This window comes from Ipomoea nil, unplaced genomic scaffold (genome assembly GCF_001879475.1).
Source record: "Ipomoea nil cultivar Tokyo-kokei standard unplaced genomic scaffold, Asagao_1.1 scaffold1421, whole genome shotgun sequence".
NCBI classification, from domain to species: Eukaryota; Viridiplantae; Streptophyta; class Magnoliopsida; order Solanales; family Convolvulaceae; genus Ipomoea; species Ipomoea nil.
Window position 1 is genome coordinate 837,824 of NW_017617849.1, and position 121,896 is coordinate 959,719.

The following is a 121,896-nucleotide window of genomic DNA, read 5'->3' on the forward strand; positions in this document are numbered from 1 at the left end:
CAAGGCATCAGTTTTCAAATCTTATCCGACCCCCCTGTAGAAGTCATTCCGGCAATAGAAGACGATGCTGCTGGTTACCCAGTTTGGCGCAACATGTGTAATTCCCCTTAGTGTTTCTTGTACGCTTTTGTGGGTTTCCCCCTTCCATTAAATACAAAAAAAAAATAATAATAACAAAATACAATTCTCACAACAAAACAAAAAAAAAAAAAAAAAAAACAAAAAAAAAAAACAAAAAAAGAAACAAAAAAAAACAAAAAAAACAAAACAAAACAAAACAAAATACCTAAAACGCAGAGTGGGGCGGGGCGGTGGCTTCATGCTCAAGTTTAGTATAGTAAACTCTCATAGCATAATTAATATATATATATATATATATATATATATATATATATATATATATATATAATGGAAATAAATGAAAAAAAAAACTTTCATTCACACTTATATTAATTATTATTATTATAAATTTAGAAAAAAAAATTAGTATCCTAAATTTAATGAATGATGCAATTATATCTTCTCCTAACTAAAAAAATTCTTATTGAACATCCTAAATTGACAAAATAGTGCGATTTTGTCATAATATTACCTATTCACGATGTTATCGCGCTGCCTAGATTAATACTTTACATTAACTAAGTTAACATGTGGCATTCTAAGGATTATTTTTCTCAAATTTTTAGTGTGTTTTGAGATTTTATTTAAAAAGTATAGCTTCTCATGTTGGCATTTTTCCCATTTGATTTGTCAAAATATACATTGGTCCTATTTGGTAAATGGTTGTTAACTTATAGTTGTTAACTGTTAGCTAATTATGTTAATTAGAGGGTATAACTAGTTGAAAATATTAGCTATTGTAGAAAAATATTTGATAAATTAGCTGTTAACTGATAGTTGTTTGGTATAATTTCTTTTCTCGAAAAGCTATTGAAAAAATTGTTATGAGTAGCTTTTTGAATTTTAGCATTTTAGAGTTGCAAAAAGTTAATTAACCAAACACATATTTTAACTAAACCAAATAATTAATATTTAATACTGATCAAATAAACCAAAATTGACCTATAAACCAATTTTTTTACCAAACAACCCTTATCTTCTTTTATTATTGCGCCCAACAACTTTTTTTTATAAGATAGAAGATATTTTTGAAGATATTTTCTTCTTCCTTGTACTTCTTCAATTCCTTATATCTCAGGTATTCTGATAATTAATGTGTAGCTAAATCTTTTACTTCGTTTCTTATGATTTTTTTTTTTTTTTTTTTTTTTTGGGTACTTGGAGCCTCCTCTCTTATGATAGATCAAGTCTTCCAATAACAGTACTATTTTATTTATAAACCTCTAATATTTTGTTAAGTCCTCAAATGGAACTAATTAACTCTTATGTTGAAAGAAGTTTTATATATGCTCAAACAACTATTTCCTTAGTCCATCTCTTCTAAAAGCTTGATTCTTTTATTAGAGTAAGCTAAGTCTACTTTCCTTCTCTTCTACTATGTACTTATGTAGTGTGATACATATCTGTTATCACTTTAAATAGATCCTGATGGTGGGATATTAATTCTTTGAACTGAAAAAGTTTGAGAAAGTATAGAACAAATATTACATGTTTCAAAAACAATTTAATAACTCTTCTATTTAAACACTTACTCTGATCAATAACCTTGCTCATAAAAGGTAAAATTTTCTCACTCCCAAGACCCAGCTCCCCACATTCTGACCAATAATCTCTTATGAGACTTTGCTAATATATATCTCATTTAAAAGTATATCTTTTAAAAATTCTAACGTGAATTCTTTTACCTTTTACGTAGACTTAGAGCGTAGAATTTAATTATAACTTTTTACCTTCATAATTTTACAGATTTTTCCTTTTACGTAGACTTAGAGCGTAGAATTTAATTATAACTTTTTACCTTCACAATTTTACAGATTTTTTTTAAAAAATCTTATAATTGACTAATTTTATAATACAATTACATAGTATGATCCAATGTTAAAAAAATCGCTAGGCGCCTGGAGACCGCCTAAGCGGGCGCCTAGGATGCCGACCGCCATCAGCGCTTAGGCGTGATTTTTGCAACACTAGCACGATCACAAGTTATTAATTATTGTTATAGTTAAAAGCATTGGTAGTTGATGGAATACGTTGTCGTCCCTCAAGGGCTATTCCCACAAAGACTTGGAATTCCTTTGTCAAAACAAAAATATTTGCCCATTTCTTATCCCAATTCCAGGTTAGGTGGGCATCATAAAATAATTGTCATGCCTTCCTTCACTGAAAATGATATTTTGATATTTTCATGATTTGATCTTAAACGTCGAATCTCATTTTTAAAAACAGGTCGGTCCATTTATGTCTTTTGCAATACAAAAATTAAAACAGCAAAAAAAAAAAAAAAAAAAAAAAGTTAGTCTGTCAATTTGTCACTTGTTACTTAAGAGATTAAATTCGTTATTTTAATAATTACTTAAAGATATAACTAATTTAATCGTATGTTCTAATTTTATTAGAGAGAAAAATTATGATGTATTTTTTAATAAATTTGAATTAATCAAAGTTAATTATGTCAGTATAAAATAAAAGTGAAAATATGTCAAAAATCAACTTCAATTTAGAGAATGGCGGTGGAGACCCCACAACTATTGTAGTGATTGCTTTTAGATTTGTTTGAAAATTGTTATCACTATATCTTCATTGTACAATACTAGACTTATTATTTGCATGTCACTCCACATGGTGCTTTCTTAATGGTGGTTGGGAGATGTAGAATTCAACCTTTTTAATTAATACGGACTATAATATTATTATTTACAAAAGCCACTACATTGGTAGACTTGTCTCTCATATTTCATTTTGTAATAATAATAATAATAATAATAATAATAATAATAATAATAATAAGGAATAAGGGTCAAATAGGTCATCCAACTCAAAAAAAACTACAATTAGGTCCTTGAACTACACAAATTCATACAATTTCATCAAAAATGACTTGTTTACCTATTGATACGCTGACGTGTCGATTTCTAAATTTAAAAATAATTTTTTACTTTTATTTTAATAATTTTAAATAAAAATTTATTTTAAACTTTAAAAAAAAAAAAAAAAAAGATAAACGGCCGGAGACGAAGGGATCCCCTTCATCTCTGTTGCTGGACGGAACCCCTTCGTTTCCGTCCAGCCACGGAGACGAAGGGGACCCCTTCGTCTCCGGCCAGCAAGGAGACGACGGGCTCCCTTCGTCTCCGGCCAGCCATGGAGACGAAGGGTTCTCCATGGCTGGCCGGAGACCCCTTCGTCTCCGGCAGTCAGTTTTTTTTTTTTTTTTTAAATAATTTATTATTTAAAATTATTAAAATAAAAATTTAAAAATTATTTTTAATTTTGTAACCCACACAACAGGTAAACAAGTCATTTTTGGTGAAATTGCATGAATTTGTGTAGTTCAGGGACCTAATTGTTGCTTTTTTGAGTTGAGTGGCCTAATTGCATTTTGGTGTGTAGTTGAATGGCCTATTTGACCCTTATTTCTAATAATAATAATAATAATAATGGACATATTAGAGATGGGTCCAGAACAAATCGACTCGGTGAAACGAACAAGACTGGTCCAGTTGGACCCAAGGCCCCAGGGTCGAGTCTCGTGCTCGGCCAATAGTTATGTTGTGCAACCGAATGCACCATGCGCATGGTGCATACGATGCAAAACGACGTCGTTTTGACTAAAAACGCGCGTCCCACTTAAAAAAAATCAGGTTCGATTCTCGACAATAGCATTATTGTGGATATATAGTTATGAATTTCTGGATATATAGTTATGAATTTATGGATATTTAGTTCATTCATTATGGATATTTAGTTCATTCATTGTAGATATTTACTTCATTCATTTAATGTGGAGATATAGTTATGAATTTATGGATATATAGTTATGAATTTATGGATATATAATTATGAATTTCTGGATATATAGTTCATGATATTTAGTTCAATCATTGTTTAGTTCATTCATTGTGGATATTTAGTTCATTTATTGTGGATTTTTACTTCATTCATTCACTGTGGATATATAGTTTTGAATTTGTGGATATAGTTATGAATTTATGGATATATAGTTATGAATTTATAGATATATAAAAATGCTATTGCCGGGAATCAAACCTGATTTCTTTTTTAATTGGGACGCGCGTTTTTTAACCAAAACGACGTCGTTTTGCATCGTATGCACCACGCGCATGGTGCATTCGGTTGCACAGCATAATTTGCGGTGCTTGGCCTCGGCTGCCAAAACCAAGCCCATGACTCAACCACAGGCCGCCTAGGTCGAGCCCGGTGCTCGGCCATGGGCACCAAGGGCTCGGCCTCAGTCAAGTAACCCGAACTTGGTCAAGTTTGTTATTATAACTAATTCTCCCTTTTTTGTGGGACGGTTAAGGGGCTTATTATAGTATATAAAGGAGGCTCGCATGGGCGTAGCTCTATTGGTCACAGGGGTAAAGTTTGATAATAATAATATATAAAGGGGTGTAATTGTCTTGTGAAGACATCATGAAATCTATTGTTATAGTATTACATCGCTCCTAAATACAATATCTTTGTCTGTCCAATATCATTCTTGTCTTTTACCATTATCTTTTATCGACATATTTATCCTTTAATCATCGAATTTATTAATTCGGACCACTCGGGTTAATTAAATTTATCAAATTATTATTATTATTATTATTATTATTTGACAAGAACGTTACAAAACATACCATCTGCATTAGCAGAGAAGTCAAAATGTATGATAGTATGAGAGATATCATATCCATTGGCTTCCACTAGCTTAGGAAGAAAATATCTCATACAAAAACGTTCATCGGAATTGGAATATATTTATAATTTATGCATAAGAAAAATTTCTATTTTTCCTTTTGATTTTATCTCATAAAATATAAAATTTATCTCGGAATGTAATTATGAAATTTTTTATATTTATTGATTGCTAATGAATTGACCAATTCTTTTATACGCACACTTATTAATCAAATAAAAAAAATATCACTCAAGATAAATATAGTTCTCCGTAAGTTATAAGGAGTTGTTTGCATAATTTTTTTTAGTGTGAGTTTTGTACTTTTTTATTTGCTAATATGTCAAATTAGTCTTCTTTTATTTATTTATTTAATTTATTATTATTTATTTGCTATACTAAGTACTCTACTTTTATAAATACAAACCAAGAAGCAAGAATTTTTTTCAATTCTAATTATCATTCAATTCGAACTTGTAATATTCTGATTATCAAAATAATAGTATGAACCTTTATACTACTTATTCCTTTACAATTCTAATATAAATCAAACATTATAATTGACATTCCTAATAATTTTATTATCATAAACCAAATAATTAAATTTGAATTCTTATTCCCCTCTTATTTCTTTCCCATGAAATTACAATTATCTTCCTCCTAATGCTCATATTGCAACCAAATGCACCATAAGGGCAAACGTTTTGGAAACGCTTCCTCCCTAAAACCTTATGAAATTACTTAACATGTTTCAAAAGTATTTTCATAATTAACAAAATAAATGCATTTCCCTTAAAAATTATTCTTTTAACATTTATGCATATTTACAAATATTTACAAATTCACATTTACATTTTACTCACATTTTATATCATGTATTTCTGTGTTGGTATTTTTGGTTTATCGTTTTCAAGCTACCCACACCTCATTTAATAGTGTTATACTATTATGCCCCACGACATTGGTCCAGCGAATGAGAAGTTTCAATTAAGACTTGCTTCCAACAGTAAGAAGGAGGTTCGATTACTGCAACAAAAATTAGGAGATTGGGTTTGGTATGCGTTCTTTGTCCACAAAAATATACAGTTTGGTGTTAAGTCTCGAAATTAGATTACCTTAATTTACCGCTTCTTAGGTCTAAGAGTAACTTTCATAGGGTTCATAAATTATCAGTCGTTATGCTGTGGACTCGTGCCCAGCGTGCATCATGGGCACTGGTAACGGTGCCGTCAGGCACCGTTATCTTCATTTTTTTTCTTTTTTTCTTTTTTTCTTTTTTCTTTTTTCTTTTTTTTTTTTTAAATTTCAGACCGCTTCGTTATAGGAGCATATATTCACAGCTTTGTATTCATAATTTCATAACTGTACATTCATAATTCCATAACTGTACATTCATAATTCCGTAACTGTACATTCATAATTCAATAACTGTAAATTCATAATTTTCGAAGCTCTATGTTCATAATTGAAAGTTCATAATGTTAGAGTTCTATGTTCATAATTTCATAACTGTACATTCATAATTCCATAACTGTACATTCATAATTCCATAACTGTACATTCATAATTCCATACTGTATATTCATAATTCCATACCGAACATTCATAATTTTCGAAGCTCTATGTTCATAATTGTAAGTTCATAATTCCATAACTGTACATTCATAATTCTATAACTGTACATTCATAATGTCATAACTGTATATTCATAATTTCATAACGAATATGCCGTTAACGGCCTTTCGAACAATTTTTTTTTTTTTTAGTTAAAACAGCGTCGTTTTCACTGAAAACGACGCCGTTTTATCGCCGTGCGCACCTTGCAAGGTGCGCATAGCATAATTTGCCATAAATTATAATATAATCCACCGAAGTTGAGAAATTTAAATTAAAAAAGGGTAATAGTGTTATACAAAATGATTCAAGAATAGGTATAGTATTATATAGTACTTTGTGGAGACTTGGGGTACAGTTACTTGTTGCTTTAAAAATTTAAGCCGTGTTTCCTGTGATGTCCCTCAGCATGTAATGTGTTGACAATTATGGTGTATCCCAAAATGTGTATTTTTTTTTAGTAAATAAGTCACTTCATTGTAATAAAATTAATAGTATTAAAAAAATAAAATCAATTCATTTTGAACAAATTTCATTTTTAGTTACGTAGTATTTATTATTATCACATTGTTACATTTACTTACATTATTACATCTGTGACTTTAATTTAGTTGTTACAATTAGCATTTTATTTAAATTTTTGGCATTTCACATTTAACAAAGAGAGATAAGTCAGATAACACATAGGAGAGTTTGTGGGTTTGAGTCTTAGTGGAAACGATATTAACTCTTTGTGTTTCATTTGATTGAGAAAGTAATTATGAACATATACTACATTGTAATCGAGTCGATAGTATTTTAAAAGAGTTAATACCATATGAGGTCCTCCGAGTATAGTGGTTTTGCCACGTTTAGTCCTAAACTTTCAAATTGACCATCTGTGGTCCTTCGACTTTCAAATTTAACCATTCGTGGTCCAAGTTAACCACTCATGGTCCTTAAACTATTAAATTTTAACCAACTATGGTCCTTTCAAGAGGACCATAGCTGGTTAAATTTCGAAACTTGAAGGACCATGGGTGGTTAACTTGGACCGCAAATGGTTAAATTTGAAAGTTGAAGGACTACAGATAGTCAATTTGAAAGTTTAGGACTAAACGTGACAAAACCACTATACTCGGAAGACCTCAAATGGTATTAACTCTATTTAAAAAAAAAAAAAAAAGAGATAACATATACTCCGTAATTGATTATTCAAGCACCTTGTAATGTCTCTCTCATAGAGTTTCCAGTTCCTAAAGCCTGATATTCATTCTATTGGATGATTAAAAAAAAAAAAAAAAAAAAAAACTCCTTACTTTTTTTTTTCCACAGTCGGACACAGTAACTAATCCCCTCGTTAAGACAACTAGCCTAGAGATTTAAGGCTACTCCATACCTAAAGCCAAGGATCAAACCCTTGACATTTGGTTAAAAATGAATAGTCCTTACTACTCAAAACACACCCCAGGTTAAAAAGCACTTCTTAATGTGGCAATACATTCATTCCATATTGTGCATTTACCATTGCAAATAGGATTGAAGATCAGGTTCACAAGCTTATTCCAACAACAAAAAGATTGGGTTCTCACCAGGGATATAATTCAATTCCTCTTCACAGCTGAACCTTCAATCCAAAGTGCATATATAACAGAGACAACTCTTTCAAGGTTCTTTTAAGGGCAAAGTTAAATACTAGTAAATGCATTCAAGTGTCACATGAGACATCAAATTCTGCATTCAAGTGTCACATGAGACATCAAATTCAGCATTCAACTAAGGACAAAACAGATCTTAGAAGACTTGAAAAATTAAGGATGACACAAAATTTAATTAAAACTTTAATTGTGACCCTCCTCAGCAGCAGCTTCAAAGGTTTCACCAGATACAAGTTCCGGCACATCATCGTCGTCCTCATCTTGTGCCAAAGCTGCACCTGCAGCTGAACCCGTGCCTGCAGCTCCGGGTGCCTGCTTCTGGAACTGTTCCGCCAACTTCTTCAAGTTCTCCAAGTTGTCGGGTCCTAAAACAAAGAAATTTTACCGTCATTGATATAATTGTAATATTGCATAGGCAGCACCTTTAGTGAAAATATGAATAATAGTTGCATACCCAATTGGTGAATAATTTGAGGCAGAATGTCTTGCAATTCTGTATAAAAATGAAAATATTAGTCATGTCAAGTCCTTAGCCAAAAAAGTATATATAGCCTCCAAATAAGATTGTGTGCTCAAAGCATGATAAGAACATCAACATAATTTTGCTATGAAAGCTGATAACAAGTATTTTCCAAACCGGATTATAAGAACTGAAGTGTAGAAATAACATACTCTTAGTCTGAGGAGAACCACTGACAACCCAGGTATTTGCAGCAATTGAGGCTTGAACTGGAAAAACAAGACAAATAAGTTAAGGCAAATGGGCAAGGCAAAATAACAGTAAATTACAGTTAATTGACAGCATAATTGTTACCTTTAGGGTTTAGGAACTGGATAACTATATCCTCCTTGAATATGTTCACCTCTTCGATTGCAGGAATTGCATTCACACCTATTCTCTTCAGTGTGCTCTGAAGCCTTTTGTCATCGGTTGTATTTGTCTTGTGAACAGCCTTCTTCTTTCTAATAGTGAGAAGAATAAGAACCATCAAACAACTAATTGCTAGTAACATAACTTTGAAGTTGTAACGACAATAAATAATACTCTACCAACAGTTACGTCAAAACAGCATCACTATAAAGTTAGACAGGTCTTCCCCAATAAACATAATAAACAATAAAATATAATGATTTCACAGCCTCTTAACATCAAGATAAATCAGAAAGTCAGTAGCATTTCTATGAAGCTAACAGTTCTTCCCTCTAAAATACAAGTGAGAAGGCAAACATCGGGATTAAAAGATTCAATCTTTAGCTTCCTTACATTATAAATGAGGAAAAAAAAGACCTTTAGCTATGACTTCAATAAATTTCACAAATAATCAAGTCATAGAACTGTTAAAGAATCAGTTTTAGCAGATGGTTATCACCCAACTTAACTTAACTTGGCCTTTATCTACACAATAAAAGCAAGCAAAGGAATAAAGGGACATTAACATAGTACAAAACACAAAAGCAACCTCCTCATGGTTCCCTTGCCACCGGTCCTGACTGACCCAGCCATCCTTTGAAGCTTTTCTACATTCATCTGTACCAAATATGCAGAAAATCTAAGTATGCCTACAAATATAATATCACAAGTGTATCATACCCTAAAAATTAATTAGAATAATAAGCATAGACAGAACTAAAAAAATAAGAATAACAGAAGCATAATAATAGTGCAATAGACTTAATAGTGTACAGATAGATAAAAGACATAGTTAAACTGCTATTGTTGTAGCTGTTATTAATCTATTCCTATCATTAATTAATTAATAATTTAACAATTACACTATTATTAGAAAAAATCCAATAAATATCTGTATCAAGTGAATGGAAATTTGCATCCAATAGAGCTAGCCCAAGAATAAGAAAGAAAAAAAACGATTCAAAGCACCAAATCTCAACTTTTGCACAAAAGAAAAACACTTTCCCCTTGATTCAATAGAAGTAGAACAGAAGATCTATTTGCAACAGGTGCAGATGCACACACAACAAAGAGGTATGTGTATAAGAATACATATTTACACAGATATTTACAGATACACCAAAAATAGTATGCAAATAGGGTGAGGAGAAGCTATGGCAAACCTTGAATCGAAGAGTAGTAAAAGCGGTAGCCGCAGAGAGAAGAGGAAAGAGAGAGGAGAGAGGGAGAAGGGTTATCTTCTCAACTGGAAGAAGAGTGACTGAGGGTTTCGTAGGGTGTAGAAACGCTGACAAGCAACCTAGTTGTACTCAACACCCCCAATTGATGGGCCTAAACGGCCCGACCCTATTTAATGGACCTCAATCTTGGCCCGCTACAAATACTGGTAGTTTGGTTTTTGTCTTTTTGAGGCCTGTTTACTTTTATTTCCCATCGTTATGCTGTGAGCACGTGCTCACCTTGCATGGTGCGCACGAATCTTTATCTATCATTTTTATATTGTAGATTCATAATTTCTAAACTCTCGGCGAGCTAAAATTTATACTTTAGATTCATAATTTTTAAAATCGTAGGATCAATAATTTAAATACAGTAGATCCATAATTTCTATACTGCACTCATTTGTGAAAACATGGTTCAACAATTGGAATCTAAAGTATAAATTTTAGCCCATCGATATTCTAGAAATTATGGATCTACAGTATAGAAATTATGAATATAGATTCGTGCGCACAATGTACATAGTGGACACGTGCTCACAGCATAATTTGCCATTTTATTTCTTAAATTTAAAATATCTGTTTGCCCATTACTCATTTTCCAAATTTAATGTTTTGGACTATAATGATAAATTTATAAAAACTATAGAAATGTGATGGTTTGAGTGAAATATGTATAGTTTTTAATGAGTTTAGTATAAGTTTTTAAATAGGCACAAGTGTCAAATAAGTTTATGTACTATTTCGAAGTGCTCAATTCCCCCTATCAACTAAAATATAATGTGATTAGATACACTTACCTCTAAAAATTTGTCAATTAGCTTTTTTTGCAGGTTACCTACGGATTGTCACTCCACACTACTGACATGTAATTACATTTAAATAAAAATGGTGATGATGTGGAATTCACTTCCAAATCTCCAGCCAGAAGCCGAGCCCTGTTCCAAGCCAAAAACATTCGTCGACATCTTCATATAGACACTGCTGACATCCGTTCATTCTTCATAGCTTATCACGGATGAAACAGAGTTAAAAATAAATTCCCACACTTGTGAGACATACAAGATCTAGCAGCTGCTTCGAGTTCAAGAAAGGATGTTGTTGCAACACTCCTTGATAAAATCAATATCATTTAGTAATTTTGTCATCCATTCTTCCAAAGAAGAACGTCTCTGCACAATGAAGCCATTGAAAGTGAAATCCACTTTGAAGGAATTATTGTCAGAGTAATTCCAACAATATGATAGAATTGAACAGATAATAGCAGTTATTTAATTAAAAAGAATGAAAGGAAACGTTATTGTTGTCGTTTCTTCCATTGTTGTCCGCAACAACATTATCCTCCCCATCAATTGGCAGTACGGGATGCTCCATTTTCTTCAAGGAAATTCGGAGAAGACCACCAACGGGAAAACAAATATATAAGGTTTTAAGACTGTTGGTACCGTTGGTAGAAAACAAATAATAATCAAATAAAAAAATTGACTATTATTTTCTGGAAAGAGGGGAAGAAAAATTGAAGAAATTGGCTAGTGTTTGGTGTTGGGTTTTTGCAAGAGTCGAGTGAGCACTCTCTCCTTAAAACCTTATTTGCCACCTCCCAAAGATGCTAGGAGCGTTGTGGCCTAGGCTTCCCAGGATAAAACTTGCTAATGATTCAATGTTTGAGCACTCAAACAAGGAATCCGGCGAGCAAGACAATGGATATGAACACAGTAGGCCAAGAAAGAGTAGAAGCACAGAGGTTTTGAGGTTGGAAAACAAAAGTTTCGTGCAGTGTTCTTGCTGTTCTCACAGTGTATAAAACTCTACTGCCTCTACCCTCTCTTATATAGGGTTGAAGGAATCAATAGCCTTTATTATGGCAATTAAAAATGACATTAAAGCTGCCTTCCAACAGCTATAACAGCAGGCCACTACCTGGGAATTGAATTCAGAATTCAAAATTGGAATTAATAGACAATTAATTCCGTAACAGATGAATTCAATCCCCTCAACAGTCAGAACTTTCGGGTTCCAGACCGTTAGTGTACAGGGTTCGGTCTCAACTTTCGACCTCATCCAGTTTCGGCCCTTGCACCTTTCGTGGACTCTGTTGCACGAGAGTTGTGCTCTCGGTGCACCACAACCTCTCGTGCTCTCTTGTAGCACGAGAGTAGGTGCTCTCCAAGTGGAAAATGATACCGAAGTTTGACATAACTTAGCCCAAAAAAAATCTGCTAGTTGGAATTTGATTTGCGCCCCCCCCCCCCGCGCGAGAGAGCCTCTATGCTATACAATTCTACAAGCTTCAAAAGAGCTCTTGTATATAAGGGGGGAAAATCTTCATTCCAAAGCAATGTGGGACAAAAACACACTTTTTCCCTTCATTTTCCAACTCAAATGGGTCTACTTTAAGAATCAATATCTCATTCACCCATTATCCGTTTTGAGCATACAATATATCGATCTCTTCGTCTCACTACGAAGAATCCGAATCCACTTTTACCCGACCCAAATCGGAAGTGGACCCCATTGATAATTGTACCACAAAATAGCCACTTAACATGCCATTTTATGTCATTTTAAGCTATTTTTTCCAACAACTATTAACTTATTAAGTTCATTTAAATTTTGAAAGTCTATTTAGATTTCAATTTTATACTTATATTTTTTTGTTACTATTTGCCTTTGAAAAATGGCATCCCTCATCAACATAAGTATTGATCTCAAATCTTACAACTGTGAAATTTGGTGATGAGGGCATTAACCAAACTAAATATAATCCAACTTTACATAACATTCATAGATTGGAGGGATGGTTTTCTCTTGGATTGAGAGATTTATTATGAGAAATCCAAACGAAAAGAAAAACCCTATAAATTCCAAACATAAATGAAGAGTCATGTGTGTTACAGACTTGTTCTCATTAACGACGTCTTGTGTGGCCTTAGCTACTTTTTTCTCGCAATAGCTAAGTCATCTCGCTCAACTCTCGGAAGTGGTGCTAAGTAAATGATGCGATGGCTAAGAAAGTGAATAAGGTAGGAATCTCGCAAAAGCACTTAAAAAGCTTTGTAAGGAACTTAGATTACTTGAACTCTTAGATGGTTAGAAATGAGGCCCTTGGGGGTATTTATACACATTCCACCTCCTCAATAGATGGCTGAGATCTAATTAATTCTACGGCTAAGATTTACTCTATATAATCTTCCCAAAATCTTTACACAAGCTTGAGGATTTGTAAGGTTACGTTCTAGAATGTTCTAAGCATATCTACAACCTCTAGTGGCTATATACATGCCTCTAGATTATTATACAAACTATGAGATTCTATGTACACGTGCTAGAAAGCTCTAAAGCGATATAGCAAACCTCATAAATGCATAGCAAACTTCCATGGGCGTTACATCCTCCCCCACCTAATTCGGTGACGCCCTCGTCGCCTTGTATGCCTCCAATTGGTCTTGGAACTTCACCAAGTCCTCCTCGAGCTCCCATGTTGTTTTAGACTCAGGTAGCCCTTTCCTTTTGATAATGTAGTACATTTGAGGTGGAACTCCCTTTTGCGAACTACTTTTGATGTAAGCACCTTGTATATTCATTGGTTGAAGGACTTAGTTACCACGGGTGGTGTTCTTCGTGATAACCCACGGCTTCGATTTCCCACGGTTTCATGATGTGGCTTATACTCTTGTGGCCTCCACTTTTTGTTCGCCCATTTCTTCCTACACTTGCATGTTCCACCCAATCATTGGTCACAACGTTAGCTTTACCTTTATTGGCTCCTTCCACAACTTGCATGTTCGATAGTTGTTGTGACCCTTTCACACGCCTCTCGGGAGCTTCGAAGTTTGGGATCATGCACGAGGACCCTTTTTCCAAAATGCATATTGTGTTAAAGGATGACATGGGGATGGTTGTGGCTTGACGGAGAAAGTCCATCCCAAGCATGACTTTTTAATCATCCATTGAGCAGTTGGGCTCTCGCATTGGCGGCCTTAAGCCAACCTTCCCCTTCGTCCAACGAAGACCGAGTTTTCTAGCCTCATCCTCGATCACGAAATTGTGTGTATGTGGCACCAATATCTACTAAAGCTTGTGTCGGCTTACCGTTCACCAATGCTTCGATGTACATCAACCCTTTGTTTGACGTTGTTGGCATAACTTTGGCGGCGTTGAAGGAATTGAGAATTTGGAGTGACCCCATCTTGTTCGCCTCTTCTTCCTCCTGAGCATTGGCCACATGCTGCTCCACTATCGTCAAAAGAGAATCGAGCGCCTCTTCTTCCTCCTGAGCATTATCACCAAAAGAGAATTGAGCTTCGGACAATCCCTCATGGGATGCGAGGCATTCTTCTTGTCAGTAGAATAATAAATCTTCCTTGAAGTTATAACACTAATAATGAAATAAAAATAACAATGTTGCTAATAGGAATCAAACCTCGATGTGCTAGTAAAAGGGATGAGACTCAAGCCAATGGATCAGAAAGAGTTTAGTGAGCAAAATGATGGTTTTTAAGGGGAGTGAAGGCACCCTATTTATATTGTTGAAGGATTCACGGATGGTTGACAAATGGACGGTATCGGGCAACCTTCATTCTTGGCCACAACTTTGCTTCCAGTGCACTCTCATGCATAAGTGGAGCTTATTGCCCTTTAATACACAAGATTTTGAGTGGCTTGGGTAGTTAGTGCTTGTGTTGTTAAATGGGAGGTTGTGGGTTTAACACCCCTTGGTAACGCATCTTATATTATTTTGCTCCATGCTTCTTTCTTCACCTCATTGGCCCAAGACTTATCTAATAAAATGGGTCCTAGGAAAAATAACACGATCGTTAGATACGTCATTTCGCACTAGTAATATACTAATATGAATAATGTTAGCCTTAATTGTAGGTAAGTAAGTTATCTTAGTATAAATAGATGTTAATAGAAATGATATAACTTGGTGGTGATGATTGACATAAATACATAATATGTAAGAGCATCTCCATTAGTTCAAAATGTTGAGTTTTTCCTCACTTTTTTTAGATTAAGAAGATGATAGGTCGAAGATATGAGAGGATAGATTAAAAAAAAAAATCAAATTTGAGTGCCAAAACCTTATCTTTTCCCTCTACTTTTGGAAAGACTTGGAAAAAAAAAAAGATGAGTTGGTGCGCGTTGTGTGCATTAGTGTTGCCTAGTGGGTGCATTATGGTGACTGTCTGTGGATGTATTATGGTGACTGTCAATTGGCGATTCTATAGGTCACTTTGTAATTTTTGTTTTCAAACTGTTTCCCTCTATCCCATTGTTATCTTGACTTACTCCACAAAAAAATTCAAATTTGAATTCAACCAATGAATTTGCTCTTAGAGCATCCCCAAAGGAATTTTTGAGAAAGTTTTTTCAGAGCTAAAAATTTAAGATTTATTATTATTTTTTTATGGAAGGGTGGGGTTTTAAGAAAATTTTTATCTTGCAAATGTTACAAAATATATTTATTATGGACATTATGTCCCTTTATTATGATTAATTTGTCATTATGTAGTGATTTGTAACCTACATCTCTTTGTACTATAAAAGGTTGTTTTCTTGATAATGCAAGGACAATCTTTTCCTGGTGTTCTCATACTCTCTCTACTTCATATCATAGTCTATTTACATTTTGCATTGTCCCTGCAAATCCACCGGCTAAGAGCTAACGGGCATCAAACATTTAACACGTTATCAGCACGATCCCAATTTTCTCCGGTGAACGGTATTGCTTTTCCCATAGTTGCTATAAACTATCTCATCCGTTGTGCTTTTGTGCTTTGCTTAAGTACCTGTATATGAATTTTTTTACTGCTTATTTCTCACTATGTTTGTCATTACTATGTGAGGATTTCATATGGAAGAAAAATTCAAAACATGTATGTCTCTATTTGTTTTATGCATCTGTTCAAACATATAATTTACATAATTTGTTTTGTTTTGTTTTGCTACGTAGATCAATTGCATGATCAATTCAAAATAAATTGGTACTCCGTAGTTTAGTTTTGTTAACAATTACATGGTGTTGTTAAATAAACTTTGAGATATGATTATCCTTTTATTCATATATGTGAAATTTGGGCATAAGATTATTGTTTTACTGGAAATACACATATATGCATAAATAGTATATTTTAATACTGTGATCCTATCTGATATATATATATATATATATATATATATATATATATGCAGTGATTTGTAAAGAGTGATTTGTTTACTGCTTATGCTGTGATCCTATCTTAAATATCCTGATTTCAGTATATATGCTGTGATCCTATCTGATTTCAAATGATTCCCTTTGAGTTTTGTTTACTGCTTTTTTCAAAATCAAATTAAAAAAAAAAAAAATCAAAACTATATACGAACCGTATAATATAGAGTTCCTTTCAATAATAGAGTTTTGTTCTCTCCCTTGAATCTTTGAACCGTATAAAATCAAAATATATATACGAACCAAAATCTTGTGATGGTGTGATCTGCGATCGGCGTCCGAAAGTGTGTCGGTGGCGACGATCGGTGCATGGCGGCGAGGTGGTACGCTGGACGGCACCTGTGCTGCTGATCGATGGAAACCGTTGGCCTATTTATCAGTTTTTTTTCTCTTTATGGCCTAGGGTTTTCTATTAAAGCCCTCCTTTTCTTGCATATTTCTATTTGGACCAATGTTTTCATTTTTGGACCACCATCATTCATGGGCTATTTTTTTTCTCATTCAAGCCCCTAATTTTTTTTGGACCATTTTTTTGGGGCATGATATATAATATTTTCTTTGGGCCTTTCGTTTATGGAAATAAACTAGGCCACACATTCCATTTTTTATGGTCCTCATTCAAATATTTTCTGTAGAAATGGCTGCTCTCGCAAAACGAGAATTCGCTGAACTCGCCCTCGATGGAAGCAATTTCCTCACTTGGGCACTTGATGTTGAGATATATCTCCAATCTACAGAACTGCTGGACACCATTGAAGAGACATCTACGAGCACTGCAGCCCAGAAGGCAAAAGCGCTCATTTTTCCTCCGCCACCATCTCAACCACGACCTCAAGAATGAATACTTAACAGAAAAAGACCCCTATGTCCTCTGGAAATCTCTTAATGCACGCTTTGACCAACAGACGTCATTGGTCCACCCCCAGGCCCAACATGATTGGCTTAACCTCCGATTTCAAGACTTTAAGTCTGTGACTGAATACAACTCCGCCCTACACAAAATTGTGTCACAATTGAAGCTCTGTAAGCAAACAATTACGGATGAGGATCTGATTGAAAAAACTCTATCCACGTTCCATCCAAATGACCTTGTGTTCCAGAAGCAGTACAGGAATACAAAATATGATACGCATCCAGAGCTCATTACGGATTTACTAGTGGCGGAAAAGCATAGCCAGTTATTGATGCAAAATCACAATGCGCGTCCAACTGGCTCTGCTCCTGTGCCTGAAGCACACACTGTTGCCCAGCAGAGCGACAATCGGCGGGGTCGAGGCCGGGGAAGGGGGAGAGGTCGTGGCAGGGGCCCAAAGCGAGGTGGCAGAGGGGGAGCTAGCGGTAGTAACTCCCGTCCTCAGAACAAGCAAACTCAAAGAAATGGACCAAACAAGTCACAACAGAACTCCGGTCAGTCGCAGCCATGTTATAAATGTGGTTGCAAAGGACATTGGTCTAGGACATGCAGGACTCCTAAGCATCTGGTCGAGGCTTACCAAAAGATGCTCCAGCAGGAAGGAGGACAAAAGAAGAAAGATTCTGGGCAATCATCTTTGCCTGAAGCAAATGCCCTCATCTTAGGGAATGATGACCTGCTAGGCGATGAACTAGCTAATTATGGAGATCAGGAGTGATACTCCTATTTTTTTTTTTTCTCTCTCTCTCTTTCCCTTATGGACATCCATTTTACTTCATGCCTGCGTGCATGTTTATATTTGAACTCTTTTGTCCTATATGAATAACGGATCCTTTATCTTTGAACACTTCTGTTTGAATAAATACAATGGATCATTCTTAGACATTATCTTGATACCCATTCCTTTTCTTTAGAGATATGGGAGATGAATCAACCCTATGCTTGGTTGATTGTGCGACTACGCACACTATTCTAACAGACCGGAGATTTTTCCAAACGTTCAAGGAACATAAAGGCAACCTTTCAACCATAGCGAATGATGACATCCCTATTGTGGGCTCCGGCAGAGCGTCACTTATTCTTCCTAAAGGAACAAAGTTGATCATTGATTCAGCCCTCCTATATCCTCAATCAAAAAGAACTTTGCTCAGTTTCAGGGATATTCGGTCCAACGGTTTCCACATAGAAACTAAAACTAAAAACAATACCGAATTCCTTGTTTTGACCAAAACGGTCAATAACCAGAAAAAGGAAATTGAAGAACTTCCTTCCTTTTCTTCTGGCCTGTATTATTCATATATCAGGCCCCAGCACTCCTACGTTGCACTCGCAGTAAAGTTTAAAGATACACATTCTTTCAGTCTATGGCATGACCGCTTAGGTCACCCTGGGCAAACAATGATAGGCCGGATTCTTTCAAATTCAACTGGACATAACCTTCTTAGGACAAACATTCTTTCTACAAAAGATTACACATGTGTTCCATGTGCACAGGGAAAACTTATTGTTCGTCCCTCGCGTCCTAAGATTGGTTTTGAGTCACCTGTCTTCCTGCAGAGGCTACAGGGTGATATTTGTGGACCAATTAATCCTTCATCCGGACCATTTCGATATTTTATGGTCCTTATTGATGCTTCCACCCGATGGACACATGTGTGTTTGTTGTCCACTCGAAATATGGCATTCGCAAAATTCATAAGCCAAATCATTAGGTTGAATGCCCAATTTCCCGATTATCCTATTAAGAACATAAGAATGGATAATGCTGGTGAATTCACTTCGTCAGCTTTTGACGATTATTGTATGGCCATGGGGATTAAGGTGGAACATCCTGTACCATACGTCCACACCCAGAATGGTTTAGCTGAATCTCTTATCAAAAGAATTAAACTAATAGCTAGACCATTACTACAACGGTCCAGTCTACCAGTAAATTGTTGGGGACACGCAGTGTTGCATGCTGCAAACCTAATTCAACTCCGGCCAACTGCATATCACGATTATTCCCCTCTACAACTTGTACGTGGTAATGAGCCAGACATTTCCCATTTGCGTGTCATTGGCTGTGCGGTTTACGTACCTATACCACCTCCGCATCGTTCTTCAATGGGCTCGCAACGTCGATTAGGTATTTATGTTGGGTATGAATCCCCTTCTATCATTAAATACCTTGAGCCTATGACAGCAGATCAGTTTACTGCACGGTTTGCTGACTGCATTTTTTATGAAGATCATTTCCCGGCATTAGGGGGAGAGAAAAGCCCAGCTTTGAAAAAATGCCACGAAATTTCATGGGATGAAAAAGATCTTCAATATCTTGACCCACGTACTAGTCAAACTGAACTTGAAGTTCAGAAAATAATAAATTTGCAAAAACTAGCAAATAATCTGCCAGATGCGTTTAATGATTATAAAAGAGTAACTAAGTCCTATATTCCTGCAGAAAATGCTCCATCAAGGATAATTGTCCCCAAAGGACCAAATACTAACGCCGACATTGTCCGACGCCAGAAGCGTGGAAGACCAGTTGGTGCAAAAGATGTAAATCCGCGGAAAATTAAAAACAATAAACAATCACAGTTACTCCAAAATCGTCCTGAAGACGAAATACCCAGTGTAAATGCACGTGCTACAAATAAATCTAACACTGGGAATACGGAACACCTTCACCAAGATATAATAGCAAATGAGAAAGACTTGGTTGAAGTAAATATAGAATCTGCCATAAACTTTTTCGAAACAGGAGAAAATCTTAATAGAAATGTAACAGTCGTCGACGACCAATTCGCCTCTACAATTGCTCTTCACATTTCTTTCAATAATCTGGATCCAGAACCAAAAACTATAATGGAGTGCCGGAAGCGCTCCGATTGGTTGAAATGGAAAGAAGCAATTGAGGCTGAGCTCAACTCGCTAAATAAAAGAAAAGTGTTTAGTCCTCCTGTACTTACCCCTAAAGGCGTGATCCCAGTAGGATCCAAATGGGTATTTGTACGAAAGAGGAATGAACAAAATGAGGTGGTCAGATACAAAGCGAGACTGGTAGCTCAAGGGTTCTCACAGAGACCCGGAATAGATTTTGAACAAACTTACTCTCCTGTCTTAGATGGCACATCGTTCCGTTATCTAATATCGCTGGCAGTAAAAATGAATTTAAAAATGCAGTTAATGGATGTTGTGACCGCATATTTATATGGGTCACTAGACGCTGACATATATATGAAAGTACCTGAGGGCATCCAAAATCCTTTATGTAAAGGAAATACAAATAAAAATATGTTCAGCGTAAAGCTACAAAAGTCATTGTATGGCTTAAAACAATCAGGAAGAATGTGGTATTGTCGATTGAGTGAATTCCTCTTAAAACAAGGATATGAAAATAAAGATATTAGTCCTTGCATCTTTACAAAGAAATCAACTGATGGTTTCTGTATCATATCAATCTATGTAGATGATATAAACATCATAGGGACAAGCAAGGATGTCAAGAGGGCATGCTTGTGCTTAAAAGAGGAATTCGAAATGAAAGACTTGGGAAAAACCAAGTTCTGTCTCGGCCTGCAGATCGAGCACCTCCCTGAAGGGATATTCATACACCAATCCAAATACACAAACAAGTTATTGGAGAAATTCTACATGGATAAGTCCCATCCACTTAGTACTCCAATGGTAGTCCGATCACTTGAAATTGAGAAGGACCCGTACAGACCTAAAGAAGATAATGAGGATATTCTGGGACCAGAAGTTCCTTACTTAAGTGCCATTGGAGCACTTCTATACCTTGCCAACTGCACTAGACCTGATATTGCATTTTCAGTAAACATGCTAGCTCGTTTTAGTGCTGCTCCAACCAGAAGGCATTGGAATGGCATAAAACATATCCTCAGATATTTGCAAGGTACAAAGGATCTTGGCCTTCTATTTAAAAGAAACCAAGACACCACATTAGTGGGATACGCGGATGCTGGCTTTATGTCTGATCCGCATAATGCTAGATCTCAGACTGGATATGTGTTTCTTTCTGGAGGTACTGCTATTTCATGGAAATCAGTTAAACAAACATTAGTAGCTACCTCCTCAAACCATTCTGAGATTATTGCCTTATACGAGACCTCCAAAGAATGTGTATGGTTGAGGTCATTAATACACAATATTCAAGACTCGTGTGGAATAATGAATAATGGAAAGATCCCCACTGTCCTGTACGAGGACAATGCAGCATGTGTTGCACAAATGAGTAATGGATATGTTAAAGGTAATCTCACCAAACATATTACACCAAAATTCTTTTATCCACATGAACTCCAGAAGAGTGGTGAAATACGAGTCCAAAAGATCCAGTCAAGTGAGAATCTGGCAGATTTATTTACTAAGTCCTTACCTACATCTATTTTTGAAAAGTATGTATACAAAATTGGTATGCGTAGATTAGGAAGGCTGTTGTCTTCAGGGGGAGCAACAACATCTTGAATGTAACAAAATTATTAATCTAGAAGATCAATTTATTTACTTTGATCCAGAAGATCAAGACTTATCCTTATGTTTTATACCTAAACCCAGAAGGTTTACAGTTGTACTCTTTTTCCCTTTGCTGAGTTTTTTTTCCCACAGGGTTTTCTCAGTGTAAGGTTTTTTAATGAGGCAACCAAAGCAACACATGCATTATCCATATATCATGTACTCTTTTCTCGACTAGGTTTTTTCCACAGGGTTTTTCTAGCGAGTTTTTAACGAGGCATGATTATGGCAAAATAATGTCCAAGGGGGAGTGTTACAAAATATATTTATTATGGACATTATGTCCCTTTATTATGATTAATTTGTCATTATGTAGTGATTTGTAACCTACATCTCTTTGTACTATAAAAGGTTGTTTTCTTGATAATGCAAGGACAATCTTTTCCTGGTGTTCTCATACTCTCTCTACTTCATATCATAGTCTATTTACATTTTGCATTGTCCCTGCAAATCCACCGGCTAAGAGCTAACGGGCATCAAACATTTAACAGCAAATACCAATTTTTTGTGCGATGAATTAAATTTGAAAATGAGAAAAAATTGTCACGCCCAGTAGACGCATGTACTAATTGGCGCGTAAATGCACTTTTAAATCTTTTTCTCTTTTTTTTCCCACTCCCTCTTCCTATCTTTGTTTTTATCCTCTCTCTCTTTTCTACTTGTCATGCAAAAATCACAAAAAGTATTGCATTGTTGATGTTGCTATAAACATATAAAGATATTAGCACATAGTAAAATAAATCAATAAAATAAATACTCCGTATTCTATAGGCCTAGGAACAAATTTATACGATTCATGATATAGTTTGATGAAGTCGAAAAATTTGGGTTATATATATATATATATATATATATATATATATATATATATATATATATATATATATAGTGAAAAGTTCCCGTGTGGTTGAATGTTTTCCGTGCTGATGTGCTGTGGATTAATGTGAGTGAGATTTGTACTCAATGTGCGTGAGTGTTGTGCTTAATATGCCTGAGATTTGTACTTAATGTGCGTGAATGTGTAAAATGCAGCAGAAAATATTGATGTCAGCTTCTTTCCCATCCCCAGTAATCATTTGCCCCCTCCCTGATGATGATGTGGAGGCGAGCTATGGTGGTTAAGAATTATGGGAATAATACAACAGAATTCCACACTTAGCTGCTGTGCAAATTTTACTGTGCGTGCGTCATTTATACAAACATTCAACTGCATTGAATGTAACTGATAATCCAGAATCCATGGCCAAATTGAAGGAAGAAGAATCCATGGCCAAATTGAAGGAAGAAGTAACAAGAAGCTTGGGCGTTAATGTGCGTGAGTTTTTGTTCTGTTTCCTTCTGAGCTCGTAATTCTGAAATACGCACGCACATTAAACACAAATCTCACGCACATTAAACACAATACTCGGGCACATTAAGTACAAAACTCACGCATATTAACATGACGCACATTAAGTACAAATCTCAAGCACATTGAGTACAAATCTCACGCACATTAAGTATAACCCTCACGCACATTAATTCACCGCACATCCGCACGGAAAGCCACAAATGCACCTGATCCTTTCCATATATATATATATATATATATATATATATATATATATATATATATATATATATATATATATATATATATATATATATATAGAGTTAATACCCAAAATCGTCCTCGACTATAGTGGTTTTTCTCAATTTCGTCCTAAACGACTTTGGTGACCTAATATCGTCCCAGACTTTTGTGTTTCGCTCAATTTAGTCCTCCATTTGTTATTCCGTCAAATTGGTGTTAAATAAAGGGACAATTCAGTAATGTCAATATTGATCTCTCTTTACTTTCAACTTGTGAAGTGCGAAATTCCTCTTTCTTGTACGAATTACACCCAGAATTACTCCCGGACCTGCAAATCAAATTTTATATTCGCAGTTTTAGGAGTAATTCCGGGGGTAATTCGTAAAAAAAAGGATTTCGCAGTTCACATGTCTATGAGTAAAGAGATGCCAATATTAAAATTACTGAATTGTCTATTTATTTAACACCAAATAGACAGAATAACAAATGAGGGACTAAATTGAGAAAAACACAAAAGTCTGGGACTAAATTGAGCAAAACACAAAAGTCTGGGACGATATTAGGTCACCAAAGTCATTTAGGACGAAATTGAGAAAAACCACTATAGTCGAGGATGATTTTGGGTATTAACTCTATATATATATATAACCATTGTGAGAAAACTCAAAAAAAAAAAAAAAAAAAAAAACATTCGGAAAGTTCCCAATTTCCGAGAAAACTGAAAAATCCATTTGGTAATTTGAACTTTTGAACCCATGCGTGGGCAATCCTTTAATGCCTTAACGGCCATCCCGAAAGGAATATAACGTTTCTCTTCCTGCATTTCATATTTGAATCCTCTCCCCTCTCCCCTCTCCCCTCTCCCCTCTCCATAAATCCAATCGTTTTCTCTTGTCTTTCCCCCTCCTATCGCCCTCTCTCTGCAACTCTTTCAGCTTAAAAATGGCAGACAACAGATTCTTGAGAAAATTTTCTACCTCAGCCATCCGAAGCCTCATTCCCAAGTCGGTTCTATCAAAGAACAAGCGGAGTTCCAGAACTGCAAAACCCAAATTCAACAACGAAAATGCAGCTCCGCTCCACCCCAACATTCAGATTAGTGACAGCAAATTCTTACGCTCAAAGTCAGTCACTCAAAAGCCATTACCGGAACTCGAAAATTCCCCTCCAAGAGAACTCACCACATCAGATATCCGGCCACAACCCCCTGAACTTCCCGAACCGCCGGTGAAAGTAATCGAATTTTGTGAATTACGAATTTTGTGTCTACTAGCTTTCATTAAGTAGTGCTGCTTATATGAGGTTTTGTTATGAGTTTTTTCGTAGGTTGTAGTAAGGATTAGACCTGGACATGATCCCACAACTGGAGGTCGGATAGTTTCGAACGCTTCTAAGGGTTCAGTGTCCGTTGGTGATAGAGGTTTCACTTTTGATTCAATATTAGGCTCGAGTTCCACTCAGGTATTGAAGTCGGATCCTACATTTTTGTTTGAATGCTTATGTTTTCTGCATTTGATTCTAATTTTCTGGGTTACTAAAAGTTTAGAACTAAGGAATATAATTATTATGTGTAAATTAGGAGGATGCATTTCAATTGGTTGGTGTCCCTCTGGTGAAGGATGCGTTAGCAGGTTACAACACATCACTCTTGGCTTATGGACAGGTAGTTCTATATGCAAATGCGATTATTTGTTTTACTGTGAATTCTTGCTTTGTTGTTTGTATGCATTGTTTGAGATAAACTCTCTTTTGGTTGAATGATATTAGACTGGTAGTGGAAAGACCTATACAATGTGGGGACCTCCAAGTGCTATGGTTGAGGCTCCATCGGCCAATTGTCTGCAGGGTGTTGTTCCTCGCATTTTCCAGATGCTCTTCTCTATTATTCAACATGTATGTCTGTTAATCTGTTATATAGCTCATATATGGAAGCAAAACATCAGGAAATATCTGATTGTTACATTTTGTGGATGATCTTCTAGGAACAAGAGACCTCTGGAGATAAACAGATAAATTACCAGTGCCGCTGTTCATTCCTTGAGGTATAGTCTTTAGCCTTCATCCAGAGATATTGCTATGAATGTGTTAGTTTGTAAAATGGTTCTTGCTGCAGATTTTCGATGAACATATTGGAGATTTACTGGATCCTACCCAGAGGAATTTGAAGGTGGGATTGAACCTTGTGTTGTTAACCCATAAAATACAAAATTCTTTTCCCTGGTTCCCCTTTCTGGATTTTCTATTTATTAGTATGTATTATTCTGAGAGTTTGGGATATTGGTTGAACTGTTTAGATAAAGGATGATGCCAAGTATGGATTTTATGTTGAGAATTTGATGGAGGAATATGTAAGCACTTATGAGGATGTCACACGGCTCTTGATTAAGGTGGGGAACAGTATTGTATTCAACATTCTTTTTAATTGCTGTTGGAATTTTATCCTTAATTGATTATGTAACTATTTCAGGGACTTTCAAGTAGAAAGGTTGGAGCAACAAGCATAAATTTGAAAAGTTCAAGGTCCCATATTGTGTTTACATGCATCATTGAGTCATGGTGTAAGGTACTGTCAAACAATAAGCATTAGTTTCAATAAACTTACTAGTGCCAATGATATAGTTTCAAGCCAAGCTAGCATTTGAACCCCAGATGGATAATGCTTTTGAGTAGCCACCTCAGGCACACCATCTATCTTGGTTATTAACCAACTAATATCATGGATGCCCAACTTGTACTGAGCATTTTGAATTAACTATGGTCATTTGTGTAGCTTTGGTTATTCTAGATATCAAATCCATGCAATTATTATGTCTCTCTTCATATTTCAGGTTCATTTGATTTTCCTAATTATTTAATCCACCTATCTGTAAAATAATGCATCAGGAGAACGCGTCAAAGTGCTTTGGTAGTTTGAAGACAAGCAGAATTACTCTTGTTGATCTTGCTGGGTTTGAGAGAAACATACTTGAAGATGCTGATATACAGTGTGTTAAGGAAGGAAAATATGTGAACAAGTCCACATCACAGCTGGGGTATGTTTGATACATAAATTTTAGGGATCATTTATACACTTTGTGGCCCATAGTCTGAATGTTCATCTGAATTATGATGCTAGAATCTCAAACATGTATTTTCTTCCTAAAAAATTTACATTTTCTGTTTCCTGATTCTAGTTGTTAATTGCTTTTTAGTCCACATATTGTGCTAATCATGCGATTATCTGGTAGCCAGTGTTCCTAGTTGCTATTACATGTTTGGTTCTCATGTGTACTCCAGTTTAACTTTGATCTATAAATCTATTGACATGGTTAAAAGTAGTATTTCACTTGCATAATAAGAGGTAATTTTGTTGTCAAAAAACAAGTTATCCATCCCCGCATACCTTTCATGTAGATAAGTGATGCATGGACTTACAATTGCCCTTGTAACTATGTGCAGACATGTGGTTAATATCCTCACTGAAAATGATGGTTCCAGGATCCTTGAAAATGTGCCCTACAACAGTTCCTGTTTAACTCATTTATTGAAAGAATCACTTGGAGGGAATGCCAAACTCTCTGTCATATGCACTGTCTCTCAGGATGACAAGTATTTTTCTAGAACTTCTCCATGTGTAGTATTTGGGGAATTTGTTCTGCCAAAGTGTTGTCAAATGCCACATTTTCCCTTCCTATGCTTAGTATGCTACAACTAACATGATCTTTCTCAATGTAGGCATATGAGTGACACAATAAGCACACTCAGGTTTGGAAATCTGGTTAAACTAATGCAGAATGATCCAGTAATCAATGAAATCTCAGAAGATGATGTTAATGATTTGAGTGATAAGATTCGCATGTTGAAGGTATTTCTATTGGTCTTAAGAAAAAGCCTATTTTCTGTATCATTTGAAAAAACTGAGTTGATGATATATATTGTTTGTTGGTTATACAGGAAGAACTAATAAGAGAAAAAACAAATGTTAATGTGTTTGGAAGCAACGATGGCTACCTCAAAGGACAAAGCGCGCGTGACAGCTTAAATCAGTTGAGAGTGAGCCTTAACCGCTCACTGATGTTACCCCATATTGTTAATGATTCTGAAGATGATATTCACTTCAGTGAGGATGACATAAAAGAACTAGAAATGGAAATCAGTGATGTCCAGAATTCATATGAGAACTCAAAAGAAACTTTTGAGAGCAAAGACTGCAGCAAATATTCCTCAGCTGAAGGCTGTGAAATAGAATGTTATATGAGCTGTTCAGAAGAAAGCGAAAACGGAGAAATTAGCTCTGGTCGTACCTGGACAATGCTACATCCGGGTAGCATTTCAATCAATACAGACCATCAGTGCCCTGCTCTCCAAGATCCCGAGTTGTCTGAGTCTCCAAAGATTCAAAATACCACAAAGAAAAATTCAATTCTATCACCAAATCCCTCATCAAGTGGGAATGCTGTGCAAGATATAATTAAAAGTTCTGGGTTACCACAAACCGAACAACAGGAAGAAAATAAGGGCCACCCTCAATCGAGGTCAGGCAGAATATTTCCTGGACCAGCTGAATCCTTGGCTGCTAGCCTTCATAGAGGTGTACAGATAATTGAACATTACCATCAAAATTCTGTATCAACAAGATCTTCCATGTCCTCCTTCTCATTTGACCATTTTGCACTGAAACCATGCATGTCTACTGGAAAAGTCAGAACACTTACTCAAAAATCATTAGAAGGGGAGCAATTTTCTGATGCTGTATCTGTGTCTTTACTCTGTTCTCAGCAGAAGGAGAGTAAACCCTCTAATGAAGTCCAGGATAGGTTAAATACAAGGATAGCACTAGTGGATGGATCTAGTGCTACTGAACAGGCAGATCAAGAGCCTAAGGTAAGCAAATAGTTAACTAAACTAGTAGATCTTTTTGCTTTTGGTTTCATGCATAGACTTCCTTCATTCCACTTTTGTAGCAGGATTTTGAGAAAGATCTACTACAAGCTCTGGAGAGAGAGAAGAAGCTTGAAATTGTTTGTAAGGATCAAACAGAGAAGATTGCACAGCTAAATCAAATGGTATATGCTCTTTAATTAACTTGTGCCATTAAATGAACCTTTTCAACTCACCAACGGTATTGTCATGGCAGCTATCAAAGTACAAATGTGACAAGGACAGTCATTCAATAAATGACAAAGAAAAGGTTTGTACTGGTTTGTCTTTTTTACAGTCATTTCGTATGGGCGTTGTTGTATTTCTGCATCTCATGTAATATCCTTTGCAGCTTGTAGGTTGGAATGGTTGTGGAGGTAATGAACAAGATTTCATAAACGAGAAGTGTGACAATAAAGAAGTCCAGGGAGTGGAGAACCATAACGATGGTGGTAACAAACGCTTTGATATGCTTGAGAAGGAAGCACTTCTAAAAGAAATTGAAGATCTGAGGAGCAAACTGCAGTCAAATCCAGATGCATATATGAATAAATCAGCTGACAAAGTTCAATCCTCCTTGTTGCAGTCAATTCAGGAAAGAAAGAGTGGCATATATGCTAAAGTTCTAAACGAGGAAGAACTTGAGAAGGAAAGACAAAGATGGATAGAATTGGAGAGTGATTGGATTTCTCTAACAGATGAACTTAGAATTGATCTTGAGTCCAACCGCCAGAGAGCAGATAAGGTAGAGATGGAACTAAAACTGCAGAAGAAGTGTACAGAGGAATTGGATGATGCACTTAAAAGAGCTGTCCTTGGTAATGCTAAAATGGTTGAGCACTATGCTGAACTGCAGGAGAAGCACAACGACTTGATTGAAAGACACCGTTTGATGATGCAGGGGATACAAGATATTAGAAAGGCTGCTGCAAAAGCAGGAACTAAAGGTTGTGGTGCTCGTTTTGCCAAGTCTCTTGCATCTGAGCTCTCTGCTTTGAGGGTTGAAAGAGAGAGGGAGAGGGGCCTGCTTAAAAAGGAGAACAGAAGTCTTAAAGCTCAACTTAGAGACACTGCAGAAGCAGTTCAGGCTGCAGGGGAACTTCTCGTCAGATTGAGAGAATCACAGGAAACAGTTTATTTTGCAGAGGTGAGAAATTGTTAAAATTTTCTCACTCTCTGAGTGCATTACTAATCTACTTGTCTTGGTGTTCTCGCCACAGGAAAAACTCGCAAAAGCCCAGGAAGAGAATGACAAGCTGAGGAAGCAGTTAGAGAAGCTAAAGAGCAAACACAAAATGGAGATCAATACGATGAAACAGTACCTTGCTGAGAGTAGGTTGCCAGAAGCTGCATTGCGGGCACTAAATCGGGAAGAATCTGATGTAACACAAAGTCATACTGCTTCACATTCTTCAGGTTATGATGATCAACCATGGAGAGCAGAATTTGGTGCCATATATCAGGACCAACATTATTGAGTCAACTGGATTACTGACTCAACTTAGCAGTATTACCCTTCAAAGAAACTGCACTGGAGATTCTACTCACAACTTGTAGAAACATACTCAATATAATTAGACCCTTTCCTCTTCTTTTTCTATTGTGCTACTCATATATATATATACACCATGACTTTGGTGATCACATTTTCTGCACAAATATCAAACTCCACCTCAACTCTTATCTTTTTTGTCTACAATAATAGCTGCTTCCAGATCCATTCACGGTACACAGTTTTCATTGATTTGCTTAGCAAGGATTAGTTTTCTTGCAATAAAGGAACCTTGTTTCTTCCGCATACTGCATATAAGAAAATGACATGTTTATATAGGTGAAACCTTTAAACTAAGTTGACAAGGGTGGAGTAAAAATGTAAAATTCCAGTGACCTAGTAAAAGGATTTATGATTTCTTATCTGTTCAATGTTTAATTCAATTATAATTTATAGCTAGTTTCTATATGTAAGATATATTGTTTGTGACTAGTTATAATAGAGAAATATTTGCTTTTGTTTAAGATCATGAAAATCATCAAGTGTCAAAGAAGTTGTTTGCATTCAGAGCTTACCAACACCCAGTGTAATATTACAGTGCAGTTTCACAATCACTTGCTATTGCTTTTCTAAAATTATCAACAGACTTAATGCTATAAAATTCTGACAAATATGACAAAGCTTCCGTGTTATTGTTACAAACTTTCCATAGCGATGCAGCCTCGCCCTTGGAGAGTGTACCCCAGTTCTCACATTCATGGAGAAAGTCGAGCAGCTTTGAATAAAACGAATCATAGTTCATCAAAAGGAAAGGAACGGGGAGAACTGAGCCAATTCGATCAAGTTGGATCAATGCCATAAGCTCAAATATCTCATCCAGAGTGCCAATTCCTCCAGGCAGAGCAATCACAGCCGTCTTATCCAAGCTACTAGATCTAACAGCAGCATCTACTAAACCATGCTTCCTCGCAGAGAAAAACCTGGAAAATTTTTGATAATCCTGTATGTATTTAAAATAATGGAGAAAGAATAGAAAGATTTCGGAGGTCACACTTACCTGCAAGTAAGGTATGTTTCGGATGGCAAGTATGAGTGAAAATTTGTGGCCGTCCATTCCCCAGCTTCTTTGCCTATCTTAAAACCACCAACAGCCTTTCCGGCTTGTAAAGCACCTTTTGTGACAGCATCCATAAGGCCTGGTCCAGCCCCCGACCATGAAGTACAATCCAAGAGGGTTGCAATCTGTCAATAAGAATTCAGTAGCTGAAATTTGGACATAGATCATTCATAAGGTATCAGAAAGTAAATGTTCACAAATGTGATTTGGCATTGGCACACAGTTTTCATACACAACGATAACAAAACATAATCCTCTCCCTGTGCTCTTTCAATATTCTTTTTCCTCGGGAAACTTTAGACCAAAAATACTTGCCTCTTTCCCCAACTCAAATGCTTGTGTATAGTGTGGATGGCCAGGACCCATCCTTGAAGAGCCCAAATACACAACACCCCTGCCAAGCCTATGTATCAGTTCATAACATTTCTGGATCTCTTTCTTCACCTGTTTCATCAATTAAGCCCTCGTTAGTCTAGAAATCTACTGAAACTTGGATCATTGCCTAAGGAACCTCTCTAATGGCACTGAAATAGACATTTCGTGAACTTGTTTTAAAGGATGCAACTTGTTTTAAAGGATGCAGATAAAATGCATCAGTTAAACATATACTTGAAAGTCCAACTACAAACATCATATCATATCCAATTATTCTGGTGGCACACTGGAAATTAATATGTTCATCATGGTTCCGAACTTTCCATCATAGCAAAAGTAGAAAAACACTTAGATCGACCTTCTCTGGAAGTGAAAATAGACCATTTTTGTCAGGACTAGCAAGGGAAAGGGCATTTACACCCCGTGTGTAGCACTAATGAGCCACTGAGTCACCGTGATTTACTCATTCACCATCCTGTTGGGCCGGGTGGGTGTGGGGCGAGGAAATTTTAACTTTTGTGGGCAAGGGAAAGGACATATGTGAAGAATTAACCAGCATTCCATAGTGATCTAAAACATAATTTCACAGATAAAAAGGACACCTCTTCAGTAAAAACATTCCACTAGGGAACCACACATCCAACTTACAATGAAAACTATATTAAAAACACAATGCCAAAAACAAAATCCAAGCTTACAATCTGAACTCGAATAGATGGCATTCTTCTTTTCAAAAAGCTCACTCAAAATAATGACTGGCAAAATATGATCTTTGCAAAATAAACAAAGTAGATATAGATGAATACCTCATTCGGGCTCATTCTTTCTTCAAATCTCATCGACTCAAGCTTGCAGGAAATGATCCTTCTTGGTGGGTACTTGAAAGATTGAAACTGCAGGCGTTTGTGATCAGAATTTCTAAGAGAAAAACAATGAGGCAATGATTTAGGAGTGGCAGCAGAAAAACCCATCTCAGATGCTCCAAAAATACCACAAAGATTTAGTCCTTGCATCAATTATCCGCTCATATGTAAATGGCTAGTCAGGATTCCCTTTCACACTTATGCGCCATTGCTACACTGATGCAGAAAGTGACAAAGAACAAAAGAATATAAAAAAAAAATGCGCTTCGATACCATCAAATCATCAATGGAGGAAATTCAGTTATCTCGGGAAGAAAATGAGCATTTGGGCCTTTTGAACGACCCGTGTTAGGCCCATTATTGGATTTGGGCAATCGTCAATCGTTATGCTGTGCATCCGTATGGTGCATACGGATGCCAAAACGACGTCGTTTTATTAAAAAATGCGCGGCTCTCCTTTAAGAAAAATTCAGGTTCGATTCCCAGCAATAACATTATATTGTTCAGAATTTTAGTTCATAGATTATGGAATTATAGTTCATTGATTATGGAATTATACTTCATCGATTATGGAATTGTAATTCATTGATTCTGAAAATTTAGTTTATAGATTATGGAATTTTAGTTCATTCATTCTGGAATTTTTAGTTCATAGATTAGATTATGGAATTATAGTTCATCGATTATGGAATTTTAGTTCATATGTTGTTGCTGGGAATTGAACCTGATTTTTTTTTAAGGGGAGACGCGCGTTTTATTAAAATGACGTCGTTTTTGCATCCGTATGCACCATGCACAGCATAATTTGCCGGCAATCGTTATGCCAGGGAACCGTGTTCACCATCCATGTTGAACACGGTCCCAACGGTGTTAGTGCACTGTTATCTTTTTTTTTTTCTTAATTAATCGCGTGATTTTTCTTTTTCATTTTCACATTTCGCGGTTTCACTTTAATTTGAGGTGAGCAATGATTTTAGACATTCATAAATTATGAATTCATGCCTGCACATTCACTTTGGAACCATGCCTACACATTTCCGTCCGAAACCATGGCTGCTCCTCTGTAGCGCAAGCTTCTTCAACATTCATAAATTATGAATTTTCTGTTATGAAATTATTAATTTACAGTAAATTCATAATCTCATAACAGAAAAGTCATAATTTAATACATGTTTTTCTTTTATGCGATTATGAATTTGTGTCGTTAACACCACATTAGCAATTTTTTTTTTTTTAACGTAAAAAACGGCGCCGTTTGGACCCGTGTTTACCATGAATGGTGAACTCGGGGCATAATTTGCCTGGATTTGGGGAGGTAGTCAAGGGCAAAATTGTAACTGCAATGCATTAGGGTTTTTGATCGCTCGCAGAGTCGCAGCTGAAATAACCCAGTTGGCTCGGGTCCTGTCGTCCTCTTGCTGCCCGGACTCAATTTGTTCGATTAATTTGAGAAGACCGGTCGGAACCCTAGGGTCCGTCGTCGCCGGCAGTCATGGGTAAACGATTCAACTCTTATCTATCCAACTTTTCATTCTCGCTTGCTTTCTCTGCTCTAATCTCAAACCTTTTCGGAATATAATAATTGAAAGAACGAAAAGAGTGATTATGATAATGATGATAATGATATGTGATAGGTATCTCTCGGGATTCGATGCATAAAAGACGAGCCACTGGTGGCAAGCAGAAGGCTTGGAGGAAGAAGAGAAAGTATGTCAAAGAAGTTAATTTCTGTACTTTAATTTAATTTAATTTTTTTTATGCCCATTACTGATTTATTAGGTAAATGCTATCATTAAATTCAGAATGGAAATGTTGTGCTATATTATATGCATCGATTGATTGATTTTAGCAGTATATTTTAATTGGTCTAAAGGTATGAGCTTGGAAGGCAACCTGCAAACACAAAACTGGCACCCAATGCTAAAACAGTTCGAAGGGTTCGGGTTCGAGGAGGCAATGTGAAGTGGCGTGCCTTGAGGTTGGACACTGGGAACTACTCTTGGGGGAGCGAGGCTGTGACTAGGAAGACCAGAATCTTGGATGTGGTTTATAATGCCTCAAATAATGAGTTGGTTAGGACCCAGACCTTGGTTAAGGGTGCCATTGTTCAAGTGGATGCTGCACCGTTTAAACACTGGTATCTCCAGCACTATGGAGTTGAGATTGGCCGCAAGAAGAAGGCTGCTGCTTCTGCCAAGAAAGAAGGAGACGGGGTAAGGAAATGTCCTAAAGTTAAGCCTTTTATATATTTCTTTCCAAAAGGTTGAGCCCCAACCCTGGCCCGACAGGGTATGGGAGGATGTAAATCATGGTAACCTTTGCTTACTGCGCACAAGGAGCCCGAGCCCCCTCACTAACCTCTCGCACTGCCGCGGGTGAGACTCAATCCTTGGTCATTCTTTCCAACTTTCACCTCTATGTGCACAAGGAGCTGCACATGCGGGGCCTTTTATATATTTCTATCTAAGTGGGTAGGTGATTGCTTGCTTGCTTGGAATATCATCATCTATAATATATTGCAGCTAATTTCCTATCTCTTTTTTGTTTGTGTGTGTACTTAGGAGACTGAGGCTGCTCCGGAGGAGAAGAAGAGCAACCATGTCCTCAGGAAACTGGAACAACGCCAGAAGGATCGTAAAATTGACCCACATATTGAAGAGCAATTTGGGAGTGGCCGCTTATTAGCTGCAATTGCTTCAAGGCCTGGCCAGTGTGGTCGTGCTGATGGGTATGGCTTTTTCTTCTGTGCTATGTTCTAACCTGGTGTTAATTTTGAATCCAAAATGAAACTGAAATTGAATTTTCTTCTGTTAAACAAAAGAATTATGGTAACAAATTATTGGGTATATTATAGGCAACCATTATGGTTAGAAAGAAAAAGAGACCACAATGCACCAGCCTACCCAACTTTAGTAGATTGGTTTATGCAAGAATATCTCTCTATAGAACATCAATGAAAATGATGTGTTATGGTCTAGTGTAGATAATGATTTATTGATTTTGGAATATCATTGTTATGGTTCAAATATTAATATTACGGAGTAATATTTTTTCAATATTTTTAAAAGCCTAGAATCAGTGATAGCTGAAGTAGAAATTTGTGTTAATTTGCACATTTGTCTTATAATTTGTGGACTTTACAGCTACATTTTGGAGGGGAAGGAGCTAGAGTTTTATATGAAGAAACTTCAAAGAAAGAAAGGGAAGGCTGCTGGTGGTGCTGCTTAGAGTCATATCTACTCAATTTTGTTATATTAAGATTAGATGGTTCTTACTCCTTTGGACCATTAAATTTTACTATTAGCAATGTTCCATTTGAGATTGGCTCACCCTTAAGAGCTGTGTCCAAGAATTTTGAGAACCAAATTTCTAATACATGATGATCTTCAATTTTTCATTTCAAAGTCACTATATGCTGCATAATTTCTCCCAGAATAGACAATAGGACCCTACTATTCTGGCTCATGGACACATCATAACAGAAAAAATATACACCCAATAACACCATACTGAGTCTAAAGGCAACTTTACAATTGCTTTATGAGTCTACTTGGTCATCATTTCATGCAAAAAAATATACATCCAAATATCCAATAACACTATACTGGGTCTGCAGGCAATTATACAATTGCCTTATGAGTCTACTCGGTCATCATTTCATGCAAAACTATCCAATAAACCATGCACAATTGTATTAATTCCAGGAAATGTATAAAAACTTATTCTACAAGATGTTCACAATGCCATTTGGATATAACAAGAGTGTAGCTTCTGTATCTTGTTTATATGAGACAGCATACTAATAAACCAGGCACAGGTCCTGTCCTTAATATAAATTGCAACTTTAGATGTACACTATAATTTCCCATATTTCTTTCTTATTCGATCCTTGACAAAATCGTTCCTAGCCTTAGTTCGAGCTTGTTGAGGGGCAATATTCACATAGGAAAGATGCACACCGTAAGCAAACATAGCCACGCTCCCAAGGAAGGAAGCAACTGTCACTGCCAACTTGGCTGGTGTAGAGGGAGAGCAAAACGCCATCTGATAATTCTCACCGGCAGAGCAATTCAACATGCATTGGGGTTAAAACATTTCATTCAAATAACAAATTAAAAAACTAATGCAAAGCATTCTCTAGTTACTTGAAGTAAGTCCAATGGGCAAACAATACTTTATTTTGACATACTGTGATCATTCATGTTGCCATTTGCAAATATTTCCTAGTTTAGCAGCCAGCATAAGGTTGTGAGTTTAGCAAGAGATCTCAGTTGTATAGCATATAACTTCAACATGTAGGTGGGTGAATAGAGTAGAAACAATTTCTCCATTAAGGGCTTAATTTTACTAACCTTAGCAGTATTACAGAGAAAATTGTGCATTTAAATGAAGGGATCATAATTCATCAGCAAGAACACACAAAGACCCATTATAAACCAAAAATATCAAAAGAAATTATTGTATTTATGCAGTACGGCATTTCATCGAACATGTGAAGTGCAACCAGCTCTGCGAGATTATGAAGCACCAACTCGCCAACAAGATCCGACAGAGCTATCTATTTCAGTACTACTACTTAAACTGAAGAAAGTATGTTGTGAGCAGAGGCCAAAAGCTTACCTCCGCCAAAATATTCGTCCCCTCGCAGATTCAGACACTGCCTTCCGATGAGTCTTTGACGCCAAACAAACGATACAATTAGGAAAGGATTGTTTCCTCACTTTCCTCAAGCCCATAAAGCCTAGCCCACTAGCCCCATTAATCTTTTTACCCGATAAATACTTTTTAAATTTCATGAAAAGATAATAGGGAAAATGGTCAAATTGGCCATCGAACTTTAACTTAAAAGTCAATTAGGCCCTTAAATTTTTTAAAGGTGCAATTACACACATCAACAATTCATTTAGGTGCAATGAAGCCCAAAAACAAATTAATGACCTGCTATCACAGGTCATTAGGCTTCAGGTCTGGCGAATTTTCCGGCAAAAAAAAAAAAGTGACGGGCGAAATTTTCGACAAATCTGGGTCGGTTGCTGGTCACCATTTTTTTGTCGGAAAATTCGCTGAAAGGTGGCCTGAACCCTAATGACCTATAATAGCAGGTCATTAACTTGTTTTTGGGCTTCATTGCACCTAAATGAATTGTTGATGGGTGTAATTGCACCTTTAAAAAGTTTAGGGGCCTAATTGACTTTTAAGCTAAAGTTCGAGGGCCTATTTGACCCTTTTCCCAAGATAATAAAAATACTTTATAGAGTTAATTACCGAAATGGTCCTTTGACTATAGCAAAATTACCAATTTGGTCCTTGATTATTTTTTTGACCAATTAAGTCCCTCAATTTGGTCCTCCGTTTGTTTGACCGTTAGTCAACCGTTAACTTGGTACCAAATTGGTAATTCGCTATAGTCAAGTGACCATTTTGATAATTAACTTTAAGGCTGGGCAATTCGATTAAATTTTCTCGAACCGAACTGTACCAAACTAGTTAGATTCAGTAATATACCTAAAAATTGAACGGTAATAGATTCTTATATACCGAACGGTTCGGTAAAAACTCGAACCGAACGGTAGAGCAAGTAGCAAGGGACCTGGATTTACTTTTTATTTATTTATTTATTTATTTATTTATTATTATTATTATTATTATTATTATTATTATATTTTTTTTTTAAAAAAATCAAATGGTATTCGGTTCAGTTCAATTTTTTATCGAACAATTCAGATCGGTTCGAATCAATTTTTTATCGAACCGTTCGATATACAAGAATCTAATACCGTTCGGTTGTTCGGTATATTACCGAACCCAACTAGTTCGGTTCGGTTCGGTACGGTTCAATTCGAGAAAACTAAACCGAATTGCCCATCCCTAAAATTAATTACCAAAATGGTCCCTTGAGTATAGCGAAATTACCAATTTGGTCCCAAGTTAACGGTTGACTAACAGTCAAACAAACGGAAGACCAAATTGGTTAAAGTTTTTAAAGTTGAGGGACTTAATTGGTTAAAAAAAATAATCAAGGACCAAATTGGTAATTTCGCTATAGTCAAGGGACCATTTTGGTAATTAACTCTACTTTATATTTTATTACTTTTGATCTGATTAACATAGAGTTATAATAATAATAATTTTAATTAGTCATCAAGATAGTATATTTAGTCATGTTCTTACTACACATTTGTTTATTTTGAATGAAACTTAGAATATTCGTAATCTGATAATTAAAATCGTTAATAAAAAAATATGACTAAATCAATCCCAGTTACAACCACATGCAAACAAGATACTGAGTACATATAATTTTAGTCTAAAATAATGATATCTATTAAGTTTGATTAGTATTTCGATGATATATTGATTATAAACGAAAATTATACTTAAAGCATTGTAATTCAAAGATTAAAATTGCAATTTAATTTGTTTGTAAGAAGAAGAAATGTATTCCTATAATTCTCGTATAAACATTATAACAAATAGAAGAATTACACCTTCAAAAAAAAAAAAAATTAGAAGAATTACAAGGGTAAAGAACAACAAGGTGAGACCTCATAACAGGAAAAAAAAAATTTAAATAAAAAGAAATTAAAGAATACCACCCTTCCCAATATGACAACAGGTAAATCCAATTATCTTCTCCCAAAAAGGTTGAATCCCCAACCTCAAGGCCCCACACCCCGGCCCGACTGAGCATTTGGGAGAAACAGAACATTTCTGATAATTGGGTAAATCCAATTATCAGAAACAGGGAATGGTGATTTTACATACAAAATATATACACATATATATATGTTATGCTCATTTTATGCGACCATATCGTTCTCAGTCAATGATTCAAACATTGGAGCACAGGTTGTTGGCGCAGGGAATGGACAAACATTCTGCAGTTCTCCGGAGCACATTGGTGTTCTTGGAAGCTTATACACATCTCCACACTGCCGCGGTGGTTCCAGTTCACCGATTTCTTTCAAGATCTGAGCTTTGTCCGCCTCGAATACCTCATCCTCTGCATTCCCACACACACACACAATTCTTTCGTTCGGTAAGAAGACACTACTACAAGCAATGTATTGTCTAACGGAGAAAGTTATCACCTTTGTCGGTCTTCAAGCCTACAAAGAGGCGGAGGAGCTTGTCTTTGTTGTTAGCAAGCACGCTGGAAATGCCGGGCGGTCTATTCGTATTAGCCACAAAGAGCTGTAAGAAAAGGGCATATTTAGGCCGGAGGGATTAAGAATTTAAGATATATATCTATATGATATGAATGTGTTTGGTCAAACCAACCTTGAACACGTGAAAGGTGTCTAGCTGGATGGGCTTGCTCGTCTCCTGCAACATGAGAAAACCATCAGCTTCAGTCACAATTTGAGCACATTTCAAGCATTATTATATCTTACCCTCAAAAGATTCATTAATATGATCAAATTATCCAATGAGTTGACATAGCGTATCATGGCACCAGAATTCGAACGATCAAGTAAAATATCACCCAAAAGCTGACAAAATAGAGAGTGTCAGTGAACAGGAGGAGAAAGACGAGCTCAAAGGTCCTTTCAGAGAAAGTAAATAAAGCTCAAACATCTGGCTCTTACCTTCACAGCTTGTCTTCTGGTAATATAATTTGGTGATCCCAAAAGTTTAGAGTTGAATTCATTGAAAAACTAGAGCAAATAACAGAAGAGTAAGATTTCAACCGCCATCAACAAAATGATTGCTAATATATCGCGTTAGAACACAAATATGAACCACATAAACATAATAACAAGAATATAATACCCAATTGTAGTTTTCAGAAAGATATTCTGCCACTGTTGATTTATGCCGGGTCAAAAGCTCCTGAAATGAATTGCAAAAATCAACAAAGATTAGTGTCATGTTCTACAAAGAATCAACTAAAATGCCAGACTAGGAGGGCATGCCCCCCAGGGAGAGAGAGAGAGAGAGAGTAAACACTAAACACGACCTTAAAAGTAGTTGCGGCATCTGCAGCAACATCAAATTCCGGAAGTTGCATATAGTCAAAAAACTTCTTGACATGCTCTGACATCAAGATTTGCCTGAAAATAACAACAAATCAAAGGGAAAAGAAGTTCACTACAAATGAATAATAGAAATAAAAAGATAATATTTGTCAGCAAAACTTGGGTTACGGGTACAGTGTCAGGGTGTATGGCTAACCATTTGCGAGAAACAAAAGAAATCGACAAATAAATCAATACAACACTGGCAGCCATAACAAATAGCGGTGTCTAAAGCCGATACCTGGCAACAACCTGGTGCCGGATGCACTCCCTGAGCATCGTTCCATAATGCAAAGCAAGACTTGAATCCTCGTATCTATAAAACCTAACGTAAGCACTTGATATATGTGTCGAGAAATAGAAAAACGCAGGAAAAGGGAAATATGGTCTTTAAATAAATTCAACGATAACAGGTTTCAAAGCTTAATTGAGTTAATCAGCCACTTCTTTGAGCAGAATGGAACAGAAAATACACACCCAGATACCAAACGATCCACAAGATCTTGGTTGGCTTCCAAGTAGTCAGAAGCAATCAAGCGCGAGTTAACAGGCTGCCTTTGCAAATTCGCAACAACTTGGGTGGCATCCTTACGGGCCTAGAAAAGGAAACAATGAAAATGTGGCAGAAAATGATTGAAAAATTCCACTGCAAAATTCATCTATATTTATGATCACCTCCAAATTCAACTTGGGAAGACAACATATAAGGAGCCGCAATGTATCCCCTTTAAAGAACTCCTGAGTTAGTTGGGCGCAAGCTTCAGCAGCAGGCTCAGATTCACTGCTGCCATATAGAATCGATTTCATCTCCCTAATAAGAGTGTCTATTTGTGCAATCTGAATAAGACAAAGACATGAACAACGTAAATTAATTACAGAATAGATCAATATGAGAATGAAAACACACAAATCTTAACAAATTCCATTATTATACCATCTATAACCACAACTTGATTCTATCAAAATCTCATAATAATTAGGCGCGAGACAATGGGATTGAAAGATGAGTTACCTTGGGGAAACGTTTACCGGCGCCTTTATCGTCAAAGGAATTGAGGGCCTCGAGCAACGAGGTTGTCTGGGCAACAAGTTCGGCGGGATTCCTGGGACGGCGCGGCCTGTTCCTGAAGAAGGCCCTGATGACGACGCTACCCAGCATCGCCTTACGGAAGACCTTCTTCAGTTTACCGGAAGATCGTTTGAGACACTTGTCATTGTCGCCGCCGGCGGCGACGGATGCGGCGGAGGCGGAGGCGTGCTTCCCGAGGCCGGCTTGTTGGGTCGACGGCGTCGGCATTGTGGGACGGAAAGGAGCAGAAGCCGACCGACCGACCGACCAACCGACGACGACAAAGACGACGCAAAGCCTCTCCTAGCAGTCTCAGTCACTGGCCGTTAGACTGCTGGGAGGAGGCGGTGGAGAAGGAGGCGAAGAGAGAAAACGATGCCATTAATAATGATGGAAGGATGAGGATGTTTCCTTGGAGGGGATTGAAATTGAGGACAATATGGAGAGAGAGAGAGAGGAGAGTTTTTCTGGTAGTCTCCAAATTTCATACGGAGATACTACATTCTTGCAACTTTCATCACCTGTACTCCTACCATTTTTCTCCATCGCCACCTTCCCTTTTTTATTATTCTCCCACTACTTTTTTTCCTTTTTTATTTATTTCTCAACAAAATACTGTTGCATATTCCAATATTTTGTCCTAAATTCACCATCAAATCATGTAAGTTGTCACCATCTAAAGCCAAGTACTATATTAATGAAAATGCAAATGCATTGAGCAATTTTAGTTGAGTTGGTCCGACTTAACTTGGTAATATGTTATTGGTATTATATGTTTACTTTCCTCATAATTTCATTGTACTTCTTTATATGTTAAAGTCACAAACAGAGCGAGCTTCATTCATAACACACAATCGGACAATAATGATAGATTTTTCTATAAATCGATACACATTGAGATTTAATTTATTATGCATCATAGCATAATTATATTTATTATTTATAACTAATTATTTGAAACATGTAACAATGTTGTAATAAAATGATAATATTAATGTAATTTATATATTCTTTGTTGTCCAACTAACTATGTAGGTGTGTTTGGTAATTAGTTGATAACTAATAGCTTATTGGTTACCAAGGACCTTGTGGTCCAGTGATACCAAGTTGAACTCTCACATGGGAGGTAGACTTTTGTAGGAGAAGCCTTGCTGCTCTTGACTCTCTCTCCATATATAATAGAGGCTATTGACATATGAAGACTTTTGTAGAAGCAAGCCTACTCTTACCCAAGACAAGAAAGAACAAACTGGACTATAGCTGAGTGACTCCCAAGACAAGAAAGAACAAATTGGACTATAGACAAGAAAGAACAAATTGGACTAACAAATTGGACTATAGACAAGAAAGAACAAATTGGACTATAATTGAGTAACTTAAGATGTTGACTGGGCCCGAAGATAAGAAAGAACCAAATTGGACTATAGCTGAGTGACTTAAGATGTTGACCGAATTAAGATGTTGACCGGGCCCGAAGACAAGAAAGAACAAATTGGACTATAGATGAGTGACTTAAGATGTTGACCGGGCCCGAACAAATTGGACTATAGCTGAGTGACTTAAGATGTTAATTGGAGTGCAATTAGCAAGGATGGGCAAAGTATCATGGAGTGACTGGAGTGCAATTAGCAAGGATATAACTCGTATAAGTGGAGTGACTGGAGTGCAATTAGCAAGGATATAACTCATATAAGTGGAGTATTGGGCAAAGTATCATGGAGTGACTTAAGATGTTGACTTTGGTAACGGTTTGGACTCACGTCACACTTTGGAGGAGTACCTTTGACTGCGTTAAGCGCAAAGTAGATGTGGAGCTCTACGTTTCACCCAATTATGGATGGTCGACGAGAAAGAATTGTGCAAACTGAGAAGACAAGTTTTGGAGCTTGCGCTATGGACTTACAAGGATCTTAGGACGAGCTAGTATTGGAAATTGATCGAGTTTTCTTACAATAATGGTTATCGTTCGAGCATACCAAGGATTCAGTGCAAGGTTTTGTATGGTCAAAAGGGCGTACTAAAGAAGGTATGAGTGTCGCGTTGGTAGTAATGAGCTCGGAGTTCCTCAGTCCATAAGAGATCTTAGATAGAATTGGGAAAAATGACTTAAGGATTGGCTTTGTTAGCTAATCGGACAAGGATTTGGAGTATATGGTAGAAGTGTGTCCATGATTCATCGTGTGAGATCCCTTATGAAGAAGAGAAGATGAACAAGACTTCAAGTTATGAAGAGAAACCGATGAAGATCTCGGACTCAAAACCCGTAAAAACCAAGGAAGAGAACCATAAAGTTCATCAAAGTGTTGTAATCGAATCGTTAAACCGAAGAAGATCCATCGAAGTCGAAATCCTTTATCCCTCTCGAAATCAAATTTCTCTCTTTTTCTTGGCAAATCGAATACCCTTTTGTTGAGAACCCTTCCCACATTTTCAAACCTGGTCATTGTTTTCCTCTCAAATGATTTTGTGCAAGGTGACAATAAAAAACGCAGCATATTTGTTGAATTACAATGGCTTTACATAACTTGAAGTGTGCTCATTAAAGAGTTGCTAATGGAGTTATTTATTTATTATCTCAGCTTGTGTTGTGGTATGAACATCATTGAAATACATAAAGAGTTTGAAATGAAAGATTTGGAAAAACCAAGTATTATCTCGACCTGCAGGTCAAGTATCTCGCTTTGAAAGAATGTTACAAGTGGCAGTTTGAAAAATATCTTGAAGATGTTTTATATGGATAAGTATTATGTACTTGTCACAATAATGGTTGTCAAATCTCATGAAGCAGATAAAGACCATTTAGACTCGTAGAGAATAATGAAGATGCTTTAAGACCAAAAGTCTACTACTTCATTGTGCTGGAACACTAATTTATTACCAAAAGTTTCATAATCGCATTAGGCCTAATATAGTATCTATGATGATGAAATTACTAGCAACATTTAGTGTTCTCCTATAATAAAATATTAGAATAGTGTTTAACATATCCTCTAGTATCTTTGGCGTACAAGATTTTGACTTTTGTGGGAGAAACCAATATATGGTTTTTTAATGAGCTACTTAGGTACTGACTATTTTATTTGATCTCATGATACCAAGTCCCAAAACTGATCATGTTATGTCTTATCTCATAATATTTTATATGAGAACAATAAAACTTGTGTTGCATAAGTAAGTTCATTGAATTCGAGATCATATTTGGGCAAATAATTTATTGAACAGATTCTCCTTATGAGATTTGTATCACAAGAATACTAGAATACAACTACTACCAAATTGTAAGACAAAACTCTAGATTCTAGTCTATCTTAATTCTAGTAACTATACACTTGGAATCATCCTAACACCTTTGTAAATTGTAATAGTGTCTCTATTCAAATTATCCATTCTGAAAATTATCCATTCTGAATTCATCTCTGTCAGGCTTCAGTATACATACATGCATGAGCTAGCATGCAGAGACAGCATATCAGAGTACGAATAATCTTGAGACTAACATTGCATCAACACCAATTCAAATTGATCGATCTCTTTGTCAGTTTATCTCTTCTCCAGTTAGCAATTCGAAAATCAAAAATCTGTATGTCCACTTAAACACTATCATAACCTCTGTTAGACCATTTAACCTCAAACTCAATATTATTATTCATGGTTGCAATAGGCGCTAGGCGTCCGGGCAGCGCCTAGCGCTTAAGCGGCCTACGCGGGCGCCAAAAAAACAGTGGCAGACTTGCAATTTGACGATTTTAATGAGGCTGTTTTCAACATTCAATCAAATAACGCATCTAAATAAATGAAATAATGATAATTCACAAATCATAACATCAAAACAATATTAAAAATTAAAAATTAAAAATACTTAAATATTTAAATCATCCAAAGATTCAAAGTATCAAACTAGTCTACGGGTATATATATATATATATATATATATATATATATATATATATATATATATAGAATAACAATCATATAGGAACCCATCTTTAGGTAGGAACTTGGGAACTAATCTAAGCCATTTATTTTATTCAATCAACGGTGCATGTTTAATCTCTTTTTTTTAATAAGTTTTTTCCACTGCTTTGTTTTTATTTTGGACAAGCAGGGTTATTTTAGGAACTTCAATAGGTGCACGTGCGTGGAAGTGAGAAATTCTCGCTACTTCTTCGTAGTATGGATTTGGTTGGATTTGTTCACAGTAGGTTGGACTCTTTCGTAGACTTCCATCTTCCTCATCCTCACGCTAGTTTTTCGTTCGCTTCTCCCTCGTCGCCGCCCGATTTGCTATCCCTCGTCTCTGCTTCTGTTTTCCGTCTGAGATGGCCGGCGGTGATGGTAGGAACTCTAAACGTTTTCGTCCGGTGACGAGGTCGTCCGCTGCTCGAGGTGTTTTTTTGTTTGAAGTATCGATTTCCTGTGCAATTTGTGCCTATTTTAATCGTATATGAGTTGTAGAGTTGTTTGTTTTTGCTTGTCTTATATTCAGTTGTCCCTTTCGTTTTTTTGTTTCCATTTTGTTTGTTTGATTTCCGCTTGCTTTTCCTTATGTTTTTTTGGTTGTTTGAGTTATTTTCAATTTCTTTTTAATTTGATTTTGTTGTGGTATCATTTTTGGTGTGCTATTATGAAGTTATTTAAGAAGAATATCGAGGGTGCTAAAAATTTCCTTCTCTCAAAGCTCAATGACCTCCAATTGTAAGCTCTGTCAATCTGTCATGACATTGTTATTGCATTATATCATTGTTATACGTAAATGGAAGCATTTTAGTTTGTTTTGCTAATGAGTGTGGTTCTCTTTGCAGTTTCATGGGGGAGAGCATGGCTGATGACAGTACCCTGGTTTTTGCTTACTACAAGGATGGTGCCACCGACCCAACATTCTTATGCTTCGCCCATGGTCTCAAGGAGGTCAAGTGCTGGAAGATCAAACTACGCGTCTTAATGATCTTACTTAGTTTCGGTTTTCGTGCATTGCTAGTCTCAAGTAATTGTTGTTAGTTGTTACTGGATTTTATACTTTCAAAGAATGATTATTTATGGCTTAAATGGTGATGATCTGCTTTGTGCTTTGCTTAGCTTAGCTTAATCCTAATGGTACAACCCAACTGCATAACTACTCGTTCCCCATCTTTTCATCCAAATGCTCTTTCTATATATTATGGCACACGCAGTTTACCCAAGTGCACACGGTATTTTGTATAACAGGTTTCTTGAGCATGATGGCACAAACTCGTTAACCAAAGTGCACAAGGTATTTCGTATAACAGTTTTCTGGAGCATGATGGCACAAACTCGTTAACCCAAGTGCACACGGTAATTCGTATAACAATTTTCTTGAGCATGATGGCACAAGCTCGTTAACCCAAGTGCACATGGTATTTTGTATAACAGTTTCCTGGAGCATGATGGCACAAACTCGTTAACCCAAGTGCACACGGTAATTCGTATAATAGTTTTCTTGAGCATGATGGCACAAGCTCGTTAACCCAAGTGCACACAGTAATTCGTATAACAGTTTTCTTGAGCATGATGACACAAGCTTGTTAACCCAAGTGTGATCGAGATTAACGTTTACCATTCCAAGAACATTCGTAGTGTAGTCAGATACCATGATGCCCTCGAACAAAGATAGCTTAGTGTTATCGTTTTTTAGCTAGTTGATTAGTAGATTAGTTTAGTTCACTTGGTTACGTTCAAGTACGCTGAATATGTTTTTTTTTTTTTAGCTTATCCTAGATTAATTTATATTTTTTTTGGCCAACTTTTCCTTCATAAGTGGTGTTTCAATCTGGTAGTACAGTTGCCCACGATGGCACATACAGGTCAACGTAAGTGCACATTAGGTCATGGCTACAATTACGTAGCACAAAATGGTACGCAATGTATTACCTAGTGCGCACGAACTAAATGAGCGCCATTTTTTGTGTGACCGAATTCTGCACATTATGACACAAGTGGGACTCCCTATGCCGCTGCATAGTTGAACACTTCACGCTGGTACATTATTTCACACAACGATATGCCAAAGTTCACACATGTTACTTTCACTTTTGTTCTAAATTACCGCTCACACAATTCATCCCGGTGGCACGTCAATTTGTGTCTCATTTTTCTGATTAGTAATTAGTTTAGACAAGTTTTGGCAGACATATGATTACTTAGGTGCACACACTGTATTTTAACATGCTAGTTGGGTAATCTCTCTGGGTGGACATTATGGCATACACATAGCTTCCTACGTGCACACATAGATGTTTAATATTTAGCATATACCTTTCTTTCCCCTGGATGTTGGTTTTATCTGGATCATTTAATTAGCGTTGTTTCCTTAAAAATGGTGTCTCCCAGCTGGCTGGCTTCCATGGTTTTGTTCTGTAGTACTACTGCGCATACTGGCACATGCGATATACTGGTGCACACAAGATAATCACGCCAACGGAGGTTGGGGTATGTAAAACGACACCATCGTTCTCATTTCACGCGGTCTGTTCTGTGTACTTACCTAGAGTTGAGTGTACAACCAACCCACAACTGGGCACTTAGCCCACTCCGAGCAGTTTAGATTGGTACTTCAGTGTTGCATTGCGCTAATTTATTTTCTTAGTGTATGTTTACGCAGTGTGGCACAATCAGTAGGTCCAACGTGCACACCCTTGGTTTTTTTTGTCCGTATGGCACATTCAAAAACACGTTGGTGCACACTCGGTAATCACGCATTCTGAGTTTGGGATGTGACGGACTCATTCACTCTTTGCACACGTGATTTCATGTATGCCCTCACAATGAGTCAATGAGAAATGTGTGCACCCAACCAAGGCTGTCCACGCCGGTCAGTGCACCCTAGAGTCGAACTACGTGCCGTTATAGCAAATTTAGTTTTTGTTTGATCAAAATTGCGAACCCATGAGTGTGCACATAATGTAGCACATCTGTTCATGCATTTGTGCACAGTAGTTTGATGATGAACAACTCATCTAATGGTAGGCTGTAACCCAATTCATTATGAACCCATACGAATTCAATTCAACACAGCAGCAAAATTTGTTTATCGTTGGGTTTTGTCCGTATTCCGATGCACACGAACGCCGAGAATTTAAATCCGACGGTAGGCGGTCATTCTCCTGGGCAGTATTAGCGAACGTAGATTTGCGGACAAATTGGAGTCCTTGTTTATCTTCTCTTCCTAGATTCTTGGAATCAATCCAAATATAATATTAGTTTATAATTGGTGTCCAAACAAAATTACACTAGTATCCTTTTAATTAATTATATTAGAGATCTACATATAAATGATTACTTTATCTACACCATTGATTGAGTGAATATTTAAGGCTTGGATTGGTTCCTATGTTCTTACCTAACCAAGGATTCTCATTTGAAGCCCCCTATATATATATATATATATATATATATATATATATATATATATATATAATGAAAAAAATTAGCAAGGCTGAGCTGATCGAGTTAACTCGATCAAAATGGACGAGTTAACTCGGCTAAGTTAGACGCTAGGCGGCCAAGTCGGCCGAGTTAGGCGCTAGGCGGACGCCTAGGCAGCCCGGTCGCCTAGGAGGGAAATCGACACGGGCGCCTAGTGCCTAGGCTGGGTCTAGGCCGGCGTTTAGATCCATTTTTGCAACAGTGTTATTATTATATCACGTCGAACAGGAAAAGTTGACCATTGAAAGTTTTATATATAGAAACCCAACCATGTCTGCCTTTCACAATATAATTTACTCAGTCACACTGTACTGTACTGTACTGTGGCATGCATATATGCATCAAGAAGTTAAAGCACCACAACTGCCACGAGAACGACAACAATGCTGGTGGAAACTCTAGCAGCAATTGAGAATTGTCCACTCGGAGGAGGGATTGGACCAGGCGCTACCACAGATCTATTTCCAGGATGTGAAGAGATAATATTGGCAACAGGAGGTAGAGGTGGCTGCACCACATCGCTCTCTGTCAGTACTGGGGCCGGGGCCTCTGCTGGAGGCTGAGAACTCAGAAATTGAAGAAGACCGCCCACTGGAACACCAAGCATGTATGGCGGGATTTTCTTATATCCCAGACACCGATTCCCTGCCAAATCCCAACACCGATCAAGGAGTTACGTTGCATGTCTACACTTAAAGGAAATTAACTTACTTCTGTATCTGTTAGCTGTAGCTGGGAAATCTGTAATTACACCATCAACACCAGCTTCAGAAACAAAGGTGTTTATCTCCACAGATGGATCTGAGAAGAAGTCCCATGCTTGGGATAAAAACTCATTGCTGAAGAGTTGCACATATACTTTAACCTTGAATTTGTGCAGCTTTGTCACCACATTTGTTTGTTTGGCAAGGAACTCTCCAACAGTTGGAAACACAGATTCTTTGCTTATGACTACAGAATTTGCCAACTTTTTGATGTCCAAAACAGTAGAGTTCTCAATATCTCGGATAATCTCATCAATCCAATACACACGTTCGTAGTTGCTGTTTGTAAATTTCCTCAGAACAGCACTGCTGGTTGACCGAATCATAACTTTTTTGTCTGTCAGATTATTGTAACCGGCTCTGCTCAAGGCATCTAGAACTGCATTGACGATGCTTAATCCCTGCTTTTCTGCCAGATAGGCTGCATTCTGTATGGAACGATGAGGAAGAGTGTCAATAAGCTGTGAGAAGGCTGAAGGTTGGGTAACCATTTTCTATAGATTCTTCCAAATATTCTTTTAACTCTTAACAGAAACTGGTTGACAATGCAAAAAGACTTCACTGTTTGGTAAAATGGCTGTTAGCTGATAGCTGTTTGTTGTTAGTTGATTGTGTTAATTAGATGGTATAAATAGTTGATAACATTAGCTGATTGTAAAAATGTGTTTGGTAAATTAGCTGTTAACTGATAGCTGTTTGGTATAATTTCTTTTCTCAACAAACTAATTGAAAAAGTTACTAGTAGTAGCTTTTTTAATTTTAGCCTTTTGGAGTTGCAAAACGCTAATTAACCAAACATTTATATTGATATTTTAACTAAATTAAACAAGTAATAGTGGTCAAATAAGCCAAAATTGACATATAGGCCAATTTTTTACCAAGCAGAGCCTAAATTGTAACAAAATTTAAAAGATGATAACCATTTTTGAACAACATAACTATGAAAGATAAAGCTACTATATCATAACTTACAAATCAAAAGTGCATTTTTTTTTATTTAAAAAAAATAAAAAATTTGCAATAGGTAACTTACCTCTATGCCGATGAGGACCCCTGAAACAGAAGTAGCATTTTTTGACAATGCTAAAAGGTCATCAAGTTTCATAAAGTTCCCTGCATGTCGCGATTTTGGGTTCCTAAACAAATTATTCTGTGAATATGGGTCTGACATTGATGCTGCAGGAAGTAGAAAAATGTGTACGTAAATATAATATAATGCAACAATAACCAACAGTTATTTTAAATAGAGTTAATTACCGAAATGGTCCCTTGACTATAGTGAAATTATCAATTTAGTTCTTGACTATTTTTTTTAACCAATTAAGTCCCTCAATTTTAAAAATCTTAATCAATTTGGTCCTCTGTTTGTTTGACCGTTAATCAACCGTTAACTTGAGACCAAATTGGTAATTTCGCTATAGTCAAGGGACCATTTTGGTAATTATCTTTAGGGGTGGGCAATTCAGTTTAGTTTTCTCAAAATGAACCGTATCAAACCGAACCGAACTAATTTGGTTCGGTAATATACCGAACAACCGAACGGTATTGGATTCTTGTATACCGAACGGTTCAATAAAAAACCGATCCGAATTGTTCGGTAAAAAATTGAACTGAACCGAATACCGTTTGATTTTTTTAAAAATATAATAATAATAAAAAATAAATAAATAAATAAAAAGTAAATCCAAGTTTCATATTGCTTGCTCTGCCATTCAGCTCATATTTTCACGGGTATCTCTCGTAAATGTTTTATTTGATTTCTTTATGGTTTGTTATCAAAAGTTATATATTATGTGTTATGGTGTTTACATAGTCCATATCCAAAGTCTAATATATAACAAAATAGCAATCCAAAGTTCAAACGGTATTCGGTTCGGTTCGATTTTTACCGAACAAATTCAGTTCGGTTCGAGTTTTTATCGAACCATTCGGTATACAAGAATCTATTACCGTTCGGTTGTTCGTTACCGAATCTAACTAGTTTGGTACGGTTCGGTTCGAGAAAACTGAACCGAATTGTCCACCCTTAAAAGTTAATTACTAAAATGGTCCCTTGACTATAGCAAATTACCAATTTGGTCCCAAGTTAACGGTTGACTAACGGTCAAACAAACGGAGGACCAAATTGGTTAAGATTTTTAAAGTTGAAGGACTTAATTGGTCAAAAAAATAATCAAAGACTAAATTGATAATTTCGCTATAGTCAAGGGACCATTTTGGTAATTAACTCTTTTAAATATTCAAGTTAATGTGAACTAAATAAAATTGAATTTCAAAGAGACCTCTGATCTAATAATATTCCAGAAGTAGAATTGAAGTTAGCTGAACTTACGTCTAAGCATCTGAATTTGGTCCCATGTGACGCTGAAACTGTAAATTCCATTTACTTCCGCAAGCTCTGGAATGCTAATAGCAAGATCGCTTAAAGACTGAGCAGCTGTACTCCCATCTATGAGATTTATAGAACCAAAGCAGAATGGTATTCCATCTTTTGTCATTTGGACAGGACAGTCAAGAACATCTACACCATCAGATGTGGCTTTAGAATAAGCTTTGTCAGTGCATCCGGGATAATCCCCACTTGCTCCTTGAGATGAGATAATTAGAAACCCTAAACCCAATACAAATTAAAAATAAAATAAAATAATATATATGCAAAGCCATATTCACAACAAGCTAAGGATATATGCAAGCTATGTACCTTGAGGCTTATCATTGTTGTCCATATGAGAATAGCAATCTGCATGTTAACAAAATCTTTAGCAATCAGAAGATAATTGAATGAAGAAAGAGCTCTGACCTAATCTTTAGCATTTTAATGTCTCTTTCTCAGTTTCTCTCTTATCCAGTTAGCAATTTCAAAATCACAAATCTATATGCCCACTTCAACACTGTCCTAACCTCTGTTAAAACGTACATTTAACCTTAAACTCATATATATATATATCCAGCCTTATGAAAATAAAATATTATATCATGTCAAACAGGAAAAGTTGCACCTCACTATCGAAAATGAAATAAATTTATAGTTTACCTATAGCCGATGATGGAGTTATTGGGAAGTCAGACAGCACACCATCCACAGAAAAGTCCCCATTGTCAATGAAAGAAAGATATTCTGCTAAAGGATCATAACTATAATTATAGGCAAGAGATCTATCATTTAAAAAGTCTGAAGCATAAACCTCTAGACCCTCTTTATGAGCATCTGATACAATTGATGTATGTGGCAGTAAGTATTGGGTATTGTCTGAAGGCCAGATGTAACCTTTTGGAACAAGGATTCCTGAGGCAAAGGTTTTAATATATGTAAGATTCTTTTGTAGAGACCCATATGTTTTGCCGGTTGAAGGTTCAACTTCATGTTGTCCAAGAAATCGGAAAACAAGTTTTGTCACTTTTGGGTTGAATTGTGCCACAATACTTTTCAAGAAGTTTACTTCGGGTGATGAAATGTACTGAACAACAGCGCTTTTAGATACAGAAAGAACAAAGGTTCTCATACTCAAATTGTGCTGTTTGTAGAATAAATCATGCTGCCAAAAACAAGAAACAAGAAGTCACTACAAAAAAAACTATGAAGAAGCTCATAAAAACTTGCACAACAATGAATACTCTTAGCCAAATTATTTCACAAACATTGCCTTTTGGGATCAGAGGCAGATCTAGGAATTTTTTTGAGTGGGGGCAAAATTCAAAAATGTTTATGACAAAATATCAAAAGTTTATACAAATTTTGATATGAATCACAATTATATACTCCATCTTGTAAAGGGTTAAAAAAAAAATAAAAAAAGAAGAAGAAGAAGCTAGAATAAAAGCCCATCCCTTTGGTATCAATTTTAAGGAACAATCAACTAAGTTACCATAACATCTAGCAACTTGTATATACATTTCGCTTTTATATATAAGTTACTGCTATATATATATATATATATATATATATATATATATATATATATATACACACACATACATATATAAGGGGGTGGGGAAGAGTGAGGGGGGCAACTGCCCCATTGCCCCCGGCCCCTCTGGATCTGCCTCTATTTGGGGTTACAGAAAGTAGTAAGGTTTCTAAAGTATCTACAATGTACAACCACATAATTCACCATACCAGTAAAATGTTATTTCCTAAACACAGACCTGAGTTCTCAATGTAAGGAAGAGATACACAGATTAAAACTCTAACCCTTCACATGTTCACATGCATATATGTAAAACAATTCTGTTATAGGATATGCATGTAAAGTCAATATATGCTAAGTTGTAACAAATGTAATAGGCAGGAGGAGTTAAATAAGTGAAATTGCCACTAAAGGAATTGAGAAAAATTACAAAAGGGGCAACCCCAGACCCCAGTTGAATTGAACAGGTTGTTGACTTGGTAACTACATGGTTCCAAGTTTGATTCCTAGTGGGAGTGACCTATTAGCCTTCTTGGTTTAGGCCATTAGCTATGGCCAACCTAGGCTGGTTTACCTCGTGGTCCTTTGCCGGCTAAGGTCACAATGCGTTTACCCCGTTGTATGCATAGTGGCTGCTAGTTTTCCTCGTCCCCAAAAAATACAAAAGCAAGCAATTTTGGATCAATTTGTAATTTACCACCTGAACATTTAACCACAATCCTGGAGGTTTAACTTGATGAAGCATGTCTTCAACAGTAAGAATTTGCTGAAGGCCATCAAAAAGATATGAACGAGCATAATTTCCTTGTGTCACTGTTCAAGGTACAAATTAAAGAGTATCAATACTTTTTAAGAATATTCAAATATCATGTCTAAATACTTTTCAAAAGGTGTTAGATTCAAACACAAAAGTCACAAACAACAGAGGACCACCGAACTCTCCACCCAAAGCAATGTGCAGTGTTAAACATAAACATCCAAAAGCATGTCAAAAACATTAATAAGTGAAGACATAGAAAAGGCGCAAAAGAATTAATGACTCACTCACATTTGACCGACATCAGTTCTTTGGAAGTGAAATCTATGGAAGTGAACCCCATTGACGAGGTAGGTAGTTGTCTTGTTGGGGAAGACGCCTGCTACAGTAGAGGCATTGTCAAGCTTGACATCAGGAAAGCAAATTCCGATTCCATCTTTAGTTAGTTGCACATCACACCATGCAACCACATTGGGTAAGCTAGTTATTTTTGCAAAAACATAAGCATTAAAACTGGAGTCGGGAAATATCCCTGAAAGTCCCCCACGAGCTATAACTAAAGGTGCATCTCCTGTAGTAAAGCCAAGAAAAAGTTTCAGTTTTTGCTATAAATCAATCAAGAAAATATCTAATTCTTGTTTGCTATATCCTGAAATAAAAATGAGGGAATAGATTTGAGAGTATATTTAGTATAATTCTTTGCTCAGTTCCCACAACGAAGGTGGAGGAATAATGGACAAGCCTAGGGCTCTACTAACAAAAAAAAAATTAAAAATATAAAAAAATTTGGTTGACATTTATTTTTCTTTTAATTTTAAATTGTAAATAAATAAATAAAAAGTGTAACAAAATCTATAATTTTATATCGTAAAACTAAATTTTTAAACATATCTGTCATATATTTATTTTTATTTTTTGCTTCATCTTTAAAAAAATCACTAATCTTTCCTCTTAGAAGATGTATTAGTTTCAGACTATTTTTAAATGATTTTTATATCATGTATCGTTAATTATTAACTATTTAATATATGTAAATATTTTATTATGGTTAAATTGACTAATTTATAATAGTTTTTTTTGTTAATCAAATAATATATTTTTTAACAACAAAGAAATTCTTCTTTTGAATTATATTATGATTAAAGATACAATTAATGAGTTAATACCCAAAATCGTCCTCGACTATAGTGGTTTTTCTCAATTTCGTCCTAAACGACTTTGGTGACCTAATATCGTCCCAGACTTTTGTGTTTCGCTCAATTTAGTCCCAGACTTTTGTGTTTTTGCTCAATTTAGTCCTTCATTTGTTATTCTGTCCATTTGGTGTTAAATAAATAGACAATTCAGTAATTTTAATATTGGCATCTCTTTACTCATAGACATGTGAACTGCGAAATCCTTTTTTTTTTTTACGAATTACTCTCAGAATTACTCCTAAAACTGCGAATATAAAATTTGATTTGCAGGTCCGGGAGTAATTCTGGGTGTAATTCATACAAGAAAGAGGAATTTCGCACTTCATAAGTTGAAAGTAAAGAGAGATCAATATTGACATACTGAATTATTCCTTTATTTAACACCAATTTGACGGAATAACAAATGGAGGACTAAATTGAGCGAAACACAAAAGTCTGGGACGATATTAGGTCACCAAAGTCGTTTAGGACGAAATTGAGAAAAACCACTATAGTCGAGGACGATTTTGGATATTAACTCTACAATTAATTGTCAAGAACTTTGTGGTGCAATGGCACTAAGTTAACTCCCTTAAATGGGTGATTGTAGGATTGAGACTTAACTTAGTGGATGCGATATTAGTCTTTTGTGCTTCAATTGGCATCTCCTATGCATACACTAATTAATTTAAAAGGTTAAACCTTATTAAGTGAAAATTTTAAAAAGGGTAAAAAGTTAGTATGTACCATTTAAATTAAGAAACTTGTTTTCAAATTTCTTCATCTTCCTCAATGGGGGGAAATTATGCTGTGCAATCGTGTACATCTTGTTTTAAAACGACGCCGTTTTGGTGAAAAATAATGCCGTGTCAATTTAAAAAAAATTTCCTTTCTTTCGCCGCTAACGACGCTTGTCTTCAAGAAGTTTATGTTCATAATTATAGAACTTTATGTTCATAATTATTGAACTATATGTTCATAATTATAGAATTTTATGTTCATAATTTTTGAACTTCATATTCACAATTATTGAACTCTATATTCACAATTACAGAACTCTATGTTCATAATTATAGAACTCTATATTCATAATTTTTGAACTCTAGAAGTCTATGTTCATAATTATAGAACTCTATGTTCATAATTTTTTAACTCAATATTCACAATCATTGAACTGTATATTCACAATTACATAACTCTAGGTTTATAATTATAGAACTCTATGTTCATAATTTTTGAACTCTATATTCATAATTCTTGAACTCTATATTCACAGCGTCTTGCTGAGTTGTTTTATTTGACAATTTTTTTTTTAAAGAAATGAATTCTGATTGGTGGAGAAAAACGGTGCCACTAACGGCACCGTTACTTCAAGATTCCCAAACGGCGTCGTATTGGAACCGTGTTCACCTTGCAAGGTGGACACGATTCCGCAGCATAACAATTGCTTAATGGGAGGTCATAAGTTTGAATTGATAGTAACTTTTTGTGTTTCTATATGTTGAGAAATTGTTTTCAAACTGTTCCAATACTTGGGAGGTGATTTGGTAGATAGAAAAGTTTTAAATTTTCATGCAGTTTAATATATTAGAAAATGCATGAACCAAACATCCCCCAAATGTTTGAAATCTTTTCAAGAAATTTAATTATTATGTTTTTATTAACTAATTTTTCCATCAAAGTGTTTCTGAAACACAATTTTAAAATTAATTTCCCAAAAATTTAATTAGTGGAAAGGAAGCAAACATTTTTGAAAAAAAAAAAAAAAAAGAACAACAAAAATTTAAGAATTTTAAAAGATATTGTCAAAATTTTGTCAACCAGAGAGAGAGAGAAGATAGGATACCACTGAGAGTTTGCCATTTGGAGGTTGTGTTAGTAGATCCTCGAGCGGAAACTAAAGCCACAGCGGAGCAGAGAAGTAGCAGGAGGCTGAGGAGTGAGCTGAGCTTCCGCATTGCTAGGCGGAACATTAACAACTTGATCGAGTTTCCGGCCAAAATTTGCGGCAAAAGTGAATTTCAGTTGCCCAAGGGAGTAGTGACGAGGAGGAGAAGAATATAATACTGTATAGTAGTGACTAGCGACACATGAATAAAAAACTTGTCTGAAACCATCGAATGAATATCAAGTTGTAAACAATTGAGTATATAAATATAACAATTTCACTTATAAATATGGACGGATCTAGAAAATTTTTTTAGTGAGCGAAAGATTAAAAATTAATGAGATATTTTAAAAGTAAAAATTACTTAAAAGTCGAGTCATAAATATTGTTAATTACGATAAAAAATTAAAATACATCAAAATAGATAAAAATTATTTAAAATAAAATATGAAATATAATTAACTAGATAAAATATTTTGAATAGAAAACATATTATAATAAAATATTCATATCACTATTAATATTTGAAAATGAGAAATCCCTTTGCAACTGCCCAATCATGGTAAATTATATCCTCATGTTATATTATGGATCTAAATTTATAAAAACAATAACATAAGTTTGTAAATTCATTAAATAGTAATAGAGTTACGTTATAACAGTGTAAGAGTAATTATATTTAACAAAATATAATAAGTGTAATTTTTTCAAATGACAATTTAATGTATATTACTTGAAGTACTATAAAATGTTCATAAGAAATTTGATAGGATTATATGACAATCATACTTACCCTACATGGTCTAATTCACGTGTTCACATGATATACGTGGTCTATAAAAGGGCACTTCTCAACCAGATTCGATCAAATCTGACCGGCCTAGCAAACTATTTTGCGTTTAATAGTACAGTAAGTTGATTAACTTGAGAGTCGATGCTAGTTCATAACCTATTCCAACCGGAAAAGAGGCTAGGCAACACTGGTATGTCCTCCTATACCGACCATAACTGACAGCCTTTAGGGTCATCGACCAAGAGCGGAATACAAGTCCCCATCACGTCTCATCAAGTTGTCAGCCTTGTAAGGACGTTTGGCACATTTGTCTTTGTCGCGGAACCCATACACGGCACGTGGAATACATGTCGAGAGACCGACATGTATCCCCTGACTCATCCTATATAAGACACTTACATTTATTGTCCCAAAAAGGGAGATTGCTACTCTCAACTTACACCAATCCAACTAGAGCATCCCGACCTCATAGGTTCGGGCCCTTAGTTACTTTCCCGACCACATTGTTTTCCCCTTATATTTGTTTATATTTTGATAGCACTCAATAAAGTAGGTCGGATCATGTATTATTTAATAATAATAACAACAACAACAACAACAACAACAACAACAACAATAATAATAATAATAATAATAATAATAATAATAATAATAATAATAATGGATTTCGGCCTAATCCAATTATTAAAAAAAAAAAAAATTGTGATTTTAGGCTTCTGAATTTCCACATAAAATATCTTACCTAATTATTCTTTTTATCATTCATTTACGTTATACAAGTCGACCCCAGTCAATTTGCATTATCAAAATTCATAAAAGTAGTTTATAAATCTATTATATATATATATATATATATATTACACAAACCACACACCTAAGGTTTTAAAATAGCACACCTTAAATTTCAACAACTCAGGTACCTTAAACATACAAATCACGCACCTTAAAAAGGAAAACTTCGCACCTTAACAACCAACGACGCAACTAATGTTTTAAAATGACGCACCTTAAGTTTCAACCATTCACGTACCTTAAGCATACAAATCACGTTCCTTAAGAAAGAATATCTCGCTCCTTTAACAACTGCACCTAACAAGGCCAACCGCACGGGAACTCATATATATATATATATATATATATATATATATATATATATATAAACGGGCAAAGTAAAACACAATGGACCCATGAAGTTAAAATATATATCCTTTAAACAAAAAATCTAATGATGCTTTTTACAATAGGACAAATATTGACCTTAAGTAGTGAAGATTGAAGAGCCTCCACCACGGCAAATTATTGATTATCCTGTGGACCTGGTCCACCTTGCAATATGGATCGGGTCCATCTTGTAAAGTGGATCCAAATTTAAAAATACACAATTTGCATATTGAATGTTTATAATTTACAAACTAAACGTTCATAATTTGAATTGTAAACATTCAACATGTAAATTGTGTATTTCAAATCTTTGTCTATCTTTAAAGTACATCCTTGAGATGTCATAAGAGTTAATTCCATTTTTTGTCCTAGATTTATAGGTGGTAATTCATTTTAAGTCTTTTTTTTTTTTTTTTATATTAAAACATTCACTTTTGGTCCTAATATTATTGTGGCATGACCATTTTTTGTCCTTTATCAACAAAACAATTTACATATCCTTAAATACAAGGGCATTTCGGTCTTCAATTATGATTTTTTTCAAAAAAATTAACATAAAAAATATAGCGCTTCAACCTACTTTATATATAAAAAAAAAAATATTGAAATGTCTTTGTATTTATCGATATTTCAACGATTGTGTTGAAGGATGATTAAAAATGATCATGCTACAATAATACTAAGACTAAATATGAATGTTCTTATAAAAAGGCCTAAAAGTGAACTGTCACTTATAAATTTAAGACAAAAAAATGGAATTAACTCTAACTCATAATATTGTTATAATGCCCCTAACCCATCAAGGGGCCTCCGCTACCCTATAAGGGCATCAGAGCTAAAAAGTGTATGTACGTGTGTGAGAGTGTGTGCGCGCTAAACTATTAATTTGTATTGTACTTGAAAACATCCAAATTGGGACCATTGCCAAATTGGATATTGATTATTGATAACAATGTTTGCATCACCATGTGAATGGGAAGACCAAGACTTTCATTGTAAGGTGACGTTTACCTCATATTTCATAAGCTTATTATACTCTTTATTTTGTACATTTAATAGGAAATTTAGACAAATTAGTAATGATATATAAATAAAAGAATTAATTCTACTTTTAATTTGCCGGCTATAGTTTATAGTAATACTATTTTTTAATGTTGGGAGAGAATTTTAAATATTTTAAAACGAATTTAATTTAACAAATTTGAAAATATCAAAAATTTAAAATTTAGAATGCTCGATTAGGAATATATATATATATATATATATATATATATATATATATATATATAATATTTATTATATGAGAACTACTTCCCAGATGAGAACTTGTGGACAAATTCAAACCATTCATCTGCAAGATCAGATGGATTGAAATCAAGTAAAAAATAAGCGGAGTTATTTTAAAAAATATTACAAATTTTTAAAATAAGAGGGATCGTTTCTTAAATATTACAAAATTTTGTTTATTTTCAATTGTTAGATCTACTAGATCAACGGTTTAGATCAAAATGTCCTTCTATTTAATGAAATTTCAACGATTTTGTTGATAGAGGACCAAAATTGGTCATGTCACAATAATACTAGGACCAAAAGGGGATGTTTTAATTAAAAAGGACTAAATATAGATTGTCACCTATAAATCTATGACCAAAAATAGAATTAACTCATAAACTAAATATACATTATATGTATTTATATTTACTCTATAGTAGATTCATAATATTCATTTTATATGTTGATGAAAACAAATTAAAGCTTAATGTAAATAAGCATTATACTACAGAACATTATATTTATGTACTATATTCATAATATTTCTTTTATATGTCAATAAACTTAAATATTATCTCCAGAAACAGTAAACTAAATGTACATCAATGTATTTCTATTCACTAAGCTATATAGTAGGTTTATAATATTTTCTCTATATGTTCATAAAAATAAAGATTATTGTACATAACCCACATCATATTTAATAACCTTAATTATGTATTATACTCATAATATTTTTTATTTTTTAAAATAATATTTGTTTTATATATCTATAAATCTAAACCTTAACAGGACGTTTGGTTGAAGGGAATTTAAATTTCATTCCCACTTAATTCCCACCCAATTCCAAAGGCCACAAAATTTCCTTGTTTGGTTGAAAGGAATTGCAATTTCCATATTTTCATGGAATTAAAATTTCATGTCCCCCATGTGATTTTAATTCCTAGGATTTGAGGAAGAAAAAAAGATAGTGATGAGTCAAAATTACTCCTTCATTTTTTAACCTAAAATAAATGTCTAACAACAACAGACATTTTTGACTTTATACTACTTATTCCCTTTCAATTTTCATGTATATCAAACATTGGAATTGAAATTCCCAGTAATTCTATTCCTGTAAACCAAACACTGGAATTTAAATTCTCACTTTATTCCCAGTAATTCATCTCCCATGAAATTGCAATTCATTTCCCACGTAATTCCCCCTCTCCAACCAAACGCCCTGTAAATTGCATAAACATTAAACTAAGTGTACATCATATATATTTTCATTTATTCTATAATAGGTTCATAATGTTCATAAAAGAAAAGTTTAATATTTATACGGTAATGACTTTATGTGTCTATATATAGATTTATTTTAATATGAGAAATTCTATTTGCAGCACTCAATTTGCTATTTATACCACCCCTTTTAATAGGTATAATAGCTTTATAGGTGGTGCAAATAGAAAAGTGCTATTTGCACCACCATCATTAAATGTGGTCAAATATTAATATACTAGTTTTTTACACGCACTGCGCGATTGGGACAATGCCCAATGTTTTTTTTTTTAAATAAATACTTTAAAGTATATCAATGCAAGATTATATTGAAATTGTTCATGCATAGATAATTGTCAAGATTGATTATAATTGTCAATAAAATAATTGTATAGGTATGGTTGAAACCAAATACGAGATATAAGGGAGAGCAAATAAAAATTATGGCATAAAATATTAAATATATACTAATATTGAAGAGCTAACTGCTCATTGCCAAACAAGAACATAACCTAAGACATTTCTTATTGTAATCAATGGGTAAGTTAACGGTGAACTAACATAAATTAACGAAAAAGATAATATTTAACGGAAAAGTTAACGGATAATCATATTCATTAAGGATAAATTAAGAAATCTTAAGGAAAAATTAAAATCTGAGTCATTCATTTGATTAAAAAATTTGACCACCATTTTTTATACCCATTATAGTAGATATTATTCATTTTTTTAACAATCAAAATATTAATTAAAAAAAAAAAAAATTCATGTCCGCAGCTCAGAGGGTCGCCTTCTAACCGGGGAAGGCAGCCCAGTTGCAAAAAAAAAAAAAAAAAAAAGAATTTTTCGTCACTTTCTCCGGTGAGAAGGCGAGGGGCTGCCTTCTCACCAGAGAAGGTGAGGGGTTCATCTTTAAAAAAAATGTTTCAATTAATTAAATTTTGAATTAAAAAATTATTAATTACACCTCATAAATAAGGTTTGACCAAGGTTGTGCAAATATCAAAATGAACCTCCATTTGGCAATTTACACCACCTATATAACTATTGAATGTTTTCACATTTTACAATTTCAAGATACTTTATACCCACTTTTTGACCAAAGGGTGGGGGAGAATTCGGTTCAATTCCCACAAGTGACGATTCCTTCTGGGCCAGCTTCTGTGTGTCTCGGAGAGAACCGGGTGGACCTAGACCGTGAAACGGACAGAGAAAGACTAGGGCAACACATCAAAAAAAAAAAGTGATGCAAATAACAACACCATTTAATATATATCTCTGTGTGTGTGATTTAAAATATCTCAATTAAAACTTTTTAATATATATTAATTTTAATTGTATAAAAAAAGAAAAAAAAAATGTTAAAAAATGTGCAAAGTGACTCCTAAATGGGAGGTCATGGGTTCAAGTCTTAGTGGGGCAATATTGACTCTTTGTGTTTCATTAGGTTAAGAAAATAGTTATGAATAGATACTACATTGTAACAGAATTAGTACGTAGTACTCAAAAAAATTATGTTAAAAAATATACAAAGAGATAAAATAGAAATGTGTTGGGTGCATGTAGTAACATGCAACATGATTCAGGATATAACTATTACTCTTCTCTCTCTATCACATACACAATCCACAACATTAAAGTTAATCTATCTTCTCTCAAAAGGTTGAAGATTTAACCCTAAGGTCCCGAAAGAGCATTTGGGAGGATGTAAATCACGGTGACTCAATAGTTCAGCGGACAGGACCAAATGCCCGATAGAGCATTTTGGATGGGAGGATGTGACTCAATAGTTCAGCGGACAGAACCAAATGCCCGACAGAGCATTTGGGATGGGAGGATGTAAATCACGGTGACTCAATGGTTCAGCGGACAGGACCAAATGTCAGTGCGCACAAGGAACTGCCCACTTTGGACATAATAATTCCCACACACTGTGGCCGCCGAAGTTCAAACATCGAACCTTGATCTCTTCTCCCAAATACTACCCACTGAACCATTGAACTAAATCCGTGCAGGCTAAAGTTAATTTATCTGATTCAATTGATCACTTTAAAATTTTGTTTCAGTAACAATATACAGAGTGTGCATGCAAATTTGAGAATCTGGAATCCTTGAGGTCATAACCCCTTGTGGCCTTGTGCATAGAGTATATGCAGGTAAGGGTGAAAGCATCGAGATCTTGGAAGTTGGTAGAATATACAGGTAATGGTGAAAAGTTGGGGACTAATTAACAAGAACTATACCATGAATTCAAATCTACCTTATAGCATCACTATCAGTAAATTTTTTGGGGATTTTTAGAATAGTAATGGATGAGGTGGTAGAGAGAAGTTAAGAAATAGAAAAAATCACTCTACAAGAGAGGAGATATTTCAAAGATGTGGAACCCAGAAATGAAAAGAGAACCGTCCTAAGAAATCCGCGCGGCTGTCACCATTGCACCCAATGAGCGCGTGCAGTCAACTGGTCGCGTCAAGCACACCTGTCGGCACGCCTGAAATATATATATATATATATATATATATATATATATATATATATATATATATGTGTGTGTGTGTGTGTGTGTGTGTGTGTGTGTGTGTGATGGATTTAATTAACTCGGGGTGACCCGAATTATTAAACCCGGATAAGAACGCAGTATAGATAATAAATAAATAAATGAAACGATGTCGTAAATGTCGTTGGAGACCATATATCGTATTAAATGCCGTAAATAAGCTATTACAATAGTTTCTTACGACAAAGTGTGTAATAAATGTAGAATGTCCATTAATGAGACAAGGTGGGAGGGTTTTTATACAACCCCCACCCCCCCTAAGGCGGGGGTGGTTGGATCCGCGTTGACCGCGCCTCCCTGACCGGTTCTAGGTCGGCCTCGCTCATGGCCGACCTCTCACGGACGACCTCGCCTCGTGGGCCGAGGTCCCGGGTCTTGCTCCACCTCCACGGGTCAGTATGTTCCACCTCTTCGGGTTGGTTCGCTCCGAGCGTAATATATCCATCAAAGAACCAATAACGCCTCCACTGAGGCTCAAACTCATAATCTTCCAAATGGAAGTCCAACTCGGGTACCATTAGACCACATAGTCCTGGTATTCTTTTTCTTAATTACACTTACAAAAACTTCTCAAAAATTACAAAACATCTTCACTATTATGGATACTATTAGAGATTGACACAATGATTTATGAGATTTTCTTCAGCTTAATATATCAACAAAAAAAAAAAAATTCAAAGAAAAATCACAAGAATTATACAATGATTCATGTCTACTTTAAAAGTAGATCTGAATTCAAAATATACAATTATTAAAATACTAAATGTTCACCATTTCTTTTTTTACAAAATTATAAATATTTAATATATAAATTGTATATTTTGGATCCAGATCGTTATGCTGTGAGCACGTGCCCACCTTGAAAGGTGAGCATGATTCGGTATCCATAATTTCTTCGTGCCCACCTTGAAAGGTGAGCATGATTCGGTATCCATAATTTCTTTATCAATTATGAAATATATATTTTTGAAAGCTACTCACTCTATTATAATGTAGTATATGTTCATAGCTACTTTCTCAACTTATTGAAGTATATATTTTTGAAAGCTAACTTATTGAAGTACAAAGAGCCAATAACGCTCCCACCGAGGGAGGCTCGAAATCACAACCTCTCATATGAGCATCCAACCCGAGTGCCATCTGAGCATAAGATGTTTGGCATCAATTATGAATATATAATTCTCTGATTTGTGAAAACAGAGTTCAACAATTAGAATCTAAAGTCTAAAGTATAAATATAGAGTAAATACCCAAAATGGTCCCTCGACTATAGCTAAATTCATAAATTGGTCCTCAACTTTTAATTTCAACCAATTAAGTCCTTAACTTTGCAATTTTAGCACAATTTGGTCCTTTGTCTATTTGACCGTTTGTTGACTGCGTTTTTTTAGGATATATATGTAATGTAATTTCATGGTCCATCGTCGATTTTTTAAGGTTTCGATTGCATTTTTAGACCGCACTGTTACATTTGAATCCACTGTCGGCGCTGCACCCCATGCCGGAGATATTATAGCTTTTGATAGATAGATCGCCGAAGTCCCTGGAGTGGCTCTTCGAGAAAGCCGTGACTCCAAGCGATGTAAGCAAGCTGAACCGGCTCAGGATCCCCAAGCAGCAAGCTGAGAAGCACTTCCTCTCTTCGAAACGGCACTGTCAACTCCAAGAGCGTTCTCTAAGCTGAACCGGCTCGTGATTCCCAAGCAGCAAGCGGAGAAGCACTTCCCCCTCCGAAACAACGATGTCACCTCCAAGAGCTTTCTCTTGAGCTTTGCACGTGAAACTACGTATATATCCTCAAAGATCGCGGTCAACAAACGGTCAAATAGATGGAGGATCAAATCGTGTCAAAATTATAAAGTTAAGGACTTAATTGGTTGAAATTGAAAGTCGAGGACCAATTTGTGAATTTAGCTATAGTCGAGGGGCCATTTTGGATATTTACTCATAAATATATAACTCATGGGAAAAAATGTTATTTTGTCTTGTATGTATATGTATTGTATGTATCATGTATGTATATGTAGATGTAGATATATATGGGGTGAGATAGAGTCTACAGGGCCTAGCTGATTCACAGGATCACTTCCCAAGCGACACGTTCAGAAGTTGCTGCGGAATGGCGCCACGTGTCGGCGACAGTCCAAACACTCAGCATTTCATTAGGCGTTTTCCCGGGCAAACCAGCACCAGACACTGTCGCTACACTGCCACTGCAAAGATCGATCTGTAACTCCGATCCCATCCCCCCTTCTAGGCTTCTACAATCTAACTTTTCCCCATTTTGTTTCTGCCTTTGATTTCTGGGATATGATATGTTCAACCGACAACCGACAACCAAAAACCTTCATCTCTGCTCCCACCAAAAATGCGCATCTTGGAATATAGTAGAAACCTGGGAAGCAGCAGCCACGAGCCGGTGGTACCCATCACCGTCTTCGTGGCTATTCTGTGCCTCTGTTTAGTCATTGGACATTTGTTAGAAGATAACCGATGGCTCAACGAGTCCATTGCTGCCATCTTCATCGTACTATACTATACATTCATACATCTCATTTATCGTTTAATATCATATCTATCTATTGATTTCTAAGAAAGATAACAACTTTCGTGTTTGTACGATTGTGGGGATAATTAATATGATCTTTTTTGTATTTTGTTATCTTAATCTATATTTTTGTTGCATTGATTAATAAGGGGTTTATTGCGGGGACAGTCATTTTGTTGATTAGCAAGGGGAAAAACTCTCACATACTGAGATTCAATGAAGAGCTGTTCTTTATATATCTGCTCCCACCAATAATATTCAATGCCGGGTATATCTACATATTTTTTTCAGAGCTTTTAATTAATTCCTTTCTAAAAACTATTTATTTATTTATTGGTTCTGCCATTATTTCATGTAGAATAGAATATAAGTTTATATATATATTTCTGTCACCAGGTTCCAGGTCAAGAAGAAACACTTCTTCCAAAATTTCTTAACTATTATGCTGTTTGGAGTTGCTGGGGTTTTCATATCAACAAGCATAATTACTGCAGGTATTATGTTGATTTAATTTGGTCAAGTGGCCTGGGCTTTTCTCTTCTGCTCCCTAGCTTTGTTCTTGTTCTTGATGGTTTACTCTTGTTGTATATATATATATATAGGCAGTTGGTTGCTCTTTTCAATGCTCAATATTGTTGACTTGACTGTTCGAGACTATCTCGGTCTGCTTCATCTTTGCTCTTTTAAGCTTCTTTCAATTCTCACCCACTTTATTGCATCCATCTAAACTAACTTTAATACATTATTTTGTTGATTAAGCTATTGGTGCCATATTTTCGGCAACAGACACCGTTTGTACATTGCAGGCGAGTTAATTGAATTGGCATATGAAGTCGCTTAGTGCTGGTTTGATTCAAAAAAAAAAAAAATATATTGAAAAAAAAAAAAACAAAACGAACTTTTGATTTTGAAAGTTGGTGTGTCGTGTAGGTATTGCATCAAGAGGAGACTCCCCTGCTATATAGCCTTGTGTTTGGAGAGGGTGTAGTCAATGATGCTACATCGGTTGTCCTCTTCAATGCGATTCAAAAGATTGATGTCAATAAACTCGATGGCTGGGCTTTAGCTAGTGTTCTCCTTGATTTTTTGTACCTTTTCTCCACAAGCACTGCTCTCGGAGTTGGTGTAAGTTCGTTTCGTGCTATTTGTATCTTTTACATTCTACTTATCCTTAACGCTTCAACAAACTAACAGTGTTGGATATATATTCTTTACTCGCACTATTATGTGTAGGATTTAGGGTTGCCAGCAATCTTATACTAGGTGATTGTTTTCAATTCATTTCTCACTGCAGGTTGGGCTGTTGACCTCGTTCATTCTAAGGGTTTTGTACTTCGGGAGGTAAATTTTTACTATTTTTGTCATTTTGAAGGCGGACAAGTTTCGGAGTGACAACTAAGGGGTCTTGTTCATTTGTCTGCAGGCATTCCACTGTTCGAGAAATAGCTCTCATGGTTTTAATGGCATATCTATCCTACATGTTGGCCGAGGTAAAAAGCGCACATAGACTTGCATCTCATATATTATGTTGAAATTTTTTTGATGAGTTTGAGTTTCTCTACCTTCGTTTTACCAGTTGTTCAACCTCAGCGGGATTTTAACTGTATTCTTGTGCGGAGTTCTTATGTCTCACTATGCATGGCACAATGTGACCGAAGGTTCAAGAATTACTACCAGGCACGTGCAACCTGGTCCTTAAATACATTTAAAAACATTCTTATATCTCTTGTTAGTAAGACTTTGTGCTTGTTAGTTGTTCATTGAAATGCGTAATCGTGTAAATAATCAACCCCGTAATGCTACTAAACTAAGCATATGTGCTTAGAAAATGAGCGTTTCGAAAATTTCAAAGGATAGTTGATAGTTGATGAGGTGAAAGGCGTTGCTTTGGATTTGGTATTGCAGGCATATGTTCGCAACTCTATCTTTCATTGCAGAAACATTCATATTTGTTTATGTTGGAATGGATGCTCTGGACATTGAGAAGTGGAGAACGAGCAATTTGAGGTGAATTCGATCATCTCCTAAGACAGTTAATTAAATTAATTTTAACATTTGATACATATCCCTTCTTGTATACATTTGGTTCTCCTTACCCTCTAGTAATAATTTGTGTCCATGGTCCGGTTAGTGTTTGGAAGTCGGCAACTGCAAGTGCTATTGTCCTCCTAGTGACACTAGTAGGTCGTGCGGCTTTTGTATTCCCGCTCTCCGCTCTTTCCAACTGCATGAACCGGAACCGAACAAGGTCATCTTCGATAACATTGAAGCACCAGGTTAATATATTTAGTAAAACAAGCTTGTCATAGTCATATATGATGGAAAACTAGCTTAGCTTCTCACTCAAACCTGTCTTTCGATCGAGTTTCTAACCTCTATCTCATCGCTTTTATCTTTGGTTGTCAACTAGGTGATCATTTGTTGGGCCGGGTTGATGAGGGGAGCTGTATCCATTGCTTTGGCATTCAATCAGGTATTCCTTTGTGCTTCTTATTGTAATATAAGACAAAGAAACAAAAGATGATTATGACTTGGCTGACATATATAGTTACGTTTTTTGGTCGATTCAGTTCACATTTTATGGCATCACAGTGGATCCCACCCATGCTACAATGGTCACAATAACAATCATAGTAGTCCTTTTCAGCACAATAGTAAGCAAAAATTTTCCCGAGTTGCAAACCATTTTGTTGGCACAAGTAATAATTAGTTTGACTAAAACCGAGGCTTTGTGGTGCAGGTTTTTGGTTTTTTGACGAAACCACTTGTATGTTACCTGCTTCCTTGTCATCATGGCAGTAACATAGACCAGGAACCAAGCATCTCTAACAACAGTAACCTAGACCGGGAACCGAGCATCTCTAAGGACGATGATGTGAGGCTTCCGTTGCTTTCGTTTGAAGAATCAGCAGCAACCAACATTCTACGCGCAAAGGACAGTTTGTCCATGCTCATCGAGAGACCGGTTTATATTGTGCATTCTTATTGGAGGAGGTTCGATGATGCTTATATGAGACCAATATTTGGTGGGTCACACTGCCAGAGACATGAATCCCCAAGATAGAAGATAGAGTAGGAGGGTATGTAGAAGACAAGACACCACCACCCACCCACCCCAACGTTAAAACTTAGAACAATGTGAGTGGAGATCAGATGCAAGCAATTTTGCCTGCCATTTGTGTTAGCAATTCATACTGATAGTCTTCTCAGCTGAACTCTGTAATATTTTTCAATGGAACTCCCTAAGAGATGACCATTTGGACTTGGGGAAACCCTATTGCTCCTATGTATCATTTTGATTTTAACCTCTCCATACTGAAAATGCACTTTGTCCTATCTTAAGATGCCAAATTGTTATTTTGGCTAAAATCATGAATCACATAATATAAAGCATTACCAGGACTATGTGGTCCAATGGTACCCGGGTTGGACTTCTATTTGGAAGATTATGAGTTCGAGCCTCAGTGGATGAACAGATACTACAATGTAATAGTATAAGTTAGTAACTTTGAACTTTTTCAACAATGAGTCTGTTTGGCTACTTAGAAGTTTATAGCTTATTTTAAGTTACTAATAAATTATAAGCTCTGTATAGTAATGTTTCCAAAATAAGCTCGTAGATTAAAATAAGAGCTTATTTTGGTAAAATAAGCTAGCTTGAACTTTTTTTTTTAATCTTTGTCCTTATTATTTTTAAAAAATGGCATCTTTCTTTACCCTTCCTAATTAAAACATTTTTCTCTTCTCATTTTTTTTGAAAGGAATTTCTTTTTTCTCATTTATTTTTCACCGCAAATATTATTATTATTATTATTATTATTATTATTATTATTATTATTATTATTATTATTATTAGATGAAGGAGATTCGGAACAATATTACTACTTCATTATGGGATGCTAGATCATGATTATGTTAATAGTTTTATTTCAAAATGTTAAATTTTAGAAACCTGGGAAGCTGCAGCCATGAGCCGGTGGTACCCATTATCGTCTTCGTGGCTGGGTCTCTGTTTAGTCATTGGACATTTTTCATTGTACATTTGTTAGAAAATAACTGATGGGTGAACGAGTCCATTGCTGCCATCTTCATGGTACTATACATTCATTCATTTCATTTATCGTTTCATTCCAATAATATCTATCTATCTATTGATTTCTCTTTTTGTGCTAGAAAAGAAAGATAACAACTTTTGTGTTTGTACGATTGTTGGGATAATTAATATGCTTTGTTTGTTGTGTTTTTGTATTTTGTTTGAGGAACTTAATTAATCTTATTATCTTAATCTATTTGGTTGCCCTTTTCTCTCCCCTATTTAATTTTAAGAAAAAAAGATTTTATTTTTTCAATTATAAACTTTATTGGGACAACTTGGATTGTTACAAAAGATTTTATTTTTCAATTATAAACTTTATTGGGACAACTTGGATTGTTACAAAATGAGTCCAATATTATCATTTATACTTATTTCACCTTTTCAACAGACGGTGGAGATTTACTTAATTGTATGACTATGATTATATCTTTAAAATCAATCCTAAACTTCTATACAATCATGAGTTCTATAATATTTTATAAGATTCTATAAATCTTTACCATTCAAAATGTTAAATTTTAATATGTAAAAGTTAATTTTACCAAACACTTTTAAACATAACCAACTAGTTTATCAGTACTTCATTTTTTAACTTCTAACTAATAACTCTTCAAATTTCAGCTACTTTTCAGCTTTTAACTAATCTTGAGGTTATTTCTCAGTTATTTGTGGGTCCCGGCATCCACCTCATCCTCCACCATCTCATTCAATCACAAAAAAAAATCCTTCTCCACATTAGTTTTGAGTTATTTCTCAGTGTTCTATGGACCCACCATTTACCCACTATATTTTAATTATTTCTCTTACCTACTGGGCCCACAAATATACCATACTTTGCAGGAAAAATATTTTTGAAATAACTCCTCCTCACATAAGCTATTAACTTTGGGTGGAGAGAATTCATGTAGAAATAACTCATAAATAACTACTAGTGTGGATGCTCTTAGGAGTTTTATGTTTTTTAATCAAGTTTTAAAATATTTATTTTAGTAGGTAAAAAAAATTAAAAATTCAAAACCACTCAAATATTTTTCAATTAACCACTACAACCTTTTAAACTATTGGAGAATACTGAATACATGAGGAAGAAGAGGAGGGGTGTAGGGTAATCAGCTTTACATTCTTCTTTGAAACTATTCCATCTTTACAGAAGAGAAAATGACATTAAAAAAAGCAGCAACCTAGCTTATACAGATAAACACTCTGGGGGTTCACAGCCACCTAATAAATAAACTTCTAAATCACCCAGAGCACATTTCCAATCCTATCCACCATATTTTACCTTCCTGTTCACAAAATTAAAAACCACTAACATTGCATTTCTTACAAGGGGGAAGCCAGCAAAACGTTTTTCTCCACCGAATATTTGGATGATTAACAGTTAGCATCAGCATCTAGTATCTGCAACCAATGACACATGCGTCAATCTGGGTGACAGAAAACAAGAATAATCTGTGGTGGAGAGATGAAGAGTTAACCTTTTGGCACAAAAAGAATATACTTGTATATAAAGAGAGAGAGAGAGAGAGAGAGAGAGAGAGAGAGAGAGAGAGAGAGAATATGATATTTGTGTTTTGATTGGACAAAAGGTGTTCTAAGCACTTTCATTCAATTGCTCCTTTCACAGTTTTAGTTAATGACAGATTGATTGCAAGATAATTGGATCTTCTCAGTAAGAGTATATTTAATCAATAAGAAATGTTAATACTAATTAACCAATCAAAAAATTTGTGCATAGCAAGCAATTGGTAAACTACACTAACCAATAATATCATTAGCTGTCAAGATCTCTTAGACAGATGATGGCGTGCCAGCATTTCTGGTACACCCAGCGCAGAAATGCTTTCACATCCAAAAAGCTGCTGTAGCTTTGCATCACAATGTATTGCCATTGAGTTAATAGGGTCCTAGAATGTTTAACAGAAGATACAATTAGACTATGAAATAGTTGGAAAATATAGCTCATAGAGAAGATTCATCATTAAACTAATGATCAGGGATCACAAAAGAGCATTTAAGCAGGTTCTCAGCAAAATCTCAAAAATTCAAGACCGCAGCAAAATCATTTTTAAAAAAAACTGTGACTAAATTGTCCTTAACCAGAATATCTCAAACTGAAGCTTAAACTGGGGCTGTAGACTTTCAACAAAGCTCAAGCTTCAGCCTCTTGAGCCTTTTAGGGTCATGATTGTCCACTCTGTGGTTCAGAACACACAAATGTGAGCTTACGGTGATGCATATCACTACATCACATGGTCAGCCCCAAATCAGGTGGACTAGTGGAGACAACATAATAAATGACGTTAATAAGTTATGGACTTATAGCTATTTTTTTAGTATTGCTAATTTGAAATCAAATTTTGTATTAGCGAGATTCAAAGAGTTTGCATAGTCTCTAAGGCATCAGTTCTTGTAGGCTGTATTTGTTTTATGGCATAGGTACTAAGATAAGTCATCTTGCCCCAAAAAGTAGAGATCATAGTATTGATATTACTAGTTAATCTCACTCTAAATTCTACAGTTGGGTATTATGCAGAGTCAGATCACATTTGTACAGCCCTGCTAGTCAGCTAGTCAATTGGTTTTTTCTGCATCAAAGTAATTACTTAGCATTTTCTAATTACTCTATATGTTTGGCGTGAAATTATGTACATACCAGAATAAGCATTCTCTGATTGCCTATATGAAAAACTTCTAGTGGGGACTAAGTTATTAAACAAAGTTATATCTAGGTTAGTAGACTTCAAATCCATGTAGTCATGTACATTTGCAATAATCAAGAAAAGAAGCATATCTTGAGAATAACTATAACTTGGCAACCCACCTCAAGCTGGTTAACCTTTATGTATTCCCAGACCTGCCTTAAGACCTCTGCTTGAGACATTTCCCTTTCACTGGTGCCAAAAAAGTTTGCCAGTGCTTCAGATATTATAACTATTGGGACAGATTCATCAGTTCTACTACCAGTCTCCTCGTCTGTCTTAATTCTTTTAGTATTCTGCAGAATCTGCACTGTGGGCTCTGTAGTGGTCAAAATGCAGGTTTTCACTTTTACATAAGCATTAAGATCACCCAGTAGACAGATGGGTAGGGTGAGAAGAGTGGGGTGCTGCATTCAAAAACAAAACCAAAAAAAAAAATGCAGATCATACCTGAAGGTTCAAGACGAGTAATATGTTTAGCCAACAACTTATTCATCTTGAACATATCAGTGCAGTCTGTCTCAAACACTAAGCGCAGCTCGTCATTGCAAATTATCTTCCTTTTGTTATTTGGATCTTGGAGATTATGCTTCCTTATGTATGCCCATAGCTGCTTAACAATCTGAATAAAATGGACTAGTTAGATGAAGAAGAACAAATGTAGTTAAGAAAATAGTAACAATCTGGAGTGAAAAATATCCTGATATCCAGACCTCAGTCCTTGGCATTTTTGGCTCGCCTACAATGGTCTGTAGTTCAGGAGAAACACCACAGAGTTTGTTTAACCCACCTGGGCCACCTCTCCTCTTTCTTCCAGTTTGAGTACTAAATAGACAGTGGAAGCAAAATTTGTGAAGCAAAACAGCAACTATAAATGCTTGAGAATTACAAAGTTGTAGAGAATAGACAAAGTTGTAGGGAATAAACACAGCAACTATAAAAAAGGCTACATCAAATATCCATTAGATTATAAACTACCACAATAAGGAGAGGACATGTTTCTCATTACCCCCACCCCACCCAAAAAAAAAAAAACCATAAAACCTGAATAAAACACGAAATAGGTAGCTTTCATGCTATTTCTTCTACATGTCTGCACTTAAGCAGGCAAAAAGCTATATGTTTATCAGATGCTTATTAATAGCCAAACAGATATTATGCAAGAAATGAAACTCCACAGAGAAAACAGCAGTCTTTAGATAACATTATCCTGTTTTTAACCTTTAAAAAGAAAATTTTAATGAGGAGCTTATAGCAGCTTACAAAAGAGGTCAGTATATATGAACTTAAAAACTCATAAATTCCATGTATAAAAGTCGTATAACATTGGCCTAGTGTTCTTGTCGTCTGCGATATTTGCTTTTTGTAAATCACAATAAACAGTAAGTTAACAGAAATGAGCTCAGCTTGGAATAGTTAAAGCAATAAAATAGTCCAAAAGAAAAGTAAAAATAGGAAATGATGTACCCACGATGACCTAAGTGCTTGTTGGGTAAGCAAATGCAGGAAAATTGTCCAAGACGCAAAGGAAGTAGTTCTCCACTTTCTCACCAACCGAACAAAAATGTACCGAAAAAAGAAATTCAAAAAGAAAATAGATATGCAGCCCGTCCGTACCTGTCTTTGGGGGGTTCAGGAGCAGGCGCTACTTCATGGGAGGCGGCAGATGAGGGAAAATGCTCACTATTCGAGACTACCATCGGAGGCTGGGGTTGCAGCGGCGGCGGAGGCGGGTGGAGTGGGCGAAACCCGTAATTGTGGGGGAAATGGGCGGCCGCCGCAGCGGCGGCGTATTCGGGAGGGAGCTGGGAAGGATGGATAGGGAGGAAATTGGAGTTGGGATAGAGGGCAAAACGGTCCTTCTGGTGGAAGTGCAACTGCGGATGAGAGTGTACGGCGGGAGGCGGCGGCGGAGGGTGGGGGCGGAGGAAGTGGTGGATCTGAGCCCGGATGAAGTCCATTTTGTGTGAAAGGTCGGATCCGAGATTGAACTGGAGCTTCTGAACGACGCCGTCTAGGCTCAAGGGCTCGCTAGGGTTGGCATCACGCAGGACTGATACCAATGCCTGAGCTATGTCCTCGTCAGACACCATTGCTGCTGCTGCAGCAGCAGCTGCTCCTCCCTCTACACTCATTTCCCAATTCTATAAACTATAACAGAAATTAACGGTCTCTCTGTCTCTCTCTCTCTCTCACTCTCTCTCACTTCTCTCTATATATGTATGTATCTCTATCTGTCTTTATCTCTATCTCTCAAGACTCTCGGCCAGCTCTGATGTCCTGTCGTAATCTATGACTTATATGGAAATTAAAATGACCAAACAGCCCCTGCTAGCAATTTTTATTTCTAAAAAGGAATCATAAATGTTTTCTTTCTTTTATTTAAAAATATCCTTCCAACTTTTCAACCAATTTTTTTTTTTATATACAATTCAGTAATAAAAAACATCCAAATGTATACTATAGTTTCAAAATAGATGCAACTAAGTCCTTTTTTAAAAAATCAACAAAATATATATATATATATATATATATATATATATATTATTAAGTTCAACGGTACATGAACTTAAATATAGAGACAGTAGGATAATGACCATAATTTGAAATATTTATAACAGTCTCCTTTGATCATTATCGACTCATACTCCTGCCTCGTTAAAAATCATGCTAGAAAAATCTTGTGGGAAAAAAATCTAGTTGGAGAAAAGAATACACAAAGTATGTCAAATAATGTGTTACACAGGTTGTCTCGTTAAAAACCTTAGCCTAAGAAAAACTCAGTAAGAGAAAACTTAGCTAAGAGAAAAATAATACAATCATAAGTTTTCAGGGCATGATCTTCAAGATTTTCAGGCATGTATATTCAAGAGTTCCTACATGCCCAGACGTTGTCGCTCCCCCCTGAAGACAACAGTCTTCCAAGCCTACACATTCTAATTTTGTGAACATATTTTTCGAAAATGAATGTAACTAAGGATTTTACCACTCTTATGGAGTTCATGTGGGTAAAAGAAGTTACATGCAATGTGTTTCGTAAGATTTGCCCTTAACATACTCACTATTCATATGTGCAACACATGCAACACTGTCCTCATAGAGGACAACGTGGGCGTCAACTCCGCTGGCTATACCATACGAGCTATGGATATGATGTGTCAGTGACCTCAGTCATATACATTATCGTGATGCCTCATATAAGGCAATGATTTTTGAATGATTAGATGAGGTAGCAAGTAGAGTCTACTTAACATATACCTCCAAGATATATTTGTATCTCCACAAAGGAAAACATAATCAGTTTGTGATTTGACATTATGGGGATCATACATATAGCCAACATTTGAGTAACCAATCAATGAGGTGTCCTAGTTACTTTCAAAATAAAGACCGAGGTCTTTTGTACCCTGAAGATATCTAAGGATGTGATTTACCATCTTCTAATGCCTTCGGGTTAGAGAGGTACTAAATCTAGCCAATATATTTACTACGAAAGCAATATATGGTCTAGTGCAGTTAGCCAGATAGAGTAGAGTGTTGACCAACAATGTCGATAATCCAATAATAATCCTATGAAAAGGATTATTATTTTTCCCGGGAAAAAATTAGAAAATTCTAGGAAAGAAAAACCACAGGGACGAAGGGTTAAAGGGTAGGTTTTTAATATGAGTCGAGCGAAGCACTCTTTTCTTAAAATCTTATTTGCTACATCCCAAAAGTGCTAGGAGCGTTGTAACCTAGGTTTTCCAAGATAAAACGTACGACGGTTCAATGTTTGAGCACTCAAACAAAGGAACCCAGCGAACTAGAGCAATGGAAGAATAATAGTTGGCTAAGAAAGGAGTAGGAGCAGAGTTTCGAGAGAGAAAACACAATAATTCGTTCGTATTGTTGTGTTCATAAAAATCAGCTGCTCTACAATCAACTTTTATAGGAGTTTGTGGTATTAATAGCATTCAATTCGTGGCATTAAACTCTGGTTTAAAATCAAATTGTAACCTTCAAAACTGATCATTTAACCTGAAGATTAGTTTTGGAATTTAAAATTGGAATTAATTCCGTAACATCTTAATTAAGAGACGATACTCCGGAAGAAGACTCTTCCATATATTCCAGAAAAGTTGGCATAACTTATGCTTACAATGCCAGCCAAGTTAAGCCTTTTTAGGCTCATTTTGGAATTTAATTTGCACCCCCCTGTGCGCCGCGAGAGAGAACCTCTATGCTATACAATTCAGTAAGTCTAAGCTCTTGTATAAATGGTGGTGCAAACCCACTCCCCAAACCAATGTGGACAAAGGCTATACTGCCTTTTTCCTTCATTTTCTAAATCAAATGGGTCTTTTTTTAGAATCAATATCTCATTCACCCATTATCCATTTTGAACGTACAATATATTAATTTCTTCGATTTGTCTCACTACGAAGAATCCGAATTCACTTTGACCCGACCTAAATCGGAAGTGGGGCCCACCAATAATTGTACCACAAAATAGCCACTTAAAATGTCATTTTATATTATTTTTTCCAACATAGAGCACCAATAGCACTTAGATATATATATATAGGACTTCATATCGTAGCACATCCTCATCATCGCCTTTAGGCCTAAATGAGTCTTTGTCCACTTCAAGGGATCGAACCATCATCGAAATACTGAGGAGATGTGATTTATCCCTATAAAATTTATACAAAAATTTATTTGTATAATTCAATTGACTGATGTACAAAAATTTTATCAAGAAGATACTTGATCTGTAGGACAAGACAACACTTGATTTTCCTTAAGTTTTTCATTTCGAATTCCAAACATTATTATGTACATTTGTATTAGGTACATAAGTTATGTTTTCTAAGTACATAATCTCATATGACAATGTACATAAACATTAGTCCTCATTAATTTTCATACAATCTGTTTATTACTCAACAATCGATAGCTTTCTAGGTAGAGGGGGTTAGTGGCATGACGAATAAATCCAATTATGCTCTAAAAAGAAATAATACGTTCAAAACTAGTATCCAATCTAATTATATACAATCACACAATATTAGATATAAAGTACAAAAACATTAATCATCATTTTTCATACATTCTTTACTCAAATATTATTCTGTACTAAGTGCATGATTTATGCTCTCTAGGTACATAAACTTAGACTTCAAGGTACATAAAATTTCACTACTCCTCATATGTGGATGAGTGGATCAGACTCTTATTAGTCTATATTAGGTATACAATTTTGTACTCTAGATTCATAAATTCAAACCTCAAAGTACATAAATAATGCAATAGTGCATGAAGATAGACTTCATATCATTCTTAATTAGGTATATATATAATTTATTTATTGTAAATTCATAAATTCATATCTCAAGATACATCGTATATTATGTAAACTATTTATGTATCTTCAAGTATGTTCATATATGTGGTATATGTAAATTTCTAAAATCAAAGCTCAAGGTAGGTAAAGGCACAAGTACATGTTAATTATATGAAATATCACCGATGATATCGTTGATAAGATAGTAAATTACTTTTTAACACTCAAATTTCCATCAAAATTAGACTAACATAGTAACAGAGGATTAAATTTGAAACTACCACCAAAATCAAAGAAAAAATATAATCAAAGTATTAAGTTCCAATGATTAAATTTAAAAATATTATTTAATGGATAATATACTAGGCTAACTAAATGGACTAGCCCAAAAAAACAACGGGATCAAGAAAATCCAAAAGAGAAATTCAGTACGAGACAACGAAGGAATTTTGATGGCCTAGGGATTCCCATTCCTTGGGAAATAGTTAGACCCTCATATATAGGGAGGGGACAAACAATTCTTAATAATAAAAAATATTTATTCTCTCTTTCTCTTCATATTTTTTATATAATCATTATTTTAATCATAGTGTTAGCGCGCCATTGACGGTCTAAAAATCATAGGATCAACATTCTTGATAACTAAATTCGAAATTAATTCACAAAATTAATGTCACCGTCAACGAATTTCTAAGTGGATAAAAATCAGATAAAATTTTTGTTTATTTATTGGCTTGCTTTATTCAAAGAGAGAGATAGTCATGGGCCATATGGAAGACTACTAAGTTAAGACATTGCATTTTAATTGGTGATTGATTTCCTGGTTTTGGTCGAATTATAGGAACAAGTAGGTAAGCGATTTTCAACTAACTCCTACTTTAAAATTATTCTCATAAAAAATTTCATTTTATTTTTTTAAAATGAAGTTCAACATCAATGTGATCTTGCAAACAACTTTAGAATTAACAAATGAATTATAAATTTTTAAGATATGACATTATTAAGGACCATAAACTTGTTATATGCATCAAGAATTTGCTTGTGTCGAGCATATATATATATATATATATATATATATATATATATATATATATATAGCCATATAGGCACAGACTATGATTGAATAACAATTTCTTGTTATTCAGTTCAACCAGATCACTTAATAAGTATAATCAACTTGCACCACTTAATTAAGGCCCTACTATATAATATATATTATTAAGAAAAATCTTACATATGTGTGTGTGGTCTGACTATATTATCAGTTTTGACTTTTAGTTCAAATTGAGATAATGTGTTTAAATTTTTGCACCATCTGATAAAAAGAAACTATGATCTATATGTATCTAAAAATAATAATTCAAAAGGTTTTAATTAATCCTATAAGTTAAAAGCCAAATCCAGATTAATTTTGTCAGCATGAGTCATGCCAGAAAAGCAGAATGTCTAATTTCAGTTTTCTCAAGAAAAAATAGATACTCCATATATCGTTATTGATAATTGATTGCCAAATGCCAAGAGGCAAAGATTACAGAGAGTACGAGTGCTTGTCTTGTCTTACCCTGCCAGGCACCTATTAAGTAGTATAAATTAATGCAAATGATCAAAATTAAAGCCCCTTAATTAGAAGTAATATAATAATTGAGGTAAGAGAGAATATGTTTTTTTTTTTTTTGTTTTAATGTAGTATTCATTCAAACATACTTTCTCAACCTAATGAAACACATAAGAAAGGTCATCTGGTCACAAGGTGCTTAATATAAGAGAGTGATTGGCAGCTCTATCAAATATCAAATATCATGCGGCAGCCTTTTATGTACTTAGAGCATTCACATGAGTGGTTATTATGGAGTTATTGTCAGATGAATTATCTTGGGTGGAGTTAATAATAAATGTGGGGTGGGGTTATTTTAAAAAATATTTGTCCTGCAAATATCAGGATAATGTCAGGAAAAAAAGAAAAAGTAAAAATAAAAAGCTAACAATGGTTGTGCGCATTTGCGCACAGCCCATGGCTACACGGGCGCGCTGACAGCGCGCCTGACGCAACAGGTTTTTATTAATTTTTTTTAAAATTTCTGTTTTTGTTATTTTTTTTTCTCTCCCCTCTCACATTCTCTTTCCTATTCACTCTTACATTATCTCCCAAATCTCTCCAACTGATGCGGATGCTCTTAGCAAGCTTGCTATACACCTAAGCATTAAAGAAAAAAGAAGAAGAAAAAAAAATTGCTTTGGCATGTCATCTCATCTTGCAAAGGCTATCCTTTCAAGGATAAGGATAGCCTAATATGACCGTTAGTTTAGCTGATGTGACACTGACATCATCTCTATCACATAGCGTAATACGATATTTACATGACGACTCATGTATTGTTTTATAAATATTTAAAACTAATTATTTATACTATTAATATATTACATTAACTTGTCTAAAATAAATAATCCCATATTTGATTGCACTAAAATTTGGATACTCAACCTATTGTATAACAAAAGTTATTCACTATCACCTCACTTCACACCTATCTTGTTATTTCAATTTATAATTTTTTTTACAGTTTTAATTTTTGTATTAAAGTAAATGTGACTTAATATTTTTTTTTTTTTGTCGAAGGGAAGGGAAATGAGCCCCACAGACTATTTTCTGCTTAAAATCACTTTGTGCTCCATAGTTTCTCCTGTCTTCTTTCAGAGAGTCTTGCACGTCACTTGGGGGATCCCCAAGTTCGATCCAGTCACGTCACTGTTAGAAATTATGAAATTTTCGACCACCTGAAAGTGATCAAGTTGAAAGTCTTGTTCCGACCACTTTTAGTATCCCAAAAAATTTTTATTGCTATTTTCGACCACTTTTTGATTTCGACTTGATTTAAGATTCGATAAGCCACTTTGTTATGATCTCGGATTCTTAATTAGGAGAGATGGGTGAGCTTCACCTCCCATTCTCTTTGCATCCAAAGTCTACACGCACGTTAGCATTATTACATAAATACTTTTTTTTTGAAAAATATATGGGTGCTTCATTAGAAAAACGCTGATATAATGTCTGGTGGGTGGCTATCCCAATACATAGCAAAATGTTGCTGATAGGCGCATTATTACATAAATACAATTTTATTAATGTTAATATATTTTTAAATAAATTAATAAGTAACATGCATTTTAATACAATTCAAAATAAAAATTGTCCATTGTACTTTTAAACTATTACTAGATCAGAATAAATTAAAGTATTGCAATTTTACTTGTCATTATTAAAATCTTATTAATATACTAGTTTTTTACGCGCATTGCGCGATTGAGATAATGCCCAATATTTTTTTAAATAAGTATTTTAAAGTATATTAATGCAAGATTGTATTGGAATTGTTCATGCATAGATAATTGAATGCTAAATTTGTGTATTTAAATAGGCAATTCTAAGTTTACAAATGCAAGATAATATAGTCAAGATTGATTATAGTTGTCAATAAAATAATTGTATAGGTATGGTTGAAACCAAATACAGGACATAAGGGAGAGAAAATAAAAATTAGGGCATAAATTATTAAATACTCCGTATATACTAATATTGAAGAGCTAACTACTGATTGCCAAACAAGGACATTGCGAGATAGTTTCCCACTTCAATTTGTTGTGTGATTTGAATACTCTTTTTGTCAATAAATCTCCCAAGTAGTTAATATGATTGACTTAATTATATTTTTTATTTTTTAAAAACAATTATTATTATTATTATTATTATTATTATTATTATTATTATTATTATTATTATTATTATTATATCATCATACCCTTAGGTCATTTTACATGTTAATCTAAACAACTAATTTTTTCAAATATCTTTTTACCAACCATTGATATAATTCGCTGGTCAAATTCGCTAATATAATCCGCTAACGCTAACCGCTAACTGCTGATTGTCAAACAAGGATATTGCGAAGTTGTTCTCACTTCAATTTGTTGTGTGATTTGAATAGTCTCTTTGTCAACAAATCCTTCAAGTAATTAATATGATTAGCTTTATTAATTATATATTTTTTAATTTTTTCATGGTATTAATAAAATACTTGGTAAATAAATATATAGCATTATCTTTACATTGGAGAAATATAAAGACAATATAACTAATAAAATTATTTCTCTTAATTAATTTATTAATAATGAATTATTTTTTTAATAAAGACATTGTAGGGACAATGTAGCAAATATAATCAATTGATGAATTTGAATATAAAGAATTTTTATATTGGAGAAAAATAAATACAATATAACTAATGAAATTATTTCTCTTATTTAATTTATTGATAATGAATAATTTTTTTTGAATAAATGCATTGTAGACACATAATTCTAAATTAAAAAATGATATGTATTATTTTTTGTTGTAGCTACTAAATTATTATTTTTAATTAATTTAATAAGTGTAAAATAGAGTACTAATTATGCCAACTTTGATTGGGATGAGGTTCGAACCTAAGACCTTTACATTCTTATTAAAATCAATGAGTAAGTTAACGGTGAACTAACAGAAATTAAGGGAAAAGATAATATTTAACGGAAAAGTTAACTTTGAACAGATACTACAATGTAATAGAGTCAGTAGCATTCAAAAAAAAAAAAAAAAAAAAAAAAAAAAAAAAAAAAACGGAAAAGTTAACAGAAAATCACATTCATTAAGGATAAATTAGGAAATCTTAAGAAAAAATTAAAATCTGATCAACCTGAGCCATTCATTTGATTAAAAAATTTGACCGTCATTTTTTCTACCTATTATAGGCCTAACTCTCTTGGGCTCTTATTAGTATAGTAGAAATTAAAATTCTTTTACATATGAATTTCTTCTAATTTTTGTGAAATTTTTTACTAGATCGAAATAAAATGTTCTACAAGTCCTATTTTAAAATGGTCTTTAATTGTACTTTGCAACAAACATTTTAATAGAAGTATGTGGTAATTAAAGTTACGTTGTAATGGGTAACTTTTGTATATGAGTTGACACGCATGTGAACATTATAATAAAATGATGTGGTAGAGATGACGTTTCAGTGCATGCTAAATTAACGGCCATTAAGCAAAATTAAAATCATACTACATATATAGATCTCAAGTAGGGTACTTTTATCCATACCTAATTATTTGGATTAGTTCACTAATGACAACATTTTTAACCTTTTCGAGCTCAAATTTTGTCAATTCCAAACTTTAATAACATACTCCGTACTATATCAAAATGTAAACATATATTATATATATACCGTTTACTCAATGAATTATCCAAACAAATTGTAGGTGCTGATGTTGTCTCCACCAACATAAAGTGAAAATCATTTCAGTTTTATCCTAACCATTACCTTAATAAACAAATTAAGGATTCTTCAGTGATGAATGGTGATGTAATAATTTGTTAAACGTGCAAAGAAAATCTACGTACTATAATAGTTTCTTTAAGACAACGTCAAATTAAGAGCCGAATTATCTGACAAATATTATATTGCACATTTTAGAGGAATCTTCAAAGTAACTCCAAAAGAATATCATCATCATCATTAACAGTGTTAATTACTGTTTGAAGAGGATTAATTAGTGAGGTGTGTGGTAGGATTGCTAGCTGTGGTTTGTGTTTTAACTATGAGTTCTAGTATATTCACTCCCTAATCTTACTTCCTAAATTTTACTCCCCGATGTGACAGATTCTGATAAGTTATTTTTTTCATGTAGGTCTCAATACAAGTGTCTACATCAATATTGTTGTCTGTGAAAATACAAGTTAGTACAAAATGAGAGTACATGTAGCATGTTCCTTTAACTATTAAAGGATTTGAGTACTACTTAATCGATTGGATGAATTCAGAATTTTTACGTAGAACTATGAAAATAAAAATTATAAAAAAAAAAAAAAAAAAAAAATTCTCAACTTACAGGATGAAGATAACTTATATTCTAGAGTTTCTTTGTTAACACATCTTTTTTTTTTTTTTGTGAGACCATAAGGTGTCCTGAGTATACCCTACTCGGCAAATTATACCGTGTATCAGGGCACACAATGCATTGTGCACCTTGACCCAAAACGACATCGTTTTGGACCTTTTCGCGTGTCTGCTGTTAACTCCTTAAAAAAAATCATGTTTCGAATGTACAGAATTGTATAATAGAATACACAGAATTTTATACCTGAAAATACAGAATTTTATACCTGAAAATACAAAATTTTATAACGGAAAATTCTCATGTTTCGAATGTACAAAATTATATAATAGAATGCACAGAATTTTATACCTAAAAACACAAAATTTTATACCTGAAAACACAGAATTTTATAACTGAAAATTCTCATGTTTCGGATGTACAGAATTATATAATAGAATACACAGAATTTTATACCTGAAAATTCTCATTGCTATGTGCGCCCTGGTGCACGATATAAAGATTGTACCTACTCAGACTAATCCCTATTCGCATCAGGCCAGCTCAATTAAGGAGCAAAGTGTTAACCATATTGATTTTTCTATACGAAATAGGGTTTGAAATTCCGAGAGTGTACAGTCACTCACGCCAACCAAACTGGTTTGTTAACACATCTTTTAATATCTAAATTAAACTAGCTTGGTAGAATCCATGCAATTTGAAATGTGGCGTATGTTTAATAGTAATAATGAGATTTTGGCAATTTGAAATGGTCATCAATGATTTTATTCCACATAAAAGCTATAGGTGATGGAAGCTAATTAAGAGAGAGAGAGAGATGGATGTTCCCTAGAATTTGTGGTCAGCCTGCCTGCATGCATATATATACATATATATGTTCCACTGCCCTGCATGCCCTTTTATCCCTTCATTCTTAATTATTAATTAATTCTACCAATTCAACTAATTAACTCCGATACATCCATCCGATCCATCTCTAATCCTAGCTCTTCCATTATCCATCAGATCAGATCCCACATTTATATATATCTGATCTGTAGCTAATATAAATTAAAGAAGCTAGCTAATTAAGCTAGGTTTGGAGATCGATCGATGAGATCTGCAGATTAGAATAGAATGGAGTCTGGGGAGAAGAAGAAGGCGGCGGAGGAGATGGACAATGACTCTGATTGTGGGAGTGGGAGGATGAGTAGGCCTCCCAGTGAAGTTTCCTTGTGCCCCACCGAGGATGAAGAAGAGTTCACTCCCATGGGTCCTAAATGCAGCATTAAAGAACATCTTGAAAAGGACAAGGCCAGTCTTTTCTTTCATCATCATATATCATCTTTTCTTTTCTCTCTCTCTCTCTATATATATAATGGTGGTGGGTGTTTATGTGTAGGATGATGAGAGCTTGAGGAGGTGGAAAGAACAGCTTCTTGGGAGCGTTGATGTCACTGCTGCAGGTATATTAATTATTAGTCAGTGTTGCAAAAATCGCTCCTAGGCCTTAGACGGTCAGCCTCATCGCGCTTAGGTCCTAGGCGGTTAGCCTCCTAGGCGCCTTAGGCCCGGCCTAGGCGGTCAGCCTCATCGTGCCCAGGCCCTAGGCGGTCAGCCTCCTAGGCGCTCTAGAAGCCCTAGGTGGTCCCAGGCGCGTAGCGATTTTTTCAACATTGTTATTAGTATATATATCTGAGATTGGATTTGAATTTGTTATATATATATGTACAGAAGCTCAAGAACCAGATGTGAAGATCTTGAGCCTGACCATCATTTCTGCTGAAAGAGCTGATATAGTTCTTCAAATGCCGGAGTCTGGAAGTCCCAAAGGATTGTGGTTTACGTTGAAAGAAGGAAGCAAATACCGGCTGAGATTTGAGATCAAGGTTAGCAATGAGATTGTCTGTGGCTTAAGGTACATCAACACCGTTTGGAAAACCGGCCTCAAAGGTACGTAAATTTCACACTCGTCTGAGACAGTCTCATATAAGCCGGACTTATATATATATATATATATATATATATATATATATATATATATATATATATATATACTTGAGGAAATAAATGTTTTGGGGTGAAATATAATTAAGTAATGTTTGTATCAGTTGATGGATCAAAGGAGATGTTGGGAACATTTAGTCCTCAAGCAGAGCCCTACACTCATGAGATGCCAGAAGAGACCACTCCCTCTGGCATGTTTGCAAGAGGAACATATTCAGCAAGAACTAAGGTATATATGTAGTAATATAATCTCTCATGTTTTTTTTTTTTTTTTTTTTTTTTTTTTTTTTTATAATTAATTCACCACCAGATCTGATAATTGTCTGTTTCTTTATAGTTTATTGATGATGACAAGAAGTGCTATTTGGATATCAACTACACATTTGACATTCAGAAAGACTGGGCAGCAACCTCATAGAAGCTGGATCTGATCATGCATCCTGATGATTATATATAATCTGTCAGTTCAATCAAAGTATCAATTATTTTATTTTATTTTTATATATAAAAAAAATCAATTATTCAATCTTGATTTTGGAGAAGAAAAGGAGGATTAATGGAGAGTTTTGGAGAACGTAGTCTAGTATATATGTAATCGCATGATTTTAGAATGCAAACAAACATTTGGCTGTTTTCTCTCTCTTTGCATGACTAATGATATGCTAGAGAATGCATGGAAGATGACTTATTTATTTATTTTAAGTTTTTTTCCACATTTTTATTCTAATAATGTTCTAGACAAACAAAAAGAGCGAATACCAATTTTGGTCCCACGAGTATTAGCAAAATGACAGTTTTGGTCCACATGTTTAATTCCTATCAATTTTCATCCACGACTATTGTTTTAGTACCAATTTTCATCCATCCACAACTATTGTTTTAGTGTCAAAATTTGCCAAAATTCATCACGCTGGTCACCCATTCATTTAAGACATGCCGGAATATGAAATTATTTAGAGTAGTCTCGTGCTTTTCAAATTAAGATTCATATTTGAGCATGAATAAAGGGATTTAAGCCTTAAGATCTATCCCAATTCGCAGTTTTCCTCCTCAAATTAATGTAGGGTGAGGAGGAGAACTGCGAATTGGGATCCATCTTTGGGCTTAAATTCATTATTATTTATGCTCAAATTGGAATATTAAGTTGAAAATGACAAAAATGCCTTTAAAATTTTTAGATTTTGGGATGTTTTAAATAAATGAGTGACCGACGTGATGAATTTTGGTACTAAAATAATAGTTGTGGATTAAAATTGGTACAAAAATAATAGTCGTGGATGATTGGTAAGAATTAAACATGTGGACTTAAACCGTCATTTTACTAATACTCGTGGGACTAAAATTGGTATTTGCTTCAAACAAAAACCACAGTAATTTGAATGAAATTAGATACGTAGGGTATAAAAGTACCAAACCAAACACCAAACACCGCTCTAGAAATGATGACTTCAATTCTACTCCTATTAAGATTTTAATTTTAAACAAGCTCGAACTTTTTTTTTTTTGTCAGACCATAATGTGTCTTGAACATGTTATAACTGTAGAAAGCACATTTAAGCCTCATACTTAATTTTTAAAAAGAATAAATACACTATTTGTTCGCGTATAATAAGGACAAAAACATCAAGTCAGTAACACAATATGGAAGAGAGATGCTAGCTCGATCGTTACCCTACTAATAAAGCCAAATTAAGATTGATTGCTAGTTAAATCAAAATGCACGCCGAGTGCACAATAAAATGCACCGTATCCATTTAAGACACATATGCACAATAGTACACTTAAATATAACCAGAAACTCCTAACCCCTAACCACCCAGGAAAATGATATATGTACTCCTATGAAGTATAAACTCCCGTCACGTGTACCAATAAATTCAAGTAAATGAAAAAAATAATGGCCCACTTTGTTATTTAAACCAATCAAATAATGACACTTCAACATGGAGTACAAAATGGGAGTACATGTAATATTACTCACCACCCACCCCAAATGAACAATTTTAAGTTAACTAAATATAATAATGGGAAAATGACAAATTTGGTCCTTAGGTTATAATGGTAGTGATGACTCAGTCCATGAGTTATGATCGTATCTATTTTTAGTTCTTCAGTTATGAGCGAAGTGACGCATTTGGTCCTTGATCGTTAAAGATGAAAAATTAAAAAATATTTAAAATTTTAAGAGTAAAGTAGGAAATTCACATTTTATTCATTTTCTTATATTGAAACCATTTTTGCAACATTATTTTCAACTTCCTAGTATTCTATTTCAAGGTTTTTCAATTCCAAAAGCAATTCAAAAACCTTCGTATGACTTGTTAGTAACTTGAGTCTCATATAAGGAATATGTAACTCAGTATAAACGAGAGAACACTTGATCATTATTGTCTTCAAGCATGTAAAACAAACCATCCTAGAAGTTTTGAATTTCCCTTCCATAATGATAATCAAACCATAACTACTTTTGAAATATAGCAATATATCAAATTTCTCAGGTTATTTTTATAACAAATTCACCAAGGGAGTAACTTGAGATTTTAAAAATCAGAGTAATGAATGAGGAACATAAGACTCAGTTATGAAAATTCTAAAAACTTTTGTAACTTCTAAAAACGATTAAAAACTTTTGTAACTTCTAAAAACGATTATTGACTAAACTACTACATATATAAAAAATAAAAAAAAAAATTACATACTAAAAATATCAAGTTATTCCGTTGGTGAATTTCTCATAAAATCAACCTAAGAAATTTGACATCATTTTGTATCTCAAAAGTTCGGGCTTGATTACCTTTGTTGCTTATTAAAGAAAAATGAAATTTGATAGCTAAGATAGTGTGTTTCACACGTCTGAAGACAATAATAAGTGTTTCTTTGTTTGTGCTAAGTCTTAAGTTTGCTATACGAGAGTCATGTTCCTAACAAGACACCAAGACATACTAAAGTTAAGAAGAGAAAAATAATGTTGTGAAAGTGATTTTGATATAATTAAGAAGGATAATAAAATGTGAATTTCCTACTTTACCCCTCAAATTTTAAATATTTTTTAATTTTTTCATTAGTTTTAGCGGTCAGGGACCAAATGTGCCACTTTGTTTATACTAGGGGATTAGAAATGGATACTGTCACAACTCAGGGACTGAATCAGAACTTGGGTATAATTCAAGGACTAAAGATGCAATTTTCCCTATAATAATTATAGGTGAAACAAGATGTTGAATAGAAGTCAAGACCTTGTGGGCTAATGGCACTCGGGTTGAATTCCTATATGGGAGGTTGTGAGTTTGAGCCTCAGTGGCAGTGTTATAGGCTCTTTATGATTTTGAACAAATACTACATTGAAATAGAGTTAGCAGCATTCTTTTTTACAAATATATATAAAGTTCTTCATCAAAATATACAATTTACCTACTAAATGTTCATCATTTACGTACAGACTAAATGTTCACAATTTACCTACTAAATATGAACATCAATATGGCCCTGTTTGGTAAAATAGCTGTTAGATGTTAGCTGATTGTGTTAATTAGTAGGTATAAATAGTTGATAACATTAGCTGATTGTAGAAAAGTGTTTGGTAAATTAGCTGTTAGCTGATAGCTGTTTGGTATAATTTCTTTTCTCAAAAAGCTAATTGAAAAAGTTGCTTGGAGTAGCTTCTTGAATTTTAGCCTTTTGGAGTTGCAAAAAGCTAATTAACCAAACATTTATATTGATATTTTAACTAAATCAAACAATTAATAGTAGTTAAATAAGCCAAAATTAACCTATAGGCTAATTTTTTACCAAACATGACCTATATAAATTATGTATTTTGGACTTGAGTTCATTTTGTAAAATGGACCCAAATCCATGGTATAACTGCTCATATTTGGGTATAAGTTAAGAATTAAATACAAAGATGGCTATGCAATTATTTTTTTTTTTGAGATGGCTATGCAAATTTTTTTTTTTATTTTTTGAGATGGCTATGCAGTCTATGCTATACCCGGAACGTTATGCTGTGGAATCGTGCCCACCTTGTAAGGTGAGCACGGTTCTATATCTATAATTTTTATACTGTAGATTCATAATTTCTATACTGTAAATTCATAAAATCTATACTTTAGATTCATAATTTTTAAACCGTAGATTCATAATTTAAATACAGTAAATTCATAATTTCTATACAGTAAATTCATAATTTCTATACTGCATATTCATAATATCTGTACTGTAGACTCATAATTTATAAACTTTATAGTTATCAAATTATGAACATATAATTATGTGATTTATGAAAACAAAGTTCAACAATTGAGAATATGAATATATAGCTCTATAATTATGAAGATGTATTTATAAAATTATGAATATATAACTTTATAATTATGAATCTATAATATAAAAATTATGAATTTACATTATAAAAATTATGTATATAAAACCGTGCACACCTTGGCGTATCCGAGGCATAATTTGCCGCTATACCCCGACCCCTCACTTATAATCTGGAATGATGGACTAAAAGGCAATATTTCTCTTTATATTTATAGAGAAAATTAAAGAAGATGGAGCCGGAGATCCACAACTTCATCTGCATCTGGATTTCTGCCATTGCATCTTCTTGCTACTGTTATTTCATACCCAAACACATCCCTAGCGGCGGCGCTCGTCTTCTCTCCCTCTTCCCCGTCATCCTCCTCTTTATCGCCCTCCCTTCCCGCCTCACCGTCTTCCACCTCGCCGCCCCCACCATCTTCTACCTTGTTTGGCTCGCCAACTTCAAACTCCTCCTCTTCGCCTTCGACCATGGCCCTTTGTCAGGCCATCACCCTCCGTTGCCTCTCCTCCATTTCGTCGTTATCTCTCTTCTCCCCATCAAACTCTCCCAGGTCAACGATTCTTCTTCACAGTCGGATTCAGATCCCAGGAACCCATCGTTCTTATTTGCTGTAAAAGCCCTTCTGCTGCCTTTAATCGTGTGGCTTTACAAGTTTAGGCAATATTTTAATCAAAACGTGGTCTTGGTTATTTACTGCTGCCATATCTATCTAGGGGTTGAGCTGGTGCTGTTTATCACGGCGGCTCCGATTCGATCCCTTCTTGGACTGGAACTCGAGCCGCAGTTCAAGGAGCCTTACTTAGCCACCTCGCTCCAAGACTTCTGGGGCCGCCGGTGGAACCTAATGGTCCCCAAAATTCTCCGGCCCACGGTGTACTTCCCGGTGCGGAGCGTATCGGCGAAGATTCTGGGGAAGGAGTGGGCAAATCCGGCGGCGATTGTCGCGTCGTTCTTAGTGTCCGGTCTTATGCACGAGCTGATATACTATTATCTTAGTCGGGCCAGGCCCACGTGGGAGGTCACGTGGTTCTTTCTCCTACATGGGGTTTGTGTCGCGGCTGAGGTGATTGTGAAGAAGAAGGTCTTGGTCGGCGGTTGGCGGCTGAACAGGGCGTTTTCCGGCCCGCTGACTTTGGGCTTCGTGGCGGTGACCGGTAGCATGCTCTTCTTCCCGCAGATACTCAGAAATGGTTTAGACGTCAAGATCATAGATGAGTCCAACATGTTGGCACGTTTTGTAGGAGACCATCTTCGAGTTTAAGACTTTAAGGCCGGGGATCAAGATCTTATTGAAGTATGTAACATGGTCCTTTCCCAAACATTATTGTGTGGACCATGGTCCACAGAAGTTGTGTGGATCATATTTTATCTACTGTAAAATAATGTACATTCAGTATAAAAATAATGTACATTGTATTTAGGTATATTATTTTTGTTCTGAGTGTACATTATATTGTATAATATACATTTAATACCAAAATAATGTACATTTAGTATATTAAAAATGTATTTTTTGTTATGATCCACATATCATTGTGTGGATCATGATCCACACAATAATTTGCCGTCCTTTCCTATTATATTCTACTAATATTGTTTTTATTTTAATTTTAATATGCTTTCACTTTTCTTTTCTTTCTTTTTTTTAACAAAAAAAATTAGGTGCCGACGTTTCTGGTTTTGATTAAAAAAAAAAAATCATTCAATTTAATAGTAGAGTTTGATTCAGTTTAAAACAACTTGATTTTGGTTCGGATTTAATTCGGTTGTATTTTCAATTTGGATTTAATGCAGATTGGATTGAAAAAGACCATAGCATTATGAAAAAGGGTATAATAATAAACTAAAGTCAAAATATAATTGTCTCATTCAGTTTTAAACGAAAATTGTAATTGTTCCATTAAATAAGTTGTAATTTTGTTCGAACCCCAAGAACAAATACAGATTTGAGCCTCAAAGACGCCCAAAGGGCTTCGAACCAGCGACCTCTACATGAAATTGACGTTTCTGGTTTTCTTGGGATGGTATTCTTTTTTTTTTTTTTTTTTTTTTTTTTTTTTTTTTTTTTCATTTTTTCTTTTCTTTGAATCCCTTGGGATGCTATTTAATCAAGATTTTTAGAGAAAGAGATGAGATTTTCTTAAAAGGTTGATTGTCCCACTCTATTTATCTAGGAACGTTATGCTGTGGAATCGTATCCATCTTGTAAGGTGAGCACGATTTTATATCCATAATTTTTATACTGTAAATTCATAATTCTTATACTGTACATTCATAATTTCTATATTGTAAATTCATAAAATCTATACTTTAGATTCATAATTTAAATACAGTAGATTCATAATTTCTATACTGCAGATTCATAATATCTGTACTGTAGATTCATAATTTCTATATTGTAGATTCATAATTTATAAACTGTATAGTTATCAAATTATGAACATATAGTTCTGTGATTTGTGAAAACAGAGTTCAACAATTGGGAATATAAACATTGAAAATTATGAACATATAGCTCTATAATTATGAACATATATTTATAAAATTATGAATATATAGCTCTATAGCTCTATAATTATGAATTTACAGCATAAAAATTAGGAATAAGGTTCAAATTAGCCACTGAACGTAACTTGAAAATGCAATTAGGCCACTGAACGAAAAAAAAGTGCAATTAGGCCACTGAACACTCCAAATGCATGCAATTTCACCTGATAGCAGGTTACCATCAATTTTAGCAGGTTACCTGCTTACATGGCAGTTGAGTTGGCATTTTTAAATAATTTTTAATAATAAATTTTTTATAAAATTAAAAAAATATATGGTAATCAAGTAAAATTTAAAATTTATTATTAAAATTTATTTTAAAAAAATTAAAATTTATTATTAAATTTACTTTAAAATTTATTAAAAATTATTTAAAATTTATAAAAAATGTCAACTCAGCTGCCACGTAAGCAGGTAACCTGCTAAAATTGATGGTAACCTGCTATCCGGTAAAATTGCATACATTTGGAGTGTTCAGTGGCCTAATTGCACGTTTTTGGTGTATTTAGTGGTCTAATTGCACTTCTTTTTCGTTCAGTGGCCTAATTGCATTTTCATGTTACGTTCAGTGGCCAATTTGAACCTTATTCCTAAAAATTATGAATATGTAACCGTGTCCACCTTACAATGTGGGCATATTTCCACAGCATAATTTGCCGTTTACCTAAGGATTATCCATTTAGAGCCCCTTCATTTCGTTTCTGTGATTTTAAAATAGAACTATGGAGAAATATGTTTAAAAGATATCTTTCGGTGGTAGTAAATCAAACTGGGTGAAAGAGGTAAACGAGAGTCAATATTGAAATTACAAAATTGACCCTTTATTTAATACTAATTTGACGGATTAACAAACATAAGAATATAGTGAGGAAAATCATAAAAGTCTGGAATTACATTAAGTCATCAAAATCGTTTAGGATGAAATTGAAAAAAAAATTCACTATAGTTGAAGACTATTTTTGATATTAAGTCTATTTTTCATATCCTCAAGTCTCAAATGTTATCTTGAAGCCAATTGAAGCACACTCATTTCAATTACCAAGTTACCAACTAGCTAGCAAAAACTATTTATTTTGCCACAATGAGGAAGTTAAAGTCTTCGTACTCATCACGGGTACTCATAACCCACCCCACATTTCCATAACTCCGATCCTTTACGTAACAACAAAGGGAAAAATAAATAAATAAAAACATCCTACGCGGACAGGCCGGGGCAGAAAGTCCGTGTCTTCCCCCACCGAGATTAATTTACTGATTTTTATTTGATTTAATAATATTATTTTTAATAAATTTGATTTAATAAATTTATTAATATCCTACCCATTATTTTTAATAAATTTGATTTAATAATACTATACCTTAATTATAAAAATTTTACCTAATAGTTTTAGTATTAAATGTCATACAATAATTACCATAAACAATGATTAATAATTGGCAAATTCTATTAGGCAATAAAAATTACAATTATAAAATCTTTGGTAATATGTACACGTTATTTTTAATTATTTTGATTTAATAATATTATTATATCTTATTTATAAAAATTTGAAATAATACTTTTAGTACTACTAGTATTTTCGCTTGTGTGATGCACGGGATGGATTTGTTATAATATATTAAAAATATTTAGATTGATATATAATTATTTAAATTAGAACATCAAATGCAATTGAAGATATGTTTTGGATTATTTATGTGTTTTGATGTTATCATTGTTTGAATTTGAGCAAATAATTGCTCAAATTAATAGCTAATGTGTAGATGTACGCATGCGATGCTGTAACTTTGGAGATTTTATTTATCATTATTTAGTATTTTTTTATATATATAAATTAGGCAAATGTGTTCGTTCTATAGCAACTCAGTTATAGAAATGAATTGCTATCTTAATTCATTTGTATGAAATATATATATATATATATATATATATATATATATATATATATATATATATATATATATATATTTGTCTAGATATATAGCAATTTTGTCATTTAAAAAAAAATATATAATATCAACGATTGTATTTACACATTATTGAAACCTGTTTGTAGATGACATTGGTTGTAGCAACGCAATCCTGTCCATCATCGTATAGAGCTAACACCTTCAGTCCATCAGGATAGGTGACTCGGGTGAAAATATATAATGGTAGAGTATTAGTCAATTAACGATCCTTTTATATTTTAAGTCAATTAGTAAAATCAAATTCATTTTCAGCACATTATTCTTTTATATTTTTAGTCAATTAGAATATCATATGTAGTGATATTTTTACTTAATTTTCATTCAATTTTTAATTGATGATGTATAATATTATTATTGAAATATTTACGTTTTATTTTTAATCTATCTTTAATATTGTTTAAAATATGAATTTACTATTTATGATGTAGAATTATTATTGAAATATTTTCGTCAAATTTTAGTTTCCGTTCCATTTTTAATTAAAATGCAATGATCTAACCACTTTTTTTTTTTTTCATATTAATCAAGTATGAATCATTTTTTATTTGCAGTCAACTATTAGTATTCATTTCTTTTTATATTTTCAGTCAATTTGTAATGACATATTCATTTTTAGCTAATTATTCTTTTTTTTTTTCATTCAATTAGTCAATTAGAATATCAGATGCAGTGATATTTTTACCTAATTTTCGTTCAATTTTTAATTGATGATGTAGAATATTATTATTGAAATATTTCGGTTTCATTTTTAATTTTTGTTGCATTTTTAATTTAACTTTACTATTGTTTAAAATATGCATTTACTATTGATGATGTAGAATATTATTATTTAAATATTTCCTTTTCATTTTTAATTTACTTTTACTTGATGATATAGAATATTATTATTAAAATATTTTCGTTCTATTTTTAATTTCTATTTCATTGTTTATGACATAATTGTGATTTGATGTATTATACTGTATAATATTATTGTGAAAAATTAAAATGCAATGAACTGACCATTTCTTTTTTCATTTTAGTCAATTATGGATCATTTTTATTTTCAGTCAATTATTAATATTTATTTCCTTTTTCTATTAACCTAACTTCAATTCCTTTTTTTCATTTTTAATGTTCAGTAAATTATTAATATTCATTTCTTTTTCCAATTTACCTAATTTCCATTCAATTTTTAATTGATGATGTAGAATATTATTGTGAAATATTTATGTTCCTTTTTTCATTATTTTTTTAATTTACCTTTACTATTTACTATTGTTTGAACATGAAATCAAGTAAAATGGGATTTTGTTTTTAATTATATATATATATATATATATATATATATATATATATATATATATATATATATGAATTGGTTATATTATAAATTGTTTAAATTTGTTATATAAGGTATTATGTTACATGAGAGCATTGAATATGGAAACAATATTACCAAGATTTTAGTTGATTTTTAATTTACATTTGCATACAAAATAAGTTGTATTAAATTAGTTGGTGATAAACATCTAAAAATTCTACAAGGTAATACCATACATAATATTACCAATTATGCTATTATGTTATTACCTAATTAATTAATGTCTTTTCTACACGGTATTATAAATACATAAAAAATACGAAGAATTTGTAAACAATAATGTTACCAAAAATATTATTATATTATAGAATATAACTAATATATCTGGAAGTAAAATTTGAGCTATAAGATCATATAGGGCAATCTTTGATCCTAAATCAATAAATAATTAGTTATATACACATTTAGCAGTACCAATGTTATTACTAATACTTTATATATATCAGCAGTATTGAACCTTTAATGTGAGATAAGAAAGAAATAATCAGTTAAATGATGCCTTTATTTGGATGCACTAAGACTATTACAATGCTCCATCACTTTGCAAACATGTACAACTTTGACTTTATTTTATACTTTAAATTATACTTTGTTTATCCTTTAGATTTTAATGTATTATTTTAAGTTAATTTATTTATTAACATTAAAAAAAATACATTTTAAGTGTGACAATTTATACTAATAAATCATTTTAAAAAGTGGCAAAAGATGATTTTCTAATTTGATGCCACTGCATCAATTTAAAAAAAAAAAAAATTATTGCTATTGTTTACCTTAATCATCTCATAAATATCCATAATTTTTATTAGAGGGGTCTAATCAACACATAAATTGAAAACAAAAATGACAATCATAAACAAAATATGTACAAAAATAAATGATAAACACACTATGATAATGATTAAGACATAATAAATTTACCTTTCCAGAAAATCACAGAACTCTGAAAATCCTGATTGAAAAAGAGATGTGTATCAAGAGTTACATATCTTGACATAATTGGCTAATAAAAAAGAACATTCATTACTTGTCCTTATTCAAACACTTTCAAATATAAAAAAATAAAAAAAAATAAAAAAAATAAAAAAATTAAAACACTTGTGTTTAGATTAACTCTTCGTATCATTCTTAACTCTAAACAATTGCATAAGCACAACCATAGAATTTGCAAGGCCAGAATTAAAATAAATATATAAAAAAGTTTCAACTCTTGGACCTTGGTATATGTTGATCCCACACTGTAGCTTTCAATTGATTGTCCCTATAAACAAATAAACTACGGAGTACTTAATAAAAAATACATATACAAAATATAATAAAAATAACAAAATTAGATAATTTACTTTGTATTCACGTACAATTAAAAAATCAATAAGTTAAGAAGGTTTCCCTACAATGATCTTATCCAATGAGGAGTATATCTCAACGACCCTACCAATAACGTCAAACATGTTAATAAAAAAAAAAAAAGAATTCAGATGTAGATTAAAATTGTAAATGAAACTTACCAACGAATTGTTTATCATCTACATACTTCAAAGATGAAAATGATTTCAATAAATAAATTTGTCTAGAAAAGTTGTGATTTTTTTTATATTCTTTAACCAAAGTAGCATAGTGGAATTACAACATAAAATAATGAGTGCATTTTTTGAAAATATAAAAATTACTTATCACCATAAATTTTTAAAAATGGCATAAACTTTTCATTGTTTGAAAAGCTTACAGTACTTACCAACATGTTCCCTTGGTATATGAGCATGAAGTTCCCTACAATGAAGTAAAAAAGAAAAGTGTTATTTTGCAATTTATTTTTGCAGTATATATAGGAAGCAGCTTTGTAATGCATCTTTTTCCCAATTTCATATACAACACGAGTTCTAGAAAAAAGCAAAATCGAAAAAATAGCATTTGATCGGGAAATATGCACTCTCTAGATTTTATGGAATCACTCCCCTTTCTCTATGGGACTTCATATAGGTGCACACCAATCACCATCTAATAGCTCTGGAAGTCTTCAATGGAGAAATATCCTAGGCAAGAATAAACATTGGAGTCGTATAAAAAAAACAAAATTGAAAAAAAAAAAACCACTTGATCGTGAAACATGCACTCTCTAGATTTTATGGATTCACTCCCCTTTCTCTATGGGACCTCATATAGGTGCGCACCAATTGCAGTCTAATAGCTCTGCAAGTCTTCAATGGAGAAATATCCTGGGCAAGAATAAACATTGGAGCCGTATGTTAGTATACATATCTATATCTCTATATATAATTACTCAATATAAAAGAATGAATAAATGAATATAAGGAAAAAATATTACCAATTAATAGATTTATCAATTAGGTTAATACGTGAATATGGAAATAATATTATCAATTAATAGATTTTAATTAATTTCTATTTTACATTTGGTTACCAAATAAGTTTTACTACAAAAATTTGGGCGGGAAAATGAAATAGGAGGATTTTAATTTCTTATATATATATAGATTAAATATTAATACTAATTCAAGTGGTTTATGGTCTATTGGTATTCGGTTGCTCCTTTATATGGGAGGTTTAAGGTTTGAGCCTCGGTGTAGGTGTAGATAGTATATGTAGATATCCCTTTCTTTTGTAATAAAAATATTGATTGACTAAAAATTATCTTAACTATTAAGGCAATTAATTAGTTTTAAAATATATGAATTATACATAGTAGCATGGAATTAATTAGTAGGACAATTATATTAGGTAATCTAATTCATAATTTACTTTTAAAATTATATCCCCTTTTTAATAATGAATATTTATTTAAAATATATACACACACTATGCTTATCAAAATAGAATTAAAATTTATTCATATTTTTAGAATTATAATATATATGAAATGCAATTTGGAATAAATCAACTTAATTATATGAATTTTTTTTAAATAATTCAAATATGTAATGATTTCAAAATGAAATTAATATACAGTTACAAATAAATATAGCATGATTAGATTTACTTTAATTAGTTTTATTTCCTTAATGAAATGACTTTTCTTTATCAGTTTTTTATTAGAGACTAGGGAAGTGTTTGGATTGCTGGAAAATATTTTAAAATAAAATAGATACTAATAAAAAAATAATTAAACAAATATTTTTTTAACCCCTCATAACATGTGTAAATCTTATATTTTAAAAAATACAATTTGATAAATATAATTTCTGTTTAAAATAATTAAAGAATAAATAAATAATTCAAATATGTGAACCAATGATTTCAAAATGAATTTAATATACAGTTACAAATAAATATAGCATGATTAGATTTACTCTAAGAGAAAATTACACTTTTGGTCCTGTGACTATTGTGGGCTTGTTAATTTCAGTACTCGACTTTAAAAACTAACAATTTAGTCCCGTAACTATGCAATTTTTAACACATTTGATCCTCCCGACCAAATCACCGGTCAAATGTTGCTGGAAAACGTAAACCTTTTTTAAATTATTTACTCATAGGGGTAAAACGGTCATTTTCTTTTAACTTCCTTCACCTGTTGACCGGAACTGCAGTGAGACACCCGGAGGTGATGAACATGGAGACGTCGCAGCCGCCGACGAAGCAGAGGCGGAGGGTGGCGGCGGCGATGGTGGAGAAACGACGAGAACAAAGGCTGTCCAGGTGTCTCGCTGCAATTCCGGCCGACAACTACTGTGTTCTTCATTGAGAGTTGTCTCTGGCACCAAATACTCAGAACCGGAACAACTCTCTTTACCCTCCTCTTCATTCCCATACCCAACAACAAAATCAACTTTTTTCTTGAAGCTTTTCAGCACAGGTCTCCATCTTTTCATCAAGAAAACAAGATGCCTTTTTATATTATTTTGTTAATTTCACAAGTCGCCGGAAGAACAATAAGCAGAGTTGCTCACCACAATGCCATCAAATTGATGCCTTTTTTACCCAAACCCATTGTTCACCTTGGCCTTGTGATACAGATTATTGCGACGCCATTTGAGAGAAATACTGATCGGTCGGCAATGAATTATTTTAAGTCGGGGAAGACTCTGATGCTTTATTATTTAAACAGATTTTTCTGATTTTGGTTAGAAAATTTCAATATTTAATAATTCAATTACTTTAACTGTTTTCTTTATTATTACTTTGAGAAATTGAATTGGTCTGGCCAATTGCTTTTATGAGATATACACACTACCACTGTGGACGTATTTTTTCGAAGAAGGATGAAGAAGAAAGAAGAAGAAGAATGAAGAACATAGAATGACCGATTTACCCCCGAATTAAACAAATTAAAATAGAATTAAAAGATTTCGGCGATATTTGGCCGATGATTTGGTCGGAGGACCAAATGTGTTAAAAATTGCATAGTTACGAGACTAAATTGTTAGTTTTTAAAGTCGAGTACTGAAATTAACAAGCCCACAATAGTCACAGGACCAAATTTTCTCTTTACTCTAATTAGTTTTAATTTTCTTAATGAAATAACTTTTCTTTATCAATTTTTAATTAGAAACTAAGGGAAGGTTTGGGTTGCTGGAAAATATTTTAAAAATAAAAATACTTACTAATAAAAAATAAGAGAAAATTTCAATTTTGATCACATGACTATAGGGACATTGTTAATTTCAGCACTTGACTTCCAAAATTGTCAATTTAGTACCTTGACTATGTAATTTTTGTCAATTTTGGTCTCTCCAGCCAAATTGACAGTCAAATTTGACCAGAAAAATTTAATCCAACATTTAGTCTATAATTTGAGGGGCAAAATTGTCTTTTGATCATTTCTCATAATTTTGAAAATATGGTCCGAATTAAGCCCAAGTGCTATTGACCCGGTTTGTTTGTTTATGTGTTCGTCGGACCGTGAAGGATTGAAAATCGGCAAATCGACAATTTGACGATTGACTATTTCGCCGAAAAAAATTGTGCTTAATTCTGACCACATTTTTACAATTAGGAGAAAGGATCAAAAGACCATTTTGCCCCCTCAGATTATAGATTAAAGAGTTAATACCCAAAATAGTCCCTCGACTATGTCGTAATTACCAATTTGGTCCTCGACTATCATTCTTACCCAATTAAGTCATCAACTATACAATTTTTACCCAATTTAGTCCTTTGTCAATTTGACTGTTTGTTGACTGTCAAAAGTGGAAATAAAGTTGTAATTTTACAAGTTTTCTCCTTCCTCCTCATTTAGCAGCGCCAAACCATGTAGCAATAAGCTCTGGTTGGGTTCTAAACCTGTCAGTATCGAAGTAGTGGTTATGCATCGGATAGCCCATGAATTTGATTTCCAACGATTTTTTGACGATCGAAATCTGATCGGAGTGTATTGCTGCATGGTTTGGCGCTGCTAAATGGAGAGGAAGGAGAAATCTTGTAAAATTATAATTTTATCCCTACTTTTGACTGTCAACAAACAATCAAATTAATACAGAGGACTAAATTGGGTAAGAATTGTATAGTTGAGGACTTAATTGAGTAAAAATTACATAGTTGAGGACTTAATCGGGTAAGAATGTTAGTTGAGGACCAAATTGGTAATTATGGCATAGTCGAGGGACCATTTTGGGTATTAACTCTAGATTAAATGTTGGATTAAATTTTTCCGGTCAAATTTGGCCGGAGTGAGCAAAATTGACAAAAATTACATAATCAAAGTACTAAATTGACACTTTTAAAAGTCAAGTGCTAAAATTAACAATGTCCCTATAGTCATGTGACCAAAATTAAAATTTTCTCTAAAAAATAATTTTAAAATAATTTTTAATCCCTAAACATGAGAAAATTTTATATTTAAAAAAAATACAATTTAATAAATATCTTAAATTAATTATTGCAATATCATTTATGTTTACAATGAGAATAATTAAAGAAAAAATAAATAATTCAAATATGTGAACCAAAGATTTAAAAATGAAATTAATATACAGTTACAAATAAATATAGCATGATTATATTTACTTTAATTAGTTTTAATTTCCTTAATGAAATGATTTTTCTTTATCAGTTTTGTATGCGAGACAAAGGGAGTGTTTGTGTTGTTAAAAAATATTTTAAAAATAAAAATAATTTTAAAATATTTTTTAACCCCTAAACATGCAAAAATTTTATATTTTAAGAAAGATACAATTTGATAAATATTATAAATTAATTATTGCAATATCATTTATGTACAATGAGAATAATTAAAGAAAAAATAAATAATTGAAATAGTTTAAAAATTATAAATATATAGCTTTATAATTATGAACATATAGTTCAGTAATTATGAACATAGAGTTCTGTAATTGTGAATATAGAGTTCAATAATTATGAATATGAAGTTCAAAGATATGAATATATAGCTTTATAATAATGAACATATAGTTCAGTAATTATGAACATAGAACTGTAATTATAGCCCAATTAATACAAATCCTAAACACTAATATATAAAATATCTAAAATTGCAGCACTAAATGCGTATATCTACACGTTAACTATTAATTTGACAATTATTTATTCGAATTCAAGCAATGATAACATCAGAAAACATAATCGGTGCAACTCAATTCTTCAATTATATTATATAATATTCGATATTCGATGTTATAATTTATACAATTGTATATCGATCTAAATATTTTTAAAGTATTATAACAAATTCATCACGTACAACGCATATACGAAAATACTAGTTTTTATTTATTACAAAAAAAACAGACATGAAAGTGATGGAATTATCAGTTATGGAACTAAAAAGTTTCCTATTATGGTGTATAAATCATTAAATCTAGAGAGGAAAAGAAAATATAGTACAAAATTAGGAAAGAAAATCACAATTCAAGAATTTACAAATTTGGCAGGTTTTAACTCAAAAAAATAAAATTTGGCAGGTAAATTTTGTTTATAAGGGCATTAACTCATTAAGGGTAATCTCGACTTTTTTCCTGCTTCTCGACGCGGTTCAGTAATTCTCTCCTCGTCTCTCTGCGCCTCTCGCCCTCCACCGTCGGCCACATTCCGATCAGGTCACTCCCACACTCCGTTCAGGTCACTGGACTCTGGATTCTGTTGTTCATACAATATCGTATTTTGATCAATTCAGGGAGAGATGATGCGAGGAACAGGGAAGAAGAAGATTGAAATCAAGAAAATAGAGAAAGAGTCATCACGAATGGTGACATTCTCTAAGAGACGCAGTGGTCTGGTCAAGAAAGCTGTGGAACTAGAAGACAAGACGGGAGCCCGTGTGGCCTTGGTGGTTTTCTCCCCCAGAGATCACGTCTACACTTACGGCGACATTCCCGCCATGTCCGATCTTGTCGAGAGGATCACCAACAACACCGGCATCGTTCCTTACGACGCCGGCCAAATGCAGGACAACGGTACCGTCGACAATTCCACTTCGGGTTCGGGTTCGGGTTCAAATTACAAAAACCTAATTCACTGGGTCGATAGTATCGACATTGAAGAATGTAACAATTTGGAAGAAACCTTGAAGTTGAAGCAAATTTTGGAAGTCCTTCTGCAAGACTGAAGATTATGACTTGTTTAGGATACAATCCTAATCCTAACGGGTAAAAGTAAGGAAAATTTTTGAATAAAAAGATGCTTTTTTTAGCTACTTGTGTATTGGCAGCACTAGAAATCTAGAATGAGATTAAACTTTTGAGATGTTCATTCATTAGTAGTTTAAGAATCGAATAAAAATATGTTTTTTTTCCAGTAATTTTAAAATTGTTAAAACATATTTATACTGCAAGTAGAAAATAGATTACCCTTTTTTTTTCTGTTTCTCAATTATTCAAGAAATTTGGAAAATTTCACAAGTTATTAATATTCCAATATTATTCAGAAGACAATATAGTGTGAAATTGATAAAAATTTTGTAGGCAATAACTCAAGAAGACAGTTCAAAATGTCAAATCTTAAGAATAGACTAATGTCTTGTTTTGAGTCAAGTAATTACAATTATTGGCATATAATGTTTATTTGGTCAAAACTTGTGTTGACCAAGAGATATAGACACTTATACAGCATCAGCTCAGATGACTAAGACTATAATTAAAGAAAAAATATTACCCAAAAATTTAGTATAAAAGTAATAAAATTTACTGTTTTCCAATGAGTGTGTGGTCTAGTGACATGCGGTGACTCTCCCAAATGAAAAGTCATGAACAGATAGTACATTGTAACAAAGATCAGTAGTACTCAAAAAAAAAAAAAAAAATTGCATCTCGCAAGATTAAACAGATATAGTTAAAACTCGATCAAACCCCATTCAATTCATAACAGTTTTCTCAAGAATTGCAAAGTGCATATGCATCAATTAAGCTAATCACATAAATTTTGACCCTAAGTTTGCAACCTAAGAGGATGGTTGACATTATGATAAGTTCTAATAGAATAAAATAAAATAAAATAAAATCCTATCCCGGGTATTTTGCATACTCCTTTGAATGAACATCATTTTCAGCATCTTTTCCCAGCATATTGTGTTAAACTCTCCAGCTCCCCCTTATTCCACATCTTAACTCTGTCGTCTTCTCCCCGCCATTTCATATTTATACAACATCATACCATCTTCCAGTAGCAGCAAAGAAAGAAGCAAAATATAAACACACTTAATTGGTTTCTGAGGCCAAGAGATCAGTACCCCTTTTCTCTCTGATCTAGTTTTCTCAGAGACATGGGAAAGAAGACAATGAGCAAAACATGTTCACAGTCACAGAAAATATCGAAGAATCATGACAAGCTTAAGAAGCAACAGCTTAACAGCTTGATTAACTTCTTGAAACCCAAAGTTTACATCACAGACTCTTCAAACTTCAAGAGCCTGGTTCAAGAACTCACCGGTAAAGGAACTCATCCCGACTCCTCACCTTCGCCTGCTATTCCACAGCCATTTGAGGCTTCTGTAATGCCTGCAGTTATTCATGATGTTAAAGGAGACCAAACTTATCAAGAAAATGGGATTGAGGAGTTTTCTGTCGACTCATCAGAAGGAAGCGGCCAAATAGAAAGTTCCATGGTTCCATGCATACAAGAACCTTTCACCGGGTTGGATAACTTTGCACAGTTTAAGGATTTCGAGTCTTGGCTCCTGGAAACGGACTTGGATCGCTATGATGATGCCTATGCTCCCATGATTCAGCATGACCTGCAAGATGTTTCTGTCTTTGACAGTTATGATATACCCTGTTTATTTCTTGATGATAATTACCAAATCCAGTACTAGGAAATCACCATGTGTAGTTCGTTTCCAGTTTTCAAACAGGTAGATAATGAAGCATTATTATTACAAAGGAGTTACTTGTCAAATGATGAAGTGGAATGCGTGAACTTTCTATTTCTAGCTAGTTTCCACTTCTCTGCCTCTTACTTTATTCCCACCGGATTACAATTCCTTTCCCCCCAAATTCCTTTATTCCAACCAAACGCCCTGTTAGCGTTTTCCTTGTGTTTGTAGAGAACTAGCAGGGAGACTATACAAGGATTTCAGTTGCTGGCTAATCAGCCTGCTGTTATTCAGGGCAGTTTCGAGTTCCAATTTGTCGGACCACCATTGCTCGAGTCCATGTGCCTCTAGAAACTTCTGCTTCCCTTTCGACGAGGACAGGAAAAGTTTGGCAGCAACTTGAGCATTTGTCGTCCTATCATTATTCACCTTGCCTGCAGCCTGCAGGTTGTTCTGTGTATCGCCTGAATCAATGTAATAGCAACAAATGTAATCGCTGTTGTTTATATACAGATGTGGCACCCATTGTCCGAGGCCTAACTGCAAAGCTTTTGCTGCAGATTCCTCTGAGCTAGTCCGAGTTTGATCAGAACTTAAAGGTAGCATTGACCTCAACTTGTTCCAACCAAAACGAGCTTTTTCCTCCGATATTCCTCATATACATAGCCAGTGAGGCAGAGGGTGGATTGAACAAATGTGCCTCTATGTATATTCCTTCTTTGGCTAATGTTTTCCTTACTTGAAGAGCAAAGCCAGCCCCGAGTGAATGCCCAGCAATGCATATATTCCTGCTTCCATACTTGCCAGCAAGTGACTCGAGCGCTCTTTGAGATACACTGAACCTGACAGATCCCTTTAAACTTTCCCAAGCTAGGTAGCGTAGATCATCTTGGATATCCCTTCTCATTGTTGAAGTTTTGAAAAGTGTCCCTCTCAGCGCTAAAACAGCACTTGGTGCACCACTCGGTCTGATAGGCACGAGATCGGCCAAAGCTACTGCTCGATCCCATTTGAATACCGCCCCAAATATAGATCCATCTCTGTCGTCTGTTAGGGTCTCAGCCAGTCTGTATTTGAAGGGTATCCACCAATTTGGAGCAAGAGCATTTCCTTGTTTCCTGTTTTCTTGCCTGTCTAGCTCAAGCAAGTAAACTGATTGTACAAAACAAGCCATCACTGTTCTCTTATAATTGCCATTCTTCCTGTACATACAAATTCCCAGCATCAAACTTCAACAAATTCTTGTGTTCTCATAAACATAAACAAATTCAGAAATCAGGAGAAATAAGAGTAGGCTAATATCTAGTGTGACAAGCTGTGAAGCATGTTAAGTAACCATACCAAAAGCATCTTCAAGAGTGCATGAGTCCCAATATGCGCAAGTGAACTTTTAATATGCTCTTGTCCCTCAAGCCCATCAACATAGTGAAGAACATTATCACCATGTTCAAATGTTTCCACTAAAACAGCAGGATGTACCAAAGGATATAGAGGTTTTGGGAATGATAAAACATCTTTCCATCTACAAAAATTGTAAATAAACCGACTCAAGTTAGCTGCTTCTCTAGAAAGATCAACTTGGGACATCATGAACACTGCAAATTGCTGAATGCTTTCATCCAACCTCAACCATTTCAAAGTAGGAATGAACTTAGAAACTTGCCCTTTTGATAGCTTCTGATAGCTTCAACAACACCTGGATGCCTAACGTTTACAGCAACCATCATAGGTTTAACAGGCTTTCTAGGATATTGGAATTTCAAGATAGCTCTACTTCTCCATAAAACAGCTTTAGATTTGTATGATGTGCATGAAGCAAAACCTCTATGAAAAACTCTGCATTCTGCACTTAACTTTGAAAATATGTAAGGCAATCCAATTGAGCATGGTGACCAAACCTCCAAACGGCTGTTTGTAAGTGTTGCAAGCTGGGAATGAACAATCCTCCTAGCATTGACAATAAACAGAAATCTGTGCATAACAATATATACCATTGATTCATCAAACTCACAGTTATTTCTGTAGAAATGGAACACCAATGTATCACCTAATTCAGTTCAATTCACAAACTGAACAGAAAATTCATCATTACAATTTAAAATAAAAGCTCTCGTAGGGAACTTTAATATATATACACATATATGCATGTATTATATATTTTTATACATTTATTTATTTTAATTTCAATTCCTAGACTTATTTTGCTTAAACTCAAGACCATTCCTAAATATTTGATTCCAATTACGAGTAGGATTCCAATGTTAGAACAAATAGCCCCTAAGATTATCAATTTATCATACTACTGCAAATATTGAATAGTTTACACATACTCGGAAGTCGGAAAGTAAGATTTAGTTACTCTTCCGAAAGATCGGACTCCAGAAGTAACCAGCACAACACAAATTGAGTTATATGAACACGCAAGGCAACTTAGGCAAGCAACACAAAAATTCTACACGTTTATGAGAATACGAACCTTGAAATAGCCATAGGTAATGAGTGCAGCTGGGTCTATGATTCCGGGGCGGGGCGGACCATCACAAGGCATTTTCACTTCCACCTGAGGGTATAGATGTCAAATGATGAATTTCCCAGAGCATGGGAACTACCGACAGCATATGGCCAGTGATTGTAGTTCTGCCGGTGTCGAAATCCAGCTAGGAAATGGCGGTGGAGAGCGGATGAAGGCAACTGGTCAGCCGTACACGGCGGCTCTGTTTACTGCTGTGGCTGTTGACCACAATATGTACAGTATCGAGCTGGAAAGTGGAACCTGGGACTCTAGGAGTCTGAGTCTCTGAGAGAGTTTGCGATGAGCGGGTCGGGTCGGGGCTTGTCATGTCTGTACGGGCCAAAATCGGTGGTTAAAATTGTTTTTGAAAGTTACTGGCTCTATTACATTGTAGCCTCCATTGAGGCTCGAACTTATAACCTTCCAAATGGAAGTCCAACCCGGATACCATTAGACCACATAGTCCTGGTTTGTTTTTGAATACTATTCTGTTATAACTTACAATGTAGTAAATGTAGTATCTGTTCATAACTACTTTCAAAAATTTATTAAAACACAAAGAATCAATACGCTTCTACTGAGACTCAAACCTACAATCTCCTATATAGGAAAGCAATTTGATGCTATTAAACTACAAAGTCCTTGGTTGTAATAGGACAGTTATACCATGGATTCTACTCCCTTCATTCCCTTCTATCTAGATTCTAGACCTCTCAATCTGCAACAATTATGAGATGTACCCGAATCCACCTTACAATGTAAACTCGGGTCAAAATATACAATTTATATATAATATATTGAATGTTCACAATTCAAATTGTGAACATTCAGTATATAAATTATGTATTTTTTTTACTTGAGTCCACATTTTCACGGAATAATTTACCCTCAATTTGTGCACCCCACGTCCCCAACCTCTAAGTTTTGCTCCTTATGCCAATTAATCAATCATTATACCATGCACCACCAAACTCGGAGGATCTTAGTTGACATTTACTCATAAATTTATTTTAATTTGTATTTTTCATTTTTTAAGAAAAAAAAATATAAATAAAAGATCTTGTGGTCAAGCGGCATAGCTTAGAGGACTTTATACCATGATCCCTCAATTGAAGGAAATATATGGGCTTCGAGATTTGCTGGTCGCGAATAGTAGTGGAGCTAGCGTCCATAGAATTAAGTAATTGAGGCTTTGGTTTCCAAATACTCTCTCGGGGTCAGGCTGTGGGTCACCCTTGAGATTATAAATTCAACTTTTTTGAAAAGTAATTGCATTTCCTTAGCGATCCAATTTTTGGTATATAATTTAAACCGTTATGGGCAAGTATATCAATTAATCAACTTGTTTCCATCCGACAAGCAAGACAGGATGCCTTCAAGATAAGATGCTGCCGGCTACCATAATATGAGATCAGAATCCCAGAAGGCTGGAAGAATTCATTGTAACCTAAATCCAGAATCCCAGAAGGCTGGAAGGCTGGCTACCATTTGATTCGTTTCCAACAACAACATGGAAGACGATGAAGTGAAGAACTTAACCTACATTTGGATCTCAGTATCCGCATGTCTTTTATACTGCTATTTCATATCTGCAAAAATCCCAAAGGGAACGTTAAGGCTAATCTCTTTATCCCCCGTCTTTTACCTTTTCACCATCCTCCCTCTCTTTCTTTCTTCTGCAGTTCTCGCCGCCGTCGTCTCCTTCTTCTTCACCTGGCTTTCCAACTTCAAGCTCCTCCTCTTTGCCTTTGACCGGGGCCCACTTTCCCCCTCCGTGGGCCCACCTAAATCTCTCTTCGTCTTCGCTGTCATGGCTTCTCTTCCCATCAGACTAAAGCGGCGGCGGAGCAGTTCAAATCATCGTAGCACCAAGAAATTGCCGTTGAATTTAGCGACGGAAACTTTGGGCTTCGCCGTGTTGTTGCAGTTGATTCTGCGGTACAGAGATTCGGTCCACCCGAAGCTCGTCATGGTGGCTTATTGCGGGCTGGTTTTCCTCATGATTGATATCCTGGTGGCGGCGTCGAGCTTCGTGGTTCGGGCTTTGGTCGGGCTTGAGCTGGACCCGCCCTCGGACGAGCCGTACCTTTCGGGCTCTCTCCAGGAATTCTGGGGGAGACGCTGGAACCTCACGGTCACCAACGCGCTGCGCCTCACCGTGTACGACCCCGCGAGAGAGATCTCCGCCGGCGTCGTCGGAGACGAGTGGGCCTCTCTGCCGGCGGTGCTGGCGACCTTCGTGGTGTCCGGGCTCATGCACGAGCTCCTGTTCTACTACGTCACGCGCGCGAGCCCGTCGTGGGAGATGACGCTGTTCTTCGTTCTCCACGGAATATGCGTGGCGGTGGAGGTCGCTGTCAAGAGGGCTTTGCGCGACAAGTGGCGGCTGTCGCGGCTGGTGTCTGGACCGTTAACGGTTGGTTTTGTGGTGGCCACTAGTTTTTGGTTGTTCTTTCCACCTTTGATAAGGACTGGTGTAGATACCAAGGTCCTTGGAGAATTTGGAATTTGTATGGAGTTCATAAAAAGTAAACTATTGTCACTTGCCACAAACAATACAATTTGAGAATTTCATTTTTTTCTTTTTTTCTGACATGCTGTTTGAATTCCCAATTGGAAAAGTACATTTGGTTGGCAGCCTCACAGGTGGGAAGAATCTGCTCACAAACTACTATCAATACTCTTGATTTTATTGGATGAATATGAAAATAAATAAATAAATAATTGTGTGTGACTCACATTTAAAAAAAAAAAAAGTAATCTCAATTTTGTCAAATTAATCATAAAGCACGAATTGATTTGTCGCTTGAAAAAATAGTCGTTTAAAACGACATTTGAGCTTGCATAGAATCTTTGTTAATATCTCCAATAACCACAATGTTCGCCCGAAAGGTACAGAAGTTGGTCCAGAAGGAATCGTCACTTGTGAGAATTAAACTACCATGTTGGGTTAATTTAAATATCATTTTGAACTAGAGTCAACAATGCAAAATAGATCATGGTCTATGGTCTAATTTGTTCCATAATGTAAGGTGGACCAAACCATGGTCCACGATATAATTTGTGCATATTTCGTTCTCCAATAAAAGGGGCAAATTATATTGTGAACCATGATTAAATGTAAATTATTTGTGTAGTGAATGCGACTCTCCAGACTCGGCTCCATATTCGTCCGAGCTCTTCACGAGTTCTTTTCAGGGCCCACAGGGCAGATTCTCCTATTCTTTTTGGGCTCGTTGTAGCAAGCTCATTCCTTTATTCATTCTCCTCTTGGGCCTCTAGCTCACTGGGTCCATAACCCATCAATTTGAATACTGAAAGTATATTATTTTGTATATTATCAAATAATATATATTTAGTACATACATAATGTAGTTTTAGTATATTAAAAATGTGGCCTATTGAAAATTTTTCCACTAAAATTAAATTGGCAAATTATTCTGTGGACCATGAATACAATATACATTTTTAATATACTAAAAGTACATTATTTGTGTAATGAATACACATTATTTAATAATAGATAAAAAAAATTATATATCTTTAAATAATGTACTTTTAGTATATTAAAAATGTATTTTTATTTATGATTTTATGTACTATGGTCTATGGAATAATGATTGAACCAAATTGGGTTGGATTGTTATTAGAGTTTGTTGGGCCATTTTGGATTTTCTTCGGAGGTACCTAAAACCCACGATTCCAACCCATTTTCAGCCCGTCGACTCAATAATTTGATCGTTCTCTCCCACAAATCCAGACGGAAGTTCTACTCCAGTGGTCGGACACCGTTGATCGACGAAGCCGTGCCGGATCTAGATCCAGTAAACCTCTCTACGCCTCCGTTTGCCGGAATTAAGGTCTCTCCTCTCTATTGAACTGATCGGTTATTTTGTACAGGTCGTTGCATAATCAGTTTTTCCAATGAACTTATTAAAAAAAAATTGTTTCCAATGTATCATATAATCATCTAGATATGTGTATTTAGTTTTAGAATTTCGCATTATAATTCGAATGACAATTTAAAGAGTTCAATTCATGGCTAGTATTATCAGATCCGATGATTAAAGGTCATTTATTTTCTATTGAATTCGGAATCAGGAGTATAATAGTAGTGATATTAGGAGTTTTTTTTTTTTTTTTTTTTTTTTTTTTTTTTATTGCAGAAAGTAGCTGCATTAAGTATTGTTGAGATGGGATTTTTGGTGACAACTCTAATTTTTTTGGCTGTCGGAGTTATTGCATCTCTGTGTATCACAATCTGCTGCAACAGAGGGCCTTCCACCAATCTGTAAGATCAATTTGCTTTATATGATCTGCTTGCCATGTACCCAGGCAAAAAAAGAAAGAAAATATATAGCTTTTCAGATGCATATATTATTGTTCTTTATTTGTTTCTCAATGTTAATTATTATAGTGAGCATCGCTTTGTGATTAAAACAATGGTGCAAGACTATAAGTTATTGGATGATTTTTATTCTAAATACTGCCCAGCAATTGAGAGAGCTGCTTTGTTTATTTTATCATGGTCTGCTGATTAGCTATCTTAGATAAACAACTAGAATGTCCTGGATTGTTGCTAGTTGAAGTTTGAAGTGGAAATCACCAGATTATATTAGTAAGATTTCTCATGTAAAGAAGGAAATTGATATGATGTAATTACATTCACCTATCAATATCATGATTAATTTCCTGCTGGTACTGGAGTATTTGGAATTTATATAGAAACTAGTCCTAAATTTCATATACTTAATAATATCTTAATTATTTTAAAGTAGGGTTTGTTATGCAAATTATGCAAGCATTCTTTATTTTTGTTAAATCATCTTGTCTTGTTCTTCGGATAATGAATTATGATCAATATTGTTGATATAGCTCAAATGTTGTTACACGTCTACTTACTTTGTATCTACTATCTAGTAAATATGTCCATGATTGTTGCTAATGGAAGTTTGAAGTGGAAATTACCAATTATATTTGTAAGATTTAGTATGTAAAGAAAAGTAATTTGGTCTAATTACATTCACTTATCAGTATCATGATTAATGACCCGATGATACTGGAATATTTTAAATTTATATAGAAAGTTAGAAACTAGTGCTAAATTTCATGTTATATCTTAATTATTTTAAAGTAGGGGTTGTTGTGCAAATTATGTAAATATTCCTTATTTTTTAATTTTTTTATAAATCATCTCTTGTTCTTCAATTATGATCAATATTGTTCAGGTAGTTAAAATGGTGATATAGATCGACTTGCATTGCTGCTAGTAAATTTGTTTTGCACTAAAAGTCAAATTTTTGGCTTTATGGGCTAAAACTGTATATTCTCATGCAGGTTACACTTGACTTTGGTTATCACTGCTACAGTTTGCTGTTGGATGATGTAAGTTTGATCATTAGCAGAGTTAAATTGGTTCATTGAGAAAAGATGCATATTTCTCATACTAGATCTTTCTTCTCCTTGTTTTTACACCTCTTCTTTTCACTCTCATTTGTTTATGCATTTAGCTCAAAGAATAGTGCTGAATTTGGTTCATTTATATATTTAAGTTTGTAGCGCATGTTGATTGATATACGTGCATGCAGGAGTTAAAAATTCCCAGATTGATTACCTAATATATACAGTCATTGATTAGTTGTTGACATGTTGATGATATATTTTTATCTTATATACTTGATATCTGCCTTCAATTTGCAGTTGAGTTGTGTCAAAATTTCCTTTCTGTTTTGTTATGCACATGAGCCAAACCACACTGAAAGATTGAATTCAATCAATTAGCTAGCCTAACCCGTTGCCTTATAAACCCATATGTTGTTCTCTCTTATTTTATCAAAGTGGGACTCTTAACATGTTTAGACCATTACTCGTATGATTTCACACTTTTGTGTCTTCAGTCCCTTCTATGATGGCTTATTAATAGTTGAGTTGTGTGGAACTGTGTAATCACCAACAATCAAACCTTTTCCTGTTTTTTTTGCCTTTATTGGGAGGGGAGAGACTCAAATAGTATGTTCACAGACAATGGCACTTCTGGGCGTCTGGCTTTACTGTAAACATGCATCACAGCTACTAGCTCATTTCTTACAAAAGTTTTAAATGTTTAAAATTTGTCTTAGGCTATGTCATACAATAGTTGGAAATGATGGTCCGTCAACTAAGTGCCTTTTTGTTTTTGTTATTAGCAATACCGATTTTGCATGGTTATGTATATTTTCTAGACCACTAATAGAGGTTGACTGCTAATATATTCCTATTGTCTTGGTTTGATAGTCCTCAAAGTTGCTTTGTATTTCTATATTTTGTTTCTTAGTTAGTAATGCTTAAAAGAGTTTGTGCTATTGCTGGTTACTTTTTGGTGTTACCCCTCTCAATTTGAGAATGTGCAGCTACTTCTCTACTTTTATCTGCTCACCGTGGTGTGGGTATGCCACTTAATTTTTGTATTTTATCTTCACTTAGCAAGTTGTGTGAGATTACCAGTTGATACAATTGTTTTTTGGACTTCCTTTCATGCAATTTTTCTTTCACTATAACCTGACTGCACTTCTTCCCATTTTTGTGTTGATTCATTGGCTATCCTTTCTAAAAGAGCAGACATTATCCGAATCAAATTTTCCAACTTTTTCCATTTGTTCTTTGATTGTTGATTGAAGCTCATTTCTTTATCAACTCCGCATCACAACTCACAAGCAAAAATTACAAAGAACACAAGAAGATGACCTTGTCTTGTTATTTTCTTTAATAGGTGGGCAATAGTGTATCTGGCGCAGATGAAGCCACTGATCGTCCCCATTTTAAGCGAAGGGGAGTGAAGCGCTTGCTATTCATGGAGGATGCATAGTTCAGCCCCTCTCTGAGGCCACAACGTGCATTGTGTGTAGAGTTGAAAAATGGATAAACAAGTACTTGAGACTTGAGAGCATGTGCATCTATTTATATATTATTGTGTGTATGTTCTTTTTGCGTTTACTGTCATGGGTACAAACTGCCATAGCTTCGTTTGTATATTGTTTATTATTAGCGGAGTAGAAATTAATCTCTGGGACTTTCCTCAATTTTGTACAATGCTCTGAGTTTTTGGCTATACATGAATAATGAAGGTGTTTTATCTTCAAGCTGAACATTTCATGTGTTTTAAATGTTGTGCCTTCACCAGTATAACTTACTTGAGATAAATGATTACCATGTGATAGAAACAATTCATGGAAGAAATTTCTTCATTTCTTGACCGAAACTTTCACCAAGAATACACTGCAAATGAACACATTTTGGAGACAATAAATTGTTCCAATGTTGCAGGCATGAGGTTGCTAAGATATCAATTTTGGCTGAAACTTCAATTTAGTTGAAGAGATTTTTGTGCAAATTGTAATTACTTCCTAGCTAAGTACTTAAGATGAAGAAAGCTAGAATTATTTTAAGAATTAAAAGCTCTAAAATGTTGCTAGAAATAGCCCATGGCTAAAAGGTGTAGAACATGCTATTCTTAAAAGATTTAAAACTTTAGCTTAAAAAACTTCGAAAAAACCTTCAGTTTGATTAATTAAGTAATACAAAGTTCGGTTCGATTAACGGTTAAACCTTTAAAAACTTTGGTTAAAACAGTTCGGACCAATTGCACACCTTGAGAAATGCTTAAAGTTTTTTTTTTTTTTTTTTTTTTTTAATTGTTTGTGTTTAGTACTGAATCTAAAGTAAGCTAGGTTGAAGCTAATTTACATGCGGAAGAGACATTCCAAAACTTTGTTACCTGTATTTATCCCCACATCACTTTATGCATATAGAAAACAACAACAAAATCACTTGTTCATACTAAACCAAATTTATATCCATATCCTTATCAATTCAAAATATAACTCATCTCAATTACTAGATTTCTAATAATCTAGTTCACTTTGCCTAATTTATCAAACAGTTGAGAAGATTATTGGTAATTTCAGTGAAGCATTTACATAATTCAAAATGTGATAAGCAACTCGTGCATCACAATATTAGTGTTATGTGCACAAAAATATCACAACATTAGTGTTATGTGCACAAAAATATTGTTCCGTATTTGTACTAAATTTTGTACTATCTATACTAAAAAAAAATTAAAAAAATTGTACTATCTAATATGATTATAACATGCATTATCAACATTATATTCGTTAGCTACTATTGAAGTATCCATTGATTGTCAAAGACCTTGTGGTTGAGTGGCATAACTGTAGCACTCTCAAATGGGAGGTCACAAATTCAAACCTCGGTGGGGACATTCACTCTTTGAGCTTCAATAGGTTGAGAAATAATATATGTACAGATACTACAATGTGAGTTAATTTACACTAGCAAGATTGCTTCAAATCAACATGACAACATTATGTTTATTCTTTGATTGCACTTGGCAGAAAAATGGAGGTTTTATAAAGAATAATATTAAGAATGGGTATACATGAAAACAAAAAAAAAAAAAAAAAAAAAAAAAACAAAACAAAACTTTAAAATCCAATCTATTTCTGTTCCAACCTCATAAATGGCATCTTCAGGTGCAGGCAAGAATCAAAGCAAGACTTACAATCTTAGGGCATCCCGACGGCCACTGTTTAAAGATCACAGGAAGACCAACAACTCAGGTGCAGGTACAAAGGACAGCATACTTTCACCATAGTATTCAAATAGGAAAGGTAGCAAATGCGCAGCATCTATATCTTGCTTCCAGGCCTGATTAAGACCAACTTGTGATTTAGGGGCTTGTCCACCACTCATCTCCTTTCTGCTGCTGATTCTTTGCGAATTCTCACTTGACAAAGCTTGTGGCGTTGATGCAAAACCTCCATCAGTAGCCCCTAGGTTTGTAGGGTATCCACTAGTAGCTCCTTGCATCCCTCCAGCTGCCCCGTCAGTCACCAGTTTCTTTTGTGGGGGTTGTTGTTGTATCATGTTGTCCGTGCTAATTTTTCGTTTATCTTGCAAAAATTAAGAAACCACAGTCAGCATGTCCAAGCATTTCACAAGGAGAACATTGTTGTTTATCTTGACTACAGCCACCTACAAGAAGTCGGGAAGTTTTCCAATTTTAAAACCAAACAGAGATTCTGAAGTGGTATGGCTCATTAACATGAATCACTCATTCAACAGGTAGTATTTCTCAAGGATCCACATTAGGCCTTTAGCAAATTGTGTTAAATTCTAGTCCCATGTTCCCTTTTTTAGCCATAATAGCATGTAACAGGTAAGTGCATATGTTAAGAGTCTTACATTGAAAGAAAATAAGAGAAAATATATAGGTTTATAAAAGGTCATGAGTTAGACTAACTAATTGATTAAATTCAGTCTTTTAGTGAGGTTTGACCCATGTTTATTATAGCCGAGTTGAGTGACATTGGCCTAATCTTAGATTATAACATGGTATTAGAGTCTGTATAGTCCACTTTGTGTCACTCCATTGTCCACTTGAGGGGAGTGTCAAGAGTCCACATTGAAAGAAAATAAGAGAGAATATATGGATTTATAAGGACATGGTTAGACTAGCTAATTGATTGGATTCAGTCTTTTAGTGTGGTTTGCCCCATGTGCATTATAGCCCAGTTGAGTGACTCTCACCCGATCTTAGATTATAACAAGATACATACTTGATGATACTGAAGTAAGGACTTTCCTCTTGGACTTCAAAGCAGCATATGCTGGTGGAGATAACAGTGTTGGAAGTGTCTTTAGCTGATCGTAGATGCATAGGCCAGCTGCACACTGTAATGACCATGGAATAACTACTAAGGTTTTATAGAACCATTTTTCCATTAACGAGTTGCTAGGTGAAGCATTCTTTCAGAAAGGCTTAAACACCAAACATAAAACTCATTAAACAAAGAAAACACACCATTAAGGCACCATACACTCGCCATGCTTCATGCCTCTTCATCTCGTTCTTTTGCTTGTCTAGTTGCATTTCGGGCTCCAGCAATCGCATGTAAGACTCAAGATTGGGCATCAAAAGCAGGCTAACCTATACAAAAACTATGACACATCACCATTTGGCAATTGTTGTGGCATCTTCGAATTATAGCACAGGGAAGCTATAAAGATGGGAAGATAAAATGGAAAGAACAAGGGAGTTACCACACTAGGTCCAATTGCCGCTAGCCCTTGGATTGCACCATAATGTTGAGGCAGTGCCTTTGTTGGATCCAGAAAAGCATGCAACAAAGTCTTTGTAACACGTGGTTGGAGATTGTGGTAAACATTACCGTACCTGCAAAGCTAGAAAATCAGGATGTAGAAAGCTTCCAGTTATTGTGTGATTCCGCAGTACTCTAATAAATTTTAGTTGACACCTAATTCATAACCATATAGAGTTCCATGCTTCTCCTTTGTCCTCGATCAAACACTCCAGAGAGAGAGAGAACAAAGATCCTCACCTCTTACATACCAGGGCAACCAACTTGGCAGCAAAGTCTCTAAGCTCCCAGTGGCTGTCCAAAACCTTATTCCCCAATCTCTTTGCAACAAGACATGTCATTACAGATGGCATCAACTGGTGCAGCTGAAAACACCGGAAAAAAAAAAACATTAAGGGGGCGTTTGGTTCAAGTTATATAAGATAACCAAGGTTATATTTGCTTGGTAATATAAGATTCCCATGTTTGGTTCAGGTTATGTAACTTTCCCAGGGAATGTCAGATAACCTCCGCATTAAGTTTTTAGCTATTGGAAGGAAATGTGAGATACCCTCCAATTTCTTAGGTAATCTCACATTCCCTTGTCTTATTACTAATGTTGGGCTTTGGACGTTTTAATCAATTTATCTTATTACCGTTGTCTTATTTACATATCTTAATTTTAAACCACACAGAAATCTAACATTCCCATCAATCTAACATTCCCTAAGGTAATCTAACATTCCGTGAACCAAACGCCCCCTAAGGAAAAGAAGAAAATCATCAGCTGAAACCAAAGTTATTTCTATGTGCCCTACAAGAAGATGAAGTTCCAAAGACAGCCCTTGTTTCTGTGATAATCTGTTTTTCCAAGAAAGTGTACAGAACTAAACAAGTAAACGCCTTATGATTGATCTTATTTGCTATCTTTTTGTAAAGCAGTTAACAGTGTATCCAAGATTGCAATTCTTGACAAATGCATTTAGGTACACAATATTTAATTCACAAATTAAAAAGAAATAACTTGCGGTATTCCTAGAATGGACTTACATATGGTTCAATGTGTATGTGAGAATTCTGAAGCAGGCTCCAAACAAGCCTCATCAAAGAACACAAAAGAGGAAAGTTATTCAAGTTCCTTGAGACCTGATAATATAATAGAAGCTCATTAGCCAGCCATGCTACCATAGCAATTGTGCTTAATTTCCAGCATATTATAATCACCTCATCTGAAATGAAGTATGTGAAGTAAGGAACTAAGGGATGGAGTCCACAATCTGTTGCCAAACTAACTATTGCTTCTTTGAAAAGCACAGAGTTCGACTTATTCACCACCAGATCCGTAATTTTGTCATAGTATAGCTGCATGACAAAAACAAACCTTATGACTAAATATTTTACGATTAGCAGCAAAAAGGATGCTAATAAGTAGCTAGCGTCTATAGTACCTGAAGCTCACGGGACAGGACATGCTTTACAGGTAATTTGAGGTCAATTGGACCTCCATCATCTTTACACTCGGTCTTTTTATTATCTGGAGGTGCTACAAGAGCTGTTGGAATGTAGATATTAGTACCAACAAATAAACCAGTTCAAAGCGGAGCAAATTATGTGCAATACTTTCACCAACCTTCAAGAGGAGGATTTTCAGGAATAGCAGGTTGCACTCCTTCAATAGCTAACCAATGAGCCGTAAGAACAGTATCTAAAGGAGCTTTCGGTAGTGGAGCTTCGATCACCTAAAAGAAACATGAACATAAATAGAACACTCGAATGAAAAAGAAGACCTATATTAGTATAAAAAGAAGTCCAGAGAAAAGTTCCCTACATCCTTAAAATCTAAATCCTTTTCTTCAATGTAGAACAAATCCTTATGCCCGGCAGCTCTGCTGAACCGCAAAGGATCTCCAGAGGCGAATCCATATACCGGCTAAATCATTAAACATGAACCAATTAGAACTTCATCAGGAAATATTGCATACTAAGCACACAGACAAATTTTGAAATCTTGCAAACTAAACATAGAGAAAGAACCCTTTTTTCTTTCAGTTACAATAAAGGTCTAAAATTGATAGATTGACTAGTAAAGATCAATAGGGGTACCTCAACATTCCGTACGCTAAGTGCTGCATCGACATCCTCGGCAGTTAACGTTGTCCTCTTCGAATGACGCATGCATTTTATGGACTCCTGAATTTTCCAACAAAAGAAAGGGCAAAACTTTTCACAACAAAGAAACAATTATTCCGTATATGAATTTTAAGAAAAACTTCCCCTTATTTTTTAAAAAACATTTTTTTTTTTAAATTACTCTGCCTGTATATGATCATGAAATTACCCTAATTCAGCTACATTTTTAATAGGGGCTTTCTTCTTCTTTTTTTTTTTCAATAAATAGTGGGGGGACCTGCATTATTTCTCGGAGACGGTATTCGACATCGGTGGCTAGGGCCGGTAAGACTTCCGGCAACAAATTGCTGATTCCGATGCTCTGCGCTATCACTTCTATTGTCTCTCCCGGAACTACACTCATCTTTTTAACCTTGGTGAATAGTGAGGAAAAATCAACGTTCCCTTTCGTATATATTTCCAGTAACGATTTCCAGCTGAGTGAGAAAGAAGAGTTGAGCTTCAGCTTTCGCCTTTCAGAACTCAGAAGGAATACAAACTTTCATTGATTTGCTGTGATCTCCTCCACTACTTCTTCATATATCAACTTTCAGACGGAGCATCGTCAGGTGGAAATAGGCCAAGCCTTCACAAATTAGGCCTAGGCCTTTTGTGGGAATCTAAGGTTTAAATGTAGGTTTGATATTTTTGTATTCGGTTCGATTTTTTTTTTTTTTTTAATAAATAAAATCATTTAATCTAACATTTTAAGTTAATTTGATTTCTATCAATTTAAAAATGATTGGTTTTACTACCATGTAGTCTGATGGCATTCTTAATAATGGTTATAAGTTCGAATTCTGATGGTGGTGACTTAAAATCTTTTAGGATACAATTAT

At 34.5% G+C, this 121,896-nt stretch overlaps 13 protein-coding genes, 2 long non-coding RNA genes and 3 pseudogenes across 21 annotated transcripts; 9 read left to right on the forward strand and 9 right to left on the reverse strand.

Moving 5' to 3' along the window:
- Positions 1–7,957: 7,957 nt before the first annotated feature.
- LOC109188446 (basic transcription factor 3-like) lies at positions 7,958–10,253 on the reverse strand. Of its 2 annotated transcripts, XR_002055418.1 has the most exons (7): positions 10,126–10,253; positions 9,513–9,580; positions 8,867–9,015; positions 8,725–8,781; positions 8,507–8,545; positions 8,153–8,417; positions 7,958–8,120 (listed from the first exon to the last, which is right to left on the reverse strand). XR_002055418.1 is itself a non-coding variant. In XM_019339134.1 (6 exons), the coding sequence occupies exons 2-6, from the start codon at positions 9,578–9,580 to the stop codon at positions 8,236–8,238; spliced, it is 495 nt and encodes a 164-aa protein (XP_019194679.1). In that variant the 5' UTR covers positions 10,126–10,253; the 3' UTR covers positions 8,130–8,235. The 2 variants fall into 2 exon arrangements, 1 of the variants encoding a protein (XP_019194679.1); XM_019339134.1 differs by lacking the exon at positions 7,958–8,120 and having other exon boundaries at positions 8,130–8,417.
- Positions 10,254–17,033: 6,780 nt separating this feature from the next.
- LOC109187361 lies at positions 17,034–18,027 on the forward strand. The gene is made up of 2 exons (XM_019337550.1): positions 17,034–17,183; positions 17,302–18,027. The coding sequence occupies exons 1-2, from the start codon at positions 17,034–17,036 to the stop codon at positions 18,025–18,027; spliced, it is 876 nt and encodes a 291-aa protein (XP_019193095.1).
- Positions 18,028–24,234: 6,207 nt separating this feature from the next.
- LOC109187286 lies at positions 24,235–30,019 on the forward strand (annotated as a pseudogene).
- Positions 30,020–30,289: 270 nt separating this feature from the next.
- On the reverse strand, positions 30,290–32,429 carry LOC109187275 (probable cytokinin riboside 5'-monophosphate phosphoribohydrolase LOGL10). Its single transcript, XM_019337451.1, has 4 exons — positions 32,090–32,429; positions 31,224–31,352; positions 30,849–31,033; positions 30,290–30,771 (listed from the first exon to the last, which is right to left on the reverse strand). Exons 1-4 carry the CDS (start codon positions 32,294–32,296, stop codon positions 30,384–30,386), a joined length of 909 nt encoding a protein of 302 aa, XP_019192996.1. The 5' UTR covers positions 32,297–32,429; the 3' UTR covers positions 30,290–30,383.
- Positions 32,430–33,517: 1,088 nt separating this feature from the next.
- LOC109188472 (40S ribosomal protein S8-like) lies at positions 33,518–35,546 on the forward strand. Of its 2 annotated transcripts, none has more exons than XM_019339172.1 (5): positions 33,518–33,642; positions 33,781–33,853; positions 34,020–34,359; positions 34,708–34,874; positions 35,290–35,546. In XM_019339172.1, the coding sequence occupies exons 1-5, from the start codon at positions 33,639–33,641 to the stop codon at positions 35,372–35,374; spliced, it is 669 nt and encodes a 222-aa protein (XP_019194717.1). In that variant the 5' UTR covers positions 33,518–33,638; the 3' UTR covers positions 35,375–35,546. The 2 variants fall into 2 exon arrangements, with proteins under 2 accessions (XP_019194717.1, XP_019194718.1); XM_019339173.1 differs by having other exon boundaries at positions 33,519–33,642; positions 34,711–34,874.
- Positions 35,547–35,814: 268 nt separating this feature from the next.
- Positions 35,815–36,906, reverse strand: LOC109188473. The gene is made up of 2 exons (XR_002055430.1): positions 36,767–36,906; positions 35,815–36,190 (listed from the first exon to the last, which is right to left on the reverse strand). It is a non-coding gene; the product is annotated as an uncharacterized LOC109188473 (long non-coding RNA).
- A 1,656-nt stretch (positions 36,907–38,562) lies between these two features.
- LOC109187332 (putative MO25-like protein At5g47540) lies at positions 38,563–41,778 on the reverse strand. 2 transcript variants are annotated; one of them, XR_002055264.1, is made up of 12 exons: positions 41,177–41,778; positions 40,840–41,001; positions 40,642–40,760; positions 40,406–40,480; positions 40,107–40,200; positions 39,920–39,979; positions 39,736–39,804; positions 39,541–39,639; positions 39,428–39,472; positions 39,238–39,340; positions 38,867–39,149; positions 38,563–38,760 (listed from the first exon to the last, which is right to left on the reverse strand). XR_002055264.1 is itself a non-coding variant. In XM_019337519.1 (11 exons), exons 1-11 carry the CDS (start codon positions 41,459–41,461, stop codon positions 38,947–38,949), a joined length of 1,314 nt encoding a protein of 437 aa, XP_019193064.1. In that variant the 5' UTR covers positions 41,462–41,778; the 3' UTR covers positions 38,563–38,946. The 2 variants fall into 2 exon arrangements, 1 of the variants encoding a protein (XP_019193064.1); XM_019337519.1 differs by having other exon boundaries at positions 38,563–39,149.
- A 7,169-nt stretch (positions 41,779–48,947) lies between these two features.
- Positions 48,948–57,238, reverse strand: LOC109187307 (annotated as a pseudogene).
- A 9,063-nt stretch (positions 57,239–66,301) lies between these two features.
- LOC109187308 (sodium/hydrogen exchanger 4) lies at positions 66,302–70,153 on the forward strand. Of its 2 annotated transcripts, none has more exons than XM_019337487.1 (14): positions 66,302–66,744; positions 66,915–67,033; positions 67,162–67,259; positions 67,368–67,427; positions 67,525–67,571; positions 67,696–67,890; positions 68,060–68,106; positions 68,189–68,255; positions 68,342–68,442; positions 68,671–68,772; positions 68,897–69,041; positions 69,176–69,238; positions 69,336–69,419; positions 69,506–70,153. In XM_019337487.1, exons 1-14 carry the CDS (start codon positions 66,586–66,588, stop codon positions 69,827–69,829), a joined length of 1,611 nt encoding a protein of 536 aa, XP_019193032.1. In that variant the 5' UTR covers positions 66,302–66,585; the 3' UTR covers positions 69,830–70,153. The 2 variants fall into 2 exon arrangements, with proteins under 2 accessions (XP_019193032.1, XP_019193033.1); XM_019337488.1 differs by having other exon boundaries at positions 67,552–67,571.
- A 1,759-nt stretch (positions 70,154–71,912) lies between these two features.
- Positions 71,913–75,739, reverse strand: LOC109188356. 2 transcript variants are annotated; one of them, XM_019338997.1, is made up of 6 exons: positions 75,181–75,739; positions 74,277–74,388; positions 74,014–74,185; positions 73,686–73,882; positions 72,625–72,768; positions 71,913–72,262 (listed from the first exon to the last, which is right to left on the reverse strand). In XM_019338997.1, the coding sequence occupies exons 1-5, from the start codon at positions 75,696–75,698 to the stop codon at positions 72,643–72,645; spliced, it is 1,125 nt and encodes a 374-aa protein (XP_019194542.1). In that variant the 5' UTR covers positions 75,699–75,739; the 3' UTR covers positions 71,913–72,262; positions 72,625–72,642. The 2 variants fall into 2 exon arrangements, with proteins under 2 accessions (XP_019194542.1, XP_019194543.1); XM_019338998.1 differs by having other exon boundaries at positions 71,913–72,288.
- LOC109188360 lies at positions 73,317–93,162 on the forward strand. The gene is made up of 3 exons (XR_002055393.1): positions 73,317–73,330; positions 79,047–79,051; positions 93,067–93,162. It is a non-coding gene; the product is annotated as an uncharacterized LOC109188360 (long non-coding RNA).
- LOC109188359 (rho GDP-dissociation inhibitor 1-like) lies at positions 85,713–87,367 on the forward strand. The gene is made up of 5 exons (XM_019339000.1): positions 85,713–86,113; positions 86,202–86,265; positions 86,534–86,752; positions 86,911–87,035; positions 87,144–87,367. The coding sequence occupies exons 1-5, from the start codon at positions 85,937–85,939 to the stop codon at positions 87,222–87,224; spliced, it is 666 nt and encodes a 221-aa protein (XP_019194545.1). The 5' UTR covers positions 85,713–85,936; the 3' UTR covers positions 87,225–87,367.
- Positions 91,295–92,442, forward strand: LOC109188358 (long-chain-alcohol O-fatty-acyltransferase-like). Its single transcript, XM_019338999.1, has one exon. The coding sequence runs from the start codon at positions 91,360–91,362 to the stop codon at positions 92,392–92,394; it is 1,035 nt and encodes a 344-aa protein (XP_019194544.1). The 5' UTR covers positions 91,295–91,359; the 3' UTR covers positions 92,395–92,442.
- Positions 93,163–104,110: 10,948 nt separating the features above from the next.
- On the forward strand, positions 104,111–104,536 carry LOC109187362 (agamous-like MADS-box protein AGL62). The gene has a single exon (XM_019337552.1). The coding sequence runs from the start codon at positions 104,111–104,113 to the stop codon at positions 104,534–104,536; it is 426 nt and encodes a 141-aa protein (XP_019193097.1).
- A 1,850-nt stretch (positions 104,537–106,386) lies between these two features.
- On the reverse strand, positions 106,387–107,824 carry LOC109187363 (annotated as a pseudogene).
- Positions 107,541–109,099, reverse strand: LOC109187270. Of its 2 annotated transcripts, none has more exons than XM_019337446.1 (2): positions 108,714–109,099; positions 107,541–108,208 (listed from the first exon to the last, which is right to left on the reverse strand). In XM_019337446.1, the coding sequence occupies exons 1-2, from the start codon at positions 108,725–108,727 to the stop codon at positions 107,872–107,874; spliced, it is 351 nt and encodes a 116-aa protein (XP_019192991.1). In that variant the 5' UTR covers positions 108,728–109,099; the 3' UTR covers positions 107,541–107,871. The 2 variants fall into 2 exon arrangements, with proteins under 2 accessions (XP_019192991.1, XP_019192992.1); XM_019337447.1 differs by having other exon boundaries at positions 107,541–108,184; positions 108,714–109,079.
- Positions 109,100–110,048: 949 nt separating this feature from the next.
- On the forward strand, positions 110,049–111,332 carry LOC109187327 (probable long-chain-alcohol O-fatty-acyltransferase 5). Its single transcript, XM_019337512.1, has 2 exons — positions 110,049–110,187; positions 110,235–111,332. The coding sequence occupies exon 2, from the start codon at positions 110,260–110,262 to the stop codon at positions 111,313–111,315; it is 1,056 nt and encodes a 351-aa protein (XP_019193057.1). The 5' UTR covers positions 110,049–110,187; positions 110,235–110,259; the 3' UTR covers positions 111,316–111,332.
- A 5,775-nt stretch (positions 111,333–117,107) lies between these two features.
- On the reverse strand, positions 117,108–121,640 carry LOC109187252 (transcription initiation factor TFIID subunit 6-like). The gene is made up of 12 exons (XM_019337417.1): positions 121,296–121,640; positions 120,992–121,078; positions 120,717–120,818; positions 120,519–120,627; positions 120,337–120,440; positions 120,113–120,250; positions 119,939–120,034; positions 119,150–119,274; positions 118,851–118,983; positions 118,612–118,737; positions 118,367–118,481; positions 117,108–117,700 (listed from the first exon to the last, which is right to left on the reverse strand). The coding sequence occupies exons 1-12, from the start codon at positions 121,419–121,421 to the stop codon at positions 117,345–117,347; spliced, it is 1,617 nt and encodes a 538-aa protein (XP_019192962.1). The 5' UTR covers positions 121,422–121,640; the 3' UTR covers positions 117,108–117,344.
- Between the last annotated feature and the right edge of the window lie 256 nt (positions 121,641–121,896).

Excerpts from the sequence above, each read along its gene's own strand:
- LOC109187252 (XM_019337417.1), bottom strand. The coding sequence starts at position 121,421 with ATGAGTGTAGTTCCGGGAGAGACAATAGAAGTGATAGCGCAGAGCATC. Across the intron at positions 120,441-120,518 it reads TGAAAATCCTCCTCTTGAAG|CTCTTGTAGCACCTCCAGAT; the intron begins GTTGGTGAAAGT and ends ACATTCCAACAG. Across the intron at positions 117,701-118,366 it reads CCTTACTTCAGTATCATCAA|ATAAACGAAAAATTAGCACG; the intron begins GTATGTATCTTG and ends AATTTTTGCAAG.
- LOC109187362 (XM_019337552.1), top strand. The coding sequence starts at position 104,111 with ATGATGCGAGGAACAGGGAAGAAGAAGATTGAAATCAAGAAAATAGAG.
- LOC109188359 (XM_019339000.1), top strand. The coding sequence starts at position 85,937 with ATGGAGTCTGGGGAGAAGAAGAAGGCGGCGGAGGAGATGGACAATGAC. Across the intron at positions 86,753-86,910 it reads TTGGAAAACCGGCCTCAAAG|TTGATGGATCAAAGGAGATG; the intron begins GTACGTAAATTT and ends TGTTTGTATCAG. Across the intron at positions 87,036-87,143 it reads CATATTCAGCAAGAACTAAG|TTTATTGATGATGACAAGAA; the intron begins GTATATATGTAG and ends GTTTCTTTATAG.
- LOC109188356 (XM_019338997.1), bottom strand. The coding sequence starts at position 75,698 with ATGAGTGTAGAGGGAGGAGCAGCTGCTGCTGCAGCAGCAGCAATGGTG. Across the intron at positions 74,389-75,180 it reads CCTGAACCCCCCAAAGACAG|TACTCAAACTGGAAGAAAGA; the intron begins GTACGGACGGGC and ends CTGTCTATTTAG. Across the intron at positions 72,769-73,685 it reads TAAAGGTTAACCAGCTTGAG|GACCCTATTAACTCAATGGC; the intron begins GTGGGTTGCCAA and ends TAAACATTCTAG.
- LOC109188446 (XM_019339134.1), bottom strand. The coding sequence starts at position 9,580 with ATGAATGTAGAAAAGCTTCAAAGGATGGCTGGGTCAGTCAGGACCGGT. Across the intron at positions 8,782-8,866 it reads CCAGTTCCTAAACCCTAAAG|TTCAAGCCTCAATTGCTGCA; the intron begins GTAACAATTATG and ends TTGTTTTTCCAG. Across the intron at positions 8,418-8,506 it reads TCAAATTATTCACCAATTGG|GACCCGACAACTTGGAGAAC; the intron begins GTATGCAACTAT and ends TCTTTGTTTTAG.
- LOC109187332 (XM_019337519.1), bottom strand. The coding sequence starts at position 41,461 with ATGCCGACGCCGTCGACCCAACAAGCCGGCCTCGGGAAGCACGCCTCC. Across the intron at positions 41,002-41,176 it reads CCGGTAAACGTTTCCCCAAG|ATTGCACAAATAGACACTCT; the intron begins GTAACTCATCTT and ends TGTCTTATTCAG. Across the intron at positions 39,640-39,735 it reads CCAGAAGACAAGCTGTGAAG|CTTTTGGGTGATATTTTACT; the intron begins GTAAGAGCCAGA and ends CTATTTTGTCAG.
- LOC109187275 (XM_019337451.1), bottom strand. The coding sequence starts at position 32,296 with ATGCAAGGACTAAATCTTTGTGGTATTTTTGGAGCATCTGAGATGGGT. Across the intron at positions 31,353-32,089 it reads AAAGAATGAGCCCGAATGAG|GTGAAGAAAGAGATCCAGAA; the intron begins GTATTCATCTAT and ends TTGATGAAACAG. Across the intron at positions 30,772-30,848 it reads GAAACATACCTTACTTGCAG|GTTTTTCTCTGCGAGGAAGC; the intron begins GTAAGTGTGACC and ends AAAATTTTCCAG.
- LOC109188358 (XM_019338999.1), top strand. The coding sequence starts at position 91,360 with ATGGAGCCGGAGATCCACAACTTCATCTGCATCTGGATTTCTGCCATT.
- LOC109187361 (XM_019337550.1), top strand. The coding sequence starts at position 17,034 with ATGGCTGCTCTCGCAAAACGAGAATTCGCTGAACTCGCCCTCGATGGA. Across the intron at positions 17,184-17,301 it reads CGAGCACTGCAGCCCAGAAG|ACGTCATTGGTCCACCCCCA; the intron begins GCAAAAGCGCTC and ends TTTGACCAACAG.
- LOC109188472 (XM_019339172.1), top strand. Across the intron at positions 33,854-34,019 it reads GCTTGGAGGAAGAAGAGAAA|GTATGAGCTTGGAAGGCAAC; the intron begins GTATGTCAAAGA and ends ATTGGTCTAAAG. Across the intron at positions 34,875-35,289 it reads CAGTGTGGTCGTGCTGATGG|CTACATTTTGGAGGGGAAGG; the intron begins GTATGGCTTTTT and ends TGGACTTTACAG.
- LOC109187308 (XM_019337487.1), top strand. The coding sequence starts at position 66,586 with ATGCGCATCTTGGAATATAGTAGAAACCTGGGAAGCAGCAGCCACGAG. Across the intron at positions 68,773-68,896 it reads TGGAGAACGAGCAATTTGAG|TGTTTGGAAGTCGGCAACTG; the intron begins GTGAATTCGATC and ends TGGTCCGGTTAG. Across the intron at positions 69,239-69,335 it reads TTGCTTTGGCATTCAATCAG|TTCACATTTTATGGCATCAC; the intron begins GTATTCCTTTGT and ends TGGTCGATTCAG.
- LOC109187327 (XM_019337512.1), top strand. The coding sequence starts at position 110,260 with ATGGAAGACGATGAAGTGAAGAACTTAACCTACATTTGGATCTCAGTA.